The 125,457-nt window shown below is 53.2% G+C and overlaps 3 protein-coding genes across 5 annotated transcripts; 1 reads left to right on the top strand and 2 right to left on the bottom strand.

Moving 5' to 3' along the window:
• Positions 1 to 20,314: 20,314 nt before the first annotated feature.
• HCRTR1 (hypocretin receptor 1) lies at positions 20,315 to 29,819 on the top strand. The gene is made up of 8 exons (XM_082673867.1): positions 20,315 to 20,667; positions 21,875 to 22,212; positions 22,402 to 22,580; positions 23,760 to 24,003; positions 24,377 to 24,492; positions 26,361 to 26,587; positions 27,588 to 27,709; positions 29,411 to 29,819. Exons 2-8 carry the CDS (start codon positions 22,014 to 22,016, stop codon positions 29,599 to 29,601), a joined length of 1,278 nt encoding a protein of 425 aa, XP_082529993.1. The 5' UTR covers positions 20,315 to 20,667; positions 21,875 to 22,013; the 3' UTR covers positions 29,602 to 29,819.
• Positions 29,820 to 32,454: 2,635 nt separating this feature from the next.
• PEF1 (penta-EF-hand domain containing 1) lies at positions 32,455 to 49,404 on the bottom strand. Its single transcript, XM_082657467.1, has 5 exons — positions 49,342 to 49,404; positions 40,425 to 40,743; positions 35,836 to 35,991; positions 35,212 to 35,355; positions 32,455 to 33,500 (listed from the first exon to the last, which is right to left on the bottom strand). Exons 1-5 carry the CDS (start codon positions 49,363 to 49,365, stop codon positions 33,271 to 33,273), a joined length of 873 nt encoding a protein of 290 aa, XP_082513593.1. The 5' UTR covers positions 49,366 to 49,404; the 3' UTR covers positions 32,455 to 33,270.
• Positions 49,405 to 56,201: 6,797 nt separating this feature from the next.
• On the bottom strand, positions 56,202 to 107,018 carry COL16A1 (collagen type XVI alpha 1 chain). Of its 3 annotated transcripts, none has more exons than XM_082654645.1 (72): positions 106,844 to 107,018; positions 105,160 to 105,266; positions 103,166 to 103,240; positions 102,941 to 103,058; positions 101,938 to 102,061; positions 101,361 to 101,627; positions 100,662 to 100,742; positions 100,356 to 100,481; positions 99,494 to 99,547; positions 99,167 to 99,193; positions 98,585 to 98,620; positions 97,565 to 97,591; positions 96,417 to 96,479; positions 96,106 to 96,147; positions 95,960 to 96,004; positions 95,828 to 95,863; positions 95,390 to 95,452; positions 94,982 to 95,026; positions 94,802 to 94,897; positions 94,585 to 94,623; positions 93,920 to 93,964; positions 93,743 to 93,778; positions 93,132 to 93,242; positions 92,690 to 92,725; positions 92,426 to 92,461; positions 92,240 to 92,350; positions 91,834 to 91,878; positions 89,970 to 90,005; positions 89,803 to 89,847; positions 89,372 to 89,503; positions 88,557 to 88,592; positions 88,224 to 88,331; positions 87,785 to 87,907; positions 87,624 to 87,677; positions 87,365 to 87,406; positions 87,023 to 87,058; positions 86,884 to 86,937; positions 86,270 to 86,338; positions 84,123 to 84,176; positions 84,005 to 84,031; positions 83,244 to 83,303; positions 83,018 to 83,065; positions 82,832 to 82,885; positions 79,135 to 79,188; positions 78,879 to 78,911; positions 76,649 to 76,765; positions 76,522 to 76,563; positions 76,354 to 76,440; positions 75,535 to 75,579; positions 74,635 to 74,679; positions 72,854 to 72,907; positions 72,226 to 72,279; positions 71,640 to 71,693; positions 70,071 to 70,115; positions 69,907 to 69,960; positions 69,586 to 69,621; positions 69,169 to 69,231; positions 66,716 to 66,787; positions 66,449 to 66,502; positions 65,742 to 65,786; positions 65,491 to 65,535; positions 65,120 to 65,173; positions 64,639 to 64,692; positions 62,550 to 62,600; positions 62,103 to 62,192; positions 60,571 to 60,606; positions 59,948 to 59,992; positions 58,881 to 59,069; positions 58,451 to 58,517; positions 57,524 to 57,700; positions 57,266 to 57,343; positions 56,202 to 56,534 (listed from the first exon to the last, which is right to left on the bottom strand). In XM_082654645.1, the coding sequence occupies exons 2-72, from the start codon at positions 105,230 to 105,232 to the stop codon at positions 56,332 to 56,334; spliced, it is 4,878 nt and encodes a 1,625-aa protein (XP_082510771.1). In that variant the 5' UTR covers positions 105,233 to 105,266; positions 106,844 to 107,018; the 3' UTR covers positions 56,202 to 56,331. The 3 variants fall into 3 exon arrangements, with proteins under 3 accessions (XP_082510771.1, XP_082510772.1, XP_082510773.1); XM_082654646.1 differs by having other exon boundaries at positions 92,690 to 92,722; XM_082654647.1 differs by lacking the exon at positions 74,635 to 74,679.
• Between the last annotated feature and the right edge of the window lie 18,439 nt (positions 107,019 to 125,457).

The raw sequence follows: 125,457 nt of genomic DNA, 5'->3' as shown, positions 1-125,457 counted from the left end.
GGAAGCCCTCGTTCTTTTTTTTTTAAATTTATTTTTAACTTTTTAAAATTTTATTTGAGTATAGTTGCTTTACAATGTTGTGTTAGTTTCTGCTGCACAGCAAAGTGAATCAGCTATACATATACATATGTTGATGAACATTTGGGTTGTTTCCAGAAATGTGTTTTTAAATTTCCAAACATGTGGGAATTGTTTATTGTTATCAATTCTTAACTTAATTGCATTTTGGTCAGAGAATATGGTGTGTATGACTGATTCTGGACAGTAAGACTTGCTTTATGGCTTGGTATGTGGTCAGTGTTTGTAACTGTTTCATGCGTGCTTGGGAAGAATAAGTGCTGGGTGCTGAGCTGCTTTGTGTCAATAAATCAAGCTTGTTACTTGCGTTGTTTAGACCTTCCATACCTTTACTAAATTTTTTCCAGTTAGAAATATCAGTCAATAATGGAGAAAGGTGTTTTGAACTATCCCACTTCAAACTGTGTATTGTTGACTTACTATTATTACGAACGTATTTGAGTCTCCACCATTTTACCATTTGCTTTCTATTTGTCCCACTTTTGCTCTGTTTTTTTTTCCTCCATTCTTATTTTTTTAAGAGTAGACTGAATTTCTGTTTTCTGCATCTTTACTCCCGTTTAATGTTTCTGACACCATATTTTGCATCTTTTTGTTTCGCATATGCCTTAACTACTTATTGTAGATATAGATGGTTTTACTACTTTTGTCTTTTAACCTTCCTACTAGCTTTATTTTTTATTTGTTCTATTCTATTTTATTTTTTATTTTTGGCTGTGTTGGGTCTTTGTTGCTGTGTGCGGGCTTTCTCTAGTTACGGCGAGCAGGGGCTACTCATCCTTGCAGTGTGCGGGCTTCTCATGCGGTGGCTTCTCTTGTTGTGGAACATGGGCTCTAGGTGTGTGGGCTTCAGTAGTTGTGGTGTGGATGCTCTAGAGCACAGTGTCAGTAGTTGTGGTGCACGGGCTTAGTTGCTCCGCGGCATGTGGAGCTTCCTGGACCAGGGATTAACCCGTGTCCCCTCCTTTGATAGGCAGATTCGTAGCCACTGTGCCACCAGGGAAGTCCCCCTACTAGCTTCAAAAATGGTTGATCTAGGGCTTCCCTGGTGGCGCAGTGGTTGAGAATCTTCCTGCTAATGCAGGGGACACGGGTTTGAGCCCTAGTCTGGAAGATCCCACATGTCGCGGAGCAACTAGGCCCGTGAGCCACAACTACTGAGCCTGCGCGTCTAGAGCCTGTGCTCCGCAACAAGAGAGGCCGCGACAGTGAGAGGCCTGTGCACCACGATGAAGAGTGGCCCCTGCTTGCCACAAATAGAGAAAGCCCTCGCACAGAAACGAAGGCCCAACACAGCCAAAAATAAATAAATAAATAAATAAATTTTTAAAAAAAATGGTTGATCTCCTACCTTTACTGTGTTTGCCTTTACCAATGAGATTTTTCGTTTTGTAATTTTCATATTTCTAATTGTAGTATTTTCTTTTCCACTTAGAGAAGTCCCTTTAACATTTCTTGTAGAGCCGATTTCGTGGTGCTGAACTCCTTTAGCTTTCGCTTGTTTATAAAACTCTTTAACTCTCTTTCAAATCTGAATGAAAGACTTTCTGGGTAGAATATTCTTGCTGTAGTTGTTTTCCTTTCATCACTTTGAATATATCACATCACTCTCTCTGGCTGGCAAAGTTTCACGAAAAAGTCATCTGATAGCCTTATGGGTGTTCCTTGTACATAACTCATTGCTTTCCCTTTGCTGCTTTTGAGATTCTCTATCTTTAATTTTTGCCAATTTAATTACAATGTCTCTTGGTGTGGACCTGTTTAGGTTCATCTTGTGTGTGACTCTCTGTGCTTCCTGGACTTGGATGTCTGTTTCCTTTCCCAAGTTAGGGAAGCTTTCAGCTATTATTTCTTCAGATAAATTCTCTGCCCCTTTCTCTCTCTCTTCTTTTTCTGGGACCCTTATCACGCAAATGTTAGTACGCTTGATGTTGTCCCAGAGTTCTCTTAAACTAGCCTCATTTTTAGAACTTTTTTTTCCTTTTCTCCATTCAGTTTGGGTGATTCCCACTACTTTGTCTTCCAGTTTGTTGATCTGTTTCTCTGTATCATCTAATCTAGTACTGATTCCTTCTAGTGTAGTTTTCATTTCAGTTATTGTATTCTTCAGCTCTGCTTGGTTCTTCTTTATATTTTCTAGCTCTTTGTTAAACTTCTCACAATGTTCATCCATTCTTCTCCCGAGTTCATTGAGCATCTCTGTGATCCTTACCTTGAACTCTCTTTTGGGTAGATTGCTTATCTCCCCTTTGCTCAGCTCTTCTGGGGATTTATCTTGTTCCTTCATTTGTAGCATATTCCTCTGTTGCCTCATTTTGCCTAATTCTCTATTTTTCTTTCTTTCTTTTCTTTTCCTTGTTTTTTTTCTTTCTTTCCTTTTTTCTTTCTTTCTTTTCTTTTCCTCGTTTTTTTCTTTCTTTCTTTCTTTTTTTGGGGGGGCCATGCTGTGCAGCATGTAGGATCTTATTTCCAGGGATCGAACCCACGCCCCCTGCAGTTGAAGTGCAGGGTCTTCACCACTGGATCACCAGGGAAGTCCCTCTATTTTTATTTCTATGTGTTAGGTAGGTCTATTACGTTTCCTGATCTTGGAGAAACGCCTTCATGTAGGAGACATCTTATGTGGCTCAGCAGCACCCTCCCTCTGGTCACTCACCATGTGCTCTAGTGGTGCCCCCTACGAGGGCTACATGGGCCCTTCTGTTGCGGTGGGACTGACTACTGTAGGCACACTGGTAGGTAAGGCTGGCCCCTGGACCCGTTGGCTGTCAGGCTCTGCCTTGTGTGGAGGCTGCTGGCCCACTGGTGGGCAAGACTGGGTCCTGGTGCTAATGAGCTAGAGAGAGGATTCCAAAATGGTCCTTGCCAGCACCAGTGTCCTGGCAGTAAAACAAGCTCCCCACAATGACTGCTGCCAGTATCTGTGTCCTCAGGGGGAGTCCCAGCTGCCTCCTGTCTCTTCAGGAGGGTCTCCAAGATCAGCAAGTGGGTCTGATCCAGGCTCCTTTCAAATTCCTGCCTTTGTGCTGGGTCTTGAGCCCGTGAGATTTTGTGTGCACCCTTTAAGGGTGAAGTCTCTGTTTCCTATAGCCCTCTGGCTCTCCTGTACACAAGCCCTACTGGCCTTTAAAGCCAGATGTTCTGGGGGCTCGTCTTCCCAGTGGGAACACTGGGCAAGGGGGCCCGATCTTGAGCTTGGACCCCTTACTCCTCGGGGACAACCTCTGCAATTGTGATTATCCTCCTGTTTGTGGGTCGCCTAACTGGGAGGTGTGGGTCTTGACTGTACCTCGTGTCCACCCCTCCTACAAGTCTCTCTGTGGTTCCTTCTTTATATCTTTAGTTGTGGAAAATCTTTTCTGCTAGTCTTCAGGTTGTTCTCATCGACAGTTGCTCTGTACATAGTTGTAATTTTGGTGTGCCTGTGGCAGGAAGTAAGCTCAGGGTCTTTCTACTCCATCATCTTGGCCACAGCCTGAGTTTCTGTTTCCTTACTCCACTTTTCCTGTCTACTGGCTTGAAAATTAACTCTCATTCCTTTGAAATCATTGACTCTATTCTTAGAGGGCTTATTTTTAAAATTTTACATTGCACACGTAAGAAAGCCTGAATTTAATATTCCAGCTCACTTTCCAAACAATACAAGAACCTTGGCATACTCTAACTGCAATGGCTGTCCCCTTCTACCTTGCAATCAAGTTTCATTTCAGCCTGTCCTTTTTTTTTCAGCCCACAAATTTGCCATCATGCTCATTATATTATAAAACATTCCTTTAGATTTATCTACATGTTTATCATTTTCTTTTCTCAACAATCCTCCTTGCATCTCAGGTTTGTCTTCTTCCATCATTTTTCTTCTTTCTAAAGTACATACTTTAGGGAATTCCCTGTTTGTCCAGTGGTTAGCGCTCGGCACTTTCACTGTCGTGCACTCAGGTTCACGCTCTGGTCAGGGAACTAAGATCCCACAAGCCACGCGCCCCCCCGCCCCCAGAAAAAGTACACACTTAGACATTCTTTTAATGTTGGTCTGTTGGTGGCGAATTTTTTTAATGTTTATTTTGAGATAATTGTACCTGGGAACTAGGGAGAGCCGCTGACCTGAAATCACTTTAACACACTTCCAGGGTCCCTGTTCAAGCTGGAATCTCAGACTCAGGTCTCCCCACTTGCTACTGGCCCCATCTGTGCTCCTGACTGTGGTGTTGAATAGGCATTCACCTTTACATATCACCCCTCCCTAAATGTGTACCCCTCATAGATGTGCGTTCAGGTCACAATTTTGTTTTGTTTCATCTCCTTAGGGATTTCACTTGCTGGGTTATAAAATAACAAGTTATTGGGTTTTGTTTGTTTGCTTGTTTGCAGCATCTGGTTCTTTTGGAGTAGGAAGGCCTTCCAGAGTACCTAGTCCACCGTACTGCTGGAAGTAGATGTCCTATTTTTTTTTTTTTGAAGTATAATTACTTTACAATGTTGTGTTAGTTTCTGCTGTACAACAAAGTGAATCAGCCATATGTATATATATATCCCCTCCCTCTTGGACCTCCCTCCCATGCCTCCATCCCTCCCATCTAGGTCATAACAGAGCACCAAGTTCAGCTCCCTGTGCTAAACCGCAGGTTCCCACTAGCTGTCTATTTTACACATGGTAGTGTATTTATGTCAAAGCTAATCTCCCAATTCATCCCACCCTCCCCTTCTCCCCCTATCCACACTTCTGTTCTCTACATCTGCATCTTTATTCCTGCCCTGGAAATAGGTTCGTCTGTACTATTTTTCTAGATTCCACATATTTGCATTAATATACGATATTTATTTTTCTCTTTCTGACTTACTTCACTCTGTATGACAGACTCTAGGTCCATCCACATCTTTACAAATGACCCAATTTCATTCCTTTTTATGGCTGAGTAGTATTCCATTGTATATATGCACCACATCTTCTTTATCCATTCATCCGTCAATGGACATTTAGGTTGTTTCCATGACCTGGCTAATGTAAATGGTGCTGCAATGAACATTGGGGTACATATGTGTTTTTGAACTATGGTTTTCTCAGGGTATATGCCCAGTAGTGGGATTGCTGGGTTGTATGGTAGTTCTATTTTTAGGTTTTTAAGGAACCTCCATACTGTTCTCCACAGTGGCTGTATCAATTTACATTCCCCCAGCAGTGTAATAGGGGTCCCTTTTCTCCACACTCTCTGCAGCATTTATCGTTTGTAGATTTTTTGATGATGGCCATTCCAATCAGTGTGAGGTGATACCTCATTGTAGTTTTCATTTGCCTTTCTCTAATAATTAGTGATGTTGAGCACTTTTTCATGTGCCTCTTGGCTAATTATATGTCTTCTTTGGAAAAGTGTCTATTTAGGTCTTCTGCCCATGTTTTGATTGGATTGTTTGTTTTTTCAATATTGAACAGCATGAGCTGTTCATATATTTTGGAGATTAATCCTTTGTCCATTGAATCATTTACAAATATTTTCTCCCATTCTGAGGACTGTCTTTTCATCTTGTTTATGGTTTCCTTTGCTGTGCAAAAGCTTTTAAGTTTAATTAGATCCCATTTGTTTATTTTTGTTTTTATTTTCATTACTCTAAGGGATGGGTCCAAAAAGATCTTGCTGTGATTTATGTCAAAGAGTGTTCTTCCTATGTTTTCCTCTAACAGTTTTATAGTGTCTGGTCTTACATTTAGGTCTTTAACCCATTTTGAGTTTATTTTTGTGTATGGTGTTAGGTAGTGTTCTGATTTCATTTTACACATGTAGCTGTCCAGTTTTCCCAGCACCACTTATTGAAGAGGTTAAATCTCCTGCATTCCTATACACTAACAGCAAAAGATCAGAAAGAGAAATTACGGAAACAATCCCATTTACCACTGCACCAAAAAGAATAAAATACCTAGGAATAAACCTACCTAAGAAGGCAAAAGACGTGTACACAGAAAACTATAAAACACTGATGAAAGAAATCAAAGAAGACACAAACAGATGGAGAGATATACCATGTTCTTGGATTGGAAGAATCAATATTGTGAAAATGACTATACTACCCAAAGCAATCTACAGATTCAATGTAATCCCTATCAAACTACCAATGGCATTTTTCACAGAATTAGAACAAAAATTTTACAATTTGTATGGAAACACAAAAACCGCGAATAGTGAAAGCAATCTTGAGAAAGAAAAACGGAGCTGGAGGAATCAGGCTCCCTGACTTCAGACTATAGTACAAAGCTACAGTAATCAAGACAGTTTGGTACTGGCACAAAAACAGAAATATAGATCAATGGTACAGGATAGAAAGCCCAGAGATAAACCCACGCACCTATGGTCACCTAATCTATGACAAAGGAGGCAAGAATATACAATGCCCTTCCCATTTGAGTTTTTATAATTTTGCTCTTCTTCTTTTATCCTTGAACAGTTGATAGTATTGTTTTACTTATTTTTAAAACTCATATAAAGTTATCACATGGCACATATCATTCTGCCTTTTATGTTCAGTATTACAGGTGAGATTTGTCCAAGTTAACACACAGCACCTCCCTTAGATTCAGGCCCTCCTCTAGGGGTTAAAGTGTCAAGGATCAACCAGGAGCCTTCCCTCGCCCTTCTAAACCACGTCTGGGTACCCAGGATCCTGGAATTCCCTTGCTCCAGGGGCCCAGAACCAGTTTCCAAGACCAGAGCAGTCATTTCACTAGTTTTTCTCCTGAGGTTGACCATGAGGCCATGTACCCCCTAATCCTAAGGGGTGTCCAGGTTGGCTGTTTTGGAGGGATGGGTTTGGTGGACAGAGTTTAGACAAATTGACTGATGTGTGAGGTCCTTCACTGTGTGGGATGGAGCCAGAGTGAGAACAGAAGAGGCATGTGTCCTGAGCCTCCAGATTATTCTTGCCCTTGGCCTCATAAATGTTAGGGGCAGGGCTGTCAATAAATACATATATAGATTTTTCAGTGCATTCATCTTTATCTTCTTTTTTAGCTCTAATATGATTTAGTTATGCACCATTCTATTGTTTTTAATTTTTCACTACACACAGCATTGTAATGAACATTCTTATTCTTGTCAAGAGTTAGAATTTATTTCCAGAAGTGAATTGCTAGGTTAGAAGGTATGCAATGTTGAACTTTACTAGATTTTGCCATATTGTTTTCCAAAGTGGTTAAAAGTTAAACCCTCTTTAGCATTAACGGGAATGTCCATTGTTCCACACGCTCACCAACACAATATATTCAGCCTGAAAACGTTGCCAATCTTCACATTACCAATTTGAGATATAAAATTATATCACATTGTTGCTTTAATTTGTATTCCAAAAATTTCAAGTAAGCTTATAAACATTTTATATATTTGTGTGGTTTGCCTCTTTATGTCCTTTACTCACTTTTCTTATGAGTTGTTTATAATCTTTTATTGATCTGTAGTTCTTTATGTAACATGGATACTAATGCTTTGTTGTATGAACCACATATATCTATATATATACATCTTCTCCCAGCCATGAGTCTTGGCTTTTAATTTTGTTTATATTTTTACTATACAATACTTTGGAGTTTGAATGTAGTCAAATTTATCTGAGGGTCAATCTGAGGGTCATTCTCCTCACCTTGTATTTTCTTGTTTATGCTTCTTGTAGCTTGAAATCTTTACATCATGACGTCTAGAAAAGATTTTCATTTAAAAGTTTAAAATGTTGGGGCTTCCCTAGTGGCACAGTGGTTGGGAGTCTGCCTGCCAATGCAGGGGACACGGGTTCATGCCCCGGTCCGGGAGGATCCCACATGCCACGGAGCGGCTGGGCCCGTGAGCCATGGCTGCGGAGCCTGCACGTCCGGAGCCTGTGCTCTGCAACGGGAGAGGCCACAACAGTGAGAGGCCCGCATACAGCAAAAAAAAAAAAAAAGAATCTGCCTGCCAATGCAAGGGACACAGGTTCGAGCCCTGGCCGGGGAAGATCCCACATGCTGCGGAGCAACTAAGCTTGTGCTCCACAACTACGGAGCCTGAGCTCTAGAGCCCGCAAGCCACAACTAGTGAGCCCACGTGCCACAGTTACTGAAGCCCGCACGCCTAGAGCCCGTGCTCCGCAACAAGAGAAGCCACGACAATGAGACGCCCGTGCACTGCAACGAAGAGTAGCCCCCGCTCACCGCACCTAGAGAAAGCCCGCGCACAGCAACGAAGACCCAACACAGCCAAAAATAAATAAATAAAAATTTTTTTTAAAATGTTAAAAAATTTTTTTCACATTTAGTATCCCTCTGCATTGACTTTGGTAACCAGAATGATAGGAGGGTGCAAGTCTCTTTTTTTCCACGTGGAAAACCAAATTCTCACCATTTATTGGAGGGAACTGGTTTAAATATTATCTCTAACATATGTTGAACCTCCAGTCTTCATGGCTCTGCCTCTGAGCTCTCAATTCTGCCCCATTTATTTATTTGTACATCATTCTGCCAATCTTTCCTTGTCTTAACTACTTTAGCTGTATAATAAGTCTTATTATCTGAGGGTCATTCTCCTCACCTTGTTCATTTTCTTCAAATTTGCCTTTGCTACTCTTGGCTGTTCTTTCATATGACTTCAGGATAAGCTTGACATGTTTCTGAATGCATTTTTTTCTGAAAACATTAATTTTTTAAAATAAATTCATTTATTTTGTTTATTTATTTTATTTTTGGCTGCGTTGGGTCTTCGTTGCAGTGCGCGGGCTTCTCATTGCCATGGCTTCTCTTGTTGTGGAGCACGGACTCAGTAGTTGGAGCTCGCGGGCTCTAGAGCACGGGCTCAGCAGTTATGGTGCACGGGCTTGGCTGCTCCGCGGCATGTGGGATCTTCCCGGACCAGGGCTCGAACCCGTGTGCCCTGCACTAGCAAGCGGATTCTTAACCACTGTGCCACCAGGGAAGCCCCTGAAAACATTAATTTTAAAAACATTTTATTTAACCCTTTGAAACTGAAATCGATTTATAGATTAATTTGAGGAGAACTGACATGTTTACTGTTGAGTCTTTCCTTCTACAAGCAAGTTGTACTCTCTATTGATCTATGTCTCTTGAATGACCACCAATCAAGTTTTCTAATTTTCTCCATAAAAATCTTGCACATCTCTTAGATTTATTCCTAATCACTTAAGAGTTTTATGTGCTTTTATGAATGGTATCTTTTATAAATAGCATTTTCTGTATGTTGCAAGTATTTAGAAATGAGATGGCAGAACTGCCAAGAATGTGAAGGGCCTGGGATTTCGCACTACTCAGACCCTTAGCTACCACTGTGTCCTGGATGCTGGCTGAAGACGTGAGACTCCTGGGTCAGAGACAAAGGACTTTGTTCCTTGTGGCTCAGCAAGCAGCATTAGCTTCATGTTTAAGTCAGTGGTTCTACTTGCCTTCGAAGTCCCACAAGGATGCAGCTCATGCAATGATTGCGTTTGCATAATTGCCGAGGACCCCTGAGTTGAGGGGACCCAAATGTCTGATCTTTGCTGCAGAGGGAGATATTATCTTCATTACACTGGACAGTAAGCAAATCTGCCTTCTGTTCCGGAAGGAGACACTTACTCTGTATTCCAAAGATGGTTGACATACAAACATTCTTAAAGAGATTGTCAAGAAAAAGACCAAACAAAGTGCCTCTGTTTGGAAGTCATCCAGGAATGCAACAGACCCGTGGAAAATTGCCTCTCAATGTGAATTCTCTCAAGTGTTTTAAGAATTTGTCTGTAGGATCTCTTAGATTTTCTGGGTAGACAATCACATGACCTACAAATATATAATGACTATTTTGTTTCTTCCTTTTCAATGGTTTATACCATTTATTTACTGTTTCTTTTTCTTATTGCATAAGCTAAGAAATCCGGTACAGCTTTGAAGAGAAAGAGGGATAGTGAACATCCTTTTTAGGTTTCTGACTTTAAAGGGAATGTTTTTTAAGTTTTTATCATTAAGTGGTATGTTTCCTGCAGGTTTTAGAACGATCCTTTATTATGCATCACGTTAAGGAAGTTCCCTCCTATTCCTAGTTTGCCAAGAATTTTAATAAATTGCTTAATTTTATCAAATGCTTTTTCTCCATCTGTTTTACATGATCATAGGATTTTTGTGTCTGTTAACCTGTTAATGCTGGGACTTAAAATGACAATTTTCAAATGTTGAAATATTCTTGCATCCCTGGAATAAACCCAACTTGGTCATTATGTTTTTAAAAATATATTGCTGTATTTAGTTTGATAATATTGTGCTTAGGGTATTTGCATCTATATCCATCATTGAGACAGACCTAAGACCTTTCTGTCTCAAACTGTCCTTGCCTGGGTTGAGTATCACGGTTCTTCTAGACACATAAAACGTAGTGGGTTGTTTTTTCTCTCTTTTTAAAAATTTTTTGAAGCAATTGGTATACGTTATGGACTCTCTGCTCTCTGAATATGTACCTGAGCCCAAGAAACTTGGCTGTCATAGTCACATGCCACTAAGAGTAAAAGGGAGAGAAAGAACTGAGACTCCGAGCCTATGACATGGGAAATTGGGGTCAAACCATCTATTCATCACGCAATGATGGCTGTGACGAGGATTCAGTTAGCAGATCCCTCAACTCACACCCTAAGCTGAGGCCTCCCACTTTACATCATCAACAATAAAAGTGATCTTTTGTCTCCCATAATTACTCTTTTACTTTATTCCCCAGCATGTCAGAATCAGGCCAAGGAGGAGAGGAACTCTTTAAAGGAGCCCCACTTGGAGACCCAAACTGGCAGGTACACAGAGAAGGCTCAGACAATTGATTAGAAGGTAATCAACATGGTAATTAAAGAAATATTTCCTAAAGTATGGTACATGCACCACTGCTGAGGATGATATTTAGTGGTAAATAAATAAACCTCTGTTATCTTTTTTTTATTTATTGAAGTATAGTTGATTTACAATGTTGTGTTAGTTTCTGGTATGCAGCAAAGTGATTCAGTTTATATATATACATATATATGTATATGTGTGTATATATATATATATTCTTTTCCACTATGTAAACTTCTGTTATCTTAAGAGTTATGTGCTTATTTTCATATAGATTAGAAGATATAACTGTATATATAACAAGCAATAGGAGATATAACTATAACATCACACTTGCAATTTTACAGGCATAGTGTAGACCTAGGACAGTCAATTTAAAGAAAAATAATACTATAAGTAAATAATAATGTAGATAGTAAGAAGATATGGCAAAAAATGAGATGGTGTATGTGAATAACCAAAGTCTGGAAAATATTCAAGTAAAGGCCTGTTTAGTAAATAACGAGCCAGTGTCAGCTACCAGCTCTCCCCTGCAGATGCACTCACATCAGGAACATACAGGGAGAGTGACAGATTAAAAAGCGAGAGAGAAAGAAGACATACAGATGGCCAACAGGCACATGAAAGATGCTCAACATTGTTAATCATCAAAGAAATGCAAATTAAAAGCACAATGAGATATTACCTCACATCTTTTAGAATGGCTATCATCAAAAAGACCACAAATAACAAATGTTGGTGAGGATGTGGAGAAAACAGATCCCTTGTGCACTGTTGGTGGGAATGTAAATTGGTGCAGTCACTGTGGAAGACGGTATGGTGGTTTCTCAAAAAACTAAAAATAGAACTACCACGTGATCCAGCAATTCCACTCCTGGGTATAGATCTGAAAATAATGAAAACACTGATTTGAAAAGATACATGCACCCCAATGTTCATAGCAGCATTATTTATAATTGCCAAGATACGGAAGCAACCTAAGTGCCTGTCAACATATGAATGGATAAAGAAGATGTGGTATATATATACAATGGAATATTACTCAGCCATAAAAAAGAATGAAATTTTTCCATTTGTAACAAAGTGAATGGATTTGAAGCGTATTATGCTTAGTGAAATAAGCCAGACAGAGTAAGACAAAAACAATACAATATCACTTATATGTGGAATCTAAAAAATAAAACAAACTAGTGAATATAACAAAAAGAAACAGACTCACATATATAAAGAACAGACTAGTGGTTATCAGTGGGGAGAGGGGCAAGATAGGGGTAGGGGATTAAGCGGTACAAACTACTATGTATAAAATAAATAAGGTACAAAGATATATTGTACAACAGAGGGAACATAGCCAATATTTTATAATAACTATAAATGGAATATAACCTTTAAAAATTGTGAATCACTATGCTGTACACCTGTAACTTTTAATACTGTACATCGACTATATCTCAGTTTTTATTAAGTAAAAAGTTTTTTAAAAAGGAAAAAATGACCAGGGCTCCTATTCAGAGTATCACGGTCTAGAGTAAATCCCTTCTTATTTGGCCCAGGGTGGGAACCCCGTGTCTAATTTCCTATCTGCCTCCCTTCCACAAGCCCTAAAGTGAAGCCTGCTGGTTGACCTCCCCGTTCAGTAAGCATAGAACAAATTAAAGACATTTTCAGACACACAAAGATTCAGAGGCTTTTCTCCCAGGTACCCCTTTTTAAAATGTTATTTGAAGATATACTCCAGTAAAACAGAAACAAAACCCAAGAAAGAGAGAGCTAATAGATTCATGAAAAAGTGGAATTAACCCAGGAGTGCAGCGAATAGAAATACCAGAGGTCCATAAAACCATCAGTCGAAATTAGAACAGGAAGTCAGAGGGTTTGGAGAAGAATGAACTTAAGAAGAAAATGGGCTTCATTCAACAATAATGTAATTAAGAAGCTGGAAGATTTTAATGACCTGATTAAAAAGGCATATGTTTCTTTTCACAAAAAGAGAAGAGAAAAGCAGTTAAAAACTCCGGGAGAACAAAAAGTTGTGTAAGAAAGTCATGGCCCAAACGTGAAGCAAATTAAAATATAACATGACTTTGAGTATCTGAAGGAATGTAGAAAAATACATTTGAACTTGGAGCCTGGAGCATTTCTTCTTCAAGAGCATTTAAACCATAAGATTATAGCTCCTTCTGTATAGGTCCCAGGATGCTAGTTAGCTCTGCAGAGAATAATGTTTACATAGTCATAATATTTTTTAAAGACACCTTATTGATTTTTCAATTCTTGAAGCTCAGAGATAGACAACACAAAAAAACAGAACATTTTAGTTATGGGTGCAGGACCAGATGAAAATGTAATGGTTTAGCAAGAAGGGGGAGGAAAAGAGTAATCAAGGGCATCTCATCTTACACAGCCAAGAGTCAAGAGATACTGCATAAAATTAAGAACACAAAAAAGATGAGCTGGAAAATGAGTAGCTATCCAAACTCTGGGGGGAAAGTACCTTTGCTAAACTTCTCGTCTTTCAAAGTAGGACACTGTTAACTCCTCAATAGCCACCTTCCCTCCTTCCTTTAGTCCTAGAACCCCTACCTTTCAGCCGGACACATGGCTACTCAGAGAAAAATTATATTCCTCAGCTTCCCTTGCAGCTACATGTGACCAGGTGACCAAATTCAGGCCAACTGGATGTAACAGAAGTGATAGTCCCCTCTACTAACTGGAATACGGATGGGACTGGCCATCTCTGACCCAAGCCAAGAGTTTTTCCATTAATAATACTAGCTAAGACTTATGTGTAGGCTTTGTGTCAGGCACTTTTCTAAGTGCTTTGAATGTATTAACTCATTTAACCTAATGAGGATGTGTATTTCCTATTGCTGCTATAAAAATTACAGCAGTGTTGCTCTAGAGCCCACAAGCCACAACTACTGAGCCCACACACCGCAACTACTGAAGCCTGCGCTCCTAGAGCTCATGCTCTGCAACAAGAGAAGCCACTGCAATGAGAAGCCCACACATCGCAATGAAGAGTAGCCCCCGCTCGCTGCAACTAGAGAAAGCCCGCGTGCAGCAACAAAGACCCGATGCAGCTAAAAAACAAATTTTTTAGAAGTTAAAAAACAAACAAAAAAAAGTATTAAAAAAAATTACGGCAGTGATTTAAAACAGAACTCTTATAGTTCTGGAGGTCAGAAGTCTAAAAGCAATGTGTCAGTTGGGCTCCTTCCATCTGGAGACTTAGGGAGGAATCCATTTCTTTGCCTTTTCAGCTCCGAGTGGCCACCTGCAATTCCTTGGTTCGTGATCCCTTCATCACATCACTACAGTCTCTTGCTTCCATCATTGCATCTCCTATTACTACTTTGATTTCCTGCCTTCCTCTTAGAAGGACCCTTGTGATTACATTGGGCCAACCCAGGCAACTCAGGATAATATCTCAAGATTGTTAACATAATCTCTTCTGCAAAGCCCTTTTTTGCCATATAAGGTAACACTCACAGCTTCTACGGGTTAGGACGTAGACATCTTTGGGGGAATATTATTCTCCCTATCTTAGACTGGAACTATATTATCCCCATTTATCAGACAAAGAAATTCAAGCACAAAGTTTAGTATGTCCACGGTCACACAGCTCATAAGCAGCAGACCCATGATTTAAACCCAGACAGTCTGGCACCAGAACCTGTGCTCAAAACTGGGATACTGGGCTTCCCTGGTGGCGCAGTGGTTGAGAGTCCGCCTGCTGATGCGGGGGACACGGGTTCGTGCCCCGGTCCGGGAAGATCCCTCATGCCGTGGAGCGGCTGGGCCCGTGAGCCATGGCCGCTGAGCCTGCGCGTCCGGAGCCTGTGCTCCGCAACGGGAGAGGCCACAACAGTGAGAGGCCCGCGTACCGCAAAAACAAACAAACAAACAAAAAAACTGGGATACTTTTCTGTCCTGGCAGAATTCTGGGTTTCTGATGATTGTAGGGTCACCTTGCCGGCCCTGGATAGCCTGCAGAGAAAAGTCAATGTCCATCTTTCTAAGGACTGTCATTTGGGGAATCTTTGTTATAGTAGCTATATTCTTATACAGGAATCGATAGCTACTCTACATAATTAAAAATAATGATTTTATGTTATTCTGAGTGGTTTGAATCTTTTACAAGGAAAACGTACTCTTTATTCATTTCAAATGTGTTCCAATTGGAGGGTATGGCTGCCAATCTGCCCACATCATACCCCCACTCACACCTTTCAGGGACTCCACTGCCTCTGGGATGGAGTCCGAGCTCCTCAGCCTAGACTGAAAGCAAGCCCTTCACCCATCTTTCTGTTTCTCGTTGGTTCTCTTCCTGGGATCACCCTCAGGCCAAACTAGCGTTTACTGTGACCCCAGAACAGACCTTTGGCCATGCCCACCCCTCATGCTGCCCCCTCTGCCTGGAATCCTGCCCTTTTTTCCTGTCTCACTCCTGCCCAGCCTGTCTCACTCAAAACCCACCTGTGAACTCCTATTCATCCTTCAAGACCTAGCCCCTAGTTGCCTCTGGAACGTTTTTGCTTATCTTGGTTTTTCTGTGTCATGTTTAAGATTTTCCTCAAATGTCTGGTGATCCAGGTCATAGTTAATTTGCTCCCCACCCCCAGTCTGCACACACACACACACACACACACACACACACTCACTCACTCACTCACACCCCTCCCAGGAAGATCAGGCATCTCCTTCTTTTGCTTCTCCTTGTATGTTCCTGTGTTGAAATAACCACACCTGCACACATTTCCTATGATCATTGTTTATTACTAATATTACTTATTATTTTAGGAATTGGATCTTTTAACAGCCTCCAGCAGCAATACATGACTCAAAATAAAAACAATACCAAATAACGGGATAAGCATAAGGATATCTGGCAAAGTCCTGATTCTTCCCATGAAGACCCCTCTGATTTTTAAAAATACTAAATTATTTTTAAAATATCATATGAATGAACGTGTGGTTGTCTGTCTTGCTGGTGCCCAGTACTTGCTGCTCTGCACACCTGCCTGTTTGCAGTGAATCCTTACACAGCTCTATATGGTAGAGGTTCCTGTTGGTCTCATAACCAGTGAAATGAGGCACAGAGAGGTTGTATTATTTCCTATTGCTGCTGTAACAGATTACCACAAACTTAGTGGCCTAAAACAACACAAATTTTTTTCTCTTATGCTTCTGGAGCTCAGAAGTCCAAAATGAGTCTTATGAGGCTAACGTCAAGGAATTGGAAGGGCTGCATTCCTTCTGGAGGCTCTAGGAAAGACTCTGTTCCTCGCCTATTCCAGCTTCTAGAGGCTTGTGGACCCTTCCAGCATTGGCACCACTCTAACCTCTGCTTCTGTCATCACATCTTCTCTTCCTCGCCCTCTTGCCTCCTTCTTATAAGGACCTTGTGATTATATTGGGCCCACCTGCGTAACTCAGGATACTCTCTCCAACTCAAGATCTTTAACTTAGTCCCATCTGCAAAGCCTCTTTTGCCTTGTAACTCATTTATAGATTCTGGGGATTAGGACATGGATATCTTTGAGGGTCATGACCCAGCCCACCAGAGAAGTGAAGTGACTAGTCCAAGATCACACAGTAATAAGCGACAGAGCCAGGACTCTAGCCCACGCTAACTCCTTCTGGCTCCAGAGCCTGTGCTCCAAACCTTCTTTCAACACTAGGCTTAACAGGCTGAGGGGTCTGTTTGTTTTTTCTTTGGGTCCACATGCACTATCTGTTTTTGGGCCCAGCCCCATCCTACCCCTGGCCCTGACTCTACAGGCTCCCACTCTAATGCATTTGATACCCACCCCCACCCAGGTTTACATGGGGTCTCCCCAGCCTAACCAGGAGGGACCCCAGCTCTGCAACCTACCTGCCACCAGTGCTTGTTGAGTGGGTGTATGAATGAGTGAGCAGACAGAAGACTGCTATCTCCAGCACCTTCCCTCTAGCTCCTGCCTCTGGCTTGAAGATGCTCCCTAGCTTGTGGAGCCACCGAGGATGCCTGACCTCGGGACCTGGGCCCCTCATTCTCCTGGTGGATGTTGGTTCCCTTCCAGCCACTCAAACCCTGAAGGAGGGCCAGCCCTCCCCCAGACAAGGGGCACAAAAGCTGAGTGCCTGGCCTGGAGCTGGAGGACATGAGGTCCCTCAGTCCATCCCGTGGGCACGGCACTTTGTCAGGAACTTCCAGAGGCCAGTACTGTTGGGCCCAAGGACCAAAACATCCCAGTTGCCTCAGTGGCTTGCCTGGACTCAGCCCTCAGAATCCCCCTTTCTGGGCTCACAGCCCAGTCACTGCTGGCCCACACCTCGCCCCACCCCACACTTCTGCTTGTTTTCTGATCTCTGTTCTTCTAAGAAGCACCTCTCTCCTGCCTGGGGTGTTCCCATCCCCATCCTGGGCCTGCAGCAGCCGTTAGCAAGTTGAAAACGCAATTACATTTTGATTATTCTAGTGCTGGCCAGACAGAGGTTACTGTAAGTCACGATGGAATTGGGAGGGAGGGGGAGGCAGCACCTGGGGCCAGTGCCTGGGCTGACACTTGAAGATGGATGTGACAGGGACCTGTAGCTCAGAGGCTCAGGATTAGATCAACAAGGCTGGAGCTGGCTGGTTCCAGGAAAGAGGTCGTGTGGTCTCGGTTGACCCTCAGCTCAGGCAAAGCAAGGGCTTCAGGCTGGCCCTCCCTGGGAGAAGGAGATGCCAGGCTGAGGGCCCAGCCTGGAGATGGAGGATATGAGGTCACTGGGGTCCCTCTCCTGGGCACAGATGCTTTGCCAGAAGCTCCCAGAGTCCAGGGCTGTTGAGCTCCCAAACCAAGCAACTGCAGCTTCTTGTGGGTCTCCAGGAGTGTCACTGGCCCCCTTGGGACCCCAGGATTTTCTCTGAGCAGGCATACCAGGGTCTCTACCCCATGCCCGCAGAGGACAAACAACTGGCTTCTCCTACTCTCAGGCCGTGGCTAAGAGAGCCAGACTCAGGACCTGGGGACCCAGAGCCTCCTCCCTGGCCAGGGTCTGATAGGGGAGGAAAAAATATCTGCTGCTTCAGGGTACAAGGAATCACTCAGGTTTCTTTGTCCTGGGGAGCAGCCATCTCTGGGGTACCAAGGGATGAAAAGAGGGTTTGGCAAGTGGGAATCCTCTTAAGGGGAGACAGGACTGGCTCTGTGACATTGGGCTTTGCGGGGGTGGGGGTGGATTCTCCGCCTGACTCCGTCCCCACACAGACAGGTGCACCCCCATTATAATGACTTGGGGGCACCTGGGAAGCCGCTTGATCACTCCAACCCAGGGTGTCTGGGAGGCCTTGAATCATGGCACTCTGAGCCCTGGGCTGGGTTCTAAGCCTGGTCTGTGCTGAGCTCAGCTGGTGCCCACCACCCACACAGGCACAGAGGGGTCTGTACCTTTCACACCGCCGGCTGCAGCTGTCATTTGACTGTCCGGCGCTATGTGCCTCCCCTCCCCGCGTGTGCCGCGGGCCCCTCCCAGCCCCTAGCAAACAGTCACAGCTCTAGGTGGGGGGTGGTTCACGTGGGGGATTAGATGAGTCATCCCCGTGGGGGCAGACATACTGAGTTCTACGCACGCACGCTCGGTCGCAGAGCCATGGACGCAAAGGCACACCACACTCACATTCCCACACTCACAAGAGAACACACTGGGAGGCCAATGTTAGTCAAAGCCACCATCACACACCCAGACACACTGAGAGACAGACACCCCCCAACACACACACACACACACACACACACACATCCCTCACAGACACAAACACCAGTACACACAGAGACAAATCAAGACCCATACAGACATATCCCACCCAGGATGCCCCCCAGTCATCAGCCCAGAGCCTGTCCCTACCCACATGCAGGCTCAGAGACACAAACACACACACAGCAACACACTGGATTCCCCAGACACACAGTCACAGCCCTTACTTCTAAATACAGACACTAACTCCATCTCTCTCTCTCTCTCTCTCTCTCTCTCTCTCTCTCTCTCTCTCTCACACACACACACACACACACACACACACACACACACACACACGTCCCCTGATCCATTCCCTTACCTCTGCCAGCACCTAGGGCAGGCAGGACAGAGTGTTGTTACTGCAAGGATGCTCTGACCCATCACTCACTGCGCGGATGCCACCCAGGGACAGGGTTCTGCCCTAGGGCCAGCCTCAGTCCTTCCTCCTGCCCTGGGCAGGTGAAGGAGGTCCCTGACCCGTCCCCTGGGCTGCCCCAACTTCCCTCCCACACACTCTGTGCCTAATGGTACATCTCTAGCTCCTTTGGAAAAAGGCTTTGGCTGCAACAGGGAAGATGGAAGTTCCATCTCAGGAGTCATCTCCCAGGAGGGAAGGGGTGTGACTCTCCGAAGATCAAAGGGGAGGGTGAATCTGATGCTTTAAGAAGGTCCCATCCTGAGACAGATAATAGCCAAGGTGATGGCTTGATGCTCAGAAGGTCACCCTTCACCGACTTGTGACTCCTGGAAGGGCCAACCTCCTCACCTTTGCCCCTGTTGTTTTCTTTGCCTTGAATCACTGGCTGCAGGCCTTCCTTCTCATTCTTTAGGTCTCTGGTGTGTTCCTGCTGTAGGAGGCCTGTCCTGACACCCTGGTTGGATCAATCTGTCCTGTGCCCCCCAGCTCCTGGGCCCCCTGGCAGCTCTCCTCTCTATAGAGGACTTGCCTGTTTGTGAGCCCACCTGGCTCCAGCCAGCCTCCGTCTGGCATGGGGGGGAGGTAGACCTGGAGAAGAGTGCAGGTTTGAGTCCCATCTCGGCCTCTGCTGTGTGACCTTGGGCAAGTCACTGAACCATGTGAGTCCAGGGTCCTTATCTGTGAAATGGGGATGGTAACAGCTGCCTCACTGGGTTGATGTGAAGATTAAGTGAGATTATGCACATGGTGGGGACTGTATAAATGGCAGCTGTATTATTCTAGCTCACTGCCTGGCACACAGCTTGTAAAATGTTAGTTGAATTCATCAGCCCTTCTGGTGCCCCCCCTTCCTGCCCCCACCTACCGTCCCTGTCTTGGGAGGGGGGAAAGTAGGTATGAACAAAAAGGATTGGAGGGCAGATGGAACAGGAGGCTGGGAGAAGGGCGATCCGGGCCTTCTGGCATCGCTGGGAGCTAGCTGCTCCAGCAACAGCCGGAGCCTGGCTGGAGGCGGTGCAGTGACCCACCTGTGCCCTCATCCTCATCAGCTAGGTGAGGCAGCGGGAAGAGGTGGAGCTGGGATCCACCTCTACATTGTGGCTCTTCAAAGCTACCTGGGGCCCACCGGCACACAGTAGGTGCGTTCTGAAAACAGAGTAGTCGGAGGCAGAAATGTTGAATGAATGCGAAAGGTATGAATGAACGGATGGAAACATGAATGGAGGTGGGATGGACGCTTGAAGTCTGGGGCGAGGAGGAACGAGCATCTCCCTCCCGATCTCTGGGTTGGGAGACCTGCAGCCAAGACCGGCCCGGGGCTCCCTCCCCTCCCTGCCCCTCCCGCCCCGGCCTCCCCCCTCTCCGCGGCGCGCAGCCTGGCGGAGCCCGCGCCCAGCCACAGCCCGCGTCGGAGCCAGCGCTCGCGCCCAGCCGAGAGAGCCCAGGCAGCGCATCCTTGGGAGGGGGTTGCCCCGGCCCCCTCCCCTCCAACCCCAGTCCCCGGAGATCGGCCTTCGGGGCGGGGAGGCAAAGTCCCGGTGCAAGATCGGGGGACCAGCAGCCGAGGACGCCGGGGAACCGCAGCCAACAGGTGCGGGGCTTGGGGGACCCCCGGGCTCGGGGTGGTGGACTTCAGAGGACCCTCGGCGGGAGCCAAGAGTCTCGGGAGATAACCTGGGTGCTTGGAGGCTGGGTCCCCGGCATGCTCTGCCCTCCTCCCGGCAGGCAGGCTCCTAAAGAATGCTTCGCGCCCTCGCTCCCCGCACCGCAGCCCGCACAGCCCCAGAGACGCAGGGAGGTCCCGCTGAGGAAGCGGGTCCGCCGGCGCCCGCTGGGGGTGTGAAGGAGACCCCTCATGCTCCCCGGGGGGTCTCCAGGGATCGGCAACCCTCCTACATACGTCCGGGGTCCTCCCTTCTCAGCCGGGGAAAGGACGGGTCTGAGCGAGCGAGGAGGGGCGGGGTGCGAGGCCGGATTTATGAATGAAGAGGGCAGCCCACACGCCGGTCCAGCGACCCCTGGCGGCCACCGGGGCGCATCGCGGCCACGGGATTCAAGGGGGGACTAGCGGGGGCTGGGGGCTGACGGGCCCAGCCCCTGTGCCTGGGGCTCTCCCCTCGCTTTCGGAGAGGCTGTCAGTTCCTCCCTGCACCTCTACCCACACTGTGTGCGTGCGTGTGTGCGTGTGTGTGTGTGTGTGTGTGTGTGCGTGTGTGTCCCCACCAGGGAGGGTCTGGCAGGTCTTGTGGGCAGGGCGTGGGTCTTCAAAAGCCTCCCTTGACCAGTTTTTCAACCAAAAATTCAGGCCTGTGAACTGACTCAGGAGAGAACATTTAAATCAGGATGGCTTCCCCTCTCCAATCTGTGGTTTTTGGTGGACTCAGACAGACCTGGAATAACAGCTTTGTGACCTTGAGCAAGGGGCTCAACCTCTCTGAGCTTCTATCTCCCCCTCTGCAAAGCAGGGCTCTTAATAGTGGTAACCAGCAATGACCGTGAAGCCGGCTTCCGGTGCCAGTTTCTGGGTAAAGCACTCGGCATTCATTAGAGCTCGTTATTCCTCAGCGAGGCCCTGTGAGGCCGGCTCAGTTATTACTCCACGGGATAGATGGGGAAACCAAGGCTGAGAGGGGGGTGAGGTAAGTTACCCAACTGGTATGAAATTGGGAGGCAAGGCAGATCTGTCTTTCTCCATCGATTTCAGGCTCTCCATAACCCACATGACTGTGAGAATTAAGAGGAAGCTCATCTGCAAGTTGCCTGGCACTCTCCCTAATGTTCCCTTTTCCTTCCTTCAGAAGGTTTCAGGCTGGGACCACAAACACCTGAGTGCAAGACTCTGGGTCCCCTGAGGGAAGTGGGCTAAGGCCTGGCCCAGGGGCGCCCCTCCCTTGGGGGAGCCTGGGATGTCCATCAGCTGTAGTGGCTCCTGAGCTCATGGAGCCCTCGGCCACCCCAGGGCCCCAGATGGGGGTCCCCACTGACAGCGGGGAACCGTCTCCGGTGCCTCCAGACTACGAAGACGAGTTTCTCCGCTATCTGTGGCGTGACTATCTGTACCCGAAGCAGTACGAGTGGGTCCTCATCGCCGCCTACGTGGCTGTGTTCCTCGTGGCCCTGGTGGGCAACACGCTGGGTAGGTCTCTAGGTCCCTGTGGTGCTTCGGGCTTCCCCTGGGGACTGGGAGGGGTCCTGGGCCTTGCTTCTCTCCCCCTCCCCCAAGTCCCTACGGGGTACTGTGGGGGAAGGGTCTCACTGATGGGACCCAGCTAGACTGGGCGTGGCTCTGCCACCGGCCTCATCTCATCCTGCTCCCACCCCGCAGTCTGCCTGGCCGTGTGGCGGAACCACCACATGAGGACGGTCACCAACTACTTCATCGTCAACCTGTCCCTGGCCGACGTTCTGGTGACGGCCATCTGCCTGCCGGCTAGCTTGCTGGTAGACATTACTGAATCCTGGCTCTTCGGCCATGCCCTCTGCAAGGTCATCCCCTATCTACAGGTGAGCTTTGCCTGGGTGCCCCTCATGACCCCCCTGTCATACCAAGTACAAAAACCATGGCCTTGCGTAGGTCTCAGTGACCCTCAAACTTGCCTTTTAGACAGGACATGGCTCAGTACCTCGGCAGTGTCATGCTCTATTGTTAGCAAGGGCAGGCCGTCAGGCAGGACACTCAAGGACACAGACACAGACACAGCCCCATATACTCATACAGAGGTACCCTCCAGGTCACACTCATCGACATTCACAGAGGCATGTTCGGACACATGTACAGTCACTTCCAGGTACACGGGCACACAGTGCAGGAGAGAGGCGCAAGCCCACCATGACAGAGAATGGGCCTGTTCCCTGACCCCAAGGGGGCAGCTTTGAGGTGGCGGGCTGGCAAGAGTCTCCTCCCCGGCCCTTCCGCTCCCGGCTGGGGCCTTCCCTCTCCCAGTGGTGGGTGTCAGGCTGTCCTGTACGGTTGTTGGGCCAGAAGGAGAGCTGGCCAGAGGGTTGCATCCCTCGACCCTCTCCCTGTACCCCAGAGGGCAGGGGGCACTCCTGGAGCCAGTGCCCCTGCGTCTCTGGCCTAGGTTCATCTCTGCCTCCCAGAATGAGGACTCTTTCCTCACAGCCTGGGGAAGGGATGGGATCCCAGGGCAGAGAGAAATGCCTCTTGGATTTCCCATTATTTGGAGGTTTCCCACTCAACCCATTAACTTTGGCAACCCTGAGAATAAAGACAGGCAGGTGAGGAAATCCACCTTAGGCAAGTTATTTAATCTTTCTTGCTTCAGTTTCCTTACCTGTACCTTGGGGGTAAGAGGACACACCTCAAGGGTTGTTCTGAGGATAACGAGAACAGTGTCCGGCATGTAGTTATTTCCTAAAGTGTAAATTATTATCCATAGTAGGGGAGCACCTACTATGTGCCCGGTCTCAAGCTGGACATTCTCCATCCATAATTTCATTTATTCTCACAAGAATCCTGCCGGGTGGATGATACATTCCCATTCTGCATACGAGGCTCAGAGGGGGTGAGTGATTTGCCCAAATCTACACAGGCAGTAAGTGGTGGAGTCAGGATTTGCACTGCACCTGGCTGCCTGGTATTTCTGGGCTGTGAGCTCCATCACTCACCCCATGTCTCTGGGTGGCCCCCAAAAGGACTGACACTGTGTCCCCATGGGGCAGGCCGTGTCTGTGTCAGTGGCAGTGCTGACTCTGAGCTTCATCGCCCTGGACCGCTGGTATGCTATCTGCCACCCCCTGCTGTTCAAGAGCACTGCCCGGCGTGCCCGTGGCTCCATCCTGGGCATCTGGGCCGTGTCGCTGGCTGTCATGGTGCCCCAGGCTGCTGTCATGGAATGCAGCAGTGTGCTGCCCGAGCTAGCCAACCGCACCCGGCTCTTCTCTGTCTGTGATGAACGCTGGGCAGGTAACGGCGGGAGCCTTGGGCAGGTGTCCCTGAAGTGGGCACCTCCGGGGCACACACCCCCAGAGCAGACATCTATCAGGGCACTTTTGGGGTGGGCACCCAGGGGTGGGTATCTCTTGGGAGGATACCCTAGAGCAGGCATCTAGCAGGGATACCTCTGGTGTGGGTACCTTCTCTAGTGTAGACATCTGCCAGGGGTCCCTCCAGGATGGAGACCACTGGGCTGGGCAACTCCAGGGTCTCTCTGCCATGGCGCCTGTACGGGGCCCAGCTGCTTACTTTGGCCCTAGTCAGGGCAGGGTGGTATTGCTAAGCAGGGCAGGCCGGGGCTTCCCAGACTGAGCCCAAGCCCTGCATCTCTTGGCCCCTGCAGATGATCTCTATCCCAGGATCTACCACAGTTGCTTCTTCATTGTCACCTACCTGGCCCCACTAGGCCTCATGGCCATGGCCTATTTCCAGATCTTCCGCAAGCTCTGGGGCCGCCAGGTGAGGCCCACTCTGGTGTCACTGTGTGGGCTGGGAGGGGACAGGGGTACTGGTCTGAGGGAGTAGACAGCCCTCTGCCTTCAGAACATGCCATCCTGGCTGCAACCAGAGAGGCAAGGCCTAGGCATGCGTCAAACTCAAGGCCGAAAGTGCTAGTGCCGGCCCTGGAACCGAATAGTAACTGGCATCCTTCTAATATCAGTAGCTGCCAGTTACTGCACCAGGCACGCCCAGCTAGTCTTGCACCCCCTTCACCACCATCCGTTATCCCCTTTTTTTTCTTTTTAATAAATTTATTTATTTTATTTTTTTTGGCTGCGTTGGGTCTTTGTTGGTGCACGCGGGCTTTCTCTAGTTGCGGCGAGAGGGGGCTACTCTTTGTTGCGGTGCGCGGGCTTCTCATTGCGGTGGCTTCTCTTGCTGCAGAGCACGGGCTCTAGGCGCGCGGGCTTCAGTAGTTGCAGCACGGGGGCTCAGTAGTTGTGGCTTGAGGGCTCTAGAGCGCAGGCTCAGTAGTTGTGGCACACGGGCTTAGTTGCTCCGTGGCACGTGCGGTCTTCCCGGACCAGGGCTCGAACCCGTGTCTCCTGCATTGGCAGGCGGATTCTAAACCACTGCGCCACCAGGGAAGTCCCTATCCCCACCTTAATATATGAGAAAACTGAGACCCAGAGAGGCAAAGCAACTTCTCCCAAATCCCTCACCAGCGAGTGGACGATCAGGGACTAAAACCCAGGTCTGTGGGGTTCCAATGCCCGGTTCAGTGCCACAACAAGAATAACACCTCCGTGTTGCTGTCCAAATTAGGCACTTTGCTTGCAATGTCTTCACAACTATCTAACCAAAGAAGCAATATTACCCACTTTACAAATGCTGAGTAAGGGCAACCAATCTGCCACGGCTGATGAGTGGCAGAGCCTTTCTGGTTCCAGGGCCTTCCTTCTTTCCTCTATTACACACTGACCAACAGCAGGGGTTTTTTTTGGAGGGGGGGGGGTTTGCCATGGGAGGGCATGCTCAGAGGTCTTTGGCACTAGCGGGGTGAGTCCTGGATCAGCGCCCGGGCAGGGAGAGGAGGCTGGCCGGAACACGAGCAGCCTCGCGCTCCACCAGCGCTCGCCATCTGCTCCTCACAATGCCCCGGGTCCACAAGGCAGGAGTCGCTATCCTTATCCAACAGGAAAAGCAGGGCTCAGGAAAGAAAAGTGAGTTTACCAAGGTCACATAGCTCTTGAATGGCTGAGCTGGCCCTAGATCCCAAGTTTCCTGAACTCTAGCCCCATGCCCTTCTGTTGTGGGGTGATTCAGGTGTCCAGTGTGAGAGAGGCTTTGAGAATATCTGTGGCTGCTCCAGGTGCCTAGAACCACCATAGGCCTATCGGCACTGACCTAGGCTGGGACCTATGCTCTGAGGCCCAGGCCATTCCACGCTGTCCACCTGCACGCCCCTTGCTCAGGCCTCCCAGGGTCGGGCAAGGACCGGGGGAGGCACGAGTCATCCAACCACCCCCGTCGCCACAGATGCAGGTGGTGATTTAAGGAAGGTGGGTGGGTAGCTGGAAGGATGTTCAGGCCCCAGGCTGTGACCTGGGGGCTTGTCAAGGGTCCCCTACTTCATCTACAACTAAGGGTGAATAATACCGTCCCAAGAGACATATTGTGGGTGGTCTCACGATGAGCTAATGGAACACGGAAGTCCACTCAAGTCCAGAGTGTTGGTCTTTATCATGGATATTAGGCTCCTTCCTGCTGCAAGGGTTTGTTCCCTTGCCCACCTCCCCCTGCCCCAGGGTCCAGCAGGCCCAGCGAAGCAGAACGACCCTCCCAAGGAGCTGTACCCACCGCTGCTGTCTGTGTGTGCTGGACAGATCCCCGGCACCACGTCGGCCCTGGTGAGGAACTGGAAGAGGCCCTCAGACCAGCTGGAGGACCAGGGGCAGGGCGTGGGCGCAGAGCCCCCGCCTCGGGCCCGTGCCTTCCTGGCCGAGGTAAAGCAAATGCGAGCTCGGAGGAAGACGGCCAAGATGCTGATGGTGGTGCTGCTGGTCTTTGCCCTCTGCTACCTGCCCATCAGTGTCCTCAATGTCCTCAAGAGGTGAGAGCGCGTGGGGAGTGGTTGGGGGTGGGGAGAGGTGGTGGGGTCAGAGGAAGGAGCTCTCTCTGCTTCAGAGAAAGATCTGGCTCCACCGCTCACCCACTGTGTGACCTTGTGGGAGTAATTCTCTTCTTTGAGCCTCAATCTCCTCATCTGTAGAATGGGAATAACCGGCCTGCCTCCTGGGGCTCTCGTGAAAATTCTCTCGTCTGGCCACTCAATCATCAGGTTGTTAGGGCTGGGAACGGAGTGAACGAGTGCACGGGACAATGTCCTGCATTCGTGGAGGCGACATCTGACGGGAGAGAGAATGGACATGTACTACAATGTCAGCCAGTGATAACTGCTTTGACGAAAAAATAGGGAAAGGGGATAGAGAATGACAGTGACAGAGGTTGGTGGGGTTAAAAATAAATGTTTTTTAGATGTAATGGTTAAAAACAAAAAAGCCTCTCTGAGGAAGTGACATCTGGCAGAGACTTGAAGGAAGGGAGCAACCACACCCACAGGGGTCTGGGGTGACCTGTGAGAGGCCATGGGGTGGGGGTGGGGAGGGGGGCAGGGCAAGACCCTGGGCTCTTTGCCATGAGACAATCTCAGTGTGTTTGTGCTTGGTCACTTCCTGGCTGTGTGATCTTGGACATATCACTTTGCTTCTCTGAACCTCAGTTTCCCTATTTAAAAAGTGGATGATGTCTATGACTCATCGTGCTGCTACGGGGATGGATGATAAAGTGGAGGGGGAGCCCCAGGGGGTCACACGGCTGGTGACTGAGCAGAGGTACCCTGGTCTGAGTTTTCCTGTCTGGACAGCAACTGCTCACACACACACACACACACACACACACACACACACACACACACACACACACACTCACACACACACACACACACACACACACACACACACACACACACACACACACACACACACACACACACACACACACACACACACACACTCCCTCCCATTTCTGAGTGTCCTGCCCCCTGGTCCTAGGGTGTTTGGGATGTTCCGCCAAGCCAGCGACCGAGAAGCCGTCTATGCCTGCTTCACCTTCTCCCACTGGCTGGTATACGCCAACAGCGCCGCCAACCCCATCATCTACAACTTCCTCAGTGGTGAGTGGGCTGGGGACGCAGAGTAACTGAGGGTGGCAACAGTCCCCAGGACAATGGTCTCCCCATCTTCAACCCAGGCTGAATAAAGCATGTGGGGAAGAATACACCTGCTGCCTCCTGGGGATCAGGACCCTGCTCTGGGAACTCCCACTCAGGGGGAAGACTTGTCCCCGCCCAAGAGCCCTGGTCTGAGTGGGCGACAGGCCACACTCCCAATAGTGGCCAAAGAAGGTGACCAGCTCCAGGATCCAGTTTTGCAGATTATGCAGACCACTGAGTGGGGGGGAGCGCAGGGGCTGGGCCAGCTCACCTCCACCCCTGCGTGATGCACGCACAGCAGGACTGCCAATCAGCCAGTCTGGTCAACACAGGCTCCAGATGGAGCCCCTGCCTGAGAAGATGACTGCATAATCGAGGCATCAGGGGGAAGGGAGGGCCACCAGCGAGGCAGCCCAGGGCCGGGAAGCAGCTTCCCCATGCCCAGCTAGACACGTGCTGGCAGAGTGGCCCGAATTTGGGGGGGCTACCCCTGAATCCACCTGCCTCCAGCACCAGCCCTCCCACTCTCCCCTCTGCAAGTCCAGGCATCCCTGGTCCCCTGCCCCCCCCCCCCGCCCAGGCCTCCTCTGTCCACTGTCCCATAGCCCCCACCCCCTTCCACTACCTCCCGGTCTCAGGGTGGAAAGGCCCCACCCCGGGCCCCCGCCTGGGCTCAGCAGAGTGTGACTCACCAGACCTGACTCGGACCAGGCCTAGAGAACTGACCAGATGACTGCTCAAGCCTGGACAATCTTTGAGAAAAAGCTGAAAGGTTAAAGAAGGGGCTGGGGTCAATGCTGTAACCCTCACTGAGACTAAAGAATTACTCAACAGAGGCTAGCCGGGTGGTTTCCAGCTCAGAGGGGAGAACAGAAGAGACGAGCAACGGCAGAGGACACGTCAGGCAGACTTCCTGACGTGCATTTCTTCGTTTGGTCTACATTTACTGAGCGCCTGCTGTGTGCTCGGCCCTCTGCTGGGCACCGGCCAGGCTTGCGGGGCGATTGAAACATGGTTGTTCAGTTCCAGCACAATCTGTTGCCTGGTGTCCTCTGACTGTACAGATGGCTGTGGTGATCCCTCCTTCCCCACTGTTCCCTACCCTTTAAGCGAAGGCTTTGGAATTAGACCGCTGGTGACCTTGGGCAAGCCACTGCACCTCTGTGTGCCTCTGTGGAGTGAGGTTAGAGGACTCCAGGTCTTCAGGGTGCTGGGGTGAGCTGGGCGACAAACTCAGGTGCCCGGCACAGTGCCTTTGCAAGGGCTGCTGCCGCTGTATTTTCATCACCATGGGGCAGAGATGGGGAAAGCCTAGCCACAGATGGTGAGCCGTGAGCCCCTCCACCTGCCCGCCAACGAGGGCAGAGGTGACCTAAGCTCCCTGAGCCAGACAAAACGTTTTCAGCCAGGCTCAGAGCCAGAGCGCAGTCAAGGAATCAGATGAAAATTGCATTTCTCCTTGGGAACCTGCTCCAGGGCCTCTGTCCTCACTCTCCCTGGCAGTGACGAGGTCGCCTTGGGGCTCTTTCCTGCCCAGCTCTACCCTTCCCTCCCACACCCTCACAGGCAGCTTGGCTGGACCTGCGTGGGTGTCCCTGGGCCCAAGGCCCCTTCCTGCTGCTTCCGTCTCCTTATGGCTGTGTCTTCTGTCTCTCAACCAAGGCAAATTCCGGGAGCAGTTTAAGGCCGCCTTCTCCTGCTGCCTGCCTGGCCTGGGTCCCTGCGGCTCTCTGAAGGCCCCCAGCCCTCGCTCCTCTGCCAGCCACAAGTCCTTGTCCTTGCAGAGCCGGTGCTCTGTCTCCAAAGTCTCGGAGCACGTGGTGCTCACCAGTGTCACCACGGTGCTGCCCTGAGCGAGGGCCATCCTGGTGGCAAAAGGGGGTGCAACCTATCCCCTGCCTGGGCTGCTCCTCTGGCTACTGGGGGAGCTGCCCCCACTCCTCATGGAAAGACTGCTGGTTGCAGTGCGAGGCCGGGGCTCCTCGCCTCGTTTTCTGCCTGTTTAACTCTGGGCAGTGTCACTTCCCTTCTCTGAGCTGCGTCCCCTAAGCGGATTCATGTGAGGATTAAGCACGCTCAAGAAAGTGGAAAGCTCTCTGTAAACTGTAAAGTGTTAAGGACAAGATTAACGTTGTGTTCCTCTCACTTGGCTATACCGCACAGTACCATCCATCACTATCATCCTTCCAGAGCTTGGCCCTCCTCCCAAAGACCCCTCTCCTACCCAATCATAGGTCTTCCCTGGAGTCTGCTATAAGGGTCCCAGCAGGCATTTCCATCTGGTCCAGGGGCTCTAAAGCCCAGGCTGCACTTGGCAGCGCTCCTTGAGGCCCATGTGAACTAATCTGAGCCCAGCCCCTCCCCAGTGGGAACAGAGCCCCGCCCTCGCCAGGTGCCAAGTGCACACACCACAGACTGGACCCCGTTGGTTGTGCAGTGGTAGAACACTCTCCACGAGGCCATTTGGTACGGAGGCCAGCAGCCTGAAGCAACTGTAATTAAAAGCCTGGCACTGAATGTTCCCTCTCCTTGTCATTGCACAAAATCTGTGCTTCTTAGGTTAGGAGTGAGAAGGTGGGAGGCTGGGGGAGGAGAGAAGACAGTGCTGAAATGCAGCTATCTGCTGACCCCTCCCACCTCTCGTCCCCTAACACACGGGATCCCAGATGGCTCCTGGGCAGGTCTCAGAGCACACGTGCTCCTGCCCCCTCACGTGGCTCCGATCCTCTGATGCCAGGACCTCGATCCTGGCCACATCTGTCTGCTCATGAGCCCAGCAGTCTATGGAAGGTAAGGGGGGTAGGGTGGGCAGACAGCAGGGTTAACAGACCAATTTACTGTTATCTTCACCTTCTTGGAAATCAGGGCTTGCATTTATTTTCTATGAACTCACAGATTAAAAAGAGAAAGCCAGAGACTGGGCTAGACGTGTTCCATCTGCCACCAAGATGATTAGAGGGCTGCCAGAGGCCCTGATCCTTGCTGCCAGAGCAGGAGGTGGGAAGCAGTCTGAAGGACTGTCTGCTGAGACGAGCGGGAGACATCTGGCAGAGGCCAGCTCGGCCATGCGCACCGCTGGGTCTGCTTAACCTGATTAATGACCTCACCCGTCAAGAAGTGGGGCAAACCGCAAACCGCGGCTCCTGCCAGGGGCCCAGCCCAGGAATGCTTTAGCTCCCCTCCTCGTAGGCAGAGCAGGTGGAGGGAGTGGTCTGAGCATGTCATCCTGCTCTCCAGATGACTCGCCAGCCCAGCTCACGTGAACACTGCCACAGATGTGCAGCTGTTGCCAGAGGGTACAGGGTGTCCCGCCCATTCTCCACTCCCTTCCCGCTAGCCTTAGGATCCAAAGCTGTTTGTCAAGTTTGTAGCCAGGCTTGGAGGGGCAGTGTGTGGAATGAGGTGTGAGGGCTGACGCCCAAGCCCAGAACCAACCATGTCCACAAGGAAGAACCCAGGTCCTGGGTTCCTCAGCCCCAGCTGATCACAAAGGTGACAGAGTATGATTGACACTGTTCTAGACACAGGTTTCAGTAAACACTTGGCTCAGTGGGAAGAAACCACAAAAGCTTCCCCTAATGGCTGCAGTTCTACTCTGTTCTCTGCGGGTTGAACCCAGCACCATGGTGGGCCTCAGGCCTCTATTTTGGGGGACTCAGATGAACTCACAGGATGCCATGGAATGAAGCTCAGTGAACAGCTTCTGGAGAGCCTGGGACTATCTGGCCTAGGGAAGGGAGGACCTGGGGGAATGTGGTGGCAGGTTCCAGATATCTAGAGGACTGGCATGCAGGAAGGGGTGGGGTATGTTCTCGGTGGCCCAAGAGAGAAAACCATAGCCAATGGGTAGTGTTTTCAAGGTGGTGGGATTTGGAATCCACAGCAGGAAGAAGTCCCTACTAGTCCAGGAGGAAATGGGCTGCCTGGAAAGGCACTGAGTTGTCATTGGAGGTTGGCAAGCAGAGGCCAGACTCAAAGTGGGGTAATGGAAGGGGTTCTAGCTCTGCATGGGGGCTGGCCTCTGGGAACTGGATTCCACCTAACTCTAGGATTCTAGCACGACAGCAGCCCAGAGGAGAACCGGGGCTGAACTGCCTAAGCCTGACATAACCTGCCAGGCCTCACTGAGCTGCTTCCCCAACCAAGCAGGGAGGAGAGCCTGTTTTCTTATCTTCATCCCCCAAAACAAAAGGATTAGCTCACCATTACCCATCATAAGGTCCCCCAATCAAACCAAAACGTCTGGTGTCTTGGCTTCGGATTGAACTTTTGTCAGATCACTGTCGACGTTTGGTATAGACTGATTATCAAGCTGATGTGAAGATCCAGCTGGCAGATGTCTGCACTTAATAAAAATGGGGAGAAAGTTATGACTGCGTAAATGCAGTTTGTCTGGAAGATTAAAACTAGGGTTTGAGATAATAAAAAGGCCAGGCTGTGGAAAGTCTGGGGTGGCTGCTTCTAGCCCAGAATGCCAGCCCTAAAACTGTTATAAAACACACGGTCAGCTTCTTGGACTGAACCTGGCAAGGTTAGACTTAACCTGAAGTTAAGTTACACTTAACTTCAACCCAGTAAGTGAGAGCAGCCCTGTGGAGGCATGTCCCCCTGAGCTGTTTCTTTCTGCATGGCATGGTATATACTATGTACTTAAATATTCGTTGAACGAAAGAATAAATGAGTGACTGAATGGATAAGCATATGAACCTGTAACTGGGACGGTGTGGTGGAAAATGTGGAACTCCAGAGTTTTATTCTTGTATTGAAGCTTACAGTTGCACCAAACTTTTGGCCCCAAATGAAAACAACCACAAATAAAAAAAAAAAAAGCATTGGCAGTGGGAGGTAGCAACTTGTCCCCTGGGGACTGAAGCCAAGCAGAGGATGGCAGGTAAGTATGAGGGGTCCAAGCTGCAGAGGGGTAGCCTGGCCAAAGATGCCCAGAGAGCAGACTGCCCAAGCTCCCTGAACAGGCAGCTAGAAGTCAACACACACGGACTTGTGGGGGGTGGAACCCAAGCCGCTGGACCCATGGGCAAATCTCTCACCCTGGTCAGATTCCATTTTGGAGAAACTGGGTTCATCTGACAAGACAGCATGGGTGAGGGAACACAGGTGCTAATGGTTAAAAGGCTGATGAACACTTACCGCTGGCGTCAGGGCACAGAAGGAAAAGCTAGAGTCTGGAGTCAGCTGACTGGACACTAACTCCATTGCAATGACCAGCATCTCTGGCACCTGGCGCAAGGCTGTGCCATTTAAATACTCAGGGATGTAAAAGGACATTCAATTTCCGGTCCTCTCCTAGGTCAGGCCCCTACCTGTGTGGCTTCAGCCCAGGTCCCCACTACCTGGCGGCTATGACGCAGACTCCCAGCCCTCTTTGTGAACAATGCTGAATCAGGCAGGGGAGAATTCTTTTTCTAGGAAGGGCAGGAAATGAAGAGAGGCCCACATGCTTCTCCCACCCTAGGAGCCAGGAAAAGTCCCTTGGTGCACTCCCCACTTTACAGATGGGCTGGTCATAGCATCCGAGAAGCTGTCATGGTGACGAAGTCCTCGAAGCTGAGCCGAATGTTGCCCTGCACAGCTGTGTCCTTCTCCCGGAAGGCCTCAGTCAGCACCTGCAGCTGGGTGCACACCTGGATGAAGCGATCTAGCTGCATGGCAGGACTGGCAGAGCGCGGGCAGTAGCGGGAGATCAGGAGCTGGGTGAACTGGGGGCTCAGATTGTAGCCCATCTGGGACAGAGCTGGAGAGGAGGGGCACACAGAGCAGACACAAAAACCTGCCGTGAGCACCGCCATCAACCAGCTCCACGGAGTACAGCAGTTCAGGAACTTCAAGGGGACTGGCACCAAAGCAGAAACAGGACAGATGTCCCGAGGGGCTGTCCAAAACGGCAGGAGCACACAGGGGCTCTGGATGCTCCCCTGGGCTGGAAGGCCCCCATCCCTCTTTCTCAAAGTCTCTGTTGTCTGTTCAACTAGGGGCCCGCAGGGTCCCAGAATGACACCAGTCTGTCCATGCTCATCTCTGACTCGTCTCTATTACAGACAGGAGCCTGAGCCCCCTCGGGTCACCCTGCCCCGAGCAGACACACATGAGAGGTGGCTCAGCGTGAGGCTATGAGGGCCTGCTCTGGAGTCGAGATTGCCCCTCTGCAAGTTGCTTATTAACCCTTGCTAATCCTCTGTCTTATCATCTCTAAAATTGGGATAATACTTACCTTGTAGGTTCTAGTAAGGATTAAAGGAGGTGATCGTGCAATGGATTTGGTGTAGTGCCTGGCACATAATAAGCACCCAGTAAGTGTTATTTGCCAAAAGTTATAAAATCATCACCATCTCCCCAGGCGAGGCTGCTGGGCAGTTCCAAGCCCACAGCCTCCACGCTGCTCCTCCTGTCCCTCCACCTGGGATGCTTCCTTCTTCCTCTCTGTATAATCTACCAGCTCAGGCTAAAGTCTCAGCTCCCCTTTTGCTATGTGGCCCTTGGGCAAGTCACCTAGACTAAGCCTCAGTTTTCTCACCTGTAAAAGGGTAATAATAAGAGATCCTTCATCTAAGCGTGGGGAATAAGAAGCAGTACCGATCACATGCAGAGAAAGAATGATGTAATATATGAAAAAAGCTTATTACAGTACCTGGCCCATAGCAAGCATTCAATAAATATTAGCTTTCCTGTGATAATATCACCCTTACAAATATCCATCACCGGACCATTACCTGACAACAGAGTAGGTGCTCAGAACAGGTCACCTCCTTTCCCTTCCACCAGGGAGCTCCCCTTCCCCCTGCTCCCGCCCCCAGGCTCCTTAGTCTGATTGAAATCCATGGCCAGGGCGAGGGGCTGGGTTCTGTGGGGAGCCCTTTCTCCCTCTCAGGTGGCAAAGCTCCCCGTCCAGTTCTCATCCCCACACTAACCAACCATCCTCTGGAGTCAGAATTGGAACCAGACCTGGAGCTGTGGCCTCAGGTCATCTTACCCAACTGCAACTTTTAGAGTGGTCTGGGTCCCAAAGCTGGGAATGAGATTGCCTTCTAGTAGGGCTGGCAACAGAAGCCACCTTTCTGAGCCCCTCTACAGGGCTCTTTCCATTCTGCATGCTAGAAACTAGAGAGGAAAGAGCCACACGAGCCACATGGACCAGTCTCAAAGTGCCCTCGGCTGCTGAATTTCCATCCCCAAGGCTCCCTGACAGCTGCGCCTGTCTCACCTAGTGCTGCCAGGAATCCCATCGCCAGAGAGTCCAGCCCCGATCGTTTCCCTGCCCTGGACTGGGCTCACGGCCCAGCCAGGTCACAGAAGGGGTGGGGAGAGGGCCTGTGCTGAGGGCAGCGTTTTGCAGTGCAGTTGGACACGTGGTAGCCAGAGGCTAGAGAGAACCCCTTGCTCTGTCTTAGGGGGCCAAGAGAAACATCCGGCTGTGCCTGTGCGCTGAGTCCCTGCCAGGCCCTCACCTTGCTGCAGCTCTGTGTAGCTAATGGAGCCCGAGCAGTCCCGGTCATACTGCTGGAAGAGGTTCTTCCACTGCTGGATGCACTTCCACAGGGCTGAGAAGCCGTAGACATCAATGTGGCCTGACTTGGTCTTGTCAAACATGTCTTGGGTGGGGGAGGGAAAGAAGGCTTCAAGACTAAGGGCCAAGGGTCCTCAGATACCACTGAGGCTCCCTTCTCCCCAGGCTGGAGTAGGACACTCCACAGAACCACAGGCCTGAGGCCCAGATGCCGGTACCCAAGATGCTCCCTCATCAAGTACGATACCAGCCTCCACCCCTGCCAGAACTGCATCTTCTCCGCAGGCTTGGCAGCCGACCCCCACCCTGCCATCTCCCACCAGGACAGGGAGTCCCATTCTGCAGAATGAGACACTGAGCTGGCCTATGATTCAGCAAGGTCTAGAACTTGAGCAAAGAGCTAAGGAAAAGAGCTCTCTAAGGGATCTCACCTTGAACCCAGTTTCCTGTGAGAACTCCTCCCTGGCCAAAAGATTTCTCCTCAGAATGGCCTCCCACCCACCTACCGTCAGACAGGACGTGGCTCTGCCCCAGCCGGAGCCCATGAGGAAGGGCTAGGACTCACTTATCATCATGAGGCATGTCTCGTCGTTGAACGAGGACCAGTTGGAGTTGACCAGGGCCTGCTTCAGCTCCTTGATGGAGATATAGCCACTGTGATCGGAGTCCACTGACTGGAACCAGGAGTAAGCCTCGGGATCCACATTGGGAGGGGTGCCACCTGCAGGAAGGGGTGCCAACCAGGGGAGTCAGACGCAGGCCTCAAGACCAATCCACAGAAATGCTGGGAAGGGTCAGCCTCAGTGCCCCCCAGCTACCCCAAAAGTCTCACAAATCTGCCTACCCACTCCCTGTCTTCCATCAAGACAACATCCTTGCTCTAATGGAAGAGGACCTTCTGTGTAAACTCACGAGTATTTGTGGTTGATTTCTACTCCACAAATCCTTCAGGTTTTTCCTACAGTGCTCCAGCCACTTCTCTAGTTGATTTTAAGTTTCTAAGGAACAAGGACTTGTCCGGCAGATTAAGAATTCTCTGAAAAGGGGGATCATCTCTTCCCCAAAAATGTTTGCTGAGCACCTAACATGCACAGCCCAGAGACAAGCATTTTGAGAGTCAGGCAGCAGGGAGCTCTCTGGGGTGGGAACCAGGTCTGGTCCATCTCTGGCACCAGGAGAGCTGGTATATTCTATCAAGAGCTACCAGAATGTGGGTGGCCACAGAGCTCCACGTCTCTTCCCTCCCCATCACCTCCGATGCCTGTCCCCATCTCCAAACCTCCCTGCAGACATCTGTGACACGTCCTCACCCCACACACCCAAAGAGCTGCCTAGAGCTGCCAGTTCCATACACAGGTATCAACTCCTCCCTGTTCCTACTGCACCTGCCCTGATTCAGACACCTCTCACCTGACTGCGGAACAAACCCAAAATCCTAACCAAATCCTCATGACAGCGACTCTCCACCACTTAGCACTTGTTGCCGAGTAATCTTTGTAAAATTCCACTGTTCTCACCAATTTCCCCCCACCTCAACTCAAAACTCTTCAAAGGCTCCCCACTGTCTACAAAATAAAGTCCAGCATCCCTAAAACAGCATTCCAGTTTCCCCACAATGTGGTCTACCCCCATCTACCTGTCACTCTATCCCCACTCTGTCTCCCTCCGCCTCTGTTCCAGCCTAGGTGCAGTAAGTAAGACACTTGGTCCTACCCAGACCTTCACAGCTCCCTATGAAGCCTTTACTCACCTCACCAGGTGCTCTCTGTCTCATACCCTCTTCTCCCTCATCTCTTTGCATCCATTTCCCACCCACCCTTCAAAACCCAAATAAAATGCTGCTCCTTCTATAAAGCCTTTCCTCTTCTTCCATCCCTGGACAGGCCTCCTTCCTCTCTCCTTTGTACTCCTCTCTATGGCCCTGATCACTCCACTGTGTACATGTTTTTTCCTACTCTTTCCAGGTTACACTTGGAGCAACCTGTGGGCAAGATCCCAGCCTAACTCATCTCTGAATTCCCAGGGGCTAGCACAGAGCCGGACACAGAAAGGGGAGGTGCTCAATTCATGCTAGAATTGGCCTCCTGGTTCAAGTCCCAACTCTCCCATGTGCGGCCTTGGTTAAGTTATTGAAGTTCTCTGTGTTTCAGTTTTTTTATCTGTGAAATGACAAGCACAACAGCATCTACTTCATAAGGTTATTATAAAGATACAATTAATAAATGAAAACCCTCAGATCAACACCTGGCACTATCCAAGCACTTTATACCTGCTGATTATTAGCGTTGCTGTTGTGGTTCAAACGGCTTTGTGTGTCTGGGAGCTTTATGTGTTCGTCAGATGGAAGAAAGGATCATTCATTTGGAAAGACATGCAGGGTGGGCTGGGGGTGAGGGGAGAAGGTGACAGATGAAAGCAGAGAAGCACAGAAGACCGTCTTGGGAAAAAGCCAGAGTTACACAGTATTGGTAAACCTGCTGAGTTGACTGAGGGCTCCTTCACACATGTAAGTATCAGAGACAGCACAGAAACCACTGTCCAGTCCCCAAAGTAAGGCCAGAAGGATAAAGGTTTGCCTGACTGAGGGACTAGTCTGACCTCCTCGGATGGGAAATCCAGACAAGCCCCACCCTCCTTCCTAAAACAGCTGCTGTGCCATGGCGGAGAGGAGGTCACAGCCACAGGCAGGAGAGTCTCTGTAATATGTGGTCTGCGCAGTCAGCATAAAACAGCTCAGGCTCTGGAAGCAAAGAGAGCAAAGATCCTTACTAGCCTGTGTGGTTTAGAGGAATTGTTTCATTCTCTGAGTACTGATTCCCCCATTTCTAAAATGGACCTACTTCCCAGGGTTGCTGTGATGATTAAATGAGATAACAGCAAAATAAAGTTTTCACAGAGGGCCTGGAACGTGTGCAGTCACATTTTCGCGGAGGAAGGCCTATTTAAACTGGGTCTGAAAGGATGATTAAGAGTTACGATGGGGAAAAGAAAAAGCATGTGGCAAAGGCACAGAGTGTGTTCAGAGTACTCCAAGGGGTCTGGGGTTGATGGGAGAGAGGGTCTGGAAAGGCCCGTTGGGAATCGAGTGCCCTTAGGATCTTCCCTGTGGGCAATGAGGCACCTTTAAGGGTCAAACCTCTCTTGCAGAGCATGGTGTTCAACATTTAGACCCTGTATTCAGCGGGGTTAAGTTAGTGGGGCCTCCAGGTGACTCCACTGCAGGCGATATACGGATCATACTTTAAGAAGCACTGCTCCAGGGACTTCCCTGGTGGCCCAGTGGCTAAGACTCCGCGCTCCCAACCCAAGGGGCCCGGGTTTGATCCCTGGTCAGGGAACTAGATCCCACACGCATGTCACAATTGAAAAAAAAGATCCTGCACGCTGCGACGAAGATACCCTGTGCCGCGACTAAGACCTAGCACAGCCAAATAAATAAATATTTAAAAAAAAAAGAAAAAGAAGCACTGCTCCAGGGGCTCACGGGCGGCACTGGAGAGGAGAGAGGAAGCTGCAGAGGGTGAGCAGTTAAGAGACTAAAGCACATTTCTCCTCTCCACTGCAGCCCCATTATCTCTGGCCTCAGGCCCTGGAGGGATAAGCCTCACAGCCAGGGGTTTCTTTCCAGGCAGTGACCTCATGTAGGCTCCGAAACAAAATTTTAAAAGGAGGAGGAAATCCACCAGGAAGCTTCTGAGCTGAAAGCAAACAGCCAGCAGCCCCAGCTCTGATAAGATAAATGCCACTGGCTCACAGTGTTTAGAACCCCCAAGGTCTGAGCCTCTTCCTCGGCCACCTGCTGGGTGTGTATGCTAAAATGCTACAGCTTCCCAGCAGCACCATTCCCTGGAGGCCCTTCAGGTGCACCAGAATGGTTCCAGGCTGCCTCGCTGCTGGTGTGGTCTCCTGGGAACAAGCACTGCGAAGAGGCTGACTGAATGAGCCTGGGAGGACACAGGGGTCTGGGATCTCACCTTCCCCAACCCCGTCTGAAATCATTCAGAAATCTTCACTGAGCTTGAAGCCCCACCTAAGATTCTCTGCCTCCACTGAGCTGCCAAGCCCCCTCCCCAGCCCCCATTTGTCCAGTACCTCAGCTTTACAGTCTCTGCTCTTTATCCTTCCCCTATCTCATCCCATCACTCTCCTGCCTGCCTCGGCATCTTTCAGTGGCACGGCCCTTGCCATATCTGCTATCACATTAAATGCCACATACCTCGTTGCTGAGAATGCTCCAGAATGAGTCCTCTCACAGAACTCTGTTTACTAAGCCCCTCCCATTTGCCATACCCTGTGCCCAGCGTTTACCTGCAACTTCTCATTTAATCTTTATTAACAAACTTGTGAGGTAGTGACATTTACACATTTTACAGATGTGGACACTGAGGCTTAACGAGATGACGTCATTTGGTCAGGTCAGTAAGTGATCTGATCTCAAGAGCCCAAGCTTTCAACAACTATGCTATCTTACCTTTCTACATATAGCAGTCAGTCTCTCTTACACAGAAATGGGGTTTCTCCCCACGGTAGACTGTAGTATTATCTCCAATCATTTGCTAATCCACTCCCTCCCCTGCTTCCCTGCAAGAGCATGGTACATCCTCTCCACTGCCTGACGGCCTGCAGAGCCCCTCCAGTGAGAGGAGTATCCATTCCCATCCTATTGATGTCAGGCTTGACCACAGGATGTGGTTTGGCCAATAAACGTGAGTGGAAGAGGTATAAACTACTTCAAAGCAGAAGCTTTAGGGGACATCGTGCATTCCTGCTAGCTCTCTTACTCTTTTTGTCTGCCACAAAAACAGTATATCCCAAATAGGGGCTGCTCCTCCAGCCTGGATCCTGGAAAGGAAAGACACGTGGAGCAGAACTTCAGCAGCCAAGCCTGCAGCTGCCGACATGTAACCAAGAGTAAATAAGTGTGAGTAAGGAACAGAAATAAACATTTGCCACTGTAAGCCAGAGATTTAGGAGTTGTTACCACAGCAAAGCTAACTAACAGACTTCTCATTCTACTAATGCAAGCTAAGCTAGAGACAAGATGCTAAGGTGCCGGAGACCAGGCTGCCTACACATCCACAAGGAGGGCAAGGAAGGGCCCTAGATAACTCTGAACAAGGTCAGAGGCACTTGGAGTCCAAGGTCCCTACTTACCTGGAGGAGGTGTTCCCTGTCCATAAGGCCCGGGATGCTGGGCACCATAGGAGTTTGGAGGTGGTGGTCCATAGGGGCCCCCTGGGGCCGCACCACCATACGGTCCTCCTGGAGTTCCAGAAGGGAGCCCCCCAGGGTTGGGGTGTGCATAGGGCCCTCCACCAGCTGGTGGTCCGTAAGGCCCTCCAGGGGCAGGACCTCCTCCATATCCGCCGCCAGGGGGTACCCCGCTAGCATACTGCCCTCCAGCATGGGGGAGTCCGGGGTAGTAGCTACCCGGAGGGGCTCCGGGTGCTTGTCCTCCAGCTCCTGGGCAGCTCTGCAAGAAGAGCAAGATATCAGTCAGAATGACAGGGCCAGAAACCAGCCACAGTATGGAACTTTACAGTTATAAGGCACTGCCACTGCCTTTCTTTCAACTGATCCTATAGGCTGAACTGGACTGGAATCATGACCCCATTGCTCAGATGGGGAACCTGAGGCTTCTGGAGGAGATACAACTTACCCAAGGTCACACTGCCACTGACCTGCAGAGGTAGGGCTGGAACCCTGCCCTCCTGGCTGCCCTTCCCTGCACACCAAGGGGCTCCACAGGGGCTGGTATCATGTCTGGTTTGCCACTTTATCCCTTTATCCCCAACCCCCAGTGCAGAACAGATGCTCAATACATATTTATTGTATGAATGAGTGGGCAAATTAATCAAACTGAATTCCAAATCCACCCCTGTGGTACCCCCATCTCTATCCGCAGAATTCACAGTGCAAATGTGATCTCCAGCCCATGCCCCTGACCCTCTTCAGTCACAAATGATGTATCTAGAGCACGGATTCATCCACAGCATGTCTTCCTTACCCTACTCTAGCTCATGATGCAAAACCATTTCCCCAGCCTCATTCATGGCTCTGTGAGACAGGTAGGCAAGACCCTATTCCTAAGGCAATACAGCCCATGGTTAAGAGTGAAAAAGACCAGTTCAAGCTTGCGGTCTGCCACTTACTAACTGGTCTAATGACTTACCCTCTCTAAGCCTAAATATCCTTGGCTCTAAGAGTGCCTGCCTACCTCCAGGTTAGTATGTGAATGAAATGAGGCCGGTCACGTAAAGGGCTCTGACACAGGCCCTCGCACAAAGTAAGCACTCAATACCCAGTAACTACTAACAGTAGGACTCTTCTATGGAGGAGGAAACTCAAGTCCAGAAAAATCACACAACAACCGTGTGGAGGGGCTGGGGCCAGAATCCAGGTCTCCTGGCTGCTAAGCCCAGGCCATGTAAACAGTAGAGCATACATGGGAGCACTCCTCCCTCTCTTGTCCCTGTCCCCACGCCACTAGCCAGGGATCCCTGAGGCTCAGAGTGTTCGGCTCCATCTCCCTAAATGGCCTAGTGGACCACAGCCTCCACACATCTGCAGTGAGTTCAAGGGCACAGAGAGCAACTGCGCCCGGCTCCGAGCATTGTGAGGACGGTACCATCTGGACACGTTTTAGATCAACCTGTAAGGCACACCCGTGGCCTAGCCAGTACGAGCCTGGATTTCCTCTTTTAATTGCGTTTGATAGCTTCCAGGACAGTTACCCTCAAGGCTAAGGCCAAAGTCACACTTCATCTCAAGAGAGTCTGCTTGCTCGGGGAGGAGAGGCTTCTTGAGGGAGGGCAGGAAGCACGCCCTTCCACCTTCCCCACTCAGCACTGTGGACCCTCTTCTGCCCTGGAAGCTGCCACAGCTCGTAGCAAGACTCCTTCACAGATAATGAAGTCACAGGCAAATCTCAATTCAAAACTCTGCTCTCATCAGCTGAGCTCATGCCCATGGGTCAGTGGCCTGTTTCCTCACAAGTAAAATATAATAATCCCTTCCTCACTGAATTGTTCTGCAGACTACAAGAAATGTATACAGCAGAATTTTGTTAGTTAAATTTTTAGCTAAAGAACCCCATCCGCCCCCCCTTTTTTTTTTGGCCACGCGGCTTGCAGGATGTTAGTTCCCCAGCCAGGGACTGAACCCGGGCTATGGCAGTGAAGGCGCCGAATCCTAACCACTGGATCACCAGGGAATTCCCTAAAGAACCTTTTGATGAATAAAAATATTTAAAAACTGGCAAGAGAAAGTTGCTCTGGTTGGAGGTGGGAGTCCCAGAGCCCTGACCACATAGGCCCCTCCCCTGCTAGGCTGTGAGTGAGCCCTGCAGAAACCCCCCAGTGATTCAAAAGGCAGTTTGAAAACCATTAATACAAGAAACAGTTCTTACAACAGCGTCCAGCATAAATCGTAGCTCTACTGTTATATTAATTATTATTATTGCTATCAGCAAAGCCCTAGGCCAGGTAAACTCTTGGGGCGGGGGATGTGTATAAAGGAGAGTGAAATGTTCAAAGGAGCTCAGTTAATAGGAGAGGCACTGAAACACACTCTGTAACATTTAACAAAACAGCATAAGGAAACAGGTGTTTAAAATGGACACATAAGCCATGTGCCATGGGACCACAAAGGAGAGTGAAACCGGGGAGGGTTTCCAGGAGAAAGCAGCATTTGGATTAGGACTTAAAGAATAAAGACTCCCAAGGGAGCTGGAGAGGTGTGATGGGAGAGGTGCCCAGAAGACCTCTTCAACCTAACCCCTTCAGTTTACAGACGGGAAACTAAGGCCAGGTGAGGGGAAGAGACTGGCTTAAGAAACACTGTGAGCTGAAGGCAGAGGCAGATCACTCCCTGTCCATAGCCCAGTCCACTGACTCCCACCATCTCCTGCCAGGGTGCTCTTTCCTTAAGCGACAGGGCACAGGATTCCAGTGTAGGCTAGAAAAGGGGATGGGGACTCTGCAGAGTCTGGGCACACCCGAAGAACAGGCTGGACACCAAGCCAGGAAGTTGCTGCTCCACAAGAAGTCGTGTGAGCAAAGCCATCAACTGTTCCTGGCTTACGACACCTGAGGCACAGCCCTTCCCCCAGGAAACAACCCCACGACAACCAAGCTAGTGCTGCCGGCCGGTCTTCTGACCTTGGTCCTATCACAATCCAGGGGTCTGGTGCAGCCTGGCCGCAACTAAACCCTTTCCTTTCTGCCCTGCATTAAAGCCCTTACGTGTACAGTTTACAAAGCACTTTCACATACATACAAATGCTACTGGCAAAATTCTGCCAACAATCCTCCAACAGAAAAAAGGAAGGTATTAGTAGGCCTATTTTCAGATGAAGAAACTGAGGTGCACAACTGTAAAAAGACTTCATTCATTCAGCAAGCATTTACAGAGCAACAATGTTGTGTTAGGCTCTGTGCTAGGCCAGGGGACACGAAACTAAACAGGGCCTGGCCTTGAGGAGCCCCAGATAATTATGATACAATCTGATCAGTGTCATCAGAAAAATCTACTTAAATGCTATTAAGAAGGCATGGGCAGAGGAATTGTTTCTGTTTGTCAAATGATAAATGAGCAATCAAATTAACACATGTAGGCAGTGGGTCAAGGAAGGCTTCCTGGAAGAGGCAGGAGTAATACTGGAACTGGCACTGAAGGATACACAGGCATTCTCCAAAAGGAAGGCAGTAAAGGACATTCCAGACGGAAGAAGAAAGACAAACGCACAGACCTATGAGTGAGCATGGAGTCGTCAGGGAGTGGGCTAAAAAGCAGGGGGCTGGGGCAAGAACACAGAGTGAACTCAGAAAGGCAAGCTCTTTACATGCTCCTTGTCTTATCACCTGTCCTGCTGCATTTCAGTTAGCTGGTGCATCTTAGAGCAGTTTCTGTCACACAGCAGTGAGCTCCCCAGGGGCAGACAGTGGGCCTCATTCATCACGGTAGCCCAGGGTCCAGCACAGAGCCTGGCACCGGCAAGCCGCCATAAAAATGTGAACAAATGAATACCACTCAAAATATTTGGAGCTTTATGCCGGAGGAAAGAGAGCGCTACAGAAGGGTTTCCAACAGGGAAGAAACGTGATCGGGCGTTGTTTAGAGAACTAAGCAGCGTTGGGTGTGAAGGATGAACTAGTGGGGGAAGACGGCAGCCCAGGTGCTGGACAGGCAGGGCTTGAACCAGACAGCAGACTCAGAGAGAATGGGATGGATTCTGAAGCTATTTCAGAGATAGACTAGACATGACTTGGCAACTAATTAGGTTAGAGAAGCGATGGAGGGGGCAGTGAAGAAAGGGAAGTGTTTAGAATGACTCAGGTTTCTAGCTTGCACCAGAGGGGGAAGAGAGTAAAACCACAAGAATCCAGGCTGGGGAAGAGGGTTCCCAGGGACACTGAGTTGTTAGTAAATGTCTGAACCAGAAATGAAAACCAGAGTCCCTGATTCCATGTTCTTTTATACTACTCCATGCCATTTGCCAACCCTCTGAAGAGTTTTTCCAAGAGCATTTCATGCTGATAAACACAAGATTGTCAAAAAAAAAAAAAAAAAAAAAAAAGACAGGAGAGTTCAGCAATCATGGTTTCCAAAACATTACAGAAAACTAACCCTAGGTCTTTACTGATTGCAAATTACATTTGATAAATTTGGATGGGGGGAAGGGGCAATTAACATTTTATTAAGGCTCTCACTGATCCTCAGTCCTATGAGGTAAGTGCTATGATCCCCATTTTACAGATGAGAAAATTAAGGTGCAGAGTTTAATCATGTGCCTGTGATGACGCAGCTAGAACTGGTAAGCTTCAAAACAGGGTCTGCATGACTCCACCACTCTACCCTCTTCTGGGTGTTCACCAATAAATGAGTGAGTGTCTACCACATGCTAGTGCCAGAGACTGTCCTAAATATATGTGTCAGATATGATGGATTTCTACAGTGGAAGGGGTTGAAGGGGAAAGGGTTGGATTAGGTAATCTTTCAGAGGCTTCAAGCCCAGAAATTAGGGAGACTCAGAAGAATCTTATTCTGTTTTCACCCCCGCACCTAGACCCAATTCGAGAGCCACAGTATTGTAAGAGACCCCAAAGACCTCCCAGTCCAACCTCTCAGTCGATGATGGAATCTCTGCAGCACCATCTGGAATCTCTGTTTACCTTCCCGCAAGTGGTGGGGAGTTCACCCCCTCCCAAATAACCCACTCAGAAAGTCTTACATTTTCTTTTGGCTCTGAGGGCTCATTCTTCTACCCCAAGACCCTTGTGAAGCCCAGAGGTGTCAAAGTTTGGTCCATGCTGAGTACTGAGGGGAAACACAAGCCTGTGTTTCAAACACAAGCCTGTGCTCTGGAGCTAGCCCCCAGCCCGCTGGAGGAGGTTAGAGCCCATTCTAAGGGGTTAAACAATCACAAGACTACAGAAGGAGTGGTCTGGGCATTCACCAGCAGAACCTCTTAAAATATTTCAAGGCCAGAAATCTGCAGCCAATAAACAGCGAGCCAAGAACTGTCCCAAGACTTCAATTACCACCTCTGTGCTGACACTCCAAAATCTTTCTCTCCAGCTTCATCTCTCATGAGCTGCAGACCTCATATCCAACAACCTCCTGGACCTTCCAAATCTATTCCTCCTTCTGTGTTCCCACTGCAGTGAAGGGAAACCCTGATGCCCTCCTGGACACCTCCTCTTTCCTTTCCTCCGTCACCTCAATTAGGCACCAAGTTTTCTCACTTCCACCTCCCAGCTCCATGTTCACCAGGTCACCGTTCTCTCACCTAGATTACTTCAACAGCTTTGAAACTGGTCTTCCTGCCTTGTCTCTCCTGCTTCAACACCCCGTGACAGTGCCCCACGGTCACAGCTCAAAGCACGAATGGGAGAAAACTCTTCAGGAGCTCCCCAACAACTCTCAGGATGAAGTCCACACTCCTCAAAAAGGCACATAATGCCCTTTAGGATCTGGTCCTTGCTTGCCTTTCTGGTCTTGTTACCCTTTCCCCCGCTCCTCTTCACTACAACTAGACTGATCTCCTTAAATTCTTCCAAATACTGGGCTCTCTTACTTGCTTCCGGGCTTTGTGAATACTATTCCCTCCACTGGAATACCATGCCCTTCTTCACCCAGCTAACTCCTACTGGAGATTCGGTTTTTGGCTTAAATGTCACCTCCTTTAACAAGACTTCCTTCCCTCAAGACTAAGTTAGGGGTCCCTCCTGTGCTAGCCTGACGCTTACTCCCATTTAATACTCATCGCACAGATTCTACAATGTACGTGTCTGTATCACTCTTCCCCTTGGAGTATTTACTATATGCCAAAACACCATATCAAGCACTTCATGTGGATTATCTCATTTAATCTTTGCAGTAACCCTTGAGGTAGGTACTCTTATCACCCCATTTTTAAAAAGGGGGAAACCGAGCCTCAGACTTCTGCAAGAAATTTCTGCAAGGAAATGGCAGAGCAAGGATTTGAAGCCAAATCTCGCTGGCCTCAGAGACCAAGCTCTTAAGCACTGAAATCCATCAGGCTGGCTCCCCCACAGGAACAAAGGGTACTTGAGTTTTACTCCTCCAACACCCAGTCCATGCTTGAGGACCCTGGGGCAGGATGCAGCAGAAAATTACAGGAGTTTTGACTCCTAACAAGAGGCTGGAATCCTCCAGGGCTATGTACTGGGTGGAGGGGAGGCAGCACTGACTAAGCCTTTGGATGCTTTCAGACAACCCACTTCCTTTCTTGGAACACTGTGGACCAGGAGCTGGATAGGAGGAACGAAGAAGGTATGATGGGAGACAAGCATTTCTTCCTCTACTAGAGACACATTCCTCTCTGTGCTCCTTTCCAACATTCCACTGAGCATAAGCCCAGGCAGCACGGCATAACAGTGACCCCAGCAGCAAGAGCTACGCCACCACGCTCTGGCACACACTCGGTATCAGCAATGCGCCAAGCTCCCTACAGGCTTTATCATATTTCATCCTCTTTTCAGCCCTATGAAGTACTACTCCTCCCTCTTTACAAGAGAAGAAACCGAGGCTCAGAGCCCTTAGATGATTTGTCCAAGGGTGTGTAACTATTAAATAGAATTAGGATTCTAGCCCAGTTCTGTCTAACCTGGAAGTTCAGGCTCTTAACTTCCAAGTCACTGCTTCTAGGATGCATACAAATTGTCTCCAAAAGCTTATTAAAATGTAGATGCATGGGCCTTTCCTGGGTACAGAACAGGTCTGAGGTGGAACCCCAAAATGTGCTTTTTTAACAAGCTCCTAGGTGATTCTGATGTAGACCATCCACTGAGAAACAAAGTACTATGGCAATGTTTTCCCAAACTGTGTTCCTCAAGAATACCAGTGTCACCAACATATGACCAGACTTATGTCATATAAGTGGGGTGGGGGGTTCCATAGTTAAGTAAGTTTAAGAAACACTTCATATTCTATCCCTCTCTGGCAAATTTTGCCTCTCTGGCAAATTTACAATGTCTATTAACAAATTAAGAATTCTGAGATGGCCTGTGGTTAACAGGTTAACGAAACTCATTAAGCTGTATTTAACAGTGTATTTCCCAAAGTTATTTAACCACAGAATACTCCTTTATTAGCAATACTTACTAACATTCACAAGCCTCAGCAAATGCAGCTGAGCTTGGGAAACACTGCTAGGTTATACTTCCTCCTAACCCCAGCCCAGGCTGGCCTCTCTCCTTCCTGCCTCTGCTAAGTATGCAATGACAGGAACTCTAAGTTCTAGCATGGGCACTCCCTCACTTGCCATGTGTGACCTTGGGCAAGCCACTTAACCTCTTTGGGCTTATTCCTCAGCTATAAATTGGGGGAATAATCCCTGCTAGCCTGCTTACAGAGCCTTCATGATTGAGATAACGGATGTCCAAATACTGTGTGCAAAAACTGTACAGGGCTGCACTCCCTACGAGGGCTCTTGCCACATCTTCTGATATGTGATTACACTCAGCCCAGCGCTTAGCAATATCCCATGGGACCTCGTTTTCCAATTTTTCCTGCATGGGTTTTATCTCCTAAATTAGTGTGATCTTAGGCAACTCAGGAGCCCTCTCTGAGCTAAAACGAAGGGACTCTTCTGAGGGCCCTTCCAGCACTGGCCTTCAAGGAATCTAGTAAAAATCAAAGTACTAAAAGGTAACACCTGTCACACTCTTCATAGTACCAAACGCTTTACAAGCATCACTCCATTACTCTTCGTAACAGCTCTATGAAGTAGATCCTATTATTTGGCCCTATTTTACAGAGGAGGAAACTTCAGCTCAGAAAGGGCTCAATGGCTCAAAACTATTTAAGTGATGGAGCCAAGGTGTGAACCTTCCTCTGACTCCAGACTGCACTTCACTACTCTAACGCTCTTGTTAGCCAACAACGGATTCTGGCCACAGAATCGCCTTGCTGTGGTGTTCTTGCCTGGATCAAGATGGGCTGGCAAGTGGGGAAAAGGCATTTGCTGACAGCTCCGGGCTCTGCTGCCTAACTGCCTGGTGACTTCAAATAAATTCCATGTCTCCTTGGGTTTCGCTTTCCTGTGTGTGAAATGGAAGTGTTGGACTCAGTCAGTAGTCGAACAAGCTCGTTTGCACAGCCTGCTAAACCCACAGGTTCTCCTGATTATTCAGATGCAGTACGTCAAGGGTGTACTTTTATCAACTCCCCAAAAGATACCGACAGAACCAGTGCTCTAAACGTTCTGTTGGCGTTGATGACCCCGCCTGTGGCCCCAGCGGGATCCTGGGAAAATATGGGGCCCAGGCCAAGCCCAGTCTGACTCTGTGGGGTCCAAGAACCCCAAATCTTCCCGTGCACGACGTCAAAGGGGGCGCGACACGACCTCCCAGACGTGCAGTCCTGCGTGACGTGAGCCAGGCGCGACCGACCATCCCTTTTCCCTTCTCTCCTGCGCGAAACCTCGTTGAAGCCAACCTCAGCGTGGGAAAGGCGCGGAGGAGGCGGGGAGAAAGAGAAGCAGGGGATCCCGGGCCTGGACTTGGCGAGGCACCCACTTGGATTCGCCCGCCCCTCACACACTCACCTGCCCGTAGGGGTAGCTGGCCATGGCGACTCTGACGTCTCACGTCGCCGTGGGGCGGGACTTTCCGTCTCAAACCCACCTCCTCCTGGGCGTGGGGGCGGGACCTATTCTGATTGGATGTCCGCAACTACCAATCCTAGGCGCATGGGTCGACGGAAGTGACGCTATAGGGCGGCGATTTGGTGCCTCCCAGAGACGCCAGAGAAGCTAAGGATCCGGAGGCGTTCCCAGAAATCATCTTCGCTGTACTGGCGCACCTGTTCCTCTTTTTCCTGCCCTAGAGTAGGCTCCAGGGCTGGTCGGGCCCGGGTATTTAGGGCGAAGCTTGGGTGGTGTGTTGCAGCGGTGGCCATGTTTTAACCTGGCAAATGGGACGCATGATAGTGGCGTAGTTGCTGTCGTCACTCAAAGTTTCCAGCTGAGGAAGGCCCAGGCGGTTACCGTGACGACGGGGAACAGATGGAGGCCTCCGGGGAAGGCTAGAGGCAAGGGCGAGAAGTTACTGCGTTCTAATGTCAGGCACCACGTGTCAGTTAGCAGCTTTGGAGTGGGATCTATGGTGTTTGGACAGGAAAATTGCAAACCGTCAGAATGGGAGGGAAATTAGATCATCTAGGGCCCCTTCTTTCATAAATGGGGAAACTGAGGTCCAGAGAAGCAGTGACTTGCCCTAGTTCAGTATGGGTTAGGGGCAGAGTGTAACCTAGAACTGGGGTCAGTGAATGTCCCAGTTCTCATCAGGGAAGTCTTGAGGACTGGTGCCAAAGTAAGTAAAATCCTGGTGACTAAGTGACCTCATAGTCATGTACTTGCCTGTTCATGGTTCAGGCTCTCCACTTGTTTGCATGCTCATTTAATTTGTTAGTTCTTACATGCGGGCACAGATTGTGTCAGGTTTTGCTTGTCATTATATCTCCAGGACCTGTATTTTTAAAAAATTAATTAATAGTATTATGAGGTGCTTTCCATTCTGGCCCATCTAACCATCTCGCCAGTGTCACCTACAGATTGGCACTTGCCAACTACCTCTACAAGGATCAGATTAAGAGCTGCTGTAGCTGCTGACCTTCAACACCCCCTGAAAGGAGTTCAGAGTGGAGATCAGGAATGAGGCACTCTGTGCTCTGGGAAAAACTGGCAGAACGGGTTTTCAGATAGAGGAGACGATTTTATGAGCCCAATTCTTCATCTCCTCGTATCTAGAAAAGCAGGAAAATCCTCCATGGTGACATCTTCCCCTCATGACTAGCAGTAACCTTCTGCAAAAAACATGTGCTTGACCGTGTGTACTCCCCCTTCACCAAAATCACATGTATACTGATCTTCCCCCCAATCTCTTTGGAGCAGTTTTTCAGATCTATCTGAAATGCTGTCTCCTGGGCTGTAGTCCTCATTTTGCCCCGAATAAAACTTAACTCACAACTCTCAAGCTGTGCATTTTTTTCAGGCAACACCAGGCACTTTCCAGAATCACAGTGCTGATCATGCTCCTTGCCCACGGGAGAGCCTACAATGGCTCCTCTTCATCTCCACCTGCAAAATAAGGCCCAGCCTCTGCGTCGTCACCCCAGGCCCTTCACAATTTGGCCCAACCTTCACTTTTTCAATCCTGTCTTACAGTCCCTGTCTGTCTGCTGCTCTGTGCTCCTGTGTTCAGTTCCACCATTCAGCCCCCTTTCTTTGGAATGGGGATCTTGATTTTACCCCTTGCTAACTCTATGACCTTGGGCAAGTGATTGAACTTCTGAGTCTCAGTTTCCTCAGCTGTCAGAAACCAATATGTAAAGAGATCCGAAAAAATGAGCTTATGGCACCTGTTCATGCCCAGACTTATGCTCAAACCACTCCTTTCCCGGAACCAGCAGCCCTCCCAAGTCCAGTCCTTCAAAGGTCAGTTCCAATCCCGTCCTGCATCTAGCCGCCCCACATTCCCCGCAGCTCCAGAGTTAGCCATGCTCTCGCCTGCCTCCCAGTGCCCTTGGTACTGTCACTGTGCTATATTCTAGCCTGCCTGTACACGAGTTCTCTTTGATATGTTTCCCAAAACCTGTTCCTCTCCTTCATCTCCAAAAATCCACCCAGCCTCTCAGGCCAGAAACCTAGGATCATTCTTGTGTGGCCTCTGTTTCTCCACATACTCTCCCACTTCCCTGTGCTCTAGTTCAAAAATAGACCCATATCTGCTCTTTTCTCCAGGTTTGCACTGTCACCCTAGTCCAAGACACCGTCATCTGTGGCCTGGATCATGACCATAGCTTCCTGATCCACGTCCCTGCTTTCACTCTTTCCCCCACATTCTATTTTTCACAGGGCAGCCAGAACGATTGTCTTAAATATAAATCAGATAATGTCACTCCTGGACTTAAACTCCTTCAGAGGCTTCCAATAACTCATAAGAACATCTAAACTCATCCTTATGACCTTCATGGCCCTACATAACCAAGACCCTGCCTGCGTCTGCAGCCCCACTTCCTGCCACAGCAGTCCTCAGGTCACTCCAACCATGCTGGCCTGGTCTCCACCCCTGGAACGTACCAAGCTCATTCCCACCTCTAGATTTTGGATTAGCTCTTCCTTCTGTCTGGAATGCCCTTCCCTTGGCTCTTCACTGGCTAGCTTCTCCTTGCCATCCAGGTCTCAGTTCAAATATCCCCTCCTTGCGTGGGGGAGGGGGACATTCTTTGACACCACAAATACAGTAACATTGCCCCTACACACATTCTAGTCATCTATGGTATCACTATGTCTCATTCTTTCATAACACTTGTCATTACTTGAATTGTTCTCTTTAAAGTTTACATGTATATCGTAGGATTGTCCTTTTCTTATTCACTCCTCTATCCTCCGTGCCTAGAATAGTGCCTGGCATGCGTTCAATGACTATTATAGTTAGTAGTAGTAGTAGTATCTTGTATTGAATGCTTACTAGGTGCCAGACATTGTGCTAAGTACAGCGTGTTTCATTTTCACCACAGTCCTTTGACATAGATACTATTACCCATTTATAATGAGGAGCTGAGGTTGAGAGTGGCTAAGTGACTTCCAACTATCAGAAGGAAATGGAGAAGGCAGCATTTGAAGCCAGGTCCACAGCCTTTTAACTACTCAGTACTTAGTAGTTGGTAGGTCTTATCTTCTTTACCTTTGTAAACCAGCCTCCCCCCACCCCCGCCCACATAGTTCAAAAAACTGGTGGAATCGAACTGCAAAATCTCAGGAAGAAGCCCTGCGGTCTGGGTTGAAGGTCAAGGGAGAGAGAAGAGTGACACCTGGCTTGCAAACTGGAGCAGTGTGAGGCACGCTCATTTTACTCCACAAACATATTAACCTGTTGAGTTCCCACCATTTGCCAGGCTCTGTTCTAGGGGCTGAGGATTAAGCTATGAGAATTTCACGCCCCAGCCCGGGGCTCTGCCCATCACAGGGCCCATACGAGGACATTCTATTGGATGTCTGTGCTATTTGGGGGCAAGGCTATCCAAGTCGTCTCTCAGGCAGTCAGAGACCAGCCAAAGCCAAGTCCAGCGCTGTGCCTCGGAAGACCTGCAGCAGGACAAGGTGTGTTTATTTTGGAGAGGGCCGGGTAAAACGGAGATCAGGATCTTCCAAAGACTGAAAAACAATTAACTAATTTCCAAAACCTCAGCTACCTGAGGCAGACAGAGGTGGGTGGAGAAGTTCCTGTTTTTGTTTCAGCTTTAGCCAAAGGGGGAAACTTGGATTCCAGCCCTTTTTAGAGCACAGAGTACTTTCCTGAGTTCATGGAAGCCCCATGGTTGACCCATTAGAGGTGAGGCATAGCTTGGTCATGGAAGGACCATCCACCGGAAGCTATGGCCACCCCTGGAGACACATCATTCCCTCCAGGCCTCCTGTCTCAGCGCCAAGCCCCAGTATTGCTTACTGAGAAGGATACCAATACCGACTTAATTACTATGGGATTAATTCTCTTTGATTCCGACTAGATCCAGTTCCAAAATTTAAATTCCAGTTGCATGCCTTGGATCAGAGGGTGATTTGTAGCTTTCCACAGAACCAACAGAAAAATGAGAACAGCAGACAATTGGCCACACTCCCCTAACATAGCATTATATGGAGGCTGCACTGACACATTCTATTCCCATAAACTATTCAGGACAACGACACAATGATCTAGTCTTACAGGGGGCTTAACGGACCACATGTGAAGAGTCTAGATTCTGTTGAGTTCTGGTGACAGGGAAAAAATACTATGACAGAAAAGAAGACAAATTCCAGAAGGCATCAAAGTCAGGGATTTTTCTCTGCAGAATAAACACGCAGCAGCCTTTTCTCCATCTTACAGAGCAGAGGGTTTCTCAAATTAAGAATTCCCTGTTAGGCAAACCTGGCTCGACACAGCCTCACGTGAAACCCTTGCTTCCCACTGTCTCTCCCGCTCGCACTCCACATTCCAACCACATGCACTGTCTCTCATCACTCAGCGTGCTGTCCTCAGTCATCTCTGGACCTTGACATGTGCTGTTCCCTCTGCCTACATAGATCTCTGTCTAGACAAGATTAGGTCTCTCAGCTCTGTGCTCCCCTGGCGCCTGGTACTGCCCCATCATCCCATGTTATTGTAACTGCTTGTTTAACTCTCTGCTCTCCACCTAGACACTGTGGAGGCGGGGATCCTGTCTGTCTAGTTTGCCTCTGAATCCCCAGAGCCTGGTACAGTTCTGAGCACAAAGTAGAAAGAGGAAATGGACTCATCAAGTTAGATATTGCCAATCTGAATGATCTGTGTGTTGCCTTCAAAGCCTGGAATAACTACACTAAGCAATGAAGACAGACGGGAAAGTGAGAGAGCTGCCTGAAAGGAGGGGAAGGGGTGCACCCCTCCTTCCTTTCTCTAAAAGCTTACCCAGCTCCTGAACTTACCAGCAAAATCCATGGATTTTTTTTTTTTTTTTTTTTTTTTTTTTTTTTTTTTGCTGACCATGGTAACAGAGACTATAAAATTCAGCTTTCCATCTGGTTCTTCATGGTCCAAGAGAATACAGCAATTTCAAACTCCGGGGAGACAAACACTCAAATCATGAAAGCTTAAACCTAGCCTTCGCAGAGCCCCCTAAGAGTAGTATGAATTTGACTCAAGAAGAAAAGTGAAGAAAACATCATTTACTCTGTAAGGATCGGTTCCCTGGTGGTCCTCAGAGGGCTTGAGTTTGATGTTTCCTCATAGCGATTTTCCCCCTCTGGCCTTCAAAGCCAACCTGCTCAATTCAACAGCTGGTCCTTGCTTCCCTTTCTTTCTACTCACACCAACGTGCTTCTTATCACGAGGCCCATCATCGGTTAGTGCTTCACAGACTGGGTGGAAAGGAAGCTGGCCTTCCAATGGGAGTACTTTAACATCTGTCCTCGTCCGCTGTCCAAAACTGGCTGCTACTTCAATGCAAAGAGGATGAGTTTGCTTTTTAATGTTTTATGTTAGACTCAGGGTTAACTGAGAATTGCTGGTGAGAGATAAAATAAGAATTGGCTCCTTTAGAAACATCATGTGAGGCACTTGGCATGCTCAGGAGTCTGCCTGATTTCATTTCCCTGGCCATCGGCACACCTCTGCCCCGGCAGGAAAAAAAATAGGGCAAAGGTTCTGAAAACCTCTCGGTATTGGGGGCTCAATGGGAGAAGGGAATTTTCAAAACTGTGCTGGAAATGCCAGCTCAGGAGAGATTTTACGGCCAGTTTGAAGGCTTCAGGCAGTTTGGATAAGCATCTGGACTCTGGGTACATTTCTCAGCCTGCTCTGTGATCCCTTTGAAGTTTATCCAACTTGAATAAACCTTCCAGAAAGCTGGGGCCAGTAAAAAACCTTTCTTTGGAAGTCCCTCTGGATGTGCCCTGTTGATTTCTCACAGAGCAAGCAGCCCATCAGGACAAGAGATCTGAAAAGCAGAAAAGGAAGAAGCTTGAGATAGAATGCTTCTGTAATATTCAACTTGCTGTCTTTTTTTCTTTTTCTTCCTAGCCTTTTTACATATGGAGAAGGAGGCAGCAGATAGATCAGCAAAGTCCCAGTGGACTTTGAGGACAATGAATTCAGATCTGATTGTGGTTTGCCCATGACCCCTTTGCACTGATGCAATCTGTTTCTGAAGGCCTAGACTAAGAGGTACAGGAAAAGCACCACACGAGCTAGATTAACAAAGAATAACAAAAGATGTCATGCGCCGTCCAGGAGAGCTGGTGACAGGGCCATGCACTGGTACAGGCAAGAGTTTCCATGTCATTTCCTGGAGAAGCAGCAGTCCCTCGTTGCCTGGGCCAGGGGCTGCGACCTATCGTTCCTCCTGTTTGCACAGGCTTTCTAATCATGGAATTACTGGAGCAGCAAGAAGAGAACCATGTGTGCTTGGAGGTGCCGCCAGGCAGATGAATGCACCTCAGCAGCAAGTGGCAGTTCCCAAGGTGCACCTGGACTGGCTTTGGGTCACACCCAAGAAGAGGTGGGTGGGGTACCAAACACTGGTTTCTTAAAGGGAAGCAAATAGGGAGAGGCCTTTATGAGCTGCAAGCAGGGTCTTCAAACCCACCTTTGGCTCACCCATGGGAAGAGGCTGAGCGATGCCCCGTCTCTGACTTGGAGAAGTGTGCCATGAAGGATAGGACACAAGGTCCAGAGGCCCAAAGGTTGACTCAGAAGTATCTGGAGAGGAGAGCTGAGCTGGGGGCCACCTATACAGCAGCATCCCACAGCTTGACTGGTTGACCACAGACGATGAAGGAAATGCCCTCTTTTGACCCTGGGACCAAGTGACAAGAGGAGGATGACAGGGAGATGCAGCTGCAGCCCCAGAGAAACCCCACTGGAAGTGAGATTGCAGATAGTTTTGTTTCTTTGTTTATTGATAAAAAAATATTAATAGCAATTAAAAACCCAAAACATTCACAACCCATCCAGAATCCTATAAGTTTTAGCCATTTGTTCCCAATGGAGTCCTTCATCTGATGGAAATGGTGATTTCAGCCAAAAGGCCCCTTCATGTTTTTCATGGGTGGGTACTCTTGCTCCATTGGCATGGCCCCAAAGCAGTCAGAGGGGTTACAGTGGCCGGCCTTGCCCGGTGGGCCCATGGAGCCTGGGGCGCCAGGGATGCCAGGAATGCCTTGCTGGCCCATCGGCCCAGTTGCACCCATCTTGCCATATCCTGGAGGACCTTGAGGACCTAGGGAGGAAGGAGTCAGAGAAGGAAAATCAGGAAACCCAGATCACAAGAAAAGAAAACATAATAGTCATGGTAAATAATACCTTACATTTGATAAATATTTCTCCAGTTACACCATATTTTCATGAAGACCTGATCTGATCCTTACATTAGTTTAACGATAACAATAATACTACTGGCTAGTTTTATTCAGAGTTTCCACGTGCCAGGCACAAGGCAAGTGCTTCTTCTGCATTATTCATTGAATCTTCACAACAATTCCATGAGAAAGAAACTATTATCTCATTCTGGAGACGAGGATACAGGCTCAAAGACGTCGCCCACCTGGTAAGTGGTGAAGCTACACCTCAGAGCCAGGCTATGAAGCTTTAGCCATTTCCCTCTTAGGCTCGTCAAGGTCACAGAGCCAGTAAGAGGATGAGCAGGACCTGGACTTGCGTTCCCTGGCCCCACCACATCGAGCTCTCTTCCACTGTGTGGTGCTAGCCCAGGTTAGGACTTGCGGGCAGGCACTGGGTCTTCCACCGCATCCCCAACACCCGCCCCCCTCCCCACGCACACTCTCGCACACGCCCTCGTAGAGTATCTTACACGCAGTGGCATTACTCTAAATGATGGTTGGTAGGCCTGTGGCTACTTCAGGTTCTACACAACTATGTTATAGAAGGAACATAAAGAAAGGCGATCTCAACTGCTCCAGATTCATGGTCTCAGAGCCTGGCTTTTCCTACCTGGGGGGCCGGGGAGACCAACTTCTCCTGCAATGCCTACACCAGTGTCTCCCTTTTCACCTTTGGTACCAGGCAATCCTGGAACAAAAGGAATAAAATAAGAGGCCCCATCCCTGAGTAGAACAATGACACACCCAGCAGGATTATTTGAAACACACGTATACACACAAATGGCATATTCACAACAGACCTCATGCAATGCTCGTGTTTGCCCCCAAGAGCTAGGTATGCACCTCAGTAACCGGACGGCAGACCTACCTCTCATCCCGGGCAAGCCCTGCCGACCTTCTCTGCCAATCTGACCAGGGAGCCCAGGTGATCCCGGGGCACCTGGCCGGCCCGGGGGACCATCCTTCCCTGGGGGCCCTGGTCGTCCCGGAGCTGCTGCCATCTCCATGGGAAACTGCATCCTGGAGGTGTAGTAAGCCATCCTCTCTGTAAGAAAGGTCAGGGACAGGTCACAGGGTGCCCCCCAGGGACTCAGAACGACTGCAGATGCTACAGACAGGCCCCCAGCATGGAATCCAAGACAGCCTTTCTTCAGAGGGATGTCAGAGCAAGGAACGTGTGGGTGGATCTCTTAAGTGGTCTCCTGTGCCCTAGCCCCACCTCGCTCCTCGCTCTCCACCGTGAGCTTCCTGAAGCACAGATCTGATTACAGCATCTCTCTTCTCCATTGGCCTTCCTGAGTTCACCACTGGCTTCAGAATAAAGTCCAGACTCCTTGCTTGGCATTCAAGGTCTGCTTCCCAAGCAAGATGTCTAGCCCCTTCCGGAAAGGTCCATGTTTTCCCCAGTCCCTAGCCTGTCAATGTTGGACAAACAAATGAACAGGAAAAAAAGCTTAAAATGAAACCACAGCAGCCTTCTTAGCGCTGCTGCTTGCCCCTTTATTTAGAGCTCACTCTATGCAGACTCATTTGATATCAATTTTCTCGTCTGTCTCCTCTGCTCCAGCGGGGGCTTGGGGAGGGCAGGAGGGAATCATTCTGTCTCTGAACAGAGCAGGTGGCAGGAAAGGCTGAAGCCTAATTGAACATATGCCTGTAAGTGGGAGAGCAAGGTAAGTAGGGGTGGGGGGGGAGGTGGATATTGAGCTCTAAGGAAAAGGAGGCCGGGCCGGGGTGGAGAAGCAGCTGGGAAGGGCGAGCAGCACCCACTGCCACCCAGCCAGCTGCCAATTACCGTCAAACATTTTAATGATCTCTTGTCTGATGAACCTCTTGATTTCATCATAATTCACCATGTCTCCCTGAGGAGAGAGAAGAAACCTGCCTCAGTGATACTTCCAAGCCTGGGGCTCATCTCCCCTGGGGATGGACTTCATGGAAGTAAAGGATGGGGAGGGAGGCAAGGGTCCCAGGAGCCTCCCACAGATACTTAACCCACTGTCCTAACCCCCTGAAGTGGTACAAAACATTTCGAGAGTCAGTGCATTTTTCTGGGGAAAGGGTCCCCAATCCCCTCAACTCGCCCACACAGCTAAGAACCACCCATAAGGGGGTCATGCTCCTTCCTGTAGAGTGTCAGCAAGAGCTTCTAAAATGGTCCACACTCTACCCCGCAGGCCTGCTCTGTGGGCCAGTGCCCATGGCTGCCAGCCTCCCCGCCTTACCATGGAGCCAGGCACCCCGGGCAGACCAGGGCTCCCCGCAGGTCCCGGAGATCCAGGGTGGCCTCTCTCTCCTGCAGGACCCGGCGGCCCAGAAGGTCCCATGGAGCCACTCTTGCCAGGCCCACCAGGCATGCCAGCTCTTCCCTTCTCCCCTGCCTGGCCCTTCTGCCCTGAAGGTCCCGGGTCACCCTGCAAGGACAGGAAGTCACAGTCCAGCATTGCCGAGTGCTGTCAAGTCTACCTCACGATGTCTCGGCAATCTGCTCCTGTCTTCAGCCCCCTACCTGGCCCCCGGCGTCTCCCTCTGGACTGTGCACAGGATCTTGACAGGTTGCCCCATGTCGCTGCCCCCAAAGCAGTCCTTCTAAAGGACAGTTTTCATGTTGTTACTCCCTACTTAGAAATTCTGATGGCTCCCAGCTGCCCTCAGGATAAAGGTCTAATTCCTTGGCCAGGCATTCAAGGCCATTCATGAGGCGGTCCTGACCACATCTTCTCCAGCCTCGTTGCACCTCCAGCCACACCTCACTGGTTGTAATTCTGACTCGGCCGTGTGTCTTAGTCCTCCCTGCCTGGACTGCCTTCCCCTCCTCTCTCCGTGGTGCACTCCTCCTACTCAGCTGAAATGTCCCTGTTCTCTGTGCAGCCTCCCTGACGCCCTAAGCTGAGCTGATTGCTCCCTCCCTCTGATCCCACGGTGCTACGTCTAATCTTCCTCAGTAAAACCTGCCACGCTCCAGTGTAAGTGTGACTGAACTAAGTGGGCACCTCTTGTTCAGGGACCTCTGTTTGCCCAAGGCTAGGACAGAGGGCCTGGCGGGTAAGCAAGGCCAAGCGGATGCTCGCAGAATGAATGAATGAATGAATCAATCAATCAGGAGTGAATGAACCTTGGAACAGCCCCTCGTGAGAAGTTGTCAGAGACGAGGTTGCTCCAAGTTCTGCCCACATTTTTCCCTGCCCACTGGCCTTCCTGTGTCTCCTCTCCATGGCTAAAGTCAGAGCTTAGAGTTGGGCTTAATCAACTCATGAGCTGCTCCTCTCAAACCCGGCCAGTGCCCACTCACCTTTGGACCAGGGGGTCCGTACATTCCCTGTTTTCCAGGGGGTCCCTAGAAGAAAGCAAAAGTCAGGGATCAAGTCTGGGCAGCGTCTCCAAGCTGTCCAGGAAAGACAGGTGCCGTGAAAGGACTTCCCACAGTGTTAGGTCCCCAGGCCGTGTCCACTGGGCTCTGTGTGAGAAAGGATGTCAACCTCCCTGCCAACAAGAGCGGGGACATCTGGAAAGGAGACTCATGTTCCTGGGGTGTGGCCGTGTATGATCGTGTTGGTTGGGTCTCTTGTCACGGACAAAAAGAGGTGAGAAGTCAGAATGAAAGGGAGGACCTGGCTAGAGCTGGTGCCCAAGAAATGTTTATTTGGAGTATTATTATGATTATTGGCTCTTTTTGACCAAGTATACGGTTAAAAAAAAAAAAAAAGTGAAAAGCAAGGCTCACTCTCATCCTTTTCCCCTAGTCCCCAGTCCCTCTCCCCAGAAGAACAAGGGCACCGGTTTCCTGTATATCTGTCCAGAGACAGTCTGTGCAAACAGGGAGCATTTACTGAATGAATGAAGAGGGGTCAGGGCGAAGCTAGGAGCAAGAAGCAGCATCCCCAAGAGAAAAGGAGGAGCCCAGCACAACGGTACCTCTTTGCCAGCTTCACCATCTGCACCAGGTTCACCCTGGGGAGTAGAGAGCAATGGAGCTGTGGTGAGTGCCAAGCCAGCTGGGCATTTCATGCCTCACCTCGCCCACCAGGCATGGCCAGCCCCAGTTCCACCGAGGAGTCACGATCCTCCCCACTTCCCCCCGACGCTCCAGGCACAGGCTGTGGAAACTTAGACCCCACCTCACCCTCCAGCCTGCTCCCGGCCGCCCCACTGACTGAGCTCTATGGGGGAAGAGCAGACTGCACCTGCCCTGCTCTTTGCTTGAGATCCTGGCATCTCGCACATTCCCTGGCTCTGAGTGTATGTTCAGTGTTTGCTGAATGAAGGTGTGAACTCGGAATCTCTGGCCTTGATGAGGTCGCAGAGATCGGCCAGGGCAGCCTAGTGTCCGCTCCCTCCCCAAAACAGGAGAGGCTGCTTCCAGGGCCCTGCCATTTCTAGTGGGATGCTGGGGAAGAGGAATCTGTGATTGCAAGGCAACTGACACATTCATCTGGGGACCCTGGAGGCTCCTGAGCCTGTAGGCAGGAGGGATGGAGGGTTGGTGGGACCTGCCTGCCCAGGGTCTGCAGCAGGAATCAGATGAGTTGGAGGCAAGACTCGGCCCGTCCGATTACTGCTGCATGGGCTAGAGTCATCCACCCCATTCCAGGGCACCAGCCCCAGGGGCATTGCTACTGCTCCCCAGAAGGAAGTCTGCTTGGGTGGAAAACACCCTGACCTGGGGACTAGGAGACATGGGTCCCTGCCTCAGTCCCCAGGGAGATTTTTCATCCCTGAGACTGGCAGTCAGTTCCATCTGATGTGGCCACCTGTCTGGAACCTTTGAAAGAGAAAGTATCGCAGAGTGGCTCCGGACGCAAGTTCTGGAGTCAGGCAGCCTCTTGCACTCACTAGCTGTGTGACTCTGGACAACCTACTTAACCTTGCTGAGCCCTGGTTTCCTCATCTGTAAAATGGGGACAATCCGACCTACTAAATAGGGTTGTGGTACAGATTAAATGACAAAATGTCAAGCACATTTGTAGGTCACCATTTGTAGGTCACCATTCAGCACATTGTCAGTGACCAATATATCACAGCTCTTAGTATAACTCTAGCTGAAACTAAGGAGTGGTTTCTGAGCTGTTGCAACAGCTCCAGCAGTAGCGCAGCGTTTCTGGTGCCTGACATTTACAGGTTTTCTGTGGTTACCAACAGACTCCCCTGGGGAGGGGGCAGGGGTGGAACAGGGGCCAGTCTCCCCTGTCCGACACCTAGTGGGGGGATCTGTACAGCGGTGCACGGCTGGAAGCAGCGGTCTGCTGTGTGGCCGGCCCAGTGCTGGCTTGTACAGCTTGTCCTTCTTTCTAAATAGGACGTGATCCTCAGGCACAATCTCCGAGCTGCCGTCGTCTGTGCTAAATGCCTCCCCTTCCCTGGAGGCCTCAGACGTGCAGGGCTGCGTGCAACTGACAAAGCCCACTGGCCCTTTCCCCCGGGCTGTGCCGCAAGATGTGGGGGCTTACCGGGGGGCCAGGGTGTCCAGGGGTACCAGGCTGGCCCGGAAGACCTGAAAGGCCCCTTTCTCCAGTGGATCCTCGGTCTCCTTTCGGGCCCTAGGGAAAAAGACGGGGATGGTGAGAGGGAAAAGTGAACCCCACGCAGCCAGAGGCAGACATTGTGCGCCAGGGGCCATGACCCCCACCCTAAGGCCGCACACGGGGAGGTGGCGCTGCCTGAACCTGGGGAAGGACCCTGGGATGGCCTCCAGGCTTCTCCAAAGGTCTTCACCACAAGCCAGTGAGGGAGATGTCTGGACGCAGGAGAGGCCGATGCCAGGGAAGGAGGGGGGCTGGGGACACGCTGCTCTCCAGCCCTCACCCCCCACCCCACCCGGCTCCCTCTGCGAGGAGCCTGCAGCAGAGCAGGGCCAAACTCCGGGGAGGGAGGGACAAGGGGAGCACGCCACTCACCACTGCAGAGATTCCAGCTGGGCCTGGCTGGCCTGGAGACCCCGGAGGCCCCTAAAGAGAGCCAGTCAGTGGGATGGAAAGACGCTCCAGTAATACGGCCCCGGAGGCAGCGAAGGACCAACAGCAAGAACACGCCCTAACCTTGTCATGACTGCTCCATTCTCTTCCCCGAACCCTCCTTCCTTCTGCTCTTGCACTTGACCTACGCCAGAGCTGAGGCCTGGGGGGCCCTGAACACACAAGACCCTCATGCCTGCCGCAGGCCGAGTGGTACCTCTGGGGCCCGCACGGAGGGGATGATCTGGGAGTCAGAGTCAAGTGCAGAGGGAGTAAGGTACATGCTACGTGGGCCTGGGTGTCTTCTGAGTACCCCCCCACACCCCCTGCCGCCTTCCTTCTGTTCTCTGGGAAGAGCAGAGACCAGAAGCTTTCCTCTGCGCAGCCGGCGGGTGAGGGGCAAGGGCTCAGCACCGACTCCAATGTCCTCACAGAGAAGCCCCAAGCTCCCTGGTCGCCTGCCGCTCACGTGCTGCTGGAGGGCGATGAGCCTGAAACATGCAGGAGGGCTCCCGCCTGCCCTATCTCTCCACATCCTGCCCCTGAGGCTCAGCTCAAATGTCACCGCCCTGGTGGTCAGAGCTACACTTTCCCTGAACCCCAGGGCACACAGGTCTCTCTCAGAGCACTTCCCTCCATGCTCCCAGATGGAAAATTCCAAAGGCACAGGCTCTGTTCTACTCATCTCAAGCCTCCTAAGGCAGGAATGTCCAGCACTGAGACTGGCACACAGCAGGGGGCTGGGCTGGATGGACAGAGGTGGGAAGAGGAACCCTGCACACCCCCCAACCCCCCAGGGGGTCTCCGATGCGGACACAATTCAGAGTGTGTGACTCCTTCTTTCATCTGTAACGTGGAGGGGACCGGACTAGACCTGGGGTCCCCAATCCAAGGTCTCTGGACACCTTGAGATCCGTAAAAATAGTGATGAGGACCCGAGAATTCCTTTTTGGGGGGTTCTGCACTATTCTTGACATTTCCAAGAGCCTTCTGGAAAGTGTACAGCCAGCCTCAACAGGGCTCTCTGGAACCCCGCCAGCTCGGCATGGTCACGCTGATCAAAGACGCCCACTGGCAGTCATCTGTGTTACAGATGAGTAAAGTAGACGGGAAAGCCATTATTGCTTAATAAACATCCTCTCCAAGTCACCCTTTCTCAGTAAATACACCACCCACTCACCCAGCTGCCCGAGCCGAACCGAACAGGAGTCGTCCTCGATTCCTCTCCTTCTACCGCCTCCTGCCCCCTCCCCATCCAGGTCACAAGCAAGTCCTCTATCTACCTCCAGACACTTGCGGGATCTGTCCACTGCCACCAGCTCCACCGCCATCATCCCTCCGCTGATATCTCTGATGTCATTTGCGCACCCAACCCCCTCCTGCCCATGCCCCCGAGGTCCTCCACCATCTGCATCAGGTCCTCTCCCAGCTCAGCTTTCCCGTTCCCACTCACACCCTCCTCGGACTCCACTCCCGCCACGCTGACTCTGAAGCTCCCCAAGCCCTCCCTGCCTCAGGTCCTTTGCAGCAGATGCACCCCTGCCGGGATGCTCTTCCACCAGACTGCTCGACAGCTGGCCCCTTCGTGTCATTCGGGCCCCTGCTCAAAGGCCACTTCTCCCGTAAAGTCGCCTCCCAGGCCCTCTATGACAGCACATCACTGCCTGATCCTTCCGCGTTAATCTGTCTGTTGTGCCTGTGTGGAAGCTCTGGGATCAGGGGACCTTGTCTATCTCACCGTAGCCCAGGGCTTGGAACAGTGCCTGGTGTGGAGCAGGTGCTCAATAATTACTTGTTGAATAACTGAATGATCTTTGTTTGATAAGCAAACTCGAATGTGCCCAGAATATCAGAAAATGGCGAAAAGCCGGGGAACCGCTGGATGGGTGAGCCCAGAGCCCCTTACTGCTCTACGTGGCTGGCACTGCTGCTGCGGTCAGTTCTTTCGGGTCATCACCAGCTTGCCCACCACCACCCAGCCCAACACAGTCTGAACTCTCACAGAGACAGAGACGAAAACAGAGTAACTCACAACGTGGCCAGGGGGGCCGGGTCTTCCCTGGGGTCCCATGGCACCAGGCTCACCCTGCAGGAGGGAGAAAGAGGAAGAAACAACACAGAAACAGACTTACACACACAGGCTGTGAGGTAGGAGAACGCTGAGCACAGCAGGTGGAACACCAATGGCCAGAAGAGCTGCGTTGAGTCCTGGCCTCTAGGCCTAAGCCTTCTGGGGACAGGGGACCAGCCCTGCCCATGAGTATGGTTGGAGGGGGAAGGTAGAGCCCAGGCCTCTATGGGTTAATAACCCAATAGCCCATAGGGAGAGGAAATCGGTTATAAACTTAAGAGGAGGAAGGTCAAGATGTGCAGTGTTGGGCAAAACCTCCCCCAGAAGGCAAGGAGAGGAGGCTGCCACTTTGCCAGCGAAGGGGGAGGGAGTGGCCGCGTCCTGGACTCAGCAGAACCCAAGGGCTGTCTAAAGGCAGCACGCACAGACCCCGGGCCCTTACCTCTGCTCCGGGGCGGCCACTGCTGCCCGGGGGACCAGGCTTTCCACAGTCACCCTGGAGGAGAGAGGGGCAACTGAGGCTCACCAGACCGCCATTTGGCTCCGACACCCCAAGCCGACCCCACATCAGAAGAGTCCTGCCACATGCCCCGGCTTCGGCCAGGGGCTCTCTGATGCCCTCGGGCTGGCAGATGGCAAAGCCCCAACCCAGTCTGCCAGGCACCGGTGGCCTCAGAAGGCCTGGATGCTGGGATGGCATCTTAGCCAAGGGTCAGGTGGCACTCCACTCCGGCCAGACTGCCACATGTGCCCGGGGTCAGACCTTGAGAAAAGCCGAGAAAACCCGGTTGGCAGAAGTCACCAGGCCCTTACCTTCAGTCCTGGGAGGCCGGGATGGCCCGGTTTTCCCTTGAAGCCCTGGAAGAAAAAGCAGGAGCTGCCACGTCCCTCACCTCAAGCAGAGGCCACCTCCCACTCCTCTTTCCTCAGGTTAAACAAGTCAAATCCATCCAAAGTCATACCATGTCCACAGGGGATGTGGATTTGAGCTGCCCCACCCATCAGGGCACCCGTCCAGCTTTGCAACCTCCCAGCTCCCAGCTCCTTCCTGCAGCTCAACTTACCGGGGGTCCCATGAGTCCGGGGGGGCCAGCAGGACCAGGGTCCCCCTAGGGAAAGAGACCAGGGGCACTGAGACAAGAGCTTTGTCCAGCTTGTACCCACTCATTCACCAGTCTCCCCCTTTCTCCAGCCCCTCCCCCAGCTCTCCCAGGATGGAGGGATTGTCACGTGGGGCACAGGGACGATTCCAAGCCGGGCTCAGCCTCTGACTGGCTGTGCACGCTGAGTGAATACCCGTCCCTTTCTGAACCTCAGTTTTCCTTCTTTTGGGTACAGAAGGGGGTTGACCTTGATGCTCTGCCCTTTGCCATGGCCCCATCCTTTTCAGATGCCCCAGCAAAATCGGATCCAAGGAGCCAGGGCCACTCAAGTCCTTCCCTGTCTGCAGCCTATTCTTTCTGACACCCAGCCTAGTTTCTTCAGCTGATTGAGTTTCTGGGTATAAATTTACTCCCTTCACTGCCTGCCTTTGGTGAGACCCAGCTCATCCAACCTGGTTAAGGCAACTGGGAGAACAGAGAAATCGGGGGGCTCTGGTGCCATTAGAGAAGTGGGCTGCGGTGAGAGGCAGACCGAGGGAAGGTGGGGCACCTCCTGCAAGAGGTGTGGGGCAGTGGAATTCAATTCCCTTCATCAGGGTTCCCTTGACTTTGGCTCTTGGAGAAGGAGGTAGAAGGAAGGGGGTGCCCTCCTGGGCCCACCATCTCACCCTCACGCCAGGCTTGCCGTCCTTCCCATCTAGACCATCCAGACCGGCAGGGCCCTGGAAATGGGAAAAAGGCATTCCTGCACGCCTGTGCTGGAGCCCTAGGAGGTGGGAGGCCCAACCCAGCCCCTCCACCCTCTTCACCGCCTCCACCCCTCACCCAACTCCTACCCCTAAAACACACACACAGAGACACACACATGCATGCATGAGCACACACACACACACACACACACACACACCTGTCAGGCTAAGCGGGCACAAGCTCACCTGAATCCCGGGAGATCCTGGTGGTCCAGGGGGACCAGGCAGGCCTGATGGACCTCGAATCCCTTCACTGCCCTGGAAATGAGCCCCCCAGCAAAGTCAGTGGGGCCTTGCCCCCCTCCCTCCCGCTGACACACACCAGCAGGACAAGAGACCCCGGCCACAGGGGCTGGTGACTACTGGAAGTCAGGACAGCTGGCTTCGAACCCCAGTTCGGTTCTGGCCTAACTGGCTGTATCCCACACACCACTCCCCCGTGAAAGTCTGTCTTCATCTGCCAAGCATCCCCCTTTCTGCACTGCTCCACGAAGAGGAAACAGAGCCTTCTGGGTCCAGCGCCTTCCTCGGGGTTGACCAAGGACTGGCCTGGTGGGTGCTCAGTAATGTGGGCTGAAGTGAGAGCACACATTCAATTCACATTGATCCCAGCAAGGTGCCAACCACCATGTGGCCTCTGATTCCCCCAGATGGCAAAAGGGTGGGCCCTGCCCTCGAGGAGCTCACAGTCCAGCAAGAGTCACAGGCCCAGGACCATCAAGGGCATTGCAACAGTCGATTTGCCTTGTGTGAGTAAGGGGCCCTGGGAGCTGGGGAGAGAGAGCAGCTCACTCTGGTCGGGGGCAGGGAAAGTGTCACCGAAGAGTTAGCAGGTGCTGGGCTCTGAAGGACGGCTGGGATTCGGGTAGGTTTAGGAGAAAAGGGCATGCCACAGAGGACTTCAGAGAAGGATAAAGATTTGGCGGTGTTCACATGCCTGGTCTAGCTGGGGTGTCTGGGGAGCCTGTGTGATGGGGGTGGGGGGCGGAGAGGAGACTGGAGGAGGGCCCTGAAACCCTGTACTAGATTTTATCAAACAGACCGTTAGTTTTCAAACTGTACTTCCCAGGGCCTGAGGGTTCCTGGAGGAGCCTGGAGAGGCTGGGGGCACAAAGTGGCGGCCAAGGGGGTGGGACTCCAGGACCCCTACCCTCGCCTTAGCCAGAGCAGCTCCACTTGCATCTGTTTTATAGACTGAGCATTCATATGAGATTTTGTGTGACAAAAAGCCTTGGGGACTACAAAATAAAGCCTGAAAACACCACTACGGGCACTGGGGAGCCACTGATGGTTCAAAGCAGGGGAATGATGAGAGCGAACGTGTGAATTCGAATGTTTATCAGAGAAGAGAGGGGGAGGCAGGTAGCTAAGTGGGGAGGCGGCAGCATTTCCCCAGTGGGGAGAGGGTGGCTGACCTGGAGCAGTGGCTGTGGGGGTCACCAAGGGGAAGGGATCCAGCTAGAGACCCCACAGGGGGGTGGGGGGGGAAGGGCTCTGGGTGGCACTGCCATGCCATCAGCTACCAGGAGGGGTCAGCACAGCCCCAGGAAATGGCAGCCCCACAGGGAGTCAGGACGGAGAACCGCTGGCCAGAGGTTTGGGAGTCTCTGCAAAGACCGGCCTAAGGAGAGCAAGCTGCACTGGGGCACAGAGGCAGCGCGGAAGACTCTGGCGGGGGCCGCCACTCAGGCGCTCCACAGAGAAGTGAAGGGAGGTGGCACCCGCACTGCCTCAACCATAGCTGATAGGTGCTGGCTCTGGGGTGGGGGGCGCAGCCAGGGGCTTGAGGGTTCTCCTGAGCTGGGAGGGAAGTCTCAGCCCCGCCACTGTCTGGCTGTGCATACCTGGGATGCCCCCAGCCTCTCTAGGCTTCAGTGAGAACCTAGACCAAGGGGGCCCTTCTAGAAGTCCTTTCCAGCTTTCAGAGGAAAGAGGCTCCCCAAGAAGCTGCAGCTCTCCTGCCCCTCCCTGTACCCCAAGCTTAGAAGTCAGTTTGGGGCCTCATTACATTGCCCACCTGTCACATCTGGAGAGCCCAGAGGATGGGCTGAGACAAGGATGTCAGCCTCCAGAGCAAGGCAGAGCTAGTCCCAAAGTTTACCTATAGCCAAACCCAGGGGCGGCCAGTGCGGGGGCTCCCCAACTGCTGCTCCTTCCCACCCTTGTCACCAGGTCACAGGCCACGCCTGCCCTCTCTGGCCCTTGGGGACACCCTGAGCATGGCCTCCCAGGAGGCCCATCCTTCTTTCCTGTTGTCAGACCCAGAAGGCAAATGCCCAGACCACCTCCTGCTGAAGGGCCCAGGGCGCCCAGTCTTGGATGTGCTTCCCTCCTTCCCTCAACTCCTCGCCCTCCCCTGGAGGAGCTGCAGCTGGCCGGGGCTGGCCTGTCGCATCTAGTGGCCCACCTCTCACTACACCTCTCTGCCTCCTCCCCACCCACACTCTCCCATTGGGTGGGCATCCTGGGCCCAGCTGTCAGCCCTAGGGGCCCACTGGTCTGCCCCGGCCCTGTTGCCCTACAGCAGTTGCTGGGCTCATCCTGGAGGTCTCTTTGCCCCCACTTGATGTAACTGAATTAGTCCTTGAACTTCTGATGGCTCAGAGCTGTGACTGCGGCCAACTTGGGGTCCTGCTCACCTTCTCCGCTTGGGGGCCAGGTGGGCCAGGTGCTCCAGCTTTGCCTGGGAACCCAGGGGGACCCTAAATCAACAAAGAAGCAGGCAGGAATGAAGGCGGGGCTGGAAAGCAGCTCCCCTTCCTTCTTCCTCCTGGGTGTGCTTCACCACTGTTAATGTGATGCGTTTTGACTTCCCAGAAACACCACCCAGGAGCATTACATCTGGCTGGGCGGCTGGGCTGGGGCCCACCCAGGAGGCCCTGCTCTCCAGGTCCTGGCTCCTGGAATCAGGCCTGGCCCCCGAGGCCATTCCTCCGTTCTTCCCGCGCCTCTTTGCTCCCCTCCCTAGGCCCACCCTCAACCAGCCTGGCCTGGCCAGGCCTGCCCCTCGCAGATGGGATCACGTTGGACAGAGCTGGCTTTGTGTGTGCACTCACCGGTGGGCCTGGAAAGCCTGGCTGGCCTTGAAATCCCTAGGGGAAGAAAGCAAGGGACAGTTTGCTGTGCCACCCTCTCTCTCCTGCCTGGCTACCCAGGTGGAAAGCATGACAGCGTGAGGCTGCCTCAAGTCATGGGCCTTGTCCTCCGCTCTGCCCCAAAGGGCCAGCAGGTGAGGCTCTGGGCACGAGGTGAGAGGTTACAACTCGAGGATGGTGGGGGGGTGGGAGGCTAGAGCTGGTCACTGTGCCCCCTCCCCCACTGTACATGAGGGTGGCCATCGGGGGAGGACAGCTAGATAGGGCCCTGCCACCACTCACCTGGTCACCTTTCTCACCCAAGTTCCCTTGGGGTCCTCGCTCTCCTCGGGGACCCTGTCACCACAGAGAACAATGCATCTAGAACCCAACCTTCCTGTCCCCAGACCCCAGGGCAGGATCAGGGATCCCCATGTCCACATCTCCCTGTCCCCTTCCCCACTCACTGCTGGGCCTGGGGGACCTGGGAGGCCTTCAGATCCTGGCGGGCCCTGGTGATACAAAGGAGAGGAATCGGTCACTCTGACTGGGGGAGGTGGGAGATCAGGGGATGGGGCAGGGGACGGGGCACAGAGCAGAGGCAGGGATGTGGTGGGACGCCCCTCTAAGCGGCAGGATTCCTCCCCCTGCTCTGTTCAGGCTTCCCTTCCCTTGCCTGAGCTACTGAACCAGCCTCTTAACTAGTTCTGCCATCTCTTGGTTTGCTCTAATCCAGCCAGCAAGAGGCTGCCATCTCCTCTGCTTCAACGCAGCTCTGATTATAATACTCTCTTGCTCCAACACCCTCCATGGGGCCCCTCTGCCAACTGAATGCTGGGTTTTGAGGCATCCTGTGATCTGATACCAACCACGCTTCCCTGCTTCACTTCCCTCCCCTTTCCTTATCTTCTGCCTGGCTTGGTCAGACTGCCGTTCCCTGAACACTATACAATCATACCACTGGGCATTTGCACAACTGTCCCCTCTACCTAGAATGCCCACCATCCCCCACCATTTCTAGGTCTCTTGAAACCTTACCAAATCATTCGATGGCTCGAATCTGTCCCTCCTGAGGTACCCTCACACACGGCTTCTCCCTCTGCGATTCCCCAGCACAGACAACCGTGTGCTGGTCGTCTGTGCTCCCACACACCCCCGCAGCTCCATTCAGGGCTCAGCTCAAACGCCACCCGCTCAGAGAGGCCTCCCTGACCCTCTGTCTAATGCTTCCCGTTCATGGCTCCAGCTCCTTACCCGGCTTGATTTTCTCCACCGGTCCTACCTCTCATAATTTATATGTAGCTGTTTACTCATCTGTTATCTACCTGGCCCACTGGAACGTGAGCTCCCTGAGGACCAGGGGCTCAACTGCCTGTTTTATCCACCAAGGCATCCTCAGAACAGAGCCTGGCACCCAGAAGGCCCACGAGAAAGATTCGTTATTGAATAAATGCACAATGGGGTTTGCTGCATCCCACCGGGGCCTCACCGGCATGTGCGAGGGGGAAGGTAAGACAAAGACTTGGGAGGTTTGTCACAGACTTGGGTTCAAGTCCAGGCTCGGCCCTAGTTCACTAACTAGCTGCAGGACCCTGGGTGAGCCACGTCACTTCGTGAGCCTCCGTGTCCCCATCTGATGACCGCCCCAGCTCCAGTGCTCAGTGTGGGGCTGGGGACAGGCCGGGTGGCAGAGTGGGGTCCAGAGTCCGGGGCCTGGCTCTCCGACCTGTGGGCGTTGGGGGCGGGGGGAGGAGGTCCCCTGCCCGCTGACTCTGGCCCCCTCCCCCCAGGCAGCCCCTCCGCCAGTCTCCACGAAATCTGCCGGGATTCTCCTCCTCGCAGCTTCCGCCCACGCAGCAACCAGCCGGCAGCGCTGACTGCTTGAGACGCAGCTGGAGCGACTCAGGGGACCGGAGGGCCGGGGTCACGTCTCCCGTTCAGGGGCGGCTGGGAAGCTCTCCAGGAGGCAGAGAGACACTGGCCATTTGAAGCCCTTCCTCCCGCCCCCGCGGAGGGAGCTGCCTTCCCGCACTCACCGATTCTCCCTTCTCTCCCGGGGAACCCCCGTAGCCGCGCTCCCCCTTGATGCCCTGACAGGCAGCAAAGAGAGAGGGAATTAGCCACGTGGTCCGCCCGCCAGGGGCGCCGATGCGAGGGGTGGAGACTGCAGCTGGCACACACACTTAGACGCAGAAGGCGCCCCGGGCGAGGCTGGGGGGCCCGAGGGGTGTGCTGCTCCCGGAGCAGAGCGGAGCGGGGGCGCCTCTGCGGCCTCCCACCGCCACTCAGTGGAACGGGGGTCACGTCCTCCTAACAGGCGCCTCCGCTGGATCTCCCCAACTCTCCCCCGCCCCTGGGGAGGCAGACCTCTGTCCTCTCCTAGTCTGGGAGGCTCCGGGTGCTCTGAGAGTCTGGCCCTTGATGTGCAAAGCGGAGAGGGAGGCCAAGCTTCACTACCAAGGGGCCTTATGGGGTGGGGGGTGCTCTGGACGGACAGCCTGGCAGAGACACCAGCTGAAATGCTGGGAAAGGAGGGAGCCCGCTGAGGATGCCCAAGCCTGGGCCGGTCCTGATCACCACCCCACGGCTCGGGTACCCCCAGACCCGGCTCCCCTTACTCACAGGCAGTCCTGGGGGGCCCATGGCACCTGGGTAGCCAGGTTGCCCTGGAGGACCCTGCAAAGAAAGGGAGACATGATGGACCAGCCCCCCAACATTTCTGTCCCCATCCCTGGCTATGAGGGCGGCCAAGGCCCGACAGTCTGGAGCTGCCCCTCAGCAGGTGCCCCGGTTACAGCCTCCACCTTGGGCCATTTCCCCCAGACCCGGCTCCCTTCGGCTGTGGTCACCACCACAGTCCTGGATGCTGACTGCTTGAGACTGCTCCCTCCAGAGCAGTGCCTGTCACTTTCTAGCGGAGCTGAGCCAGAGGAGAAGGCCCAGGACAGGGAATGACGAAGACCCGGGTGGGGGCAGTGGAAGGGACATGGTGAACGCTGCAGGAGAAGGGAGGGAGAAAGCCCCCAGGGATGGAGGTGTTTGCCCCTTACAGGGAGTCAGGGCACATGGAGATCAGCTTCCTTTGATCCTGAGGGATCCCCCAATACTGAGGGAATCAGGGCCGAGGGGCAAAGAGTTTCAAGAGGAGGAGTCCACCTCCCACCTTCCGCGCAGCAGCCATCCCAGGGGGCCCAACCTCCGTCTCCCCAAGGCTCTTCATCTACCTCCATCCCCTGCTGCCTCCGCTTACCGGTTCCCCCTTCTCTCCCGTCAGGCCCCTGAGGCCTCGCTCTCCTTGAAGACCCTTGGAGAGAAAAGTCATGAGAAACTGCAGGAGAGGGCAGTCTCCACCCAGCCCCTGACTCCTCCCTGCAGCCCCCCAGCCCTCTGTCCCCATTCTAGGCAAAGGTGGGGGGCTACTGGTGGCCCCCCAGTGTCCCCAGCAAAGTGACCATAGGGGGTGTGCCCAGAAGGGTAACTATCAGAGGTGTAAATCCCCACGTAAGGGTGCCCCAGAAGCATGCCCCCCAAGACAGGTCACCACAGAGATATGCCCCCAGTCGGGTGACTCCCAGGTGGGACTTCTCAGGTGGCTGCCATTGGTGTGCCCTACTGTGACCACTGTCTGGGGTGCACCTTTAGGAGGGTGACACATGTGCTCCCCCTGAGGGGCAACTGTCCAGAGAGGTGTCCCTCGAGTGATGCTCCCCACCAAAATGTATCACCAGACTCGCAACACTTACCTCTCCAAGCCCCCCGCCCCAGCCAAAAATCACATGCTTTTAGGGATGCTGGGGAGGGACATGGGAAGGCTCCCTCCAGAGCAGTCCCTGTCACTTTCTAGGTGGAAAGGGATATCCATCTCAATCAAAGCCAGAGCCCCCATCCCTCCTCACTCCTCGCCCTGGCCTTCGCGGATGCACCGCACCGTTAAGGGGCCGTGTCTGCCCCTTCTCCCTCGTGCCCTCAAGAAACGGCACCCAAACCTTTCCACAACACAAGACAGATGGCTAGACGGACAGATGGCCCCTTCACCCAAGCAAGCAGAAACAGACAAGGTCCGGCCAGGATGAGGACGTGGGGACAGATGGAGCTGTGACAAGGAGAGGCCTTGCTCCCTGAGCCTCCTTCACCAGGCCTGGGAGGAGAGGAGCCAGGCCCCAGGAACACGAACTCTGACAAACAGGAGGTTAGTTTCCATGACCCAGGAGGGAGCAACAGTGAGGAAGAGGACGACTCAAACATACTTGTGACGATGACGAAGGCAGAGCAATTAACGACACCCGGCAGAAGGAGGTGGCCAAGACACTGGGCACAGAGGGGCAGGGCCCCACGACACCCAGAAGCCCTACTGCTGGCATCACGTGCCCAGCCTCGGAGCAGACTGGGACCAGAGCCAAAGAAGAGGAAAGGAAGAGGAGGAAGTTTCCTCTAGGATGATGGGAAAAGTTGCAAGCGTGGCCGCCTTGAAATCCCTGGGGTGCCTCTGGACAGCCCTGCCAAGCAGCAGGGCAGCAAACCTGTGCCAGCCTGCAGTGTGAAGCCCTAAAGCTTTGGCATCTCTGCCGGGCTCTGGGCCAGGTGGCTGGCAGGGCCTCAAGAACTACTTTCAGCAAATCTTCAGTCAACACCAAAGGTGGGAGAAGCAGGAGGCAGAGTGAGAAGGCAGGGATAAAGAGGCCCCTAGAGGCACCAGCTTAAAATAAGAAGGTAAAATAGCTCTGGAGGATTTAGGGGGAGTGATGTGTGACTGTGGGAGAGAAAAAGGGAAACGGAAGGGGGGAGAAGAGAGAAGATGAGAGAGAGAAAGCAGAAGAGGGAGAAGGGAGAAACGAAAAGAAGTCAGAGACTGGGAGGCCGTCCAAGCTGCTGGGACCTCAGGGAACCTGTGTCGTTAGCTACCGAGCCTGAAGGGGGACAACGACAAACATGGAGGGGGGAGGCCAGGGCACGACAGGAAGGGAGACAAGCAAAAGCCACAGAGACCTGGCTGGCAGGGGAAGGGGAGGTCGAGCAGCGCTAGGTTCTTACAGGCAATCCGGGGGAGCCAACAGCACCAGGAAAACCTGGGGGGCCCTGGTGGGAGAAACAGGCAGGTCACAACTCACAAGCACAGTAACCCTGGGCCACAGTCTGGGGCTGAGAGGTCACGGGGAGAGGAAGTCATGGGAATATTTTCAAGGCAGCTGGAAAAGAGACTCATCCCAAGTCTTGGCCCAGAAGACAGCTGCTCCTCGCCTCGGCTCCAGGAAGAATGGCTCTGCCATCCGTAGAGATGCGCAACAGCCCCCAGAGTCAAACCACCTGCCCAAGTCTGCCCGAGTCCGAGTGACTCCTGGTGCCAGAGTGGAAGCCCATCATGCCTGTTACCTGACCTCCATGAGCCCCCAGGTGGGGGCTCCCTGGTTCTAAGAGGCTCCCACCAGCTATTTTTGTTTCCTCCAAAGAAAGCATTTTCAGTTCTCCCAGGCTTTCCTGCCATATCAACACCACAGAGGACTCCAGGGTAGATGCCCCTGGTCTAGCCTTTGTAGGCTTGTCTTAGAGATGGCCCTACGGAGCGATAGAGGGCCGCTCCATCTCAGCCCCTGGCCCCTGTCTGAAGGTTGCCACACGCTTTCCTGGCTGCCCAGACCATGAGCCATGAATGCAAAACACAGCAGGGACGGGGCTGCAGAAACAAGGATGCGCCCTGAGGGCCTCCTCTAAGCAGGACCACAGGCAGAGCGGGGCGGAGCAGGTCGGTTCTGGGGATTCGGAGGTGGGAGGCCACAGTCCCCGCAGATGCTCTGACGAGGGAAAGGGGAGGGAAAGGAAGTTCCCTCTTTCTGTCCTGCCCAGCTTCCCGGAGCCAAGGCAGCAGAACGGTGTCTGGCTTTACAACCCCTCTGAGAGCCTCTCAAGCAGGCCAGGAAACCCACAGATACTTACAATAGGGCCTGGAGGACCCGGGGAGCCCCTCATGCCGGGCGGACCCTGCAAAGGAAGCCAGGGAATATGGATGAAGAGGCTCAGGCCCACAGCGCCCTGAGGTCTCCGCAGCCCTCCTCCCAGCCTGCCACAGACCAAGTCAACAGGCAGTGCTGTCAGAGCAGGATGTTAAAGCTGACGTTAAACCTTTCATTCGGTTCATTCAATCATCCAACAAACATTTATCGAGCAGCTATTACGTACTGGGCACTGGTCCAGGGGCTGAGGACACAATGACAAATGGAACATTGAAATCCCCACCTTGTGGCGCTTACATTCTAGGGAGAGGTGGACAGTAATGCATAGAACAGAGGCTGGCACACAGGCGGTGCTCAGTAGACACCTGCGGCGTGCTCCCAAATGCAGGGAATACACAGGATGCCAGACAGTGCGGAGCGTGGGGCAGAGAGAGGGACCGGGCTTTGAGCACGGCTGTGGGAGTTCTATTTTAGAGAGGGTGGTCAGGGACTGTCTCACTGAGAAGGTGATATGTGAGCAAAGGGCTGAAGGGGTGAAGGAGCGGGCCTTGGAGGAGAGCTGCAGGCTGAGGAAGCAGCAAGGCCAGGGGAGGAAGAGTGGCCCAGGGCCCAGAGCCGCGAGGAGGCCCGGTGCCAGGAGAGCAGGTGAGGCCAGAGCAGCGAGGGGCGCCGGTGACCTCAGGCCTCGGAGGGCCCGAGAAGGCTTTCGGCAGGAAGGAAACTGCCCTCGGGAACTGAGAGCCATTTCAGTGGAGACTCCAGCTGCCTCGGGGTCCAGCCCAGGCAAGGGCCCTGCTCTTACCTCTTCTCCTCTCTGGCCGGGCAGTCCTGGAGCACCGGGCAGGCCGGGGCTCCCTGCACAGCCCGCATCTCCCTCGCCGTTGTCTCCCTGGAGTGGGATGGACGGTGAGTGTGAGAAGCCCCATGGGGCTCGGGGCGGGGGGTGAAGAGAAGACGGAGGCCCACTCACCCGGGCCTCCTCAGCCCTCGGCCGCTCCCGCTCCGTGAAGCACTGCGGACGACAGCCAGAGGCCCGGTCAGCAGGGGCAGCCGGGAGCTCGCCCTGCACCCAGGCCACCCCGAGCCCAGCCTCCTACCCGGGCGCAGCTGTCAAGGCCTGGCACGCCGGGGTTGCCCTGGTCTCCCTTCTCTCCACTTTCCAGGAGGGCCGCCGGGTGGGCCGTCTGCCCCTGGACACAGTCCCCGCAGATGCTCTGATGAGAAAAAGGGGGCGGTGGCGTGGGGCCCGGGTCGGAGAAGGCCAGGGTGGGCCGCATGGGGGATACCCACTCCGAACTCAGCCAGTGGCATCCTGCTGCCCGGCACCCACCCACTCTCTTCCTCCCCAGCCACATGTCTGCGGCAGCTCTGCTGTATCCTCAAGGGACCCGATCCCAACACTGGCTTTGAGTTTCCTCCAGGAAGAAGCTCCGGTAGGGCCAAGCCAACGCCACTTTCTAGACAGGCGTGTGGGAGGAGGCGGAGGGGCCCGCGGAGGGACCATCTGTCCCGGCTGTTCTTGCAACCTGCACCCAGTGTGAGGACACGCCACGAGGATTTAGACTGAAAAGGGCAGCTCCAAACACCAGCTTCTCTGCCCAAGGGAGCAAAGCAAACAGCTGCAGGAGGAGCCAGGCCCTTCGCAGACAGCCTCTGGGATGGGGCCTGCCCTGCACTTCCCAGGGGACCCCGGCTGTTACAGGCTCCCCAGTGGGCCGGGCCTGAAGTCTTCCTGACAAGAAAGTCCTCCTCTTACCTGGAGGCTTTAACCTCTTTGGGTCACAGACCTCTCTGAGAGTTTGATGGAAGCTGTGAGTCCGCTTCCCCTCAAAACGAAACATACTAGTGAAAGCTAGACTACAATTTCAGAAGACTCGGGAGCCTGGCATCTATCCACGGCCTGGCGGGACGTCCATGGGCCCCTAGAGGAGACGCCGCTCCACCTCCACTGTTCGCTGCAAAGCTCAGTGATGATGGTTGTCATTTACTCAGCGCCCACGGTGCCAGCGATGGTGGCAGGCCTTGCCCATTATCACATTCAACCCTGACAGTGCAACGAGGCAGGCCGTCTTACAAGCACTCTGGAGATGAGAAAGCCGAGGCTCAAAGAGACAGCATGACTTGTCTAAGGTAAGTGGGGCCCTGGATTGGACCTTGGCCTGTCTGAGGGCCAAGGAAGCGCTCTGTCCACAGGCCCAGGCTTCCTCTGGGCTGTCGGTGCCCATCTGACCCCTTTTCCAGACCACACTCAGTTCCTGTGGGGGGCCCTCCGTGGAGCACTCGATCAAGAAGCCATCAGACGACATGTTACACAGAGAAATGTCGAATCCTGCATTTGGAGTTGCATAATCACTTGCCCAGGGGCAGGACTTGGGGAACCCTGGCTTGCCAGAGGCCTAGGGCAGAAGAGCGGGGGTTCACTGCCACAACCCTGCCGTGATCCAACCCGTAACTGCTGCCGGAAGGATAACCCGACCTCAGGCTGCTTCTGGAGATGACTGCTGTGCAGAGCAGGGGCGGGGCAGGCGGTCCCCATGCTCTGCCCTGACCAGGACCACTGGGGTCGTGGGAACTCCAGGGCACTGACCAGCCAGTGCTAGAAGCGGGTGACCAGGACAGGGGCTCTGGAGGCCAAGGCGTGGGAGGGACCCCAAAGGATGCTGAGCTGGAGGAGGGAAGAGTCCTGATCTGGTCTCTACAGGTAACTGGGCAAGGAAGGGCTGTGTCACCTGTGGTGCCCAGCGTGGGAGATCAGACCAGGCCACAGCCCTCGAGCATGGTCTTAACGCTACTGATAGATCCTGGCACAGGCCGACTCTCCCTTCAGGCCCCAAGTCCCCTTTCTTGCCCCACTAGAATCACCTCTCAAATCCCTTCTCCTCCCTGGATTCTTTCTGGATTAAGCAGAGGACAGCCGGAGCCTTCTTCCAGGCCCCTACCCAGTCCTATCATAGAACATAACCTTCGCAAATCCCTGCCTGACTGCCCTCCAGGTGCACGTTCACCTTCCCTGCCCTGCCCCCACGTGACCTCACTGGCAACTGCTGAGGGCAGGTCTCTGAGTTCCCACTGCCCAGAGCACCCCTGGCCACCTGGGTGCCTTCACAGGATTCCTTCAAACACTCGCTCAGCAAACACTGACTGGGGGTCTGTTCCGAGCCGGCCCCTGACTAGGCCCCCTCAGCCAGAGGCCTGGCATGCACGGTCCCCACAAATAGCCCCATCTGCGGTTCTCTGTGTGTGGTGCGACGCAGCTGAGCGCTCACTGCAACGATCCCCTTAGGGGAACCCCTGCCGGTTCCTACGCCCTCCCTCTGACTCTCTTACCTTAAGGACATGCTGTTCAATGGGCAAGGATCCCTGCAAGAGACAGACACGAGGGCTCAGAGGGCGAGTGGAAGGGGGACGGAGACTTACGGCACCTGGTGGAGCCTCGGGAAGCCACATGGCATCCAGGTTTCTCCCAGCCTCGGAAGACGGAGGGAAGAGGGACCCCCACAGCAGCTAAGGGCGCTAGCATGGCAAGCTCAGGCCTGGGAAGAGCAGGGGAGGCGCTGGACTGTGAGTCCAGGCCGGTACCTACCAGCTCTGCAGTCAGCCCAGGCTGTCCTGGCAAACCGTTGTTCCCAGGCGCTCCCTGCAGCCAAGGAGAGACACGGGTGAGTGGACACCTCTCTCTAGCCCGCAGGCCACCCAGATTCTTTCTCACCATCGCCACTGCCCCTCCCCCTCATCCTGAAGAGCTGAGAGCCCTGGCTGACATCTATTCTCAGCTCAAAAGTCTCCAGGGGCTTCCCTGGTGGCGCAGTGGTTGAGAGTCCGCCTGCCGATGCAGGGGACACGGGTTCGTGCCCAGGTCCGGGAAGATCCCACATGCCGCGGAGCGGCTGGGCCCGTGAGCCATGGCCGCTGAGCCTGCGCGTCTGGAGCCTGTGCTCCGCAACGGGAGAGGCCACAACAGTGAGAGGCCCGCGTACCGCAAGAAAAAAAAAAAAAAGTCTCCAGACTGTTTGTAGGGGGAGCTGAGGAGGCCCAGAGGTGTGACTCACCCCCCCCAAAACCAGTCCAAATGATTTCTTCCCCTACATGTTAGGGCAGTGGGTCTTCTATATAGTAAATAACTATTATTTCTTTCTGTGCTAAGTACTTTTCCTACATTTTCTCACTATATTTTCTCATGTAATCACCACAGTCGTTTTGGTGAGGTAAGTGTTTATCTCCATCTTAAAAACAAGACGAAGAGAGGCGAGCAACTTGCTAAAGGTCACAGGGCGAGCAGGGCACAGAGGTGACATTCAGATTGAGGAGCACTGGCTTCAACCCCGCTCTTAACCACTATTTCTGCATCATTCCTCAAAAGACATTCCCCAGAACACTCATGCACACACAGGGTAGAGGCCTGGGAGTCATACCCATCTAGGTGCAAATTCTAACTAACTACCTGTACAACTTTTGTCAGGTTACTTGCGGGGAGGTGGGGGGCGGGGAATCTCTGTGCCTCAGTTTCCTTTTCTGTAAAACAGTGGTAGTTTGTGCTGAGGCTTAAAGGAGATCACGGCTATAAGGAGCTTAGTACAGAGCATGGCACGAGGGATGCTCACGTTAAGTGTTTACCACCCAGACTCTGTTCCCCGTACAGACTCACAATGCACATCTGCATGTTAAATGCTCCGTGGAGGCAGGGAGTACGTTGGGTTTTAAATCCCCAGTGCCCGACCTGGAGGAGGCTTGCATCCCATACATGCTGAGGGAACGCACTGCTGCTCACTCCGCACACGGGATTTCCCTGGCCCGCTCTGAGAGCTGGCCTCCCTTCAAGTCCCAGCTCCCAGCAATAGAACATGTTACCCTCCCTGGCAGCCCACCCGATTTCAGGCCAGGCTCCACCAGGCCTGAGTCAGACCTGGAGTCCGTCTCCCCCGGCCCCTCCTGCACCTCCACGTGCCGTCACCCAGCCCTGGTCATTCCGAGTCCTCAATGAGTTAAGAAGGCAAAGTGCTTAGAACAGCCCCTGGCACAGGGGAAACACCGTGACCGTGTTAATTCTAATTATGCCCCTAAATTATCATTCACCCCCTGCCCCACTCTCCGTTGTCTGTGTTAGTTCAAGCCGGATACTTTGTGATTTTCTTTTCCTGCGCGCCCAGAACTATACCTCCCACTTGTTCTACTGTAGAAGTGAAGAGCTACCCGTGCACTGCCTACTAGCTATAGAGCCGCACACTTCTTAACGTCTGTAGGAGTGGATGGGGATTACTGGAGCTCTGGTTGCTGTCTATCTCTGAGCCCGTTCCTGCACCTGAAGAGAGGAGCTGCTGGGCCCTCCCTTCCTTGAAACACCCTGCCTGGCACGGGGCAGGTGTCTGCAAACAGCAGCCTCGGCTTGGTCTCCAGCACTGGTGCCAGAAGAGGACTCTGGTGCCTGGGACCAAACTCAGTGGCGGTCACTCTTTTCTGCCTCGTTCCCCCAACATGTCTTGGCAGGGTTCACGTGACATCTGCGTGCGCTTGTTAATGGGTCACTTTGAAATGACTCTCACGCTTCTCCAGGCAAACCGCAAGCCCCCTGCAGCCTGATGCCTGTTTCCTGGCAGTGCAGCAGAAAGCCTGGACACTTGGTAAAGGTGTGGCTGGCCTGTGGGGGACACAGAGTTGGCTCTAATTCTGAGCTCTCAATGAGACAGAGAATTGGAATACTGACAGAGGCTCCCATCAGCAAAGGGGGCCCACCAGAGCAGATTCTCAGCCCAGGGTGAAAGGGAGTATATATAAAATCATCAGGGCAGGGGGGAGTAGTTTGTTAAAAGCTTCCATGCAGTTCTGCTCTGCCTTTTTGGGTGAGACTCACTCTTCCAGGAGCTGGGAGCCAGACACACAGAAGCTACTGTCTATGCCTCCTAGGGCCTCTGGGAAGTGTGGCCTGGCGTGCAAACCTTGGGGAGCCACCCTGCCGGGCAGTGGAGGGCAGAAGAAAGGGCCCTGCATGGGAAAGCCCCAGCCCAGCACTGCCAGTTCGTAGCTGATGACTTCAGACAAGATATTTCACCTCCCAGAAACTCAGTGTGCCCAGCTGTGACTTAGGGATCCACCGCCTTCCTATTGGAGTTGATGTAAGGCTCAAACAAATGCAGGAGAATGGATGTAAAATCGTAACAGTGGTTGTTGTCATAACGATGGCTAATGCCTTCCGAGCATTCACTATACGCCAGGCAAGGTTCTACACATGTAGCATGCATTCACTTGTTTAATACTCACAAAAGCCCCGTGAGGTAGGTCCTGTAATTACAATATCTCCACTTAACAGACGAAGGAACTGAGACACAGAGAGGGTAAGTAACTTAACCAGCACCACAAAGCTAACACGTAGCAGAGCTGTGATTCAAAGTCAGGCTGCCTGGTCCTGGAACACACACTCTAATCATGATGTCACAAGGACCTCAACTCCTACTGCTCTCCCCTCGCTCCCCGGCCTCCTTCCTGTTCTCCAAACACGGCAGGCATGTTCCCACCCCTGGGGCCTTCGTACCTGCTCCCACCCCTGGGGCCTTCGTACCTGCTCCCTTGTCTATCTGTCGGGAATACTCTCCTTTGCAGGCTCTCCCCTCATTTCCTTCAAGTCTTTTGATTTTTTCTTTTTCCCTTTTTTTCCTTTAAGTCTTGATTTAAACATCCCCTTCTTTGCAACACTTTTCTCAAATATCTTCCCTGGGCTCTCCCCATTTTCTGTCCTCACTCCCTGCTTTAACCTTCTTATCAGGACATATCATTTTCTAACATACTATATTTTATTTATTTCTCTTGCTTATCGCCTGTCTCTCTTACTAGAATGCAAGCTCCCAGAGGGCAGAGATTTCATTCTGTCCACTGCTGTATTGCCACCACCTAAAACAGTGCCTGGAAAATGCTAGGTGTGCCAAAATTTCGTTGCATGAATGAATGTTGAACGCTGCTCCAAAATGGTGAGCTCTGCACCAGTGTCCAGGATTGTTAGCTGACCCAGGTTCTGGGTTCCTGACAGCTGACCAAGGCCCGAGCTTGACACAGGTGTCAGTGGGGTACCTGGGCTACAACAACAGGGCATTCCTCAAAAAAGGTCTGGGAGTACACACAGCCTGCCCTCGGGGATCAGTGCGTCCTCCGTACCACTCTGGGAAGCGGGAGCACAAGGAGTGAGAAATGACACATACAAGCGTTGGGGCAGGGGAGCGGCACACTTTGGGTCCAGCATAGAGCATGCGCCCTGTTGCCTTGACCCCCCCCCTTCTCTTCTCCCTCTTTACCTGAAGCCCAGGCGTTCCAGGGGGGCCTGGTGGTCCGGGAACACCCGGAGGACCCTGAAGGAGAGAAGAAACCATCAGACCCAGAAGAAAGTTCTGCCCCATCGCTGGGGGTGCCGGCGTTAGGATGCGCAAGCCTCGAGGCGCGGGCGGACAAGAGGAGAGACGGAGGAGACAAGCAACACACACCTGCGGGCCCGGCTGCCAGGAGCTGCCCATCCAAAGTCCCGGAGCACCCTGGGTGGGAGTGGGGATCACAAAAGAAGGGGAGAGGCTATAGGCAACGTCCACACCAAGCACAGGGCTGCGTGGGGACGCAGTTGGCTGGGGCGCAGGGGCCTGTGCGTCTTGGGCACAAGGCCGGAAGCCAGGCCTCACCCCCAGGCTCGGGGGGAAGGCTCTCGGTACCACTTACCGGCATGCCAGAGAAGATGGGGTCCCCTCGGGAGGGGCAGGAGCACTCCCCTGGCTCACCCTGAAAAGAAAAGAGCCTTTGTCAGCAGGGGGTGAGGATGGAGGACCCTCTGGAAATCAACAGCTGGGAGGCAGGGCAGGCTCTAGAGATGGAGAGGGCAGGGTTTAAATCCAGGATCGGCCTCTTTTGACGGTACCCTTGGGCAATCTGTTCAACCTCTCTGAACCTCAGTCTCTTCATCTATAAAATGGGGATAATAATACCAAATGCATAGACTGTCATGAGGATGGAATGGATGAATGTCTATAGAGTTCCTGCCATGTGTCAAGCACTCAGCCATCAACAGCTCTTGGTGTTACTGCATTTTTAGCTTCATCATTGTCTGCTGCTGCGTAAGTCTTCAGCCCCATTCCCCTTGGCCCAGCCTGGCTTCCATGCCCTTCTCTCCTGGTCCCTCATATCCCTGTCCTCTCACTAGTCCTTCTGAACTCAGTTCCTTCCCCTGTCCTCTAACTCAGCGTCCATCTGAAAATGTAGCTTCCCCGCATGGGGGCCTTGGAGCTCTCTAGGTCTCCTGGGATCCTGACTGAGCCCTGGGCCAGCAACGAGGGAGCTAGTGGGTGGCAAGGAGACCAGGATGACTCCTCAGCACCCATCCTTCAGTCCAGGGCTACAGCCAAGTGCAGAGGGTCCCCTGGGTGGCAGAGCTCCAGGGGCTGCTAATTTCCCCAGAGTATTGGTCACAGGTCCCTGGGACTTACCTTTTCTCCCTGCGCTCCCTTTTCACCCTGCGGGGAAGAAACACAGGGGGATGAGTAGATAGGGGTGTGGAGAAAGAGCCAGCTGTGGCTTCCTGCTGCCCCTCGACACGGTACTCACCAGCATCCCTCTGGCTCCTGGAAGTCCAGTCTGTCCCTGCTGCCCAGCAGGCCCCTGAAGGGAGAGAGCCCAGGGTCAGTGGACGAGGCTGGACAGCAGCCAGCCATCTGGCCTGCCAGCAGGGGAGGGTGATAGGACAAACAGAAGCAGCGCCAGGCTTCCCTGGAACCCACATCCCAGTGCCCATGTCCTAGAGTAGGAGACTGAGGCCCAAGAGACAAGGCGAGGAGGAAGGAGGAAGAACACTGGCATTTCCCCCGCACTTTCTGGGTGTCAGGCACTGGGCCAAGCACCTGTCAGGGCACACTGGATGGAATCCCTACTCCCAGCCCTGCAGGATGGTATTGTTCCATTATACACGTGAGGAAACAGAGGCTTAAAGACATTTTGTAATAGACCCAACAGCACGGCTGCACCCAGGTCTGTGCGGCCCAAAGTCCCTGCTCTGTCCTCTTACCCTTTAGTGTTTGACACAATTCTCTCCATCATAAAAGTTCTCTCAGTTGATTTAAGGAGGAGACAGGAATTTCAGCCCCGATTTGTCAACAAGGAATTGAAGGCCCTGAGAGGCTGTCACTGGCCTAAGGTCACACAACGAGTGAGTGTGGTGCCAGAACTGGGGAACCTCCCGGATGGGATTCAACTTGAGGGAAGACGGTCTGGAGAAGTCAGCAGGGCTTTCTGATGGCTGCTGTCCTGCGGGACAGGCCACCTTCGCACGTGGGACTCAAAGCTCCCTGAGGATCAGGGCTGCCTTCACCTTCACCTCTGCCTTTACCGGGAGCTCCCTGGGACAGGCGGGGACACTGACTACCCAGCTGTGCTAGGCAACCACACGGACGGTGGGGACTTGGGCAAGGCTGCGGCCCCTCTGGGCTTCAGCGCACCCTCAGGAGGAATCCATCTGTGATTCCCAAACTGGGCCTGGAATTTCTCTAGGGATCCATAAAGACAGAAAAGATACAGTTCATGGGCTATTTTCAACATTACCAAAAGCCTAGGAAAAATTATACATTTGCCCACAACCTGGCATGGCACAGGCTGGCCGAAAGGTAGCATTTCTTTGATTTAGGCTAGAATTATGTCATATTAAAAATTCTAGTGTGTTCATGTGGAGTCGAAGCTAGCTATTATACAGGTCTTTGATGAATAAAAATGAGGAAGTGCGTATATTATTACCTAATCTATGCAATTTGTTCAACAGACACATCTTTCAGAGCATGGGAATCACTGGTGGAACAGCAATAAAGGGAGGTCCTTGAGGGTAACACGGTTGAAAGTGTTGCTGGTCTAGATAGATCTGTGCGGGCTAGTACGGTAGCCAATAGCCACATGCGGCTACTTAAATTTAAAATAGTTAAAATTAAATCTAGGGCTTCCCTGGTGGCGCAGTGGTTGAGAGTCTGCCTGCCGATGCAGGGGACATGGGTTCGTGCCCCGGTTTAGGAAGATCCCACATGCCGCAGAGCGGCTGAGCCCATGAGCCGTGGCCGCTGAGCCTGCGTGTCCGGAGCCTGTGCTCCGCAACGGGAGAGGCCACAACAGTGAGAGGCCCCTGTACCGCAAAAAAATAAAAAATAAATCTAAAGTTTAGCTCTTCAGTCACACTAGCTACATTCTGAGCGCTCGACAGCCATGTGGGGCTGGCGGCCACATCTCAGGCAGGGCAGAGAGTTCTATTGGGCAGCACTGTTTTAGACGATCCCAAATGACTCCAAGGTTTGAAGTGGAGGGTGGCGGGCAGAACATATGGGCTTTGAGTCAGACAGACCTGGGTTCAAGTCCCGGCTCTGTCTCCTCACCCTCTGGCCTTCAGTTTCCTCATCTGTGAAATGGGGATAATCATAGCCATTCCCTTACGGGGCTGTTGTGAGGATTAAGTGAATCTCTGTTTGTTTAGAGCTTAGCACAGGGCCTCAGCACCATCACTGCTCAAAAACTGGTGGTGTTCAATACTATCATTCTTCAGGGGCTCCCCCCATACAGGGCGGTCTTCCTTCTCCCAGGCCGGGCCAGGCTGAGGCCTCTCTCCTCCCGTCCCCCATGTTGCTGGGATGGGCAGGGTCAGCCCCATGCCCTCTTCCTGGCGGCAACGCCCTTGGTCCAAGCAACATCCCCAGTGTGGAGCGCAGGGGGCGGGCCCTTACCGGAGGCCCAGAGACACTGGCACCAGCAGGTCCCACAGGCCCAGTGGCTCCTTTCACCCCTGGAGATCCCTGTGGAAGAGAGGGTAGAAAGGTTGCAGGGCCAGAGTTTAAAGCTAGCTACAATCCAGCAGGTGAGACCAGGCCTTGGGCGGCCCTCTGACGAACATCCCTCAGCTCCCATGTCCCCTGTGCCCACTGCCAGGACATTCCGAAGTGTTATAAGTCTAGAGCCCAGGGCTTCCCTGGTGGCACAATGGTTAAGAATCCGCCTGCCAATGCAGGGGACACAGGTTCGAACCCTGGTCTGGGAAGATCCCACATGCTGCGGAGCAACTAAGCCCGTACGCCACAACTACTGAGCCTGTGCTCTAGAGCCCGTGTGCCACAGCTACTGAAGCCCATGTGCCTAGAGCCCGTGCTCCGCAACAAGAGAAGCCATCGCAATGAGAAGCCCGTGCACCGCAATGAAGAGTAGCCCCCGCTCACCGCAACTAGAGAAAGCCCATGTGCAGCAACAAAGACCCAACACAGCCTAAATAAATAAATAAATACATAATAAAATAAATAAATTAAAAAAAAAAAAAAGTCTAGAGCCCAAGCAGGCAGAGGCTCACCTTGGCACCCTTCTCTCCAGCAGGGCCAGGTGGCCCCCGAGGTCCCAGAAGCCCCTGCAGATGGAAACACACTTAGTTACCTCTATCCTAGAGTGGCCCCTTCACCTGCCCATTTCCTCCAGGCCCGAGGCAGACGTACCTGAATGCCAGGCAAACCCTGGGCTCCAGGCTCCCCCTGCAAGTCAGAAAAGGCAGACTGGGCCACAGCTGCCCAAGCCAACCTGCCCTGCCGGCAGACCTGGTCTGGGGTGGGGTGTCGGCCAGCCCAAACTCAGGAGAGCTCCCCAAGGAGACTCTGAGGGTCAGAGAGGAGCAGGGGGTCAAAACCAAAGTCCCAACAGAAACAACCGCAGGCCAGGGCTGTGCCCTTGAGCGTCTGGAGGCAGGCAGAGCTCTGGGGTTTGGGGCGCAGGTGGGAGTGAGCAGCTGGCTAAGGGAAGTGCTGGGAGGCAAGCAAGCAAACGTAAGGCTGGAGACTCACCTGGGGCCCCTGGACTCCCACTCCTGGAGGCCCTGGCTCTCCCTGAAGAGGCAGAAGGACAAGCCTGCGCTTGAGATTCCCCACTCACCCTTCTCCCCTGTCCCAGCCCCTCCTCCTGGACCTCCTCCACCTCCGCCCCCTCCCTGCTCTGCAGCTGATCTCCATTCCCCTCAGCAGGCCCTCCGTCCCTAGGCGCATCTCCGCATCCACGCCCTCACCCACACAGAGCTGCAGCCCAGGCCCTCACACTCACACACACCTGTATGCCCTTCAGTCCTGGGGGTCCTTGAACTCCTGGTAGACCAGGCTGGCCCTAAAAGACACAGGTGAGCCATGGGTCCCCTCAGGGGAAAGGGGGCAGGAGGGAGAGAAGGAAAGCCCAGGGAGGAAAGGACAAGAGGGCAGGTAGCCAGAACTCACCGGTTTACCAGGTCGGCCCACGCCTTCCGGCCCCGGATCTCCCTTCAGGCCTGGCTTCCCAGGTGGTCCTGCCCTGTCGGTCAACGCCCCCTGCAGGCTGGGGCAGGCAGTGCAGCCATCACCCTGGTCAGAGAGGGGCACAGCCAGGAGCTCGTGAGCCAGGCCTGGCGGCCAAGCCGGGAGGAGACATCGGAAAGGGGATCCTTGTGCCCTTCTGAAAGCTCTGCCCCTCCACTGACCCCTCCTCAGCCTGGGATATCAAAATCGGCCCCTGACACGCCTAGCTCTCCTCCCTGCCTCGGAGAATAGCCGCGGCGCCTCCACCCAGTGATTCTGGCATCCCCTGAGGCTCACAGCCTGACCCTGAGTCCTTCCCCTCACTAGCTCTCAGCCTAATCTCTTTCTGCTCATGCAAAAAACTGCGCCCTGCCTGACTGACCTTTTCTCCTTTTGGCCCTGAAGGGCCCCGAACCCCAGGCTCTCCCGACAGTCCCGGCCGCCCCATGGTGCCCGGTGTTCCAGGATCTCCGGGATTCCCAGCATCGCCCTGTAAGGAGTAGGGTTCAAAGAGGGCAGGGGTGATCCAGCTGGAGTAGGGTTCAAGGAGGGCAGGGCACGGTGCCCTCTTGGGACCTGCAGGCACTCAGAGCCCTTCACTGGGGCTGGGGGCTGGGCAGGGAGTGGAGAGTGGGCACAGGGCAATCAGGAATAGGAGGTAGGGAGGGCATCTGAGAGGAGGTGGTGCCCACCCGTGCCCACCAAATTATCTTACCTTCTGTCCCTTCAATCCATGCTCTCCAGCTTTGCCCTGAGGAGAAAGCACTTCCAGCACCCATTCACTCATACTAGACACCCTTAAGTGTCTGGCACTGTGTTAGACTCCAGGAATATACAATATACAAGACAGATCAAAATCTCTGCTCTCATTCTAGTGAAGCGATATTCAAGAGAAGAGACTTGAGCCAGGATCCCTGCTTGGGTGATCCTGGGCAAGTTGCTTAACCTCTTTGTGCCTCGGTTTCTTTATCTGTCAAATGGGGACAATAAAAAGAGCACAGGCTTCTCCCTCGTAGGGTTCTTGTGAGGTTAGACAAGCTGATACAGCTGATATGCGTGAAACAGTGCATGGCTCATGAAGTACACTATGTCAGCATTCACTGCTACTAGTAAAGCAGTAACAATAATAATCGCCACAGTGGTAATTATCATTTCTTGAATGCCTATTGTGTGCTGCTAAGTTCTTCACACACATCGTTCCTAGGCTTTACAACAACACCGTGCATAGGAAACAGAGGCACAGAGGGGGGAGTAACTGGCTCAAGCCAAAGGGCTAGTAAAAGGCAGATCTGGACTTCGAACCCAGGTCCACCTGGTTCCAGGTTGGTGGTCTTTCTGCACAGCCGGCCATGCTGTGTCCCAGGACGAAGGGCAGAGGCCTGTCAGGCCAGCTCCCTCTGGGGACAGAGGCACTGACCCCTCCACACACTCTCACCTACTCCCCACTGCACAGGGAGCCTAGAGACCCAGGCAGCCCCTGTCCCCCTTAAGCCCTGCCTGTATCCCCCCTCCACAGGCCCCAGAACTCACCTGTTTTCCTGGCAGGCCAAAGCCTGGATGCCCAGGCTCCCCCTTCTTTCCGGGAGGCCCAGGCAAGGCCAGCACGTGGCTGTCCCCTTCCTGGTGCTTGGACAGGGCGCTGCATGACTCACAGGGCTCCCCCTGCCAAGCAAGGACACGGAGCTGGGGGACCCCAGGCAGGTTTGGAATCTGGGGCTGGGGAATGTAGCCCGGCCTGACGTAGCACCTGTGCTTGCCAAGGGATATCTCAGGAGACATTGTGGGAAAACAGGTAAGAAACGAAGGTGGGGGCCAAGGCCTCAGGGGTCCTGACATCATGCTAAGGGATCAGATGTTACCCTCAGGCAGTGGGGAGCCTCGGAGGGTTTGAAGTAGAGCGGGATAGGCGTGCATTTGGGAAGCTGGCACTGGCCACGGCGCGGGGAACGTCTTCAACTTACCTTCTCCCCCTTGACGCCTGTGGGTCCCACTGGCCCTGGAGGCCCCTGTGTGATAAGAAGCCGTGTGTGATGGCCAGCATCTGCCCGGGCCGTGCTGGGGCCTCTCATCTCCCCACGTCCCACCTTGTCCTTCTCCCCAGAGCTGTTGGCATCCAAAGCTCACTTACCAGACCGCCAGCTGGCCCTGCCTCCCCGAAATTACCCTGAGAGCAAAGCAGAGAACACAGGGTCAAAGTGAGGAGGCCACTCTAGGTCATTCCCAAACCCCAAACTACACAAATAACCCCTTGGGACCCCCAGCTACCCCCCTCATTTCCTGGCTAGGGAAACTGAGACCCAGAGAGGGAAAGGGATTTCCCCAAGGTCCCCAGGGGAGTCTGTGGCCAGCCTGTTTCTGTCCCCAGCCTCACTCTGCAGAATCCCAGCCCCACCCTCAGCTCCGGCCCAGCACGCAAAGATCACGAATTCATTTATCCAACAGTCACTCGCTGGATGCCTGTACCCACTGTGCACTCAGCGAGGTGCCAGTAGGTAGCAGTGAACAGCACAGACAAACACACTTGTGGAGCTTACACCCTGGTAGGGACACCAAGAACTTTTAAATAATTGTAACTGAATAGCGATGAGTGCCGTGAAGGAAATAAACAGGGTGATGAGACAAAGGAGGCAGGGGAAGCCGTTTTAGACAGGATGGTCTGGGAAGTGTTAACCACAATTATTATCAGAAAGACGAGACAAAGGCCAACCAATGAAACAATAGGGGGAGGTAGAGAGGAAAAACGTTCTAGACAGTGGGAGGCACAAGTACAAAATCTAAGAGGTGGGAACATTCTTGACATATTCCAGAAAGTAAGGAGGGCAGCACATCTAAGGCACAGGAAGTGGGGAGAGGAAAACCAGAGGAACCTTCAAGGCAGGCAGGGCCAGGTGTCCAGGGTCTTGTTAGGCATAGAAGGCCTTCAGTACAAAGTCGAGTCATAGAAGTATTTTAAGCAAGGAAATAATGTAACCTGAGGGGTTTGTTTTGTTTTGTTCTGTTCTTTTCTTTTTTAACAAAGCCCCATTAGCTACTGGATGAAAAAGTTTAAGAGCTGCAGTGGCCACAGGCAGGCCAGCTGAGGGACTGCTGCCACCATCCCAGTGAGAGATGACGGGACCCAGACGAAGTGGCAGTCGTGGAGGTGAGCAAAGCAGGTGGAGTTGAGAGAGGTGCTGCGGCAGAACTGTCAAGTGGAGGAGATGATGTGGAGATGGGAGGAATCAAGGATGCTGCACCGTTTGGGGTTTGAGGAGGTTTGAGGAACTCGGGATATGCCATTTACAGAGATGGGGGGAGCGGAAGAGGAAACAAGTGTGGGGCGGGGGCACAAAGCTCCTCTGAGAAATGACAGGCGCGATTTGCCTGGCAGAGCGGAGTCTGAACGTCCTGCATTATTAGTTCAACGCTGTCATTTGTCTCCAATGCAACCACAAGTACAAACGTTCACATGGCACTGAAATCGAGTAACCCAGCCGAGCAGGGAAGATGACCAACTCTGGAGCCACGTTCCCTGGACTCAAATCCCAGGTCTGCACCCAAACACCCATGTGACTTTGAGCAATTTACTTGGCCTTTCTGGACCTCTGTTTCCTCATCCATAAAATGGGAATAATGGAGTACCTACCCCATGAGGTTTTGGGAGGAGGAAACAAGTCAATACACCTACAAGCCCTTGGAATGCTGCTCGGCACAAAGTAAGTGGTAAAGAAGGGTTATTATTATTTTATTATAAGGTAGTCTTGAATGTACTTAATTGTTTTGGATTATCAGTAAATTAAAAATAAAACACTAAGGAACTTTCTTGGAGAACATGCGGGCTCTCAGAAATCAATTCTTTGACTCCAGTCTGCAAAACACTGACGAATTTCTTTCTCTGTGGATTTACAGTTTGATCTCTTGTCTATGTTGTCCCTATTCCCCGTCCAGGGACCCCCTCCCCTGCCTCCCGGCCAAGAAGACCCCGGTGTTCCTGACATCTAACCAGGTCTCACCTTCTCTCCTTTCAGCCCTGTTGGCCCTGGAGCCCCAACTTTCCCCTGAAAAACAATCAAGTCACAGTCACTGCATCCCCCCCACTCCCATCCCTCCAAGACTCCATGGGTCCCAGTGTCCACCCAGAAAGAGAAAGGCCAGCTCAGAATTACAAATCCCACAACCTGCAGGTAGCTGGACAACTACCTCTGTTATACAGATGGGCACTCAGAGGTACTAAGAGGGAGTCCCGGGGCAGTGCAAGAGCGGAGGGAGACACCGGCCTACAGGCCTGGAGAACCTGCCTCAGGGCCTCCCTCCTGGTCTCTGCCTTGAGACCCAGAGCCTAAGGAGCCAGGGAGGCCACCAGTGTGGCAAAGATGGGCTGGCCTGGCCTGGCCTGGCTAGGAGGCAGCAGTCACTCACCGGAAGGCCAGGCAGACCGAGGCCAGGAGGGCCCACATCTCCTTTGGGCCCTACAGAGGGCCCAAAATGTTGGGCTGCTACGGCTGAGCTACAGGACAAGCAGGACTCCCCCTGCGGAAGGAAGAAAAGGGATCAGAAAGGCTCCCAGTAGTCAGAAGGCGCCAGCCAGAGAACAGGGTCCCTCACCTTTTCTCCTTTGAGGCCTTGGATGCCAGGGTCACCCTGCAGGGAGAAAAGGTTTATGGGCTGAGAGACTGCGTATGTTGGGGCACCCCAAATTTCCTAGCCATATATGAGGACAGCAATGTCACACACCACAAACGCTTCAAACACCCAGGGGTCCCAGGGGATTCAAGGTCAGCACCCCAGAGCCGGGGCTCATCAACCCATGTGACAGATGGAGGAAATGAGGCCAGGCTAAGCTACCCCGCCAGAAGTGCCAGTACATACCCGATCACCCTTTTGTCCACCAGCTCCCAGGCCCTGCTGAAAAAAAGGGTCAGTGAGGGAGTGGGGTACAGAGTCCAGCACAGGACCATAACCCAGCCCTGCCCCCTCCTTTCCTCCACCTCCAGCCAATACCCAATCCCAGGAGGAGGGCACAATCTCACTCACTACAAGGGTTGGCTCCACCCCAGCTTGCCCAAAAGGCATCTTAAGCTTTGGCTGGGAGAACCCTGGTTGGTTGCCATGGAAACCTGGGGTGGCCTTCTAGCCCAGCCCTAAACTCTATGGTTCAGCCCCCACCCCCATGGAGCTAAGAGCCTAGACTCTCTGCCCACACTGTCTCTATGGCCATGAGAAGTTTCCAGCCCCTCTGCCCAACACCTTTCCATGATTATGCCCCCTGGTTTTTTGGTGGAGTCCCACAAGGGCCACCCTGGGCACTCACCCTGGCTGGTGCAGGAACACCCGGTTCTCCCTTGGGCCCTGGCTTTCCAGGGAGCCCCACAAAGTTCTGGAACCCTTCAGGCAGCGCTGGGCACACTTCGCAGGGGTCACCCTAGCAGAAGGGAGACAGCATGAATGGACAAGTTGGGGCTAAGACCCTGGGAAAGACAAGGAGCTCTAGGCATGGGGTGGGCCAGGGCCAAGTGGACAGCTGGAACACTGAGGGGGCTTTCCACTCAACCGACTCACTCATTCAGCTTACGATTCCTGGACATCAAAAACTACATCCTCAAAAGAAAAAAAAAAAAAACTACATCCTCACAACAAGCCATAAGAAATCACTGTGTCCCATTTAGCAGTATGGCAACTTGGGCAAAGGGAAAAGCTCATTGACTTGCTGTGTTCGTGTGCATGGTCGAGGTGGGACTTGAACCTGTCTGTGTAACTCCAAAGCCAGGCCCTTTAGTAATCACACGCACATCATAGCAACAAAGAAGGGGTGGGGGTCCCCCCAGGAGGGTCCCAGGCCCAGCGCCCTTGATGCTCAGTGTCACCTTCAGAGAGAGGCTTGCCCTCCCATCCCAACCTGGGGAAACCAAGCCTGGGACTCACCTTCTCTCCCTTCAGCCCTGGAACCCCTGGCTTCCCCTGTTGGAGAAGCAGTGAGCGTTAGTGCCACAGCAGAGAGGGCCCGAGGACCTAGCCCCTCTCTCTCTGGAGGACTTGGTAGACGAGGCCTGGGCATGGTGGGCAGCAGCTCCCCTCCCCCACCAGATTGGGGTCACTCACAGGTTTCCCACCAGGACCTTCCTTTCCCGGCACTCCGGAGCTGCCCTGTGGTCAGAAGAAGCATTAAGGGGGAGGCTTCTGGCTGTGACCTCAGCCCATGCACCCCTTTGCCATCCAGTTCCCTCTCTGGACAGCAGGACAATCTCGCCAAATCTCCCATCTCCTCTCAGTCGGTTTTGTCAACAAACACTCCCTTCCTGTTGCCTGTCCTTCTCCATGTCTAACCCAAGTCCTTCTGGTTGCAAAGGAAGGGAGAACATGAGGCCTCTATGTGCCCCTTCCCCAGTGCAGCACGTTTGGAGGTGACACGGGTGACCCCAGAGGAACCACAGCAGAAAGACATTTCCAGGGCTTTCTGCTTGTCAAGGCATAAGGCCCTAAAATGAGCTTGGGCCCTCCAATTAGGCCACTCCGGTCATTACCAGACTTAGGCCCGCCCGTCCCTGTGCCTGCAACCCAGGCCGAGGCTCCCACGTCTGCAAGCACTGGGATGGGGACACTGCCCACTGCGGGGCCCAGCCCCCAGCCCCTTCCCCAACATGCCGGCCACCTCCCTCCTCCCCGCTGCTGTCCCTGCTGCCCCGGCCACCCCGGCCCCATTCTCCTCTCTCCTTCCGCTAAGTAGGGAGCCTCCCGCATGTGCCCCTGCTCCTGCTTGCACTTACCTTGTCTCCCTTGGGGCCTGGAGGGCCACCTGGGTCCCCCTGAGGGCAGAAACAGGGTCAGGCAGGTGCTTCCCAGGGCCCTCACATTACAGTGAGATCCACTCTGGCCCTTTCCCCCAACCAGGCCCCCTGGGACCAAGCCTTACCTCCCCACCCCTGGCCAGGAGGGAGAAGGGTCTCTGAGGAAAGGAGGGCAGAAGGGGCAAGGGGTACTCACCGGGGTCCCAGGAAGTCCTATCCCAGCGGGCCCAGGGAGGCCAGGGGGCCCAGGCTCTCCCGCCAGCCCCTCAGGCCCAACAAAGCCAGGGTCTCCCTGGCACAGAAAGAAGGTGGGTATGAGAGAGCTACCGCCTCAGCCCCATCACCCACTCTTCACCCCTCAGACACCCACACTCACCTTCTGCCCTTTGGGCCCCATGACACAGATCTCTCCTGGCCGGCCCTGTGGGCAGGGGGAGGGTCTAAGAATGGCTGAGGCCTGGCACCTCCCAGGGACAGCAGCCCCACTGGGACGTGGAAATACCCAGCTGCCCACCCTCCCTGCCCTGTCCCAAAGGCTGACTTCACCCAGGGCCCCGAGGTCATTAGATGTTAACGTCAGGACATTGGAGGTCAGGGGCTCCTAGGCTGGGAGTCAGGATGCCCAGGGTCTGCCCCCTCCCGGGGCACAGTTCTCCCCTCCCTGGGCCTCTGTTCTGTCTGAGCAGAGTAGTGGGTTAGATTCCGAAGCTTATAGTCCAGCATTTCAGGACCATGTGCTGAGGGACGTGGGGATCGTGCTGAGGAAGGGTTCCAAGCAGCGTACATCTCGGCCTGGCTTTCCTGGCGAGCCCTTGATGCCTCCGTCTCCCTTGTCGCCTTTCTGGCCCTGAAGAAGGAAGAGGCAAAGTGACCGGCGCTGAGAGAAGGGGCTAGAAGAGCCAGGACTGCTGCATCTGGGGAGGGACAACTGCTCTCTAGATCCGTGGTCTCAGCCTCCCCAGAGATGAAATGGCTTCACAGGAGGGGAGACAACAGGAAGAACTGCCACCAGCCAGGCCACTTGCTCAGGGAGTCTGTGGCTTTTCTCTCCAGGTCTGGCAGGAATTTGGACAAGGCAGGAGGACTGGGAGGCTTCGGGAGTACTACCAGCTCTGGGCCCAATGACACCATCCCCTAGGATGACTTTGGACACCTCTGTCCTCCTGTCTGTAGGGTTCGCAGACCTCCCTGGCACCCACCCCTCAAAATCCTGGCCCATTACCTTCTGGCCTGTGGAGCCGGGGAGTCCTGAGGGTCCCTGAGATAAGGAGGGGACACAAAAGAGAGGTGAGGGAAGGAGGGGGAGGCTGGCCAGGACCCCGCTGCCCTGCCCTGTCTCTGGTCCCATACTCACCAAGGCTCCCGACTCCCCCTTCTCTCCCTTTCGGCCTTCTGCACACTGAACAGGGAGATGAGGTGTTGAGAGGGGCCCAGGGTCACCCCTTCCTCAGGGGCTGACCCCATATTGGCCCTAAAGCAGGTCTCTCCTCCAGGCCTTACCTGAAGCGGGGCGTCCGGGGAGATTCGAACACAGTCATTGCCCTAGAGGTAGGGAGCAAGGGATCAGCCTCCTAGGGGAGCCATCCTAGACCTGTTTTGAGGAGGATGGGCCCAAGAATCCCATAGTCGCAGGTGCCCCTAGAAGATACAGGTTTCCGCACACTAACCCCTAGAGAGACCCTGTCCCTCATCCCCTATTTGGACCAGGCTGCAGGTTTCCATCTGAGATGATGGGATGATGGCTCACATTCCGGCCCAACCCCAGGGCACAGGTGGGAACGTTCTGCCGTGGACGTGGCCGGGGCACTTACCCGGGCTCCCTTCTCTCCCTTGGGTCCTGATGGACCAGGCAGGCCCTGCTCACCTTTCTCTCTCTGTGGATGAGACCAAAGCAAGGGCTGGGACCAGAGGAGCACATGAGAGCCTTGAAGAAGCTCTCCCCATCCTGGTCTTCTCCACGCATCCACCACACACGGGTGTGTAAGTGAGCACAGCCCTGCCCCAACCCCCCGCCCCCACACACACAGCATATGGATTCCATACGCACTCATCCGCCTGTGCCTCCCACCCCAAAAGACCATATCTGGCAAATCCGTAGTTTCAGGCAGAAGGTACCTCTTCTCCCACACTCCAACCCAAGCACGCTAGCTCACACACAGCACACCCAGGGGCACAGGGACACATGTGCGTGGACACACACATGTGCAGTGGAAGACACCCATGATGGTGAGTGTCAGGCTGCCCGAGTTCAAATCCTACCTCCACCGCTTACAAGCATGTATCTCAGGGCAAGTTATGTGAACTGTCTGAACCTCAGTTTCTTCATCAATAAAATGGGATTCATGTCAGCACCTACCTCAAGGGGCTGCGGTGAGGAAGAAATGTGACACTGCAGGTGAAGTGTGCACCACTTACACGCACGCGGAGGGGCTCCAAGAATGACATTATATACTCACAGGCACACAGGAGTGTGCAATCTCACACTTGCACATCACCCACAAGCTCTGTGATCCTGTCAGGCCCACAGGTATATGGGTTCACCCCCCTGCACATGTGCAAACATGTATCCAGAAATGCACGTAGTCACACACATAGACACACACACACAAAATCACACCAGTCACCCACGTGGGCACAGCTGGGCCTCGGTTTTCCCTGAAATAAAATGATAGTACCCACCCTGCAAGATGCCTGAGGGGGTTCAGGAAGGTCATGGTGCCAATGGGTGGCCCAGTGCCTGATGCACAGTAGGCCCTCAGAAAAGGGCAGTTCTTAACATCCTCTCATCCACACAACCCCCTACTCTCTCCAACACACATACACACACATCTAATCACCCCACATATACGCAGGCTTGGGTAGCCCTGATATATACACACAGCCAAGGGGCCACATGCCGTGAGATGGACTAGCATCACTGAAGAGGGCAGAGGTGGCCTGTTCTCCATCTGGGACTCACCTGGGGGCCAGAGGGACCAATTGTGACCTGAGGGGACAGATGAGAGAGGATGCAATCATCTCAGGGAGGGAGAGGAAAACAGAGGCCCAGAGAGGGCAAGCAGTTTAGCCAGGGTCACACAGGGGTGGCTGAACCAACAGCCCGAACCCCAGCCCCTGCTCTGTCTCCCAGGCCAACCAGCATGCTGATTTTATTTCCCAAAGCTGTCAAACTTACGGAGGGGTTTGACCTACCTTCTCTAACCTGCCTGGCTTTGGCTAGCTCCACCCCGCAGTTGCTAGGATAACATGGCTGCTTGGTTGCCATGGTAACCCCTGCATATCTGGGAACCATCAGCTTTACTGGATTTGGTGGAGGGCAGGACGGAAACAGGGGAGGTCAGCAGAGGGGGCACTTCCTGATGTCCCCCAAGGCCAGGGGCTTAGAGCTGAGGGGAGCGGGGGCTGTGCCCTTTGTGGATCAATGCAGAATGTCAACTCAGAATGTCAGGCTGTGGGAAAGTGGTGACTCATACTGCCCACGGAAGAGACGCAGTTGGGTACCAGCTGGGCTCGCACTGAGCCCCTTTCCCTTGTCCTTCTGGACCCCAGAGGGAGGATGGGCCAGGACCAGCTAGAGAGGGATAGGAGGGGAGGCCCTGAGCCAACACGTGGTTTGGGGGGCCATGCTGGGCTGTGCCACCCTGAGCCAGCCGTTCCCCTTCTCTGCCTCTAAGATGACATGGGAAGCCTTCCAAGGAGAGCAGGCCTGAGTCCTTGAGGGGAGGGCCAAGCTGGGGTCAGCACCCAAGGCTCTGATTCTGCCAGCCGCCACCCCGGCCCCATTCCACCCTGGAGGGGCCCTGGCTCGGTGGGACTGCGGGTGTGGGTCAAGCCCAGCTCTGGGGGGCGGGCAGGCAGAGAGTGCGAAAGTGCACAAAGACCCTCTTGTCCTGAACCAGGAAGCCGCCAAGCCAACCTCTAGGCCACGCCCACTCCCAGGCCCCGTCCACCCCACCCAGCACACTCTCTCTTCACTCACGTTGCTCTCCCGGGCACCATGGACACAGGGTGGGCACTGAAAGGGAAGAATGGGCCTGGAGGTCAGGTCTGCGAGCCCAGGACCAGCCCCCTCCACCCCACTGGCCCCCTTACACACACCAAGAGCATCACAGGTGTCTGGGTGGAGCTGAGGAGCATAAAAATGGAAACCCTGCCAAACAGGCCTCGCCCCTCAACTGCCACCGACCCAGAGCCAAGCCATTTCTCAGATGAGGAAACTGAAGCCCAGAGAGGAATAGCAGTGGGCCCTGGGTCACACAGCATGCTGGAGCAGAGTGAGGCCCAGAATCCAGGGTCCCATGGCCAAGGCCTGGGCCCTCTCCAAGATACCCGTGGCCATTTGCTGCCAACTCAGCAGGAGTGCCCAGGGCTGAACACCCCGCTCCTAAGGAGAAGCACAGGCAGACAGGGTCCAGCATCAGGTCCCCAAGGAATGCTGGGAGCTGTGTGGTCATCCCACACCCCCATGCCCAGGCTCCAGGGCACCAAAGCCTTGTCTGAAGGGCTCATGCTGGCACCTTTCCAACCAAGCTCTTTTTGCCAGTCTAGATGGGAGGCTTACCTCATCCACTGCTGTCTCCTGGTGGACCTGGGAAGAGGGAGGGCATGAGAATGGGTGGGGAATGGAGGGGACAAAGCACTGCTTCCAACACCCCTACCCAAGAACCACCAGAAGCGGGTGCCCTAGATAGTGCCAGGTACTGTCTGTCTCACTCCCGTTCATCCTTCCTTCTCAGAGCTGGCACCTACGAATCCTAAGCTCTGTCCAGGAGAGTAGGGGCAGGTAGGAAGAGCATGGGTGGAGAGTCTCTTACTCAAGGGGTTTACGGAGGGCAGGGAGGGCAGCCTGAGGCCACTGTGGGCTCCTCCGCCCACGCACTGTCTCTACCTTTGTTTCTCTCTCTGCCTCCTGGCTGATTCTTCCCGTCAGCTGGGCGTCCACCTGAGCAGACAGAATAAGGAGGGAATCTTGAGGAGGGGGCAGTTCTGGGGCCCACACTAGACAGGGGCCCCCAGGCAGGGGCATGGACCCCTGGGATGCCTCAGCCTGACATCCGGCAGTTCCCAGGTCATCAAGAGCCTACTCAGGCCCCTGGCACCCCAGCAGGCCCCCCGCCTTCCTTTTCACCCCACCCACGTGATGTCGGAGAAAACAAGACCACGAATCAATGGGATCCTGTGTTCCTGCAGCCAAAAGCTGGGCAAGATGCCCGGCGGGCAGGGAGGCTGCCCTGCCACGGTGTGGGGCTACGGGAGGCACTGGGCTTCCCTGCCGCCCCCGAAGAACCTAAAGCGGGCAGGGCAGCTGGCCATGGTGCTGGGCATGGAACCAGCCTGGCACTTGCCCGGGCTGAGCCCAGGACAATGAGTGAGCCCCAAGGCAAGCAGTGTGGCACCCGGCCTCTGACCCCAGATATCCCTGTCCTGGAGAAACTGCCTTTGGGTGCCAGCCTGGTCCTTCCCTCACTAGGGTCTGGGACGGTAGCAGTGAGGGTGTGGGTAGTACCAGAGCTAGATGGGCACAACTCTCAATGCCAGCAGGCAGGCGGGCACAGGGTATTACAGTGGGCTGTCTCTCTGCCTACCAGAATCCAATAGGGGTGGGAAGCAAAGAAGCAGGGCTTCCAGTGCCCTCCCTGCCCTGGGGCACATGGTCAACTGACCCTGGGGGCAGGCCCCAGTCAGGTCAGGGGAGGGGCAGGCCCACTTTTGCCTGTCTATGCCCATGTCTGCCTGCCCTGCCTACCCACCTTGCTGTTTTGCGGCTCCTCCAGGCAGAAGCAGCGGGTGTAGACCTTGCCCTCAGTCTGTGGATTGATCTCGATGAGCTCATTGCTCTGGGTGTCCCGGCGGGCCTTGGAGGTCTCTGGGGGACACTGCCCAGTGTGGGGGAAGGGTTGGGGTCAGTACAGAAGGCAGACTCCCCCCACCCCACTTCACCCACTCATCATCCTAAGATCTCTAGGCATCGCCTTCCTGGTCCTCCATCTCCAGCACACTGTGTCCCTGGACAGTGCCCCAACCCCTCCCAGCTGTGCTGGGGCCAGGCCACTCACCCCTGCCGGCAAAATCTCACAGCAGCCCTCCTCCAGCACAAGATCCGAGTCACAGTAGATGTGTGCCTGCTGAAGGTCAAACTGCAAGGGACACACAAGTGTCACTTCATTCTAGCAAATAGCTCTGAGTCCTGGACCCTAATGAGGCACAGAGATGGCTCCATCCCAGAGTTTGCCCTCAGAAGGTTTCCAGTCTGGCCTGAGAGACCATCAAGAATACAGCTGTCACAAAAAGCAAAACAAAACTATACACGAAAGAAAGAGGGAGAGGGGGGAGAAATGTTCGCTTTGGCCCAGAGGAAAAGGGGAAGAGGAGATTTCATTCAAGCTGGGCCTTGAGGACCAGTAGATATTCAGCAGGTAGGTATACAAGGAAAAGCATTCCAGGCAGAGGTAACAGCATAGGCAAAGGCTGGTGGTGTGAAAGTATTAGGTGAGATGGATGTCTGGGATGGAATCAACCAGAGCAAAAGCTGCATGGAAAGATGGAACAGAAGATGCTGCTGCAGTCATTTATAGGGACCAGATCATGAAAGACCTTGAATGCCAGGTTAATACGTTCAGGCTGCATCTGGAGGTCAATGGGGAACCATGAGAGGATTCTGAGCAAGGGAAAGTCCTGGTCAGATATAGGTTCCCGGGAGCTCACTCAGGCTCCCAGAAAGTAGGAGCAGAGTCCAAGCCTGACCTAGCACTCACCGAGACAGGTTTGCCCTGCTCAGCATCTAAGCCCAGAAAAACATGGCCCACAGGCTGCATGGGTCGCCAGGGCCCCAGAGGCCGGGAGGAGACTGATGTGCAGTCCACATGCACAGAGGCTACGCGTTCAGCCACGCTCAGCACCAGCTTGTGCCAACGCAGGTCAAAGAGCTGGGGCACTGAGAAGATGCAGGACACGAAGTCGCCATCTTGGCCCCAGGCCCGGAACTCCAGGCTCCGCTCTTGGCTGTTGACTTCCAGGGAAATCTGTGTGGAATCGGGAAAGGCAAGGACAGAGAATCAGAGCCCCCCAAGCCACAGCATGACAAAGGTAAGGGCTCTCAAGCTCATTTCACAGGAGGGGAAACTGAGGCCCAGAAAGGGACGAAAGCTGGCTGGGGTCACAGAGCAATACCTCCTAAGAGGTTGGGATAGGTGGGGTGGGGGTGACCTTGAGGGTGGGCACTGGGATGGAGCAGGGAGGCCCCAGAAATCACAAGCTGGGACAGAAGCTGGTATGGACTGGTACTGCTCGATGGCCAAGAGCAATGGGGGTGGAGCGGGGGGGCGGGCTCACCTGCGGGTACCCATTTCCATCGGTCACTTGAAACAAATACCACGTATTCTGGTGGGTGTGTTTCTTCAGCAGTAGTGTCAGCACCAGGGCAAACTCACTGGGGAGGCCCCGAGGGAATACACGTCTGGGGGTAGAGCAGGGAGGGTGCCTTGAGGCTCAGGTAAGAGACCACCTGCTGCCCACCCTGGGCCCTCAGGACTGTTGAACCTACACGAGACACGCACAGGCAAACACCTCCAAACTGCCACACACATACATATACACATCCATTCATTCTACAGATGTTTCTTGAGGGCCTACTATGTGCCAGTGGTGGGTCTGGCTGCGGGGGGTAACAGGGGTGAAAACACAGAGAAGAGGCCTGTCCTCAGGGAGCCTTCAAGTCTGACGGGGTGATGCGGGAGGTAAGGCCATAAACAAAGAATCCTCAGAATGACTGTTGCACTATTTCATTAGGATTGTGGTAAGTGCTTCCAAGGAATCCAGGATGCCTTGGGGAGAATAACCGGGCCCGGGGCAGGGAAAGAAATACTGAAAAACGATGAACAGGTTCAGCACGACTGGAGCAGCAAGAAAGAAAGGGAACATTTTGGAAGATGAGGCTGGAGAGGTAAACAGGGGCCAGACCACCCAGGGATTGTGGGAGTTCGGACTTCACACGTGTGGGTGCGCGCACACACACACACACACACACACACACACACACACACACAATTCTCGAAGTTTCCCTCCTCCATCCTGGAGTCCTCATGGTGCCCACAGGATGCAGACTTGTCCTCACCCACTGCTAGCCAGAGTTGGGGAAAGGACACAGGGTGGGCCTGCCAGTCCCCTTCTCTCTGCACACCCTGCAAGGCCCAGGAGTGGAGACCAGGCTGACTCCTGACAGGAAGCAGGATACAATGACCCACGGGTGCCCCTGAGCTTAGGCCCCACATGCAGAGTTGCTGGGAGTGTGGCTGAGGTCAGTACTGATTCCCAGCGGTCACACTGGGGCCTTTACCGCACGGGCTGGGTGACTGAGACCGCTCCCAGTCGCAGGATGAGAGGTCCCTTGGGGTTTCGGATCTTCTTAACGGCAGATATCTTCATGAGGCGGAGTCGGCGGATGAGATTGAAGCCTTTAGGGGAGACAGTGGATGAATAGCTCAGCTGGGCAGGTGAGTGGGATACTGGCCACTCCAGGAAGATGGTGGAGGGGAGACGACAGGATGAGATGAGCACTCACCAGTCACGTTGGTCGATAAGTCGCTTCTGGGTTCCAACTTGAGTCCTTCTTGCTGTGAAGGTGGGCACCGCTCCCCTGGAAAAGAATTGGCAGTGGGGCATCTGGTGGGCTCAGGCTGAGGTGACTGCACAGCCGGGCTCTTGGGGAGCCTGGGGCGGAGCAAGTTCATGTTCCCCACACTGCATCTCTACCCAGGCTCTGCCTTGGGGCTGTTTCACCTTTCGCCTTCTGACCCTGGCTACCCTGGGAGCCAATGCACAGATGGGAAGACTGAGGCCTGGCCCAAGGCTACTAAGTAAGTTCATAGCAGAGCAAGATCAGAATTCCTAGAACCCAAATCTCCCTAGGACCCCCAAGTCAGGGGCCAGGCCAGCAAGAGAATGAAAGAAACTCTGGGCAGGCCTACAGCTCAGATGGGGGTGGGGAGCTGTGTATATACACATGCCCCCTCCACAACATACACCCAAGTGGGAGACAGAGGAGCACTTCAGGGGCAAGGAAACGTCAGGTCCATGCACACTGTGTTATATACCAGTGCATGCACATGTCTGCACATGTGTGAGTTGTAGATGCCTGTGCCACCAGGGATGCCATGTGCTGCTGGTACACATGTTCTCAGCAATGGGTGGGGTTCCACTTTCCACAGCCAAAACAGACAAACAGGCCAGACACAAGTCTGAGTCAACAGATTGACTTTTCACCTGGAAAACTACATTATGAAACTGTGAGAAAAGACTGAGGGCCTGAGTGGACCACAAGCTCAAGGAACCCACCAGAACCTTGGGGCTCCAGACAGGGTATATTAAGGGGATAAAGGCTCATGCAGAAGGGGATAGCTTAGTCAGGTCTCCAAAACCCTTAAGGGACAGGTAGGCAGCCATGCGCCTGCCTCTTCTCTAGGGCTGATTGAGCAGAAGTAATGAGAGAGTGCTACAACAGGAGAGATGGAGGCTAGAATCAGAAAAAACCTTTTAATCAATGCAGATGGGGTAGCTGGGACAAGCCGGTGGATACAGCTCCTAGAAGCTGGGCATTGGGATGCCTGGTGGGAAGAAGGAATCCTGGATTCCTAGGCCCAGTGACCCCCCTGGAATCTTTCTGCCCCAGGTTTGTCCAGAAAAACTATCACTGTCTTTAGCATCAGCAGCAGCAAAGGGTGACTCACCCCTTGGCAACGGGCCCAAATTCCTTACAGATGTTGAAATTATCTGCCCCAATCCCCAGGGGACCCAGTGAGGGAGAAGACAGTAAGGCATATATGCAAACATGCAAAAACACATATGTACACACACAACCCACAGACAATCACATGTACCCCACTCACATCTGCATCTTGGTTTTTCTGCCTCTTTTGGCTGGATTTGGGGTTCTAGGAGTTCTATTTCTGCTCAGACACACAGCCAGAGGGCACCCAGCAGGGCAGGGCAAGTTGCCTGGTCAACTTCCTCTGGCTTTGGGCCCTGGAAAGCTGCACCCTTTGTCCCATCCGGCGTCTGGGCCTTGAGGCGGCCCCTTTATCCAAGATCGCCGTGGAGGAGGAGCACGTGGGCTGGAAGATGGATTCTCCACCAGGGCAAGGACTGGAGAGGCCTGGCCCGTTTGGGGATATGCAGCCTCCCTCTGCAGGGAGAGCTTGCTGCCGGCTCCTGCCCACCACGCCGGCCCCACCAGCAGCTGGGGCACAGGTTGGGTTTATGTATTAGGGTGGGTGGTTCTTCCCACACACAGAGACACAGATGCACACAGCAACTCTGAGATGTAAACGCAGAGAGGCCCAGAGACACACAAATATGTAGACAGAAACACACATCCTCTCTAGCTCACCTCACACTGGCTCATGCACGCAAACACCTCAGGCCACTCTGAACCCAGCCTCTGGACTCTCCTATAAATGCCCACGTGACCCAGGCCCGTGGTCACATATGTGCACAGGACCCCACACCTCAGAGAGGCAGTGGCAGGCCTATGGCACTCTGATCCTCACGTCATCTCACCTGTATCTGCCTCGTGGCTGCAGATAACACAGAGACTGAGCAGCCACAAGCCAGGAGCCCAAGATGCCCACATCCTGGTCCAGAGAAGTCGGCCGCAGCCACAGCACCTGAAAACCACAGAGAGCAGGAAGGTGGATTCCTGAGCTCCCAGAGCAGAATTCCACACGTGGGCAAGCAGCGACCGGCCCATGGGGCCCAGGCGCTGGTACTGGGGTTGCAGGAGGTCTAGCCAGGCGTCAGTCCCCCTCAGAGGCCCAACCACAGGCCTCGGGCTAGGATTTGGGCCAAGGTGATATTCAAAATATTTAACCACCGGTATGGCACGGACACCGACCAGCCAGAGCAGGATGCTGGCTGGAGCGCTGAAAGCAGGTCCAGGCGGCATCTGGCTGCGTCAGTGGACAGTTGCTGGATTGAGGAGAGATCTAGAGGGTCCTAGAAGGCCAGGTCACTCGGGATAGCGAGGACGCTTGAGGCAGAGGCTGTTTGCCAAGACACTTGGAAGTATTTCAGTATTTTATCAACCTGTGCACTGTATTGGTATATGCTAGCCTGGCACCTGGCTAGCCGCACCCAGCTCAGCCAGGCGGCCCTGTCTGGCACCCGCAAGGTCAGGGGCTGACAGCTGGGCTGAGTCTCCTGGAAGGCATCACGGGGTTGATGAGCCAAGGAAGCCTCCCCCATGGGTGCAGTGGGCGGGAGGACAGGTCAACGGGCTCAGGACCTTGTTGCCAACCTCCCCTGCTGCTGGAGGCTCGTCTTTTAGTTTTATTAAACCCCGATGGATGGGCCCAGATAAACCCATGCGGGCTCAGCAAGCGGCCAGCAGAGCCATACATCACCCAGCCTCCCCCGAGACAGGCAGCTCGCTCACGCACACAGTCATGCATGTGTCAGCATGACACACACAGATACACGGGCACATATACACAGAAACATATTTGTGCCCGTGTGTGCATACAGTCCTACCTGCACACAGGCATGGTCACAGAGACACATGTTCACGGTACACCTAGACACACCAGCTAGTACGTATACACGTGCACACAGCGAGCCTATGACTACCCCTCCATAGGCCCTCCTGTCGGGAAGTTCTTATGCAAGTCTGACCTCATTCCCTCCAGCTGTAAAGGAATTCTGTTTCCCCTCCCTCTGCTCTGGACAGGGAATGAGAGCAGGAAGGACCCCTAGCCTCAATATATTTGGAGATAGGACCCCAATCTCCTTCCTCCTGGGGCAGAACTGCTCCCCCACCCTATTCATCCCCCATTCTGGTGGCATGCACATCTTATCTCTCAAACCCTATCCTGACCTCCCCCTCCTGCCAGTCAGTGGAAGGACTGGCAACTGTGAGAGGCATGTGAATGCACGTGAACTTCAATGTGTTCCCTGTCCCCTTCCTGCTCCTGACCTCTCGACTTCACTCCTCTAGCCCCATCCAGAGCAGGGGGCTCCAGGGATAAGAGAGAAGCTTCCAAGGAGATGACCCCATCCATATATGAAGGCACAGATCTGGGGGCAGGGAGAGTCAGAACTGCAATGGAGGTAGAGCTCATCCTGCTTTAAAGAAGGGGACTGAGGTCCAGAGAGGGGATGCCTCTTGCCCCAGGTCACACAGCAAGTCAGGGGCAGAAGGGGCCCTTCAGTCCAGAGGCCCGAGGCAACCCGCTCCGCCCCCACTTACCGTGGCTGGGGATCCCCGCCACCTCACTGTGTAATCCAGGCAGCCCGACGCAGCCAACCGCGGGAAGCAGGGCCTGGACCCGCTGGAAGCTCCTCGATTACTTCTGGCCGGCCTCGGGTCCCCAGTTTCCCCTGTCCTGAGCTTTTGGGGCTGAATGCTGCCCCGCTCGCATGCCCGCTCGCCTGCCGGGGACTGCCGGCCACTCCGGGTGGGGGAAGAGGGGGAGGCACCAGGGGGCTGGGGACTTGCCAGGGCCGCTAATGGAACACAGCTGGACCCGCCCGCCAGGCAGGAGGAGGGAGGGAGGACCGGGAGGGGTCTCCAGCGGTGGCAGAGGCGGCAGGACGCAAGGCCCACTCCTGGCCTGGCGGCGCTCCCAAGCCCATCCCTCCCACTTGCCCCGCCAGGTAAGCGAGCGAGCAAGGCAGGACCCTGCGTGCCTGGAGTTGCCCTGCAAGGGGCTCTGGCGGCAGGCGGGTGGGCGGGGAGTCCGGCCCTTTAAGAGCCAGGACTGGAGCTTGAAGGGCCTCCCCTGTGCCACCCCCTTCCCCTTCCCTCGTTGGGCCTCCAGAAGGGTGGCGGGGCTGGGGGGAGGGGAGGATGGAGACCCTCCTCCCCAGCTCCGCAGCACCCGTGACGTGGCTGCTACCCAAGCCTCCTTGGTCAGCTTTTTCCAGTTTCTGAGCCTAACGTTCCCAGTTAGTCTGTTCTCTGACCGTCTGAACTGGGGGGAGGGGGCCCCCTCCAGGAGTTGGGGTGTGTGTGCACGCCTGGGTGGGTGCTCGCTCGCGAGCTAAATTAACCCCTTCTGCTCTGGACTCAATTCCAGACAAGTGGAACCCAGCGGGTCCCCTTATTCCTACTGACTCCGTGAAGTTAGAAGGGCTCAAATCCCTGTCCTCCGCTCTAGCTTTGTGGTTTTGAACTTACTATTTAACTATGACTCCACTTTCTCATCTGTAAGATGGGATAATGACTGCATATACCTCACAGGATTGTGAGCAGGAAACAAGTTAGTCTGTAAAAGTGCTTACTAAGGGCACAAAAGAGGAGCTCAATAAATATTCACTGTTATTATCATTATCATCGTGAACGCTGGCAGCGGGCGAGGAGGTGAGACTGGACCGGCCCAGCCATGGAGAGGGTGTTGCTTTACACTCAGGAGCCAAGGAACCGAGAGGAATTGAGGTTGGATGAGAGATTGGACTTCTGAGGAGAAGGAAGCAGGTAACGTGTCCAGTTCTGTCCTGAGGCAGGGGGATGATCAAGGTGACCCTCCCAAGGGTCTCCCCTGGAGGCAGCAAACAAATTTCTGGGCCCCAAGGATGAGGAACTATGGAGAAGTAGGTTCAAGAGGCCCTTGAGTGGTAGGAATGCGTGTGGTGGGAGCACCTGGAGTGCCCTGATGGGGGGGTGGGGGCTTCCTGGAGAAGCAACATGGTGGAGTCATAGCCCTGTGGCCCCATCTAGCCAGAGGGGCGGCAGGCCTGGGGTTTCCCGCCTCTGGAGCCCGAGGCGCTGAGTCAGCGGAAACCCGCAACCACGGCCACGGAGACGCTGGCCACTGTGGTCCCTGCGCAGAACTGGCTCAGATGTGGCTATGACAGCGGTGGGGCCTGGGAAGCGCTGAGCTCAGCAGGCGGGAAGTGGAGGGGTGGGGCTTTCTGGGAGCTTTGGCCTGAGGAGTGGGCAGGCACCGGCTCCGCCTGCCCATACGTGCTGCACCAGTGGCGGGCACTTGGGAATGAATAGACAACACCCATAGGTCAGGCTCTGTGCTAAGAACTTCACATAGGCTAGCTCCTTTCATCCTCGCAACAGCCCCAGAAGGAGAATTCTATGCTTACCCCCATTTTACAGATGGGGAAACCTGGAGCCCAGGAACAACTCAACTTGCCCAAGATTGCAATGGTTAGTGGATGCTGGGGCAGGGGCCCATGCCAGCTAGGTTGGACCCACAGCACACGCTCTTAACCACTGTGCCATCCTGGGCAACTCCTATATTCTTCCTCCATTCATATCCCAGACCCTCCCGGGCAGGAGGGGACAGCTGGATGCAGTCTAGAAATGGGCCTATGCCCCTTCCTGCCCCTGACACATACATGCACCCATCCAGAAGCGTACAGTTAGATATGTTCTCTCACGACACGTGTATAGACTCCACGTGCATATGTAGACACTTAGGTTCACACAGACACATGCACACACTTGATACTCCTCCACGTAAACAGACACACAGAGACACATGTGTGAGCACAGATGAAGCCACAGAAATATATCCCTGGACGTACTCAAACACAGGTGCATGATTTTCAGAATGCATGTACTTCACACTGCTTTTACTTGGATATGCACACATGAGACATATGCATGCACACACACACGTGTGTGCACAAACATACACATAGAAGCACACACCTGTGCCCACAGGCATAATTCTTCATATATGCAAACAGAAACCTGCAGACCCACAGCACGTACACATGTGCACACAGACACAGCTGGCCACACAGACTCGGCTCCCGCAGAAACCCCGACTCAGACACGTACACACCAATGCACATCCACACACACTCAGGCAGAGATGCTGACACACTTACATGCATTCAGCCCCAGAAAGCCCTGCATGCCAGCAAGCAGGGTATCCCGTGGGGCTGGGCTCAGTGCCCTCACCCCAGATGGCATCGCCACGAGGTAATCAACGCTGCTAATTGCCACCAGCTGCCCCGGAGCCTGCCTGCCGCTGCCGGGCGGGGCTCCCAGGCCTCCTGGGCCTGGGGTTGTGTGCCCAGATGTCGGCAGTGCCAGGGGTCCACCCACCCCATTGTTCCTGCTGGCCACTGGGGAATCCCCAGCTGGCAGGGGCAGCACCTGGCGCTGGCTAGAGTGAAGAGCCAAGACAGGGCCTGGTCCCAGGTCAAGCCCAGGAGCTCCCACCCGGCCAAGCAGAGGTGAGCTGAACTGCCACAGGCACACGTGCACACCTGGACCCCGGCCTGTGGGCACACAGGTGCAAACACATACACACACGGGCGTATCACACTTAGCCGAAACAGACCTCCTGACTGTTGCCCACAGAGCTGCATCTCCCTGTCTTCCTCATTCTGATAAACACCACCATAGTTCATTCAGACGCTCAGGCGAACAACCTAGGAGTCATCCTTGGCCCCTTCCTTTCCCCTGCCATCCCTGCTCTCCTGTGGATTCTACACCCCAAACGCAGCCCACATCCACCTACTTCTCCCCGGTCTCACCCAAGCCACCATCCTCTTCTGCCTGGGCTATTGCAGGAGCCTCCCAACCCCCTACTTCCCACCCAGCAGCCAGCAAGACATTTCCAAACCTGGATCCGCTGGCTTCACTCTCCTGCTTCAATCTTCCAGTTTTCATTTCACCTAGGAGAAACCCCCAAATCCTTCCCTTGACCTTACCAAGTCCTTCAGGATCTGGCCTCTGCCTTCCTGTCCAGCCACCTCACCCCCAGAAGCTGCGGTCCCACGGGCCTCCTCTCTCAGTCCTGAATTCACCAAGTTGGTTTTCTCCTCCGGGCTTTTGTACCAAGTCATCCCTCTGGAAGGATTTGTCCCTGATCTTTGCGAGGCTGGCTCTTTGACACAGGTCTCACCTCATAAGTCACCTCCTCAGAGTGGCCTTCCCTGACCACCAGGTCTAGAGGAGCCCTGAGTCCCTCTCTAGCACGTGACTCTGTTCGAAATCTCTGCATAGCTCCGGCATTTGTTTGTGTACCGTCTTTCTTTACTAATAAGCAAGAGTCTCCAGGAAGGGCCTTGTCTGCTGGTACCCACTGCCCTGCAGAGGATGAACGCAGAGGATGAATTAGCAGATGAACGCACACAAGCACTGTCCGGGCACTCAGACACGGACAGCCCCCACAGGGGCACAGACATGAATGTTCCTGTGGGCAGAGATACACACACATGCCCAGCTTCTGGGTCCCAGAGGAGAGACTGAGATCAGAGGACCAAGGTCTCCTCTGCCTCCTTGGGTTCCTCTGGGTGTCTCTGTCCCGTCTCTTTGTGACTCCGGCTTGTCTCTTGGGGTGTGCTCCAAGACAGAGAACACGATACACTCAAAGGGCAAATGTTGCCAGAACAAAGAGCTACAGCACTCCTATCACTGTCACAGTGGGACCATTGCAATGTCCCAGAGCCCTCCCAAGCAGCGTGCCCTGTCCTTGTCCCATCCCATATAAGGAAAGACATTTGCCCCGTTTTTCTCCGCTCAGCACATTGAAAGTATACATACTCTGCCCAGTCAGCAGATGACTTAACAGGTTCCCTGGCTATAAAAACAGACAAGCAACCCATGCTCAGGGTCGACTTTCCCTGGCTACCAGGAAGTCGGCCCGCTGTTCTTGCAGCAACCCTTCTCTTTAATAAACTCTATCTTCCTTACATTCTGCCTTGTGTCTGGAAATTCTTTTCCAGCCCGCGCTCAGACCACGACATCTCTCTCACTGAATCTGGCCTGCTTTCTCTGCATCCGGTTCTCTAGCTCTCTTTCCTTCCTCTCTGTGACTCCGGCCCCCTCTCCAGCTCTCTCTCTTCTTTGTCTCTGTTTCTGTCTCTTCTGTTGCCCTCTGTTTTTGGATCTGCGTCTCTAACTCTGCATCTCCCTCTGTGTCTCGGGTCTGTTTCTCGCACTTTCTGCGTCTTTATGTCCTTATCTCCTATCTCTCTTTGTCTTGGAGCTTCCGTGTTCTCTGCTTCTCTTCACCCTGTCTCTTTCTCTCTGTCTCTCTCTGGTTGTGTCTCTGTTTCTGGCTCTGTATGTCTAACTCTCTGACTGTGTCTCTCGTTCTCCCTCCTTCCCTCTCCTCGCTCTAAATCAGCCCTGCCACCATGTCTCCACGGCTCTCTGCATCCCCGGGGCAGGGGGACCCATGTTTCACCTCTGGTGGCAGCTTTATGGTCCCAGCAGGTGGGGCGGTGCTCCACTTTGCTGATGCCCTCCTCCCCCCGCAGGGCCATGGCGAGCTCCACACTGACACCCCCAGCCCTGGCAACTTTGGCCCTGGCAACAGCATTCTTAGATACCCAACAAGGGTGTCTTACTTCAGTAGCACATGACACCAGGCACCTGTTTGGAGCTTCTGGAGAGGTAAGCCCAGACTCTGATGGGCTTTGCAGTAGATGTGGCAATGGTCAGGCAGGTAGACACTGGGGGGAGGAGGCGGGAACGCTCCAGGCATCCTGGACCCCAGCTTGGTTGTCCCCTGGGCTCTGCCCACCTGTTCTGAGGGACCTGTGGAGAGGTGACAGGCACAAGAGCCCTGGATTCCAGACCTACCTCTACCCACTGTGTGCCCCTGGGCCCCAGCCTCCCCACCATACGAAGAGGTAAACCGTAGGATCCCGTGTTAACCCACCTGGTGTGTTAAAGCACCTCAAACCACCTTGACTGATTACCTCGGTAACTCTCAGCCAGGGCAATTTTGCTCCTCAGGAAACATTTGGCAATGTCTGGAGAACTCTGGGTCATCACAACTTGGTGGGGGACACCTCCTAGCACCCAGAGGGTAGAGGCCAGGGGTGCTGCTAGACATCCTGCAATGCACAGAAGAGCCTCGCACAATACAGAATTATCTGGTCCAAACTGCTCTCCCCTGAGGGGAAGATTCCGCTCCTCAGAATTCCCACGCTCTCTGACCTGCACTAAACTCTTAATCATCCTCTGACCAGGGGTGGGGGGGTGCTGTTAGAAGACAGTAGGGATTGATCCTGCCTCTGCCTTTAATAACAGCAGCTAACATTTACTGAGCCCTTTTGAAGTGCTGGCCGGCACCATACACAGAGAAACTCATTTTAGTCTCACAACAACGGCAGGAGGCCCAGGCACTGTTACAATCCCCATTCTAAGCCCTAGGAGACAGGCAGAGAGAACACGAGGAATCAGCTCAAGGTTACACAGCTGGCAAGGATGGAGCTAGATATGAACTGATCACTTTGGGACAGACCCAGAGGGCAGAGTCCTCTCTGGAAAGGAGCCCACACAGCAGGGGCCTGGGCAAGTCCTTTTCCCTCTCTAGGCCGCCATTTTTTCATCTGTCAAATGAGATCTACTCTCTCATTTAACCCGGCAACAATTCTAGGAGGTGAGGCACTGTTACCACCACTTCACAGGCTAGAAAGGCAAAGATTCATGATTTAAGTCTCACGGTCATAGGGCTGGGAAGTGGTGGGACAGAGATTTGAACTCAGCTCTGCCTGACTCCAGGGCCCATGACCTTGGTCAGGACACCTGCCCCCTGCCCCTGCCCCCCCAGTCAAGGTGCTATAAAGCAAGAGAGCAGAAGCTCTGGAGCTTAGAGGACTTGGTAAACACAGACTGTCGGGCCCCACCCCCAGAATTTCTGATTCAGCAGAGTTTGCTTTTCAAATAAGTCCCCAGGCAAGGCTGGTGCTACCAGCCCAGGGATCACGTTTGAGAACCCCTGCAACAGAGCATGGTGTTAGATCGCCTGTACCTGGGTTCAAATCCTGGCTCTGTAACTTGGTGGTATCACTTAACCTCTCCCTCGGAAAATCAGAACTACAGCAACATCTGTCACTTAGGGTTTGCTGAAAGGATTAAGGGAGAGAATGGCTAAGAGAAAGGCGCACTCATGCTGCTGGCACCTAGCGAATCTGCTCATAAATGCTCGCCGGCGTAACAATCCCCAACACAGGCAAGTCCCTCCTCCCCAGACAGACTGGAAGCTCCCAGGGTGAAGGACTAAGCAAAGGCCTAAAACTTCCTTTTCTCCTGTCTACCAGCCACCTCCCCAGGTCTGCACAGAGCGGGACACAGAGATGACATCTCAGAACAAACACAGCAGGGACAGTGGGATGTAGCCCACATCTACCAAGGCATCCCAAGTGTCCTATGCCCCGTGGCACAAGGCCTGTGGAGAGGGGTGAGGGTGGAGCACAGGCAGCACTGAAGACCCCCAGATGGACCTGGCCCCTAGCCTTCCTCCAGGCCCTGCCCCATCCCCAATAATCCCTTTTGGGGCAAGAGTTGGCCACGCAAGGCCCTGGTAGGATAGTTTGTATACCCTCACCCAAGCAACCCTTTGGGTACCAACCAACTCAACTCACAGTCCTGTTATGCTGTGCGACCTTTAGCCAATCGCTAGGCCTCTCTAGGTCTTAGTTTCTTTACCTAAAAGTCAAACAAGAACTCAGCATAGTGGTTAACAGTGGCGGCTCCAGCCCCAGAAAAACTGGGTTCAAACCCCACTCCTGCCACTTACTAGCTGTGTGACTTTTGGCAAATCCCTTCATCTCTTAGAGACAGCTTCAGTTTCCTTGTTGGTAAAATGGAATTGTCCACGGCTCACAGACATGCTGTGAGTGTTACCTGAGATGATCAATTTCAAGCGCTGAGCACAGTTCCTGGAGCTCAGTAGATGCCAGGTATTCCATACATGCGACGAGAGAGTGTAACCTTACCACCACTACAAACACAATCTGTTGGCTGCCTTCCCTTCCCACCTGTCCCTCACATGTTTAGCTTTGAGACTATCTTCACCTTCCTTCCCAATAGGGGCTGAGGAAGGCAGCTGGGAACAGTCTCCCAGAAGGGGTAGATCTGAGCAGAAGCTTGGAAGAGGGAGGGTACACCCCTCCCTGTAATCAATTATCAGCCTGCTAGACTGCGAGCCATAGAAAGCGCTGTTTTTGCTACCATTTTATCCCCAGAGCCTATGACAGAGACTAGGCACTTTATAAATACTGGCTGCAGGAATGAAAGAGGGCCCAGGACAAACTCCCTTCCGTGGAGAGCGGGCCAAGGAGTCCCCTGGGTGAGGCGTGGTGGGGAGAGGAGTCCCGGATTCTCTTTTTGCATGCTCCTCAGACAGTTGGACGCATAAATTCTTTGAAACCTGGAATCTCTGGTAGAGAGAAACTCTGGCTGCTGCCCAGCCCACCTCCTCCCAGCAGTGCCCGGGGCTGGGCTTGGGAGGCCTGACAACCTAGCTGGAAAGGGAGGCTGAGGGGGTGGGCAGGGCAAGGGAAAATTCAGAGTGAAAACCAAACTTTTTCATCAAGGCAAAAAATAAAATCTAAGCTCAGAGAGGGTTTAATCCTGGCTCTGCTGCTTCCTGGTTTTGTTCTCTTCCTTCATCTCTCTGAACCCTTCGTTTCCATATCTGTAAAATGGGGTGATAATGATAACACCCACCCACATGGAATTGTTTGGAGGATTAAATGCGATAATGTATGAAACTAAGCTAAGTCCATAGTAAATGCTGAAAAATGTGTATTATTATTATTATTATTATTGGGGAGGGCGATATAATTCACCAGGGACTCTTGCCCTGCACCTCACACCCATGCTCATCCCCTTCCTATTTACAAAGCTGATTTCATGTAGCTTTGAAAGGTCAATGACATTTCCAACAGATATCAGACTTTTTTTTTCCCCATTAAGTGGCCTAAATAACAAATAATATGTAAAGAAATAAAACCAACTTGAGTATTGTCAGCCTTGACCATTCAGAAAAGGCTAGATACTTTTGATACTGACAAAGGACAGGTGGTTGAAAGGTGGGGAGAAAAAGCCTGGGACTGGGGAGCTGGCTTCAGGGCCAGGGTCAATCTTGATGCACTGTTTGGCTTTAGGAGGGCCCCTGCCCTTTGCCAGCAAGGAAAAGTTGATCTTAGGGACTCTTGAGTCCCTTCCATTCGCCAAGTCTGAGGCTCTTTACCCTGTAATGACCCAAACATGCCTCCTCCTCAGAAAGGGGAACAGGGTGAGGTGAGCCAGACCCATGCAAAGCCAGGATGCTGCCCCTCCTCTCCCCCGCTCTGGCCCATGTGTTCCACATTCACCTAAGTGCCCCTGTGACCGGGCCCCAACCACCTTAGCTGAGCCCCAGGGGTAGGGTGGGCAGGGCGAATTCACCACACCCATTAATCCTCCTCTGTACATGCAGAAGGGGAAAAAGATAGGTGCCAGAGATGAAAACTAACTTCCTGAGCTGGGACTGAACCCACGTGTAACACCCAACACGTCATTGCCGCTTGTTAAAAACTAACTTTTTCGCGAGGGCACACCACCCAGCTTGCGGGATCTTAGTTCCCCGACCAGGAATGGAACCCGGCCGGGCAGTGAGAGCACCGGGTCCTAACCACTGGAGCGCCAGGTAATTCCCGTAAAAAAGTAATTTTAATCATCAGGACGATCCTAAGTATTTATCATTATTCCCATTTCACAGGTGAACGGGTGTCATCCTCAACTTGAGCGCTTTGCAGTAAGGAAAAGAGCCCTAAGAAGTGGCTAGCTAAGAGTCGGAGCTGGGATTTGAATCCAGGGCTACCAACAGCACAGTCTGCTGTGTGATAGGCCCCTTCCTCTCCCCTGGGCTCAGCTGTCTCATCTGTTGAATGGGGATGCTAACTCCGAAACCTCTAAGATCTAAGTTGGGACTTTTTGCTGCTCCGAGCCCAGGTCCCCACCCAGAAGCCTAGAACATCTCCGTGGGCCTGGGCGGGAGAGAAGGGCAGGTGTAGACGTGACTGTCCCGCGGGCGGGTGGGGGATGGGGGGCTGCCGCCAGACACACAAAAACAACTAAATAAATCAGGCCCGGGAACTCCTAATCCTTCCCGGCTGTGTTTGCTGCCGCTCACCCAGCCTGGGCCGCCATCGCCTGGCCAGCTCCCGGGCCTGGGAGGGGGACGTGGCACAGCCAAGAGCGCAGAGTCGGGCCAACAGGATCAGAGCGATGCCAGGCCGTCAAGGCGGCCTAGGTTCCCGAGATGGGGGGAAGGCCCTGCCGGCAGGGTGACTCAGGCCTCCCAGACCCCCTCCCGCGTAGGCACGTTCCCGCGCCTCAGTCTATTTTTAGAGCCGCCTCCAGGCCTGAGCGTTGAGGGGCAGGGAAGGGGTTGCTGGTGGGGATCAGGCGCCTGACCAGCTCCTCCAGCTCGGGACTTAAGCCCCAGGACCTCCAGCTATTCTATCTAGAAAAGAACGGAAACACTTGGGGTGTGGGGAGAGGTGCAGGCCCAGAAAATGCATCCTCCTTTCCCCCGCCTGCTCCACAAGGCCTGGCAGTTCCAGGGAGCTGGGCGCGGCCTCTCAAGAAACGACCTCTGTTAAGTGGGGCCAAGAGCTTCCCGACGGCTGGTCTGTCTGGCTATTGGACTGAGGGCCAGAGCGGGCTGGGCTCCCGAGCGACCGCAGTGAATGGGGCGGGGCGGGGCGCGGCGGGGGTGGGGAGTGCTGGGGTGAGGGGAGGATGCTTCCAGGTTCGGGAGATCCCCACCCCGCCATAGGCCACGCTCCTATCCCTCCTTGGGCCGCACCCACGGCCCCGGTGGCTTCCCTGACTCCACCCTAGGCCCCGCCTCCTATCTGGCTCCGCCGGGAGCCAACCTGTATACGGTCCCAAAGGTCCAGGGAGGTCTAGATTGCGGGCGTCTAACAGCCTGGGACTGGAGCTGAGCCTGCCTTTGGGGGCCGGGTTAGAAGTGAAAGGAATGGGGGCCTCTCCCTCCCCCAGCGTGGGGTCGGGGAGAAGGAGAGCGTTGGGGGGGGCAACAATGGCGCCATTGACGGGGAGGTCTCTAGGCTGGGGACGTATCTATCTGTGGGAGCCAGGCGGTTTTGGAGGCTGAAGTGGTGGAGGCAGCCCGGAGCACGGAAACACCCCTGTAATACGCGGGCACAGAGCTGCGCGCGGAGGGACCTGGACAGAGGTCTCTGGCCTGATGCCCCTACTACTGGGCCCTAGAGGCTGAGGCCACAGTCCTGGGGAGTGGGGGCAGCTGATGGCCCCAAATACAGCCGCTCTCCTATCGAGTTCAGGGACACGGGGTTTGGAAAGGCCCAAGTGGAGGCCCATCCCACTGGGGGTGAGGGGCAGAGGATGAGAGGCGGAGCCTGTCTCCCAGCACCAGCCCTCCATCTAGTGGGAAGTTTGGGAATCGCGCGATGCAGAGACGGGGTGGGGGGAGGGGTCCATTGCACCCCGAATCCTTCCTTCTTCTCCCTCGATGTTCTGCTGACACCTTCCCACCACCATCCTGCTCTGCCCCATCTCAGGGATTTGCCCCAGATAGTCATTGGAAGATCTGCCCTCCGCCCTTCCCCCCAAGTCCTGTCCCTTCTTCCTCATAATTATCTGTGGATAATGCTTCTGTCCATTACTGCCACCACCAGGGGTCCAGGCAGCCACCATCCTTTGCCTGGATCCCTGCAGCTCCTACCAACTGCTTTCCCCTGCCTCAAATTTTACCCTCTGCCTATTCATTTTCTACTAATAGCCAATTAAATGTTTCTAGACCAGAAATCTGCTCGGGTCTCTTCTTCGATTAAAGTTTTTCAGTGGCTTCTTATGGTCAGATTAACTCCAAACCTTCTCTTGGGATTTAGGAGGTTGTTCATCACCCAGCCCCACCTCCTTCAGTCCCAGCTATTCTCACAGGGCAATTGTCAGTTCCTCACACACCCCTGTTGGCTCTTACCTTGAGTCCTTCATACCTGCTGTTCCCTCTTCCTGGAACACTTTTCCTTGCTGTCTTCAGGACTCATATGGCAAAAACTTCCCTCCTTGAGAGGCTTTTCCCGACCTTCTGGCATGAGCTAGGTGCCCCTTATCTGACCTCCCACAGGACCCGGTGCCCGGGTCTCTCATCACCTATCCACTTTCTGTGGCAGGATAATTTATTGAAATGTTCATTATTTTGCTCCCTTCCCAGTTCAAGCTGGTATCCGAACCCTCTGATTTTTCTAGCCTCTGGAAACTTGTGCGGGGTTGAACATAAAAGCTGCTTGAAGTCTGACGGCGCATCCTGATTTTGAAAAAGCTAACCTTCTGGAAGTGACTGTGCTAGGTGTTCCCAAGGGGATGGGGAGAAGAGGGCAGCCAATGTGGGCAGAGAAAGGAGAGAGCGCAGCTAGCTGCAGAGGAGCCAGAAGTGGGGGGCATCTGAATGGTGGGGATCTGTGGCCGGCAGTCCCTCCCCTGACAGATGATGGGAGCTGGGGGGCAGGTGGAGCACCTGGGGAGGCTGGAGCCCAAGCACTGAGGTACTAGCCTCAACGCTTCCGGGTGGCAGAGGAACAGCTGAGTTGCCGAACCTCGAGGGACCACATGGACTGATACAATGGGCATCTATCTCTGTGTAACTAGTGCACCCGGAATCAGGACTCCATGCTTAGACCCTGGTGGGACAGCAGGTCCTTGCATGAGCCTACAGAGAAAGTGGCAGACGGCTCCGGGGATGGTTGAGATTGAATCTTCTGCCAACTTCTAGGCAAGGGCTAGAGTGAGAGTCAGATTGGAGCTGATTTAATGAGAATACAGAAATAGTGTGTTTCTTGAGCCTGTGTGCCAACAGTCCCACCTGCTCCACCTGTCTGTGTATCTCACTGCAGGACTGAGACTAGGTGTGCCTCATTCAGAATTGAATCCTTAGGACCCAGCATGGTGCCTGGCACATAGTAAGTATGCATTCAAAATGTATTTGCGGGACTTCCCTGGCGGTCCAGTGGTTAAGACTTCGCCTTCCAATGCAGGGAGTGCAGGTTCGATCCCTGGTCGGGGAGCTAAGATCCCGCATGCCTCAGGGCCAATAAACCAAAACATAAAACAGAAGTGATATTATAACAAATTCAATAAAGACTTCAAAAATGGTCCACATTAAAAAGAAATCTTTTTAAAAAGAATGTATTTGTTGAATTCATTTATCCTCGGTTGCTACAGAAATCTTTCTAAAACCCAAGTCTGTTCCAGTGATTTGCCGGCAGCCCTCAGGATAAAATCCAAACCTCTACCGCAGCCCACAAGGCCCACTGTGATCAGAACCTGCCTCCCTCGCCGCCTCATCTCTGCAGCCCATCCTCCTCGCACTCCCCGCCCCACCCAAACCATATGATTTGCAATTTTCCAAACTTGCCAGGTTGTTTCATGCCTCCGCGCCTTTGCTTACATGGCACCCTCCGCTGGGAGTGCCCTTTCCCCTTTCTCTGCCTGCTGAGCTTTCAGTCTTTAAAGCTCAGGGCAAGTGTTGCCTTCTTTAAGTGGCCTTCCCAGACACCCTCCCCACAAAGACAGAGGAGACCCCTCCTGCTCTGGAGCCTATTGCTCACGTCCACGTCTGGCTCCCTCTTCCCCAAGCCCCGTTTCCTGGACTGTGGGCTGCTCTAGTGTGATGAGTCCCCAGTGCCCAGAGCAGGGCCAGGTACACCATAGGTTCTCCATAAATCCTCCCTGTCCACTGAGCATTACACCTAACCCTGCATGGTCTCCTGATGTAACTTTGCAACCTCTCCCCTCTACGGGCCTCAGTTTTTCTCTCTGCACAATGTGGGGAGTGGAACTCAATGGTCTCTAATGGCCCTTCCTTCCCTCAGTTGGGCTTGGAAGTGATGGTGTGTAAAACATAAATCACCTGTGTGCACTGCGTGCCAGCTAAGGGCAGAGCCTGCTCAGACACGCAGCTGCACATGGTAGCGCCCAGGGGCCACATGGAAGCCAACCCCTGCCTAGCTGTACGTGACACTCTCACACTCAAGTAAACGCGGCCTTCATCTCCAATCAACCACTGGCCCTGACGGTGAAAAACTCAGCAGCAGCTGGAGCTGCCAGTCTAGCAGCAAGCTGATATGCAAGGAAGGAGCCTCCTGCAATATGCATGCCCTGAGGCTGGACACCACTGGGGCTCTCCCCTTCCCAGGCCTGCGTATGCAACACGCAGATATGGTCGGTCTGTGGTGGGGCACCAAGGGCCAGAGCTTTAGCTCTACCTGCTTCTTGGATACCTGGGAACCTTAAATTCCACATTCATTCATTCATCCATTCAACATTAGCTATGAAGTTCATATCATATGTCAGGCAATGGTATGAATGTCAGTGACTATCACCCTTTTTCACCCTCAGAGGCTTACAGTCTAGTGGGGGAAACAGACAATACATAGGAAATAGGTGCTATAATTCCACATTGGGAGAAGTGGCACTATGGAAGGATTAGGGTGATGTGATAGAAAATGGCCCAGAAGGGCAAGGGGTATGCAGGAGGTGGCATCAGAGCTTCAATCAAAAGATGAGCCAGCAAAGCAGATAACCAGGGAAGAGCCTTTCAAGGGGTAGGTATAGCATATGCAAAGCCCCTGGGGTGGGAGAAACCATGAAATGTGTTCGAGGAGCACAAAGGAGGCCATGTGGCTGGAGCTCTGTCGGAGTGATAGGCAGGGACATCAGGCCCTGCCTCTTGGGCCACTGTGAGGAAACTTAACTTTTATTCTAAGAGCAACGAGAGGTCCCTGGAAGGTTTTGGGCAGAAAAAACAAAATCCATCCCTTCCCCCTGCTTCCTTCCTCCTTGGTATCCTTCTTAGAAAGTATGTCTTCCTCATCTTTACCTTGTCAGTGCCCAGCTCAGGGCCTGGCACAATTTGGCATTGGACAATGTTTACTGAATAAATGAATGACCAAACCAGCCTCTTCTGGCTCAAGGCTTGACGGAGTGGCTCCGAGTGGGTCAGCTGGGCTGCTGAGGAATCTCTGGGCAGCTCAGGATGGGAGTCACCTGGGCCAGACTAAGACTTAGATGTCCTAGTACTCCCCATACACGATTCATAATAGAAATGACAGTAACCCCTGAAGCCTAATACTTACGTGTATGCTGAAATGAAAACAACTTCTTTTGGGATTTTTCAATTGCAAAACTGTGGATAAGTTCATTGAAGCTGCATTTCTTCCTGTGTGTGTGTGTGTGTGTGTGTGTGTGTGTGTGTGTGTGTGTGTGTGTGTGTGTGTGTGTGTGTGTGTGTGTGTGTGTGTGTGTGTGTGTGTGTGTGTGTGTGTGTGTGTGTGTGTGCGCGCGCGCTGGTGCCCCAAGCTGGACTGCCTGTTGGGTCACCCAGGTGCTAGATGGCAGGCCTGGCCTGACTGTCCCCTTGGTGACATGGTCTTGGCTCTTCAGCTCAGGATAACGAGGAGCACCAAGGGTGCCACGGTGGCCCAGGCCTGATAGCGAGCAGCGTCAGCAGCGTTGCTGGCAGCTCCTCAAGGCTGTACCAGTGTGCAGCTGCTCAGTGTGAGAACTCTGGTAATACCCCCTTGGGCCACCAAGGCTTGCCCCTGCCCATCCCTGACCCTCTGAAACTGTAAAAAGTGATCCAAGCCCTAAGAAACTTCTCAGAAGAGGAATCTAAGGCTCAGAGAGGTTATTTAACTTTCCCAAGGCCTCTCAGCAAGTTGGGTATGGAGTTGTGGTTTGAGCACAAGCCTGGCCCCCAAAGCAGACTCCATTCCCTTCCTGGGGGTGGGTGGGCTGGGCTGGGGAAGAACACCAAAGGGCACAGCCTACCTGCCCATATCTGGACCCACAGAGCTGACAAGAACAAACAGTGGAGCTGGACCCTGCCCTCCCCTCGGCCTCTTTCGCTGCCCAGCTGAGCTCTAGGCCTCTAAGCTCAACTCTCCCCCAAGCCCCTCTCTGAGGTCTAGAGATGGACCCTCATCTAAGGTCCTTGTGTGGGTTCCACAGCATCACACGGGTACAGCAGTGGGCACCCAGGAGGGGCTCTAGAAGCCTGAGCCGGCACAGCCCTCGGGTTCTGGGTCTTAGGATTTGCCCTCACTTTTCTCCCACGTTGGTATACTTCACGGTTTCTATCCTTCCCTCCATGGCAACCACACCTGCTCTGTGTATGGACCCTGCAAGGAGTTAGGCTCAGTCCCCGCCTGGGAGGAATGTGGACCTCCTGGCCTCCTCCTCACTGGAGAGAGGGCTCAGGAAACTCAAACAAAGCAGGTCGGTGATTCTCAGGGAGAATGGGAACCTGGGTGGCTAAGGGCAGCATCCCTACATGCAGGCCAGTTTTCCCAATCCGACCCAGGCTGAGCTCTGCCTCCACTGGGTTCCAGTACTGCCCCCCTCCACTCCATGGGTGGGAAGAGACAAATGAGCCTGAGGAAGTGGAGGAGGGGAGGTGGCAATCGATGGCATTAACATGGTGCCCAAATTAAATATTGACTTTTTTGGTTGACTCTGGGGATGACCGGATGGATGGCTGGGGCTGTGCCGTGCCACGGCAGGGGATGGGGACACACCAGCCCGAAGCAGGCCCCGTGGGGAGCTGAGACTGTGGGGATGGCTCACCCCTGCTCCTGCCTGGTCAGAAGGAGCAGGGACAAGGGCTGCAGAGAGCCCAGGGCACTGGATCTATACCTCCACCTTGTGCCTGGGAGCTCCCTATGGAGTATAAAGTTCCCCCCTCCCAGAAGACCTTGGAGCCACGGTTTTGCTGAATGCCCACCCCTATCGTCCCCGACCCTCCTTCAGGAACCGCGGCTGGCCTGCAGCCCAACAAATGAGCAGAATCAATCTCTGTGATGATATCCATCATCAGGTCTCAGGATCCTGCCTCCCAGGGTGGTAGGGCTGGTTATTTTTGGTCTGTCATTACGTAGGATCTTGGGGAGGGGGTAAGGATGGCCTCTCCATTCTTGGAAACATTCCATCATCCTCTCCAGCTAATTCACCTTCAGAGCCAACAGTGGCCCCTGACCTTTCTCTCCCTCTTTTCATAACTCCACTTCAAGAATTGTCTATCCTGTCTTCATTTCTTCACCTCCCACTCACTCTACAGCCTGCTCCAATACGGCTTCCTGCCATGCCAGTAACTCTCGTCCCGCCCTTCTCCCGAAATCTAGTCCTGTATGTCTAACCATCTACTTCCTACTTGAAATTCCCCCACGACTATCTCCGAGGTATTGCAAGGTTAACATGTTCCAGGTGAAAGTCATGACTGTCCCCCGCCAAAGCTGGTCCTTTTCCTGGCCTCCAAATTCAATGGCCTGGTCATCCATCCAGGTGTGTAAGACAGAAGCCCACAAGCCACCCTTGGCTTCTTCTGATACCGTCCATACCAGGGGCTGACAATTCCACCATTGCATACATAGAGATTCCATCTCCCTCCGTAGCATCCCCCTAAGTTAAAGTTTCCTTTGTATGGATGGTCTCTTCACCGGTCTCTCTGCATCCATCTCACTCTTCAGTAACTGCCCCCCATCCACTGCCCATCCACCCAGAGCAATCCTATTAAATCTGATCGTGCCACCCGCTGCCCCACACCCTTCTTGACTTCCCACTAGTCTGAAATGCCAAAACCCTTACTGGAGTCTCCTCTCACCTGGACACTTAGCATGTGTTTTGAGGGCCTGAGAGGGCAGGGGTGTTCCTGGGGTGGGTGTTCTTGGAGGAGTGCAGGGAGGAATAATGGGGGGTACTGGGGACTGGCTCTAAAAAGCCTCAACTCCTGGACCCAGGGCTGCCCGGGGGGTGGGCAAGAGGAATCCTCAAGGGAAATAAGTCCAGAGAGACGGAAGTTAGCAGCAGCCTGCACACAGGTTCTCCCTCAGGCCACCTGGGTCACCTAGTTTCCTTTTAATTGGTGCATAGTGGAAGTGAATTAAACCCAGATGAGTTTAACGTGTCTGTCCAAGTGCCATTCCTAACCTGTCTCCCTTCTCCCAGGGGCGGGGCTGCAGTTGGGAAAAAAGAAGACAGGCTGTGGGGGTGATGTAGGGGTGTGTGTGGGGGGGGTGCACCCTTCCCCCAGCCCTGCTGAGGTCGACCTGACACCAGTGCACAGGTCTTCTTAGGACTTCCTCCTACTTCCCCAACACCCCCTCCCCGCCCGCTTGTGTCCCCTGAATACCCAGATTCCAGGAACACGGACTTAGGGCCTCCTTGGTGCTGGCGCTGTGCTGGGAACCTGCTTTACATCACCTCCATGAACGCTCCCATGACCCAGTGAAGCAGGTAGTACTCCTACCTCCTTTTCAGAGGTCATTGAATTGATTTGCCCAAGGTCACTGCGTTTGTTGTGTCTAGAGCTATGCTGTCCAATTTGATAGCCACTAGCCACGTGGTTATCGAGTCCTCAGCACGTGGCTCTTCTGAATTGAGATGTGCTGTACATGTAATGCACACACTGGATTTCAGAGACAGTATGGAACAAGAATGCTAAGTATCTCATCCATAATCATCTATATTCACTATGTGTTAAAATGATAGTATTTTTGATATGGTGGGTTAAATATGTTATTAAAATGAATTTCATCTTTTCCTTTTAAAAATAGCTACTAGACTTCCCTGGTGGTGCAGTGGTTAAGAATCCGCCTACCAATGCAGGGGACACAGGTTTGATCCCTCATCTGGGAAGATCCCACATGTCGTGGAGCAACTAAGCCTGTGTGCCACAACTACTGAGCCTGCGCTCTGGAGCCCGGGAGCCACAACTACTGAGCCCACGTGCCACAACTACTGAAGCCCATGCGCCTAGAGCCTGGGCTCCGCAACAAGAGAAGCCACCACAATGAGAAGCCTGTGCACCTCAACGAAGAGTAGCCCCTGCTCTCTGCAACTAGAGAAAGCCCGCGTGCAGCAACGAAGACCCAAAGCAGCCAAAAATAAATGGATAATTTTTAAAAATAGCTACTGGAAAGTTTTAAATTACATATGTAATTTGCATTATATTTTTGTTGGACATTCCCCAGGGTATGGTCTTATGAAAGTAGGGGTGGTCTGCTCACCCGTGACCTTGCCACAGCCTGCAAGGCACGGGAAGGCTGCAGGTGAGCTTGGGTGAG

Source organism: Grampus griseus (assembly GCF_964374135.1).
Source record: "Grampus griseus genome assembly, chromosome: 1".
In the NCBI taxonomy this organism is placed as follows: domain Eukaryota; kingdom Metazoa; phylum Chordata; class Mammalia; order Artiodactyla; family Delphinidae; genus Grampus; species Grampus griseus.
The sequence above is the reverse complement of the archived record's forward strand: the minus strand, read 5'-3'. Positions and strand labels throughout refer to the sequence as shown.

What these genes read in the sequence shown, in the direction of transcription:
- COL16A1 (XM_082654645.1), bottom strand. Translation starts at nt 105,232, where the DNA reads ATGTGGGCATCTTGGGCTCCTGGCTTGTGGCTGCTCAGTCTCTGTGTT. An exon ending in CCAGTGTCTCTGGGCCTCCG is followed by an intron (nt 84,177 to 86,269) that starts GTAAGGGCCCGC and finishes CTCTCCCTTCAG; the next exon opens with GGGCCTGCTGGGCAGCAGGG. An exon ending in CAGGAGCCAGAGGGATGCTG is followed by an intron (nt 84,032 to 84,122) that starts GTGAGTACCGTG and finishes TCTTCCCCGCAG; the next exon opens with GGTGAAAAGGGAGCGCAGGG.
- HCRTR1 (XM_082673867.1), top strand. Translation starts at nt 22,014, where the DNA reads ATGGAGCCCTCGGCCACCCCAGGGCCCCAGATGGGGGTCCCCACTGAC. An exon ending in CCTGGTGGGCAACACGCTGG is followed by an intron (nt 22,213 to 22,401) that starts GTAGGTCTCTAG and finishes CCCACCCCGCAG; the next exon opens with TCTGCCTGGCCGTGTGGCGG. An exon ending in CATCTACAACTTCCTCAGTG is followed by an intron (nt 27,710 to 29,410) that starts GTGAGTGGGCTG and finishes CTCTCAACCAAG; the next exon opens with GCAAATTCCGGGAGCAGTTT.
- PEF1 (XM_082657467.1), bottom strand. Translation starts at nt 49,365, where the DNA reads ATGGCCAGCTACCCCTACGGGCAG. An exon ending in CCAGCTACCCCTACGGGCAG is followed by an intron (nt 40,744 to 49,341) that starts GTGAGTGTGTGA and finishes CTCTTCTTGCAG; the next exon opens with AGCTGCCCAGGAGCTGGAGG. An exon ending in GACATGCCTCATGATGATAA is followed by an intron (nt 35,356 to 35,835) that starts GTGAGTCCTAGC and finishes CCCCCACCCAAG; the next exon opens with ACATGTTTGACAAGACCAAG.